We start from the raw sequence: 144,179 nt of genomic DNA on the forward strand, positions 1-144,179 counted from the left end.
GGGATAGTTTCATTATTACTGTCATTATTTACTCACCCTCATTGTTTTATTATTAAACTATGACTTAAATCACTTAAATGTCAGTCTTTTCATCACACAGACATATCATATGGCTTCAGAAGATTAATGCTTGAATCATTCGGACCACATTTTATGGTGGTTTTATTGGGTATTTCCCTTTTTGGAGCATTTTGAAGTACTTTGGTCCTCCATATGGAAAAGAGCTTTAACCTTTTTTGATCCTCTGAAAAAATAACAGCATTTCATAGTTGTCACGGTTTTAAAACTGCTGCAAAATATTAATAAAATATAAAAAAAATATTTTTTATCCTGATATTGGGATAAATTATGACATGAATTGGCAAATTCATTAAACAAAAGGGCAAAGATTTTCTTTCTTGCCTTGAAATGCCTATAATACCATTCAGCAGTGGTTTTCATCTCACTAGCTTCATTACTGACAACTCTGCAGTTGTCTTTGTTCGTGAGCTGTCATTAAAAACTCATATCTAATAATAAAACATTGTGTGTGTGTGTGTGTGTGTGTGGGAAAACACCTGTTCTGGTTGGTCGTGCCCTAAATACCCCTCACTGTGTGTTTGGGGTTTGTCTGTGCAGGCCTGTTATTTCCATTCTCTAAGAAGCTTAGCGCAGATGTTGTGATTCATCACGGTTTTGTCATATTACATGAGCACAAAATAGTTTGAAGATTTGCAAAGCTTGTGACTTCATAATGTATTACAGGGTAGAACAACGCCAACTTGTGCTGATAAGAGGGAATGGCAGGTCATGAGATTGAGATTTTCTTCTGTCCATCAGGTTCATGACTGGAATATTGGCATACTTACTCACTGCACACCGTTTTGAAAACTGAATACTATTTTGTATACTGTCTACTGTCATTAAGTTACCATACATTGCGACAATTAAATTGTTTATTTTTAAATTATTTTTTTAATGAGTTATGTTTAAAAATTAGAGTTGGGTAACGTTCAAATTTTAACCGGTATCGGTACCCAACGGTACCTTTTTTCGGTACTTTAGGGATGTTTACATCAATAACTGTAAAGAAACTGTAAGTCATTTATAGAAGTGTTATTGACTTTAGGCCAGAGCTGCCCTGGTCGCTGTCTGCCATTGTCTGTGATGTTTGATTACTGTAATATTTACTAGTAAATAGTAGGCTACTAGGTACTTAATTTAATTCATAAAAACAACCATATTATTATTTTTAATTTTTAATTTAATTTCTATGAAAAGATTTCCCCCAAATGATGTGTTATGTATTTTCTGGTAATCAAATGAAGAAATAAGACATTAATTTAATTTATCTTTTAATTTAATTAAACTTTGCTGTCAAACAAAGTGCTGCACAACTGAGCTTTATACTGTTAAAATTAAAACATGAAGAAAATTTGTAATTTATTACTTAAAAAATAAAGTTTTGATAACTTATTATTACATTAGTGTTAGTATTATTATTACATTGAGACGTATCTAAATTCTGCTGTACAACAGTGATGTGTTTGTTAAGTTAGGCCAAACTTTTATTTTGACGGGTTGCCGTGAAGACTTTTGAGTTCTGTGTGTTTATGATAAGAGTATTTGTGTTAATGCAGATCACTCACCTTACATCAGGTACCACAGAGCCCTGCCTGTGACAAGATGGCCGCTGGTGATGACGTTAGAGACTCTGCCGTAAAACATCTAGCCTTTATTATGGATATCTATGGACATGACGGTAGTTTTTCTCAAATGAAACGGTAAAATGCTCATGGAGTGACTCTCAATGGCTCTGGAAATGATGTTCACGCGTTCATGTCCTCATATGAGACAGCGGAGATGGAAACATGCGACCGTCATGCGCGATTCTGAGTGTGTGTGTGAGAGAGAGAGGTAAACCGCACGTATACGGCATTCATTCGCACAGAGACACGCAGGATTCGTATTTAAATAGTCTTTTGCGGTTTAATATTCACAGACATTATCTATATCACCAAATGCGTTCTCAGGTACCGAAATTTGGTACCGATTGATTTAATGTGAATCGGTACTCGGAAGTACCGACGTAATTCGGTCGGTGCCCTTAAAAGTACCTTGTTCGGTACCCAACCCTATTAAAAATGTCTTTAACTTCAAGTTAAGAGAATAAGCTGTAAATTGCGGTCAAAAATGTAACTATTGGAAATATAAAAAAATGATTTAGTGGAGTGCATTCCATTTTGTGATACAGAATTATATGCAGTGTATTCAAGCAAAATAGTATGCAGTACGGTAGCATGCAGTCTAAGAAATAGAAAGATACAGGTGCAGAAAACAGAATAATTATGAGAAGAACAAATAAGAAAGCTACTAGTGCTGGGCAATGGGGAATTCAAGGAAAAGAAAGAATATCAGGGGAGAAAAGAATATTCCGAAAGATAATGGAAGAAAAGAAAGAGCTTGACAGAAAATATTCATTATTTTGTCTCTCAGTTCATTTGGGCCTGTCAGTTTGACTGTCATAACATGAGACGCAATTATAACTGTCGGCTGCAGGATGCAATTAAAGCTGTGTCCCATTGGTCTGAATTATACACAGTCAGCACAGATAATAACCTGCACACTCTGTCTCTCTCTCTCTCACACACACACACGCTGGATTTCCAGTTTTATAAGGACTTTTCATAGACATGACTTTATGAAGGATGGATGTGCTTTTTTGAGCTTCAAACTCAATGGACCACATCACTCCCATATAAAGCTTGGAAGCATCAGGATATTTATTATTATAACTCAGATTGTGTTCATCAGAAAGAAGAAAGTCATATACAGATAGCTTGAGGGTGAGTAAATCATGGGGTAATTTGAATTTTAAAGTGAACTACTCATTTAACCCTAAACCTATCCATCACAGAAAACGTTCTGCATTTTTACAATTTAAAAAAACATGTCCCCACAAGGTGAGGACATTTAGTCCCCATATAACCCCCACACACCAATTCAGAATAATACAGTTAATAGTTTTTTCACCGGCTTTCTGTTCATTTTCTCAATAGGGATTTTTTTTCTTTTTAAACCTTAAATAAAGAGAAGAGTTCAAAGTCATGAACCAAAATCTAACATTACAAACTTTTCACCATAGAGAAATCAAATAGGATTTTACTTCCAGAACTTTATTAGTGCTTTTGGTTTTAGGAGTAAACTGAGTAATAGTTCACTGGATTAAACATTTTGAACAGATAGACCACAACGAGTCTGCGCCTGGGAGGTTCAATCAGATGTTACGTTTTTAACATGGGAACACCGCAAGAATGTCACCTCTGTTATTTTCTGTCTACAAAAATGAGATTGAGAATGCAGAGTGATACAGATCAATACAAGATCTTGAGCAAAAATTCATGCACCTAATAAATGTTGTGATGATGTGCATACATTTTTGGTTGATATTATTGACAATCCAAGAGTCCAGCACTCTGTAAAGTCTCCTCCAGCACATCCCAAAGACTCTCTGAATTTAAGGTCTGGACTCAGAGGTGCCGATTGATGTGTGCAAATTATTCTTCACGCTCCCTCCCAACCACTCTTTCACAATTCGAATCTTAACATTCATTGTCATCCTGGAATATGGCCATTCCTACATGGCTGTTTAAGAAATGAAAACCTACACACTCAATGAGGGTTAGAAGAACTGTTGCCAAACATATAACATGCTAGAAACACAATAATCACTGCAATAATGAACCAATCATAGGCTCTTAAGAATTTGCCTATATAAATCCAAACAGTGACTTTTTTTTGGCCGGGCAGTGTGTATTGTAATGGCTGAAAGAGGTGTGTGTTGTCTTAAATAATTAGGAATATTTCATTCTATATAATTCTACACATCTTATACACCGATGTGTCGCTTACCTGGGGAACACATGGCACCAGGATGCACTATGGGAAGAAGCCAAGCTGTGTGAAGGCAGTGTGATGATTTGGGCAATGTTCTGCTAGGAAACCTTGGGTCCTGCCATCCATGTGGATGTTACTGAACAAGTCTTATCCATGGAGGCCCCACCTCGCAACTTACAGGACTTAAAGGATCTGCTGCTAACATATTGGTGCCAGATACCACAGTACACCTTCAGGGGTCTAGTGGAGTCCAGGGCTGTTGTGGCAGCAAAAGTGAGATCACAGGATCTGTCAACAAAAAATTGCAGTAGTATGTTTAAGCAGACAAAAGACAAGACAGGAGTGTGTGTTTGATATGTCTTATGTTAGCATGCAATTTACAGGCCCTACTGGCTCCGGGAGCGAAGGAAGGATGTAAAAATGTTTGGGTGTGATGGTGTATGCATTTCAAATTGATTAGAAATATAACTCTCAATCTCTCTCATGTCCACCTCTGTCACATACTTCACACTGTGATGACTAATACATCCCGTTACCATAGTTACACCACAACCCGCATCATGAGGCAGGAGTTAAGGTACCGTGACTGACAGGATTGAACAAACTCATTGTTGTCATTTAAGGATTATGTTCAGCACAAGCTGTAGATTATCTCTGCTACTAATGGCAGTACATCCCATTATCAAACACAACATTGAACTATAACGCAAAACACATGGACACATGAATTGACATTGTTATCCCAAAAATAAGTATATAATATATAAAATATATATATATAAAGTATATATAAAAGTATATACAAATAAAAAAGTTCTAGGAAAATTGAGGAAAGAAATTTACATGAATTTCATTTTTATTTTTGTGTAATTTAATGTTTTTTTTTTTTTCATGCATTTCACATTTCATGAAATAGATACAATTCACCCTTCGCCGAAAGTTTGATTGACAGGCGATCTGACCAATCACATCGCCGAATCTGCCGTTTTGTCCGACAAAGCAGTCAGGAGAGTTTGTAGATTAACGTTGGTGGACTTGAACTTGAAAAACGGTGTACTGACGTCTTTCCGCGGTTGAAACAACATTTCTTTTAGTATTCATTCATGTTTATTTCATGCTTATCGATGAACTAGAAGGAAGAGATCATCGGTTCACAAGTAGCTTTAACTGAGGCGCTACAGCGATCACGACACATTAAAGAGCCACAAAACAGTATTTATTGTTTAAATTTCTTTAAAAAAAATTACAATTTCAAACTTGAGACTATTTCATATCAAAAGTAACCTGCTCTGTCCTGTCTGTTGGCGTGTTGTCAGTGTCCTCTTTGCTCTGTGATGTATTTTCTCTACGTGAGAGTGTGTGGTGTGAGAGCGCCATGGCTTGTCGGACATAGCAACAGTAACTAAAGGGGCGGGTCTTTGCGAACGGTCAATTGATTTAGTAGTTAACATGACTCAGATGAGGAATATATGATGTGAGGAAGACTTAAAAAACAAAACTGCATGCATTTTGCGGAAGAACATTGTTTTGGTTGTGCTTCTGCTCTATGAATATGACCATTATGAATAATAGTCTAGATAATGCCTTACAGTGAACTCTGTTAGAGAGCTACATATGGTAATTTGTAATGTATGGTAATGGTAAAGTTGAAACTACCACAATATAAAATAAAGCTCCTTCAATAGGCTATCAGCAGATACCGCGTTTTCCAGAGCTCATTTACCCTCCTCCATTCCCAGCTCCTCTTGTCAGTCAGGATTTGGTATTCTTATTCCCCTTTCATTCCTGAATTATGTTGTACATTTTAATATTCATTTTAATGATATCTGCAATACATTGTTGGTTCTGTTCTGTTTACCCTAAGGGGGGTTATCGCTGCTCTCCCTGCTCTTATTTATGCTAGGCTGCATGGATGTGAAGGGAGTTCTTGCCCAGAACAGAACCATACCGCTAATCCAAACTGTATGCTAATTGTCAATCATCTTTGACGATAGTGGTCCTGATAGAAAAATGTTTTCGTATCCTAGGGGAGGCTCTGGGGAGAGGCAGTGAAAGTGTAGATCTCATTTTTTGGTTTCATGTTGAAAGGGTGTTTGTTGTGAATATTTAGATCTGGTGACGTCGTTCATACATTCTTTGTTTGGCTCACAGGCAGTATTTAAAAACAACATGGACAGGACAGCTGTTGTGGGAAATCTACTCACCCTCAGATAAAATGTGATATATTACACATATATTTACACTATTTGGAGGGGACTTGCATGCTTAAAGGGTTAGTCCACCCAGAAATGAAAATAATGTCATTTATTACTCACCCTCATGCCGTTTCACACCCGTAAGACCTCCGTTCATCTTCGGAACACAAATTAAGATATTTGTGTTGAAATCCGATGGCTCAGTGAGGCCTCCATAGGGTGCAAAGAAATTTACACTCTCAAGATCCATTAATGTACTAAAAACATATTTAAATCATTCCATGTGAGTACAGTGGTTTCAATATTAATAAAGCGACGAGAATATTTTTGTGCACCAAAAAAACCCTAAATAACGACTTGTATAGTGAAAACCGATTTCAAAACACTGCTTCATGAAGCTTTGGAGTGTATCGAATCAGCGGTTCGGAGTAGCCGCTGAGGCCCTAGCCCGGCCCGTGTCCGACAGCTTTTCTAAATTCTCGGCCCGAGTCCGACAGGAGCCCCTGGTTTTTTTTATCCTCCCCATTACATATTGTTGCAGCCATTAAAATAGTTCAGTTTTGTTTTTAATGTCAAAGTAGTTATATATACTTGTTTCGTTTCTTTATTAAATTAATTGAGAAAAATGTTGGAAGCATTTTTTTGATGTTAAATTAAAGTTTTTGTTTTTTAAAGTGACGACCAAGCGGTGGCCAGTGGCCGACAGTGAGTTAACCACGTTTGATCAGTTTAGCCTCTCAAATCAACACTTGACTTGTCTTGCTTATGATACAATCCATAGATATAAAACACTTCAAGCATCATAATGTTAGTTTAAACGTTTAGCCTACTATCACCACCACAGTAAAAATACATTTTTTTTTCTTTTTTTTTATTATGCAAACAGACAAGTACAATATTTACAAAAGAGAAATTAGATGAAAATTACATAGCACATACATTTTTTACATACATTTTTCAGAATCTGTCAGTAAATGTGTGCATCTCAGAGGATATGGTGCACTTGATATAGGTTAGAAATGTACTATAGCAAACATGTTTAAAGGACATTTTAGTCATCCAAAAGAACTAGAAATGAAAGAAAAGGCCACTTATCTTTCTAAATTCAAACAATGCATTCAGGAAAGACAGTTCATCTTCCCAGCTACTCTTCCTGTTCCACCTTTTTTAAAGTGTTTACAGTAAGTCCAGTGCACTGAAAACTTTGAGTAAATGACCAATGCCCCTTGGCAACTGAAACTTAAGTTGTATGGAGCTGCACAGATGCCTTTAGACTTCAGCACAAGTTACTATAGCAACTGCTGCTATTTCATTTGCAAGGTTTTATGTTAGCATTCTCCTGTTGCTTCCAATATACTAAAGGTTAATTGTTTGATCCCAGCAGGCTGCGACGGCGCGGACGGATCAAACTAGCTCGGCTTCCTCAGAATGTACAACTAATACCAAATTTATCTGCAATGCACCACGTCTGCCATCACACAGTAGCATATATACATTTGGGCATATATTTGGTCTGTTTGTGTTGACATGCTCTGGGCCTTCGCCGGGTGAGAAATGGTATTTAATGACGTTTGCATGGATTTTCCATGGAATCGGTTTTTCATCTAATTCTCATGAATGAGTCAGTATAACTAGGATCAAACTGACTAAAAATTATTTGAACATAAACTTGCAATACATTTTTGAACCACTAAGTGGCGCTTTAGGACATCAAAGCATCTCCCATTAGAACTCAGTAGAGTTAATGTTATTTCATCTTTCTGTGAAGCATATGCTGTATTAGTTGTTTCAGCCATGCGTGGACCAATATCATCATTAGTTATGTGAAAGATTTGATATTGATTCATGAATGGGTAGAGCAGTCAGTCATTCACATGAAACCGGTAAAGAATGTCTAAATAAAATGTTTCACGTCAAGAAATCAAGTCAAGAAACAAGAGTCATTTCGTTTTGTTCCTCCATGATAACACATTCACTCCAAAATGTCCATAATATTAAATAATTATCTATACATAATGTGCACATGATGTTAGTATTCGGTGCACTGCATTTAATGCATGCAGACTTTAATATTTAATTTTATGAATTCTTTTTTTTTTATGCTGTATTGCAGTACAGAATATTTGCATTAAAAAAATTTAAATATAAATTTTTTTTACGTTTTGGTGTTAAATATGACCCATATGTATACAAAAATACATTCCCCTGTTTTCCTGAAATTAGTTGGAAATGAGGCCTGTTTTTTTGGACCATTAATACTTTTTCTTTGCATTATGACATGTATAGATCATATAAGTATTTGCTATTCTACCTTTCATCTTTGCCGATTTAACTGAAAGAATCATTTAATTACATTAATGTTGTTACCATAATACAGATTTAAGAATGTCTTATATTTAAATTAAATTCTTCCATGATGTATACATAATTTAAAAAAAATATATATATAGCACAGAAATATATCCAGAAAGACAAGTCCTGCTGCTTAACATGTATAGACTGAAAGAGTGTCAAGTGCAACTGTACAGCATTACATGTTGAAATGCCAGCTTACATAACATATAAAGATGTCCTGGCAAGAGCAGAGCACACTTGATAAGTGATAATTCATTTGGATGGCACTCAGTTTCACAGCGTTATTATGTAGTGTTATATTGGCTGTAAGTGATGTATTGTAACTGAAAAGAGGCAAACGTCTAATAAGACAAAAAGTGGATGGTGAGAAATTTGAAAAAGTTTTAAAATGCAAGCATGCATAATTCTGCATACACAAAAAAGTCTCATAAGAGAGAGGGGGGGAAAGAAGGAAGAAAAAGAAAGCTGCAAATCAATTGCTTTCTAGCCCACTGGCTCAAGCATGAATGCATGTAATCAGTTGCAAGCATCGGATTCTATGTTGGTTCTCCGAATAGGAGAATATTCGTATTCAATTCCTTTTAAAGCAGGAAGGCACCAAACACTTATGTGAGGATCCGTGTGTGTGAGCGTATGTGAGGATGCGTGTGTGTGAGCGTATGTGAGGATGCGTGTGTGTGAGCGTATGTGAGGATGCGTGTGTGTGAGCGTATGTGAGGATGCGTGTGTGAGTATGTGAGGATGCGTGTGTGAGAGCATATGTGAGGATGCGTGTGTGTGAGTGTATGTGAGGATGCGTGTGTGTGAGCGTATGTGAGGATGCGTGTGTGTGAGTATGTGTGTGTGTGAGTATGTGAGGATGCGTGTGTGAGAGCGTATGTGAGGATGCGTGTGTGAGTATGTGAGGATCCGTGTGTGTGAGCGTATGTGAGGATGCGTGTGTGTGAGCGTATGTGAGGATGCGTGTGTGAGTATGTGAGGATGCGTGTGTGAGAGCATATGTGAGGATGCGTGTGTGTGAGTGTATGTGAGGATGCGTGTGTGTGAGCGTATGTGAGGATGCGTGTGTGTGAGTATGTGTGTGTGTGAGTATGTGAGGATGCGTGTGTGAGAGCGTATGTGAGGATGCGTGTGTGAGTATGTGAGGATCCGTGTGTGTGAGCGTATGTGAGGATGCGTGTGTGTGAGCGTATGTGAGGATGCGTGTGTGAGTATGTGAGGATGCGTGTGTGAGAGCATATGTGAGGATGCGTGTGTGTGAGTGTATGTGAGGATGCGTGTGTGTGAGCGTATGTGAGGATGCGTGTGTGTGAGTATGTGTGTGTGTGAGTATGTGAGGATGCGTGTGTGAGAGCGTATGTGAGGATGCGTGTGTGAGTATGTGAGGATGCGTGTGTGAGAGCGTATGTGAGGATGCGTGTGTGTGAGCACTGAGCATATGTGAGGATGCGTGTGTGTGAGCATATGTGAGGATGCGTGTGTGTGAGTGTATGTGAGGATGCGTGAGAGAGAGCGTATGTGAGGATGCGTGTGAGAATGTGTGTGTGAGTATGTGAAGATGCGTGTGTGAGGATGTGAGGATGCGTGTGTGTGAGTGTATGTGAGGATGCGTGTGTGAGTATGTGAGGATGCGTGTGTGTGAGTGTATGTGAGGATGCGTGTGTGAGTATGTGAGGATGTGTGTGTGTGAGTGTATGTGAGGATGCGTGTGTGAGTATGTGAGGATGCGTGTGTGAGTATGTGAGGATGCGTGTGTGTGAGTGTATGTGAGGATGCGTGTGTGAGTATGTGAGGATGCGTGTGTGTGAGTGTATGTGAGGATGCGTGTGTGAGTATGTGAGGATGCGTGTGTGAGTGTATGTGAGAATGCGTGCGAGAGAGCGTGAGAGGATGCGTGTGAGCGAGCGTATGTGAGGATGCGTTTGAGAGAGCGTGTGTGAGGATGCGTGTGTGAGTATGTGAGGATGTGTGTGAGAGAGCGTGTGTGAGAGCGTATGTGAGGATGCGTGTGTCTGAGCACTGAGCATATGTGAGGATGCGTGTGTGTGAGCATATGTGAGGATGCGTGTGTGAGTATGTGAGGATGCGTGTGTGTGAGTGTATGTGAGGATGCGTGTGTGAGTATGTGAGGATGCGTGTGTGTGAGTGTATGTGAGGATGCGTGTGTGAGAGTGTATGTGAGGATGCGTGTGTGAGAGTGTATGTGAGGATGCGTGTGTGAGTATGCGTGTGTGTGAGTGTATGTGAGGATGCGTGTGTGAGTATGCATGTGTGAGTGTATGTGAGAATGCGTGCGAGAGAGCGTGTGAGCGAGCGTATGTGAGGATGCGTGTGAGAGAGCGTGTGTGAGGATGCGTATGTGAGTATTTGAGGATGTGTGTGAGAGAGCGTGTGTGAGGATGCGTGTGAGAGAGAGTATGTGAGGATGTGTGTGAGTGTATTTGAGGATGCGTGAGAGAGAGAGAGAGAGAGTGTGTATGTGAAGATGCGTGTGTACGAAGATGCGTGTCAGAGAGAGGATGTGAGGATGTGTGTGTGAGTGTATTTGAGGATGCGTGAGAGAGAGAGAGAGAGAGAGAGAGAGAGAGAGAGAGAGAGAGAGAGAGTGTATGTGAAGATGCGTGTGTACGAAGATGCGTGTCAGAGAGAGGATGTGAGGATGTGTGTGTATTTGAGGATGCGTGAGAGAGAGTATGTGAAGATGCGTGTGTGCGAGGATGTGTCTGAGAGAGAATATGTGAGGATGTGTGTGTGAGTGTATGCTTTTTTTTACCTCTGCAAGAACTCCAGGGTTGCTCCTTGGTCTGCTGGGTATAAAATGTCCAAGCAGTGGTATGAGGCAAACATCAATTACAGCATCACTGAAGATGCTGATGTGGCTGTTAACTATGACTTGGTCCACAAATAACATGAAGTAGCTTACTCTGCTGTCAAGGGAGAACTTCCTGTTGTAACATATGCATAAGAAAAAAATGATCCATAACACTGACAAACTGAGCCCAAATAACATATATCAGCTTTAATTTAAAAAAAATATCCAAACATAAATTACATATTTTCAGAGGTTGACAAAGTACACAACTCCATTACTCGAGTGAAAGTAAGAGTACTACTGGTCAAATATTACTCTGTTACAAGTGAAAGTTGTTCAAAACAATTTTTACTTAAGTAAAAGTACAGAATTACTTGCTTTTAAAAGTACTTAAGTATCAAAAGTAAATTTCCTTTTTTATGTCAATGCATTATTTTATTATTGTTGCATTATTGTATAAATGCACGCTATGCCATGGTGGTTTAAGCCAGTCAGTGATGCTCCATACGACCACCTTGAACTAATTTAAATACTTAAAAATTACAAAGCTTTTTACAAAGCTGCTGTCACTTTAAGGCAGAATGCACAAATCCTACACACTGATACACATCCGAAATTCTCCCAACTGTTTACATTCACTTAAGACATAATCAACTTTGTTTACGTGAATACTTTCCAAAATGAAAATTTTGACATTTTCTGTATATTGGTCTATGTGCGAAAAAAAACACACACAAAAGAAAGCTCTATTCAGTACTCGTGCTCTGGCATCTCACAAAAAACAGACTGAACTGAACTCTTTCATCATGCTTTTTCAGATTCATCCATACGTCTATGCTTCTCTTTCTCCCAGACATTTATATTTTGCAACAGAAAAAAAACTTTTAAAGAAGAAAAAAAATCATCCACTGACTTGCAAAGCTGCTACAGAAACGACTTTCGAATTCGAGGACCTTGATAGAAATGTAGTGGAGTAAAAAGTACGATATTTGTCTTTCAAATGTAGTGAAGTTAAAGTAAAAGTTTCCCTAAAAAAATAATACTTCAGTAAAGTACAGATACTCAAAAAGTGTACTTAAGTACAGTACTCAAGTAAATGTACTTCGTTACTGTCCACCTCTGCATATTTTACATAACGCCGTTTTCCACCTGAGGGAAAACTTATTTGCCAAACAGCCGTCAACGAAAAGATTGCGAAATTCGTCTATGGCTGTTAGGCAAATAAGTTTTACAAAACGGCATTTCAACGTGCTGTTTAAACTTTCTCCATACATCGGGAAGATTCTGTGATTCCCAATCCATTCGCGGGGCGGGCACCAGGATCCATCTTCGCCATTCATTCACTCGGACACCATGTAGCCTATTATTTAGAAAAACCACTAGTCGTGGAACACATGTGGGTCCATTTTATTCTTTTAGCATTCCCTCCATCACTGCCTCACATCTCACCCACCGCCCCCTAGAGCCTATATGCAGGAACTGCTTAACATGCAGAATTACAGATCTATATATATATTCAAACTTCACACGGTAACTTACCATCAACTGAGGCCTACATTTTAAACATTATACATAATGTAAATGATTACGTTACTGGTCTGAGCCCAAGTTTAATACACACAGTCAACATGATTCAAAACGGTAAAAAAAAAATTAAGAAGAAAATGCATGTATTTTACCTGCTTATTTGTGCCTCACATCCAAGATTTATGGCAAAGCTGAAGGTCAAGTGACTCCTGTGCCCCAATGTGTGCTTAGAAGCAGGGCCGTGCACAGACATTTTGAGGGGCAGTGGCCCAAACCAAAAAAAGGGGCACTGGGGTGGGGTGGCATTGGGGGCGAGGATTGGGTGCTTGTCCATACAAATGATCCATCTTACTCTTACTATTCCTTTACTGACAGCCTGTAACTGTCTGATTTGGCTGATTCTCAGTGGGCTCTCCCACGGTCAATTGGTCAAGTTGTTTCCTGTCATAATGGAAATAATGCGCCGGCGCTTTCGTCGGACAGAGGGTTAAAGAAAACGTAGCCTATTTAGTTTCATAGTTAAGGCCTATTCACACCGGGACGATTTTCGTGCGCGTTTATCGCCGACGTTTAACGCCTCGTGACTAAACAATGGGCGCCAATGTGAGTGTGCACACCGACGCGTAAAACGGCAGGCGTAAAAGCATCATTTAAAAAAAACGCCTCGGGTTCGTTTTTTATTTTATTTTGACGCGGCGCGTTAAAAACTGGCTGACCAATGAGATCAGCGCTTTTGTTCACGTGCCTGGAGCTGCTGAAGTGACAGTAAAACACGACTTGGTGGCGCTCAAGGACAAAACGGTCTTGCCGAGCACACATTGATCCGAAGAAGAAGTAGTAAGTAGACAAAGAAGAAAATGAGCTGATAATGCTGCTTGCCAGTTAGCAAAAAGTGTGTGAATGGTTTTGGCCATAGACATAATATTTGTGGTTTTGGCAAGCTCGTAAATACTGTCCATCTTCTTCTGTGTGACAAACGAGTGTCAGAAGCGTAAAGTGCCGCAGCACCACCTTGTGTACCGGGAGCGCCTGAATCTACTGAATGTGCACGTTCACTCGGCGCATCGCCAGTGAAAATCGCTTGGGTGTGAACACTCAAGACGCGCCGAAAAAACGTCACGAAAAACGCTGGCGATAAGCGCGTGATATTCGTCCCGGTGTGTACAGGCCTTTAGGCTGTGTTTAAATATTAGCCTATAACAATATTTTTTAATTCACTAATTGTCTGTATATTTAATAAATAAGAAGCAAACCAAGATCTTCGGGAATGGATTGATGTGCGTATAACGTTTTCCTGTTTCCTTAACACAATTAAACAGAATTGTCAAATATTCGGGCTCATGTTATACGAGCATAACTAAGCTTTGTTTTGGGGAAATATTAGATTCCTGACCACTTTTACAGTCTATAGGCCTTATAGAGAGATGCGCTATAGAGCACAGCCTGGTGCGTAATGGAGATTCCAAAGCGCTCTTCTTTGGTCAGAAGCACGGAGAGCGATCACGGACAGGTCCATCCTACACACTTTTTAAAATGCTACAACATATTATAAAGAGCATCAAGCTATTAAAATCTCTATTATGTAAGCACAGACAATATAACAGTATATTAGTCATATTTTCCTCAACAAAAGCTTAATTTTACGGTCCCTGCCCACTTCCAACATCTGTTGGGAACTTCTTTCAGAAACTTGTAAATCAGTGCATTTGAGTAACTTCTTTCATTGGCAGCTTTGGCCGTCATGTGGTGTGCTCAGCGGCATCCGGCATGGCGTTGTAAAACAGACACCGGCAAAAAAATATGCTTGAGTCTCAAGGGGAGAAACATCATCCCAAACTGTCAGAGCTGTTCTCAGCTGTTGTGCTCGCTCTTGCAGTGTGAGAATCACTGTTGATCCAGTTCAAAGCTCTCTCATCAGAGATAAATAAGCTTGATGAGTAAACTCTATGGTCACAGAGGTGAAACTTCATTCATTCTAAGCTGTTGTGCTCGCTCTAGCGGTGTGAGAATCACTGGGGAATCTTCTTGCTGCAGGGGGAATGAGACAAGCGGGATATGAACCGGCTTGAGCTCACTTGCTCCCGTTCACTCGGCCCTGTTATTCCATTGTTCCTTCGTCTCATGCCTCTGAGTGGGAGAATGCTGGAGAACGAGGGGAGGGTCTTCTTTCTTTGGAGAAAGCGGTCTGTGAATGCAGTGAGGCGAGACTCGCTCTCTCGCAGTGGGAGCATCCGTCTTTGATGAACGTGGCTTGGCTTGAGCGGGGCTACAAGACCGGTGTGGCTCATTAGCTCCATCTTCTCATAATAAGCGCGCTGCACGCTAGAGCCGTCAGGCCGAAGCCAAACAATGCTTCTTGGCTGTTCAAACCTTTTGTGCAAACACCTTTCACGGAATTTGCAAGTCTTTCTGCCCATGACATGACACGATTGATAGGTTCAATTAGCTTTCTTCTTGCTTCATACCTTTCTATGAATATTCTTCGTTGCTGGGTTAGGCCAGGGTTAGGTTCTAACAGGGAAGGCCATGGGTAAATATAACAATTATTATAATGGGGTTATGTAAAGATTGTTTTAAGTTCACTTAAATTAAAAGTTTTTTTTTAAAGCCTAATAAATGTTGAAATTGGTAGCTTTCAGTTAATACTGTAATGTAACTTCACTAATGTTTCATAGAGACATTAAGTATCAGTGACACTGGCCTTCATTCATAAAAAGATGCCATTACAACACATATTTAAAATATGCCGTCTTTAAATTGTTTGTACATTAATTTGGAGATTAACTGAAATTATTACAATATCAAAATATTGAAAATTAATTGCGATTAATTACAGAAAAAATGTGATTAATTAGTTTTTTTTTTTTATCGATTCCCAGCAGTTTATATATATATATATATATATATATATATATATATATATATACATATACACACATATATATATATATACACACACCTACACTGATCAGGCATAACACAATTCCTAATATTGTGTTGTGTTATGTTGTTAGACCCCTGAAGGTGTGCTGTGGTATCTGGCACCAAGATGTTAGCAGCAGATCCTTTAAGTCCTGTAAGTTGTGAGGTGGGGCCACAGATGCTCGATTGGATTGAGATCTGGGGAATTTGGAGGCCAAGTCAACACCTCAAACTCGTTGTGCTCCTCAACCCATTCCTGAACCATTTTTGCTTTGTGGCAGGCACATTATCTGCTGAAAGAGCCACAGACACCAGGGAGCACCGTTTCCATGAAAGGCTGTACATGGGTACGTGTTGCAGGACATTGTCAGCGGTTCACCACTGTTCCTTCCTTAGACCCTTGTCAAACGTGCTCAAATCCTTACGCTTGCCCATTTTTCCTGCTTCTAACATATCAACTTTGACAAAATGTTCACTTGCTCCCTAATATATATATATATATATATATATATATATATATATATATATATATATATATATATATATATATATATATATATATATATATATATATATATATATATATATATATATATATATATATATGTATTCTCAATAGCTACAATTTAAATTATTCCCAAAGTCCAATAACAGCGTGGTCAAGTAGATATAATAAATAGTTCATCGCTCAGGGTTTTCTCTATGCAAACAGGCAGAATGAATCTGACGATCTATCAAACCAGCCATTTACCGTCATTATCCTCAACCCTCTTCTTCAGGAGCACACTAAACATCGACCACTGCATCGATCAGACGGACATGCTCATTTGGAAAGATTTAGACTCCCTGGTCTCAGCATCTTAAAGGGGTATGAAGAGACAGAGACACATTTTATGTAATATGAACCTCCTGTCATGCATGAAGAAAATTGAGATGGATGTGAATAAATTAGATTCTTGGCAAATGCATAGCAACGCCCTGGCAACCACCCACAACACTCTTGCATCATGGCAGCAAGTTTCTCTGTTTAATCTCAGTGCTGAAAGAGAGGCTTTGTTTTGTGCATCCACTTTTAACCAAAACAGAGAGTTGAGGGCATATACTTCAATCCGTCTGCGCCTCTCCTCTTTACTCCCTGCGTTCTCTCTCTCGGGACGGATGAGGGTTAGACAGGTGCATCAGACACAGAGACTCTGTTGTGAGCCCTCTCAGTGATCTATCTATCTATCCTCTCCTCCATCCTTTCCTTCAGACTCTCTGCCTCTTTGCTCTTTGAACAGGTGCGTACAAATCCTCTCCCTGGCTGCCAAAACACACCCTGTGCCAAACATCCCAAACACTCAGATGAAAAAAAAATAAATAAATATAATTTTCTAATTCTTTCCCAGACTGCTGTTCTGGAGTTTCTCACCACACACTGCTGGAAGACTTGTTTTACCCTCACAATGTACTAAGAGAAGACTTTGTGTCATTCATAATAAAGTCAAAAATAGGAAACAAGTTTCCAGTTAGTCAAAAGTTTTTTTGCAGTTTGATCATCATTTGTTGTTATTGTTAACTGAAACTAAAATGATTAATATAGTTGTTGTTAATTAAATAAAGCTGTAATTAAAATATAAATATTAGAAGAAAAACTTGATACATTAAAACTTACTACATTACATTTTTCATATATTACTGTCTTGGCAGCTAACTAAGTTTAAGTTGAAGAACAAAAATTACAAACTAAACTTGAAATAAAAAACTGTAAAATGAAATAATAGAATATTCAGAATCTATCTATCTTCAGTGGCAAGAAAAAGTATGTGAATCACTTGCAGAATCTGTGAAAATGTGAATAATTTTAACAAAAGAAGAAAAAATGCATGTTATTTATTATTAAGTAGGCCTACTGTCCTGAATAAGATATTTTACATAAAAATATTTACATATAGTCCACAAGACAAAAAAAAATGGTATTTTAAAATTGAATTCATTAAAATGACCCCGTTCAAAAGTTTATGAACCATTGATTCTCAATACTGTGTGTGGTTCCCTGGATGATCCACGGCTGTTTTTGTGTTTTGTGATGGTTGTTCACGAATCCCTTGTTTGTCCTGATCAGTAAAACTGCCCAATGTTCTTCAGAAAAATCCTCCAGGTCCTGCACATTCTTCAGTTTTCAGCATCTTTTGCATATTTGAACCCTCTCCAGCAGGGACTGTATGAATTTAAGATCCATCTTTTCACACCGAGGACAATTGATGGACTCAAACACAACTAGGCTACTAAAATATGGAATAAAAAGAATGTCAATAATGACACGTGCATAAATAAAACTCTAAAAACTGTAAAAAAATAAATAATATAAGCGTAATCGTGACTTTGATGGTACGATTCCAGAATCTATGATCAAAACAGGTACAGATACGACATTTGCCACGTTTGCTTGAGTAGCATACGACTTCAAAAATAGTTCACACACACGAAACATAGTTTTACGATTGCTGGGTTACGAGTACGAATCATGAAGCGACAATCTACTGTCGAAATTACTAAATTAATTACAAAATTACATTAATATACACAGTGCGCGCGCCCTGATCCTGTCACTCACCTAAATGGACCGGCTTTTTTTCGCGCCACTGCAAAAATGGTTGGTCAAGGGAGTGCCCAACGCCGCCTCATGTAAGTTATTTTGTTCTTCCCTCATTGAAACATTGAACATATTAGTTTATTGGACTCAATAATGTCCGCTATCGAGACATATTTAACGATAGTGTGTCGTGAATTCCGTCGACGGTCATAACAGGTGTAACGTTAGGTTAGTGTAACGTTACAGTCAGTGCGGGGAGTTTCTCTGAGAAATACTTCTTAAAATGATTGTATTAATAGATTATACTACTGCTTTATTAATTCATGATGCAATAGTGCTGTGTTTTTTTATGTCAGATTTCGTCACTTTGCGGAATTGCACTTAATTTTGCTTAATAAAATAAGGCTTTAATTCATAATCAACGCGTGTCATGCCCAACAACTATAGCATGTAATTTATTGCTTAAGTTTTCATTGTTTTTCATTGGGTCAGTGTAGCTCAATTGACCCAATAGTGATGTAAAAATACTGTTTCTAGGTTCAAGACTATTCTGTTTTAAGTGTTAAACAGCCGTTTATGAGCATTAGTTATTTATAGCACACCTTTAAAACAAAGCTTTTAAAAGGTTTCACTGTACTCTGCAGTCTCCAGGGTTCCGGACAGTAACATATTGAATTCTTATCTTTCACAGGAACCATTGATGACACAAATATCCAATGGCACTCAAGCACTGCCCTTGCATTCTTTCTTAAGTCTGTGCAGAACCATGGCTGGCCTTCCAGGTAAGTTGTATAAACTAGTTTTGCTGCTCCCCAATCCCTTTGTTTAGACCTGGAGGATTTTTCTGAAGAACATCGGTCAGTTTAACTGCTCAAGACAAAAAAGGGACTCAAGAACAACCATCACAAAACACAAAAACAGCCGTGGATCATCCAGGGAACGAGACACACAGTATTGAGAATCAATGGTTCATAAACTTTTGAACGGGGTCATTTTAATAAATTTAGCTTTTTTTTTTTTGTCTGGTGGACTATATGTAAACATTTTCTTATTTAGGACAGTACTAAATAAAAAAATAACATGCATTTTCTATGATCTCTTTTATTTAGTTAAAATTATTCACATTTTCTGCAAGAGGTTCACATACTTTTTCTTGCCTATCTATCTATCTATCTATCTATCTATCTATCTATCTATCTATCTATCTATCTATCTATCTATCTATCTATCTATCTATCTATCTATCTATCTATCTATCTATCTATCTATCTATCTATCTATCTATCTATCTATCATCCATCCATCCATCCATCCATCCATCCATCCATCCATCCATCCATCCATCCATCCATCCATCCATCCATCCATCCATCCATCCATCCATCCATCCATCCATCCATCCATCCATCCATCCATCCATCCATCCATCCATCCATCCATCCATCCATCCATCCATCCATCCATCCATCCATCCATCCATCCATCCATCCATCCATCCATCCATCCATCCATCCCTATATCCCTGCATCCATCCATCCCTGTATCCATCCATGCATCATCCATCCATCCATCCCTGCATCCATCCATGCATCATCCATCCATCCCTGTATCCCTGCATCCATTCATCATCCATCCTTGCATCCTTTCATCTATCCCTGTATCCCTGCATCCATCTATCCATCCATCCATTCCTGTATCCCTGCATCCATTTCTGTATCCCTGCATCCATCCATCCCTGCATCCATTCATCATCCATCCTTGCATCCTTTCATCTATCCCTGTATCCCTGCATCCATCTATCCATCCATCCATCCATCCATTCCTGTATCCCTGCATCCATTTCTGTATCCCTGCATCCATCCATCCCTGCATCCATTCATCATCCATCCTTGCATCCTTTCATCTATCCCTGTATCCCTGCATCCATCTATCCATCCATCCATTCCTGTATCCCTGCATCCATTCCTGTATCCCTGCATCCATTCCTGTATCCCTGCATCCATCCCTATATCCCTGCATCCATCCATTCCTGTATCCCTGCATCCACCCATCAACCCATCCATAAATCCATCATCCCTGTATCCCAGCATCCATCCATCAATCCATCCTTGCATCCATCCATTCATTCATCCATCTCTGCATCCCTCCCTCCCTCCATCCATCCATCCAAACATCCATTCCTGTATCCCAGCATCCATCCATCAATCCATCCTTGCATCCATCCATCCATCCATCCATCCATCCATCCATCCATCTCTGTCTGCAGCCATCCATCTCTCCCCCCACTCATCCCTGCATCCATCCAAACATCCACCCCTGTATCCCAGCATCCATCTATCAATCCATCCTTGCATCCATCCATCCCTGTATCCATCCATCAATTCATCCTTGCATCCATCCATCCATTCATCTCTGTCTGGATCCATCCATCCCTCCCTCCCTCCCTCCATCCATCCATCCATCCATCCAAACATCCATCCCTGTATCCATCCATCAATCCATCCTTGTATCCCTACATCCATCCATCCCTGTATCCCAGCATTCATCCATCCCTCCATCATCCATCATTGCAACCATTCATCTATCCCTGTATCCCTGCATCCATCCCTGTATCCTTGCATCCATCCATCCTTGCATCCATCCATCCCTGCATCCATCCATCCATCCATCTCTGCATCATCCCTGTATCCATGCATACATCCATCCCTGCAATGAGCCATTTGATTACTGCTTTTGTAATATTTTCAACGTTTTGTAACAAGCTCCCTTATTGAACAGTGACACATAATAGACTTCTCACTTATTGACAGGAGGTCGTCTTAACCAATCACATTTCATCCCTTCTGTCACCTGACCGCAAGCCTAACGATCACCTTGGAAGAAAAAAAGCTGTTGCCATGGCGTCTTCAGAGGTAATGTGTTCTGACTGCAGCACTACGGCTCTATTAGCGAATAATCAAACTGCCATTTTGAATGGGCATTGATGAATAGCTCATACTCCAGCATCTAATCAATCATTCCACACCACGGTGCCGTCTGAAGATTGCAGACAAATTGGATTATGTGCCTTAGCCTGAAAACAATTAATGAATTTCACAGTATCTCTTTTTCTTTGTTTTGGATTTTGCATTGAGGCAGCTTCAGTCGGATGTTTCTTCTGCTCTGATCTTCACAGTGTCTTTGTTGTTGTGATGATGAGTCATTGTTGGCCGTTGTATTGTCAAAGCCACTACAAAAATCAAACAACTTTCTCATCTACTCAGATAAAACGAGACAAACTGCCCTGCATGCTTTATTAGGGGTCTCTCTGACGATAATGAACGAAGTGTGGATGCAGTTTTAAAATGATGAATAATTCATACGCACAAATTCATTTCCTTAATATTTTTCACTGGCTGTTTACATGCACCCTATAATGCAATTAAGTCTGAGCTCATATTATGTTAATGCAAAAATGCTTATAACCAGAGTAAAACAGTACTGTGGTATAACCATGGCAATGGCAGTCTTTTGTGAGTGAAGGGAACTCGCTGCCTCTCAATTTCTCCTGGGAAATGACAGAAAGGTCAAATAATTTCTCACCCTTCAATCAGCTGAAAATACACTCGGCGAACTGAAAGTGAGAATATCACAAATACACAGCGGGATTCTCCACTGTCTCAATTTAATTTGAGGTTATAGCATCAACAGGCACCACACTTACACTGCCTATGTAGGGAGCATTTTAAGGCTCACACTAACTCAGAGACTAGTGAACATTTAAATGCCTTGCGTGTCTCCTTCCCATAATGCACAGCGGCAAGCTCAGTGAAAAGGTTATAAATAAGCATTTTGTTAAATGCTCAAACAGACACAAATTGTTCAGTGTAATTAAAAACAGATTTATGCAAATTTATGCTTATTAGAGTGCCATGCTGTTAGATAGCAGAATGTTATTGTCAAACTCTAAACTCTAAATCAATTGCAACAGTTGCTGCATGTGTAGATTGTTCCAAATCAGAGCGTTCTAGTTAGGATGCTGTCAGTGAGGGCTTGGTTTGGTTACAGATGAAGCCGGATTTAAACGCTGTGCTATTTTCATGTTTCCCATGCTCTTCAGGGCATCAGTAAGCAGCAAATATTCATGCGGGTTTCATATGTTTATATGACAACGATGCACTAAAAACAAACAACAGCGTTGTCAAAATGATCCCCGTCGTTCACACGGATCTGTGAAAATGGATGTATTATGCTAGCCTGGCTCCGCCCTCCTAAGTACTTCTGCTCAATTTTCATTTTCCTTCAGTACTACGTCTGGGACTGCTGTATATGCTTAGGTTTTCGCAATTTTTTACCGGTCCAATCAGCGAACAGAGGGAGTGGCTGAGAGCGATGACGTTGATGTTGTGCGCTAGTTTGAGTTGTAGTTCAGTAATGGCGGCGGTGAAAGATGTGAGTGTGTGGCACCGCTGACGAATGTCCAGAAGTTAAAGCCGGAGTGTGGCGAGGTGGACGAGCGAGCGAGATCGGTGTGTTGAGAATGAGACACACCGGTCTCGAGTCCTCTCATTGGGAAGCACGGAGGCATATAAGGAAGAGCGACACCGGTGAAGAACGAGAGAGGACCAGGCCTGGATTTTAAATTGTGTCTCGTTATGTATGTGCGCGGCAGTCCGTGAGGGGCTGCCGCTTTTACTTTCATTTTGTGTTTATTATTTGATTAAAAGTTGTTAAGCGTTCGCCGGTTCCCGCCTCCTTCTTCCCTGAACAAACGAACTCCGTTACACGGAGCAAGAACAATCACTGCTGTACTGCTGATGTTGTGGTCCGGGAAAAGTATTTTTCATCTCGCTCTGTTAGTGGTGAAGGAGTTGGCTGAAGCCGTCTGTCTCCCACCACCCACGAGAAAAACCCAGGCTGAATTACCGACTGCTTTTGACAAACACCAAGGTCGTGTGGTAATGTAATTGCTGTCCGAATCCACATCTCTGAGTTTTCAAGAATATATCACTTCAAAACTCACGGTTTATATCGACCCCTGCAGAGCACCGTGCGGTTGCGTGAGCTGTAATTTGCATTTCTAGACTTGTATTTCTTTAAATGCTGGCAAGTGTTTACGAGAGCAAAATATTTCATCACCGCTCAAAAAATAAAAGAAGAAAAGCACGTAAACATTTGAATTGGGCTGTTATTCACGGCAGCATTTATTCTTATCATACCAAGCATATGACATTTTATTTACAGCATATACAATCATGTTATGATTGCATGAGATATGCACCACGAGAGCAGTGCGTTCCGATCACAAAACTCTCCTCTCCACCGTGAATAAATCAAAATCCGAATGCACAAGATTTTATCACTGACACTGAGGTGGTGGGACTGCACAGTTAATGTGAGAATCAAAGGCGAACAGCGCGTGACATACGTCACGACCAAACGTTAGCGATTGGTTAGGCAGATCCAGAGTGACTCTTGGCAGATCCAATAGTTTTACACTTCAACAGAGTCCTTCAAGGAAGTAAACGCTTGTCAATGGAGAGTGGCCAGACTCTATGTACAAATGAAATACGAGAGTCTGGTAAAACCAGGCTAGTATTATGCATGCCAGGCCAGTAGTTGGCAATACCACTTTGTCAAGAAACACCCCGTGAACACGTAATACGCATGCATGAACCATAGACGGTAAAAAAATATGGACATAGTGTCAGTGACGTCACCCGTATGTTTCTGAAGAGCATTTTTGAAGCCTAAAAGCCGGCTGGCCGTTGCCATCTTGGCAGCGTGTCACCGTGCGTCACTCCCGGATTGCTGAAAATATGCAGAGTGGTGGGACGTGGGTGGAGCTGAGGTGCCTGGTTGCTGGAACCATTCCCACCTAGTTTGACCATCGTGGCAATCCGCGTCACTCAAAGTGGCCACTCACTCAAAAAAATGACTTGAATTTACTCAAAAAAGCAGCGTTGAGTGGTTCCACGCAACTACAGGGCTCGACATTAACGCTTGTCCGGGACATGTGGATTTTTTGAAGGGGCAAGTGAAAGAGAATTTTACTTGCCCGACGGACAAGTAGCCTGATAAAACGTCATTAACAAAAATAATTAGGGAACACCCAAATGCAAGAATGATTCTGCATTCATTACTGTAAGTGGCGATTGTCAGAGAATGATAATAATGTATAATGAACTGACGGTAACTAACGTTGCACTGTTGACGTACGCTCGCACAGCCTCTCGAGGAGAAATCGAGACAAATGTGCACTGCTCACACAGAGAAACTCGGTTAACACACTGCCGTAAAAATTTAGAAATGTGGAGTTTATTTATATTTATAACATGATACAGTTGCAACGTCACATTACCAAGAGTGCTGTTTTCCTGAATAACATCACGACTGAAAATGACACTGATTTCATATGACAGTTCCATAAACAATGATTAACATTAAGTCACTTACATTTTAGATGCAATATTGAGTGTTTTTGTTCTATTTCAGCAGCGAAAATAGTTCCAAAAGATCACAGCAGAACGAGTGTCACAGCAACAGCGTGTTAGTGAATGATTCAGCGTTTTGAATGAATCGATAGAATCAAAGATTAAATGAATTATTCGTAAACGACCGCCTCATTCTTGAATGAATCAGCGTTTGAACAAATCGACTCAATGACTCACTCATTCAGACGGTCACCTGCTGCCACCTACTGGTGGTTTAGTTTCATCTTTCCAACATTTCTTATTTGTATATTCAAAAAATATTTAAAACAATCTCATAACATTATTTAATGCAGTTGAAATTTTCAGTGTAAATTATTTAATTTGGCTGGTAACAGCCAGTGTCGTCTTCTAATTTAATTGATTGATCCAATTTAAGAATATAAAAGGAAATCTGAATCATATATTTAAAAAGATTAGGGGGAAAATGCCCTTTATAAAAGGTAAAAATATCACAAATATGGCATATGTCAAAGCTGATTGAACGCTGGTGAGAATATTGCTTCAGAATAAAAAAAAATTCCGGACAAGCACATTTTTTACTCGGACAAGTGGACGACAGATTTACTTGTCCGAAGGACAAGCACGTGAACATGCTTAATGTCGAGCCCTGAACTATATTGAGTAATTTTTACAAATAACAATTGAGTTATATGAACAAAAGAAAGTCAAGTAAAGCTGACAAAATTTCTTTAAGTAAATACAAACCATTTGAATTTGTTACTGTTACATAATATTTATATGTGCAGTTTACTTAATAATGTTCCGTTATATTTGTTAAAAGTTTATTATGTTAGATGAACACATTTATCGATTTAATTTACTTTATTAAATTAACTATTTGCTCTACAAATGTAAGTGGATAACTATTAAATAACAAGCCAATTTTTAGAAACAAAATGCAAAAATAACTTAATTGAGGGCAGGAAGTCCATCCAATAAATATGTGTATGACTGCCCACAGCCTAAACACAGGCAGCACTCTTCTGCATAATGCTAACCACAAAATTACAGAAACTCTTCTAAATGTCCAACATAACTGAACATTACACTAACATAAACTAACAACATCTTTCTCTCTACTGAAAAACATAAAATACCAATTTAATCCCTAAATTTACTCTCCTAATGCAGCCCCTTGCAAAGCATGCTGGGAACTACAGATCCAGTTTGTTCGTTTCACTCAGCAATGTTAAGTTGACCGAACAAACACTTATTAACTAAAGCTGACAATACAAATTTTTAGTAGATCAAACCAGGAAATTTAAGTTCATGTAGTTACATGAGTTTTTTAAGTAATGTTAACAAGGATGATTTGAGTGCAAATAACAACAGTGAAAGTTCAGCTTTTTGAGTGCTCCCTTAATTATGCAGAACTTTAAGGCTTAATATAATTTAAACAGATGAGTTATAAAAATAAAAAAAATTCACCCCCCTCACAGTTGTCATGAAGGGCAAAATTAGCAATATAGTCCAAAACCAATTTTTGTACAGGCTGTAAACAATTTTTTTGTGGTAAAGTTGGGCATTTTAATATAGAGCTCAATGAGATTCTGCTCCCTTCTTGAGCCTATCTCTAGCGGCCAGTCGAAATATGCATGTCATAATATTATTTCACAAATTGACGTTTTCGTTGTTTGCATGGAAGACGGTAATGGTATCGTTTTCAAAAGCTTGTGTTTTTCAGGCCCCCAAAACGCCATTGTCGTGTAAATGAACGGCCAAAATGCACAAAAAGTTTTTAGTTCGAAACGGAAAACTTCAGTTCAGTTTTTTTCCAAAGTCAAGTGGTGCAAAAGCATTAAAGGTCCCGTTTTTCGTGTTTTTTTGAAGCTTTGATTGTGTTTACAGTGTGCAATATAACATGTTCATGTTTCGCGTGTAAAAAAACACAGTATTTTTCACACAATTTACTTATCTGTATACCGCTGTTTTCACTGTCCTCAAAACGGCTTGAAAGATTTCCCTGTTCTATGAAGTCCCTCCTTCAGAAACACGTAACGAGTTCTGATTGTGCCAGCGGTTCCCGTGTTGTGATTCGACAGCAGTTTAGCACACGCAGAGCGCACGTTACCGGAAAGGTCACGCCTCTTACCATAACGGGGATGCATGCGCTCAATGATCTCTAAGTACAGCGTCCCTGGGAAAGCCAAACAAAGGTGACTTGACTCCGGGATGAAAATAACAGCGTCTCGACGACATGGCGACAAACAAACTATACGAACGCAACCGAACGCAACACTTCCTCTTCTCCACGCGGGAGCAGCCAGACCACGCCCCCTTTTTCGCGTGTTCTTGTGGGCGGAGGTTAGTCGACATACTGCTCTACTGACGTAATTAAAGCAGGAAATACCAGGATGTAGTCCTAACCGGCCGTTCGCTGTAGGCTTTGAAAGGGAACTTCTGTTAAATAAAATATCTCGCTTGGCATTGAACTTTGAGCTTTATAATTTTACAGGTATTATAAATGCTCTAACAGCAACATTACACACTAACTAAAGTTTGAAAAATGGGATCACGAAGAACAGGACCTTTAACATAATCCTTGAACGCATTCAAGTGTACAGATCTCAATTATCACTTTCAAAAATGTTTTCAACTTTCAAAAGGATTTCAAGACATTTTAGAAATACCTTTACTTTTGTGAATAATGAATATGATGTTAGATTTAACAACCTGAAGTAACGTAATGACAAAAGTTATTTGAAATTGTAAAGACTTACAGACCTTGACGCACATTTATGAAGGTCTCGTTTTAGGATGCAAAAGCTTTTCCAACAAAACTGCTTCTCTTATTTTTTAAAGAATTTGTATTTTGTGAAGAATTTTTCAACTACTTCCAGACCCCATGAGACGCGTGATCACCGCAGTTTTTCTTTTGCTGATGCATTTCCTATTGAAACGGTTGTGTTGTGAGATCATTTACAAACTATGCTACATGCCAGAGTCAAGTGTAATTCTAGAGAGCATTTGATTGGACATAAAACCGGTGTGTGTGTGTGTGTTTTAGCTGAAAATATTTGTTTTAACACGTATGTTTAGGAGTACACAAGCACATATGACCTTCATTTGAGGGAAAGACAAAAAGTGTGCCTAACAGATCTGTGTTTCTCCTTGATGTTCCACACACACACACACACACACACACACCACTTTGCATCTTTGATCCGAGCCTCTTGTTGGCTCATCACGTTTTCCTCCTCGGATCAAAGCGCACGATGAGAGACTTGGACGGAGTCCATCGCACACACACAGTCAATACTCATTTCCACCACTTACTCTGCTCTCCAGAATGAAGTGCCAGGATACACCTGAGCCTTCCGGAACATTCACCTTCAAATCTCAAACAAGTCAGGATGAGTTCTGGCTCTTAAGCTGTTAATGATCGTTCTGTAGTTGGTCTTCATGTACCATGATGTCATTACACTATCCGCCGGTTTCACACACAAGGCTTAAATTAGTCCCAGACTAAAATGCATGTTTGAACTGAAAGTAACTTGCACTGATGTATCTTAAGTGCCATTGTTTTGTCTCAAGATGCACAACAGTAATGTTTTTTTTTTCTTTCTAGTTTATAAATGTTACTTAAATGTCCTAATTGAACTAAGGCCTAATCCTGGCTTAATGTAAGCCCTGTCTGTAAAACCAGGCCTATATTGTTTATTTGCATCTCTGGTTCCATGAAGAACCTTTAACATCCATGAATCCGTTCCATTGCACTGAAGGCTCTTTACAATGGAAAAAGGTTCTTCGGATTATTAAAATATTGTTTTCACTTCAGAAGAACAGCAAGTTTCTTTGGGCAACTCCTACTTTTGCTCAACCATAAAGCACCGAAGTCATTACACACTAGAATTATCATAGAGATTTATACCAGAAAGAAACCAAAGCCATAGAAAGCATTAAGAACAATCTAGCGTCATTATGTTTTTTGCAATTTCACAAACACTTGTTTGAGACTAAACAATAACTTGTGTACCTTCCACATTACTACAAACACTTCAATGGTAAGACAGGGTTAAATGGTAATAAATGTAATCGCCTAAACAATTTACTTTAAAATATAAAGATATGTATTCTTATGTTCTTATAAACATGTTCATTAGCATCTCCTCATACATTTTATGAAATACACGTTTTTTTTTTTTTTTTTTTATAAAATAATTGCATATTTTGAACATGTTCACTGGCCTTTTTCTCTTATGCATTTTATTAAAATACATTATATAAATATATATTTTTAAATTATAAATATGTATTTTCCCCCCATTATTTTTACTATAACTTTTTTTTTTTAATAAAATAATTGTTTATTTTAAACATGTTCATTGGCCTCCCGTTATACATTTTATTAATTATTAAATTGTATATTTTATTTAAAAAAAAATATCACAGAATATTATTTTAAGTAAAATAATTGTTTATTTTAAACATGTTAATTGGGCTCATATTTTGTTAAATATTCTATTGTTTTTTTGCATTTAAAAATACTAATTTGTTTCATTTTTATTATATAATATATATTTTTTAATAAAATATTTTATATAAAATAATTGTTATTTTAAACATGTTTATTGACCTATCTTCTCTTATACATTTTATTAAAAATATATAATTTATTATACATTTTTTAAAATAAAATAATTGCTTATTTTGAACATGTTTATTGACCTATCTCCTCTTATACATTTTAAAAACTATAATACATTTTTTAAAATAAAATAATGTTTTATTTTAAACATGTTCATTGGCCTCCCATTATACATTCGATTAATTATTAAATTGTATATTTTATTTTAAAAATAAAAATATTTATATTTTATTTTTATCATAGAATATTATTTTAAATAAAACAATTGCTTATTTTGAACATGTTTATATGCCTCATATTTTGTTAGATATTCTATTGTTTTTTTGCATTTAAAAAGACTTTATAATTTTTATTATAAAATAGATATTTTTAATAAAATACTTTATATAAACTAATTGCTTATTTTGAAAATGTTCACTGGCCTTTACTCTCATCTCAGGACAACAGAGCTCTGTCTCGCTCACGTTCATCCTGAGAATAACCACATGCACATTATCATATGAACAATGAAAAACCACGTCTAAAGCTACAGTATTGTTGAAGAAACTCAACCTAAAACACTCAAATCGATTTTGTAAATATGTTTCTATGGTAACAGGCGAGTTTAGTATTCTCAGCTGAGGTCGATAAAAACAATATTTGGCTTTCTGGCACACAGAGGCGATTTGGCATTCATACGGAAATTCAGCCTGCTCCATCTCTGAAGAAAGAAAAGCTTGTGTAAGGGATGCTAAAAAACAGATTAACAAGAAAACGGTCTCAGAATCTGAAAGATTGCAATGTGTGCAATATATTTTCTTCACAAGACAAAAATCAATCTCCTGCTGCTTTCGTGTGATGACTCCACATTTTAGACATTCAATCATGATTGAAGAAAGAGGACCGTCCTCCATTTCTCTTGCTCCAAGGCCTGTAGAATAATCATCATTTCAATTTATGATGTTCGACGAGAAAATGGTGTAGAATGGGACTGGGTTTTATCCATTAAGAACATTTGGAACAACCAGGAACATGCATTACTGAAGAAAATGACACATTTTTCATTTTCTTAACTGCCACGAAAGATGGTCAGAAGCGAAGGCAAACTCCAAGTGTAATTGCATTCAAGCGTGTCGACGTGGAGGACATTCAATGCATAAACTTCACTGTCAATTCCAATGTTCCAGCATTTGCCAAGCGCACACCTCCTTGTGCACTCCAGGATCGGGTCGTGTGGCATGTGTATTATTGTGAGGTCGCGTAAATCGGGAGTTTCCGAGATCTTCAAATGTGCACACACATCAAAACCATCAGGCTGAGGTCATGCATCATCTCTGAGAATGTTACACAATTAATCATTGCAATATTTATGTGCAAATGTGTTTTCCCTGATATCTTCGACAATGTACTTTTTTTTTTTTTTTTTAAATGAATTCCATGTTAAACATCTGTGGCAGTCACTTTCTTGTAAATATGCTACTTTCCTTAAAGCTTTTTACCTAAATTTCTCAGTAAAAAGTATGCCAATGCTGTTGGTAAAAAACATTTTCTTGTTGAACATCATGTTTAACTCAGATATGCATTATGGGTTGTGAATTGAAATGATTATTATACCTGCCAGTGTGGCCTTGGAGCAAGGGAAATGGAGGACAGTCCTCTTTTAAAGGGGTGGTTGATTGCCCCTTTTTACAAGACATAAAATTAGTCTCTGATGTCCCCAGAGTGTGTATGTGATTTTTTTTTGGAGCCCACAGATAATTTTTATTGCATATTAAAATTGTCACTTTTTGAGGGTGCACCATTTTTGTGTGTCCCTTTAAATGCAAATGAGCTGCTGCTCATGGGGCGGAGCTTAACCCCTTACCCCCTTTTTGAGAATACACATGAAAATGCACTATCCAAACTTAAAGGGCTGTAATTCAAGAATGCTTTGGAATATAGACCTAAGTTTGGTCTTGTTTTAAAGCAGACACTCGGCAGATTATTGCTGAAGTGAACACAATTCAAAATATTAAAGTATGAAAAAGTTATGGAAATTTAAATTTACTGTAAATAAAAAATACTGTACTAAATATTTTTATTTTATATAAAATATATATTTTACAAAAATGTTTTAATCTAAAATTACTATAAAATCAAAGCCATATGTCTAACCAAGTTGTGTTCCAAATTTGAAGTTGATATCACAAAAATTGAAGTTCCCATGAGATTTTGTTTAGGCGCTGTACCACAAATAGTGTGTCACATATTCCATTGATTGTTTTTTTGATGCATTTTTCTGTAAATTTCTGTCCAAATGTCACTTCCATCACAAAATATGGAACCCTGAGACTCAGACCTTTCCGACGATATGTGTTTTGTCAAGATTAGAAAAGATTTTTATTATAAAGTAGTTAAAATAAATGTTGTAATATAAAACATGACGACGCCCACTAGGGGAGGAGCCCGCTAGAATAATTGAAAGTTTCCAATTTCAAAACGGTTTTCACAGATGAATTTTGAGTTTGTAAGCTTTCGAATGATACCTAATTTATGATAATTACTCAAATATATCATACAAAAAAAAAGCCGATCAAAAAAAGAGTGCCAGGTGTCCCGCCAGCGGGACGGTGACAGAGAAGAGGTTAAAGTTAGCAGCTCTGATAAACTTTTCAGCCTTTTATGTTCAAACCGAGGTCGGACAATGATGGAGAGACTCAAGAAAAAGTGACAACATGTGGAATGCAACAGGACGTTTCTGTTTTTTAGTTGATGAATTTATGTAGCTGACTGAGGAGTTGACTATCTTCAAGTGATTTATTAGCATATTCTGTCATGGTAATCTATACATTTTCAACATTGTGTGTTCCCGGGGGCGGGGTTATGTAAATTTCAGGGTTAGTGATGTCACTAACCCGGGAGGAAGCTTTTGTAGTCCCTATCAGCCGTTTGTTGTAGTCCTTAAAAAGCGATTTCTTTAAAAGAAAACCTTGCAGATGTTGTTTATACTCAAACAGCAACATTACACACTAACTGAAGTTAAAACAGTGAAATCAATCAACCACCTCTTTAAATGAGTCTTGAATCATGACTGAATGTCCAAAATGTGGAGACTTAACAGACTTAATTTAACACATCCACATTTTGGATTAAAGACATGTTTAAAAGAGGACTGTCCTCCATTTCTCTTGCTCCAAGGCCACACAGGCAGGTATAATCATTTAATCGCATGAAAGCAGTAGCAGATTCTTTTAAAGGTCCCATGGCATGGCATTTTTCTATTATTTTATAGTGTTTCCTGAGGCGTACTTATATTGTTAGTATGATTTTTACATCATAAAATGTCATAATTTAGAAATAAAAGGCATTTTGTCTATACTGCTGTTTGCCCTGTGGCTGAGTGCCCTGTTTCAAGAGGCGTGTCTGCTGTGAGACTTCAGTAAAAACGCCCACTGTTGTGATTGGCTGACATCTTTGCATTTGAAATGAGCGGAGGGGGCGTGGTTTAATGAGGTCTACGACGCATTAGCTGCTGCCAGAGAGACGGATGGACCTGAGTTCACTTCTCATCAGTTCTCAGCATGTCTCAGTTCAGGGTGAACTGTTGTTGTTACAGCATATACTTCAGGTTATTAGTTTATTTCTAGTCGGAGGGGCTGTCACTCATGTCAGAAAGTTAGTAACTTTAGTAAATTATGGATCAGCGCTGACTGGAGACGCGAACCGTTTAGAACGATTCAGTCCGATTTGGTGAACTGGTTCGGTTCACTAAAAAGAACCGGTTCAAAAGAATGATTAGTTCGCGAACCGGACATCACGGAGACAGAGCGATTGCTAACAAAGTTATTTATAGTAACTACTGAGTTATGAGAGCTGTGCTGTCAGCGCGAGTTTATTGTGTTTGTATCTGAGAGTTCTGAATAAACACGAGTCCCAGTCACACGAGTCCTTCTTCATCATTATTCTACCAACTTTGTAACACATGCAATGTACCATTACAGCGAGATGAACGAGTTAGTAAGTTTGATTAAAGCATTATTTCTAGATATGTTCATACAATCATATCAAAAGCGTCAGTGACGCGCATTGAGTAACTTACAGCAATAATACAGCAGTAATCGAATGTAATCCAGTTTATTGTGGGGAAAGCTGGCTAGCCCAGATACCCTCACGCTTACCCCCCGTCTGCTTAATCTCATGCCGCGTTTGGTGCCTCCGCTGTGGGCCAGATGCAGTACTGGGGGTCGGGGATGTTGAAGGCCGAGCTTCGGCGTGCGTGAGGTTTATCTCTAAAGATGTGGCTCTGCCAATGTTGAGCAGAAACTCCCGACTGTATGCACATTTAAGAACAGATAGACGTGACGAGGACGTACAAAAACACTGACTCACAAGATAGAAAACACGAAAACACCTTTCTGTCGGGAGAGAGAGAAGCCGCAGTGTGTGCACGAATAATAAATAATTAGCTACACATAAGAAATCACTGATCACAGATCAGAAGGAACTGAAAAAAGACTTCTGTTTTCATTTGTACATCCAAACACTGAGAAACTGCCAGCATTCACTCGTTCACAAGCCTTGATCTCTCCAGGACAAATATGGCACTTGCATGGGCGTGCCAGATTCTCTGGGCGGAGGAAAGGGAGGAAACCGTTCCTGCTTGGACGTCAAACCAGGAGACTTCAGGATTGGCTCGTCTGGCCTTTCATTTTCTCAAAGGCAGAGAAAGACAGCCAGAACTCGGGTTTACACAGATCAACATTTCTATCCACTTGGGGACAATATTCAGGCTAGGGGAACTCATATTAATGTTGAAATACCTCAAAATGAAAATTTCATGCCATGGGACCTTTAAGTTGTATAAACATCTTCACATATTCCTTTAAAGCTGTCATGCAAAACTTTGTAATGCAGGTCTTGTGTCAGATGATGCATCTTTTTTTTTCCTCAAGAGAAAACTTGAACTTATCAAAAGTCAGCAAATTCCAAACACCAAATAGACTTTTTTTCCACTTGACACGCACACATATAGTACCGGTCAAAAGCTTGGAAACATCACTGTTTTCTCCTATGCTCATCAAGCCTACATTCATTTGATCAAAAACACAGAAAAAATAAATAAACAATGGTTTTCTATTTTAATATACATTTAAAATGTAATTTACTCCTGTGATCAAAGCTGAATTTTCAGCATCATTCCTCCAGTCTTCAGTGTCACATGATCCTTCATTCTAATATGCTGATTTATCAATGTTGTATAACCCGATACTTTAAGGATTCTTTGATGAATAAAAAGTTTAAAAATAGAACAGCTTTTTAAAGATTAGAAATCTTTTGTAACAATATACTCTACCATTCAAAAGTTTGGGCTCACTAATATTTTCTTTTTTTGATGTGTGTGTTAAATTGACAAAATGTGATGGTAAAGATTTATATTAGAAAATATTTTATTTTGAATAAGCTGTTAAGCTGTTGAATGTGCTGTTCTTTTTAACATTGAACTTGATAAAGTATTAATCAGCACAACTGTTTCCAACATTGATACTAAATCAAGTGACACTGAAGACTGGAGGAATGATGCTGAAAATTCAGCTTTGATCACAGGAATAAATTACATTTTAAATGTATATTAAAATACAAAACCATTATTTTCAATTGCAATAATATTTCACATAACTATTTTTCAAATAAATGCAGCCTTGATGAGGATCAGGGACTCTGTAAAAACATTAAAGCTAGTCATTTCCAAACAAATTTTGGGTACTGTAAGATCACACAATAAAAAGACAACTCATTAGTTCACATATAATAACCTGGGCTTTATTGTCTGATTCATGTTTGAATTGTCACATCTTTTTTTTTCACTTATTCAATAATATTTTTTCTTTTTTATATTTTCCATATTTTTTCTTTTTTTGCCTCCATCCAGATCAGACTAGAAAACCCCTGGAGGAGGATGATTCAGTTCAGCCAGTGGACTGGGCGTCGGAGATCCGAGCTCCGGACAAGTGTGTACCGCAGCAGTGCGGTCTTGAGCCGGAGCATCCTCTTCACGGAAGAGACTGAGCAGGACATTCCTAAAGGAAGGCACAACCTTGAACTTGTGGTTTTTGTCAGGCCTTGAAGTAGTCCAGAGTCTGCTGGATTAATGCGTTCAGAGAAGAAGGCCAAGGAGATGACGTTCGTTTGGCATCCACCTCTTTTGCTCCTTGGTCTTACGTCATAAACCGGAATGATGACTCGGATGCAGCTGCGGTGGGCACGGCGTGGCGGTCGTTGCGCATGACGTTTAGCAACAAAGAATGAAGTCTTCCATTAAAGAAGCGCAAAAGACGCTTCACCACAAGAAAACAACAAAAAGAACCGAACAGAACGCTAGAAATGCAAAACAAGATACAAAAATAACTCTGTTGTACAAAGAAATAAAAACCGGGACAAACCAAAGAGTTTCCATCGTATGAAAAACAAACTCAATTTATACAAAAAGCAGCAATAAATCAACTAAAAAACATATATATATTCAAAACAATAGTGCTTAGTTGACCCGGAAGCATCGGAAGCTCCCAAAGTGAAGACTTCATCCCTTGTTTGTCTTTTTTGTTATTATTTGGGATGATAAAAATGGAAGATTCCTATAACCAACCCCAACCCCACCCCCCAAATTTGCCCTCCCATCAACCCCTGATCCTAAACGGCATCAATCCCCCATATGTCCCAATTCTCCCAGAAGAGGAGGGGAAAATTAATTTTAAAAAAATTAATAAAAACGATACGGGGGGAAAAATGGCATGATATCATTAACATTCCATCTGATTCACAGTGTGAACCAGTCGAACTGGAAAACGGGGAATCGACAGCTACCTAAACACAACACCACAGGAAACAACTGAGGGGCACAGTGTACGCAAAAAGGAAAATAACCAACATAAAAGAACAAATATTGTAAACACAGCACAATAAATAGGTAGAACAGCAGGTTTCCTCACCATGCACGATTATTCACACACTCACTTTTACCTGACCTCACGGTTCACTCACACACTCCCCTCATTCGCTTCTTTCTCTTTTTGATTCCCCAAGTGCAAAACATCACAACTCAACAGTTCTGTATTCAAGTAGCGTATATACAAGGGTGGTGGTGGTGGTGGGGGGGCTTCTACAAATATGTAGTTCTGTACACTGAATATTAGCCATATTCTTAATTTACACGTCACTTCTCTTAACAGAAAGAGCATGTTAAAAACTAAAAAGGGGGGTGAAAATAAAGAAAAACAGACTAAATTTTGTGTCACGTTCAGACAGTTGCTGTGGAAACCCGCTGTCCTTTTGCTTCCCCAAACCCAATTGGTGCACAGCACCAGAAGACTGGACTGGGCAGGAAAAAAGAAAAGAAAAATTAATGTCGCCCGGAAAACAGTCACTACGTCACCTCCATGGCCACTGTGTTCTCTGCTATACTGTTGAGGGACTGCTTTTCCTGCTCGTGATTCTCCCTGAAAACAAACAGGAAACGGATCAATAACCTGGGAAATCATCAAATAAAACCTGACTAATGTACTGTTAAGCACTTTAGGTAACGCTTCATTTTAAGTGTCCTTGTTACATATGTTACACGTACTTGCCATAGTAATAACAGTAAATTATGCATAATTACAAGCAACTAAACCAAACCCTAACTCTATAGTAAGTACATGTAGTTAATATTATTACTCAGTACTTAAACATATGATTACACTAACAATGACACCTTAAAATAAAGTATAGGGCTGGGTATTGACAAATTTCACAATTGGATTTGATTCAATATTAGGGCTGCACGATTAATCGAACCGCAATCGCGATTTGGGTTATGTGCGATTATGAAAGGGCAAAGGCTGCGATTTGAATTAAATAAATATATGCCTAGCGTGTCAGTGATCAAGAGTAAACGCTGCTCCGTCTGAAAGCACTGCGAGTTTGAGTCGATTATAATGTGCGTTTGAAAAAGCAACACGTGTCAAACATCTTCACAAACTAGTAATATGTTAAACAAAATACGTTTAATAACCCATTTTAACTCACTTCATATCGTCAGTCGAGTGTTTGTGAGCTGATGTGGCTTCTCTTCACGGAATGAGGCAGACAATCAGCACTGCATACTTTATTATTATGAAAATACCCAAGAAGGCTTTGATTGACAGCTGTCTGACTCGCGAGTCGCAAAGATGGAGAATGACTGGAGTGACGCCAGTAGCTTTGCAACTGAGCGGTCATTCTACCCCACCGTCACCTGAAGTGGAGGAGGGTGAATTGTCTGTAGACACAGACCCAGAGCCTTATCAATGCGAGCTGCTGGCTCAAACTGCGTTAACTCCCGAGGCCGACGATGCTAGTGAAGCAGTAGCGCAAGAGAACTGACCTAATCTATGAACAGTCAAATCCTTACACTGAATGCCACTAAAAATAGATCAGATATCTGATATACATACGATGTATTTTCATTCAAATTAACTGAATCAATAAGCAGCGCAGGACCAATAAGTTCAGACCTAAAAGCCTATTATAAACGGATTTCCTCAAATAAGTTATACTATATACGCCAGCACGTTACGGTATTGTTGTCCGTTACCGCAGCAACCTCTTGCGTGTCAGGGTTTGAAAGTGCGTCTCATGTATGAAAATTATTTGTACACATGCGAGGCGGCAATAATATCGCAAGAAAAGCCTGACGTGTACTGACAACTGCATTATTTAACCACATTTTCTTCATTACAATGTTAAAGCAAGTGTCAAGTGAGTTTCATTCATAATGTTTCTACTTCATGTAATATGACAGTTCATACTGGAGTGAAGACGTTCTTATCATGTGATTGGGGAAACATTTCTGAGGGCGTGGTGAGCTCGTGCCAGGGGCGCGGATAGTGAGCCGTTGGAGGTACCATCTTACGTCACGATGACCCACAACGTTCAATAGGAAAATTCAACTGCAGTAGCCACCGTTCAACCTTAAGAGGGCAGCACTTTGCCGGTTTTACACCATATTTTATAGAATTAAAACACTTTATACTCAAATGTTAAAACATTTACTCGAATCAATGAACAGCATTAATAAAGCCCAAGTATTACAGATCATTAAATAAAAAAAGTTGGTTTAGGGTTTGGTTACCCTTTAAGGTGTCTGTGTTAGTGTAATTATACACAAATGACATACAAATCATGCCTTTTGCAAAGCAACATGAGGGGCGCGATGGGAGTCACCTAAACGAGTGTCGCGTGATGGAAACGCCCTTGCATAAAATGTTATGATTTTATTCAAAATGATAATATTTTATAGTATGGCAGTTTTATAGTATTTATATATGTTCTCAGAACTGTACACTGATTGTTTATGGACTGGTTATGGAGCCAGTAACAGCATATTTCGGCTTTGAGTGAAATGGAGGGCGGCGGTCTAAAGTTAGAAGTTCCCCGCTGAACACGATACAAGATCTGGCACGAGATCCAGCGCTTCTTCTATACTACTAAATGTTTAATTTTTACTTCTAATATTTGTTAAACAATCTTAAATGTTAAATTTTTTACCCAGTGTTGACTTTGGGGAGCTGACAGTTGCTGGCGGCGGCGAGCTTCAAGGCAGCGGGTGGCACGTTGCTGAGACTTCTGGGAAGGTGACGGGCATTCAGACTGGCGATAGAGGGCGTGGTGACGCTGAGACGTAGGTTGTTGCCGATCAGGACCTGAGAGGTGGAGTTGGCTGTGTTGTTGCCATGGTTACCTATAGGGTTATGGACCGTGTGGGCGGTGCTTGTGTTAGAGTTGCTAGAGGAGGAAAGGAAGGCGGGTGGGGCAGCGGTTGACGTTGGTTGGCTAGTGTGGACAGAAGCAGAGGACGTGGCGGAGATGCTCAATCCCTTGTAAACGCCTGTAACAGAAAAAATACTTGGTTTAAAAATGTATTTCAGGGTGAGCAAATGCAAATGAAAAAGATTAAGCTCGTCCAAAACACAAACCTGAAGCTTGGACGACACCGTTGACTCCTCCTCCTACGCCGTCCTCTTTGATCTTTAAGGTCAAAAGCTGGTCAGAGGTCATGAGTGCAGAGGCAGCAAACTGGGCGCTGGCGGAGTCCAACGGCTTGGACACAAGAGACTGAGGACACAGCAGCAGATTGTTAAACAAAGCATCAAACTTTCCAGATATGAGTGACCCTCGGGTCTCTCCGTTACACACCTGACTGGAGCCCGTGTTATTGGCCTGTTGTTGTATCTGCTCCAGCTGCTGTTTCTGCATAAGGGCCAGCTGTTCTTGATGCTGCTGATACTGCTCAGCTGTGATCGCTGGAACAAGCACATACAGAAATATTAGTGCTGTCAAAATGAACACATGCGATTCATTAAATTTAGTTCAACACGTTAAAATGTTTTAATTAACGCAGCATCTGTCTTTTTTGTGCCATACGTTGGCTAGCGTTACATTATATGATCACGCTCTTATTCATGCAAACGCTTTTAAACCATTCAAGCGCGACAAGACAAAAGAGAATGTGCTGTCTGTGAATGTCCTGACTATGTGACACACGACTCGTGTGCACAGAGCTTGAATGGACAAAACACACAAAATTATGCCAAAATGCCTATCGTATCCCTTTTGTTGCCCTTAAACTGTTCTAGTTGCTTCTATTGCCCTCATTTGTAAGTCGCTTTGGATAAAAGCGTCTGCTAAATGACTAAATGTATCCTCGCAAGCACAGTCTTAAATGAGTTAAATGAAGTCTTAAAGGGACAGCAGCCTAATAAACCAGCTGTCTGTCATTAAGGATATTCAAAGAACAAATGACAAAGAAAATCACTCACTGCTCTTGACTGATAATCTTAATCTACTTTTAATATATCATTTATGCAGTGAAGACTGTGATGTGTTTGGTAACTTTATAAAATGTCTGTATGTCCTATCCTACCTGTTAGACTTACCTAAAAATACAAGGTTACATGGGTTAAAAACAAACATTTTTATGCATTTTGACAGGCAAGTAAAAATATGAACCGGTCTGACTGGGCCAATAGAAAAAGAATGAGCCCTGATATATTGAAGGACATTGGTAAATGTGACATTATAATGTGTTTGTGTGAACACAAGATCACAAATTAAAAGTTGTTGTATTTTTTAAAGCCTAATAAAATGTTAAAATGTACAGCTTTCAATTAAGGTATACTTTAATGCTGAATGGCTAAAATCAATTGCTAAAATTGAGCGGGAAAAAAACATTTCATAAACATCAGTAGCAGTATTAGCCTTTTCATAAAAAGATGCCATTAAATAAATATTTAAAATATAGGCTACTGTTTTTTATGTTGTTTCTACGTTAATTTGCAGTTTAATTGTTAAATTATTACATGTTACATTTAAATGTTAGGTGTGATTAATTGCAATTATTACCAGAAAAATGTGCGATGAATTAGTTGATATTTCAATCGATTCTCAGCACTAGTAAATATTCCACAGCATTTCTTGTTGAATTAAAGAGACTAGACATATTAAGGAAAACAAAATGTTCTTTGCAACACAGTTTACACTAGGTGTCATGTTAGGGGTGTTATCAGCAATATAGTTTTATACACCAGACATACAGAAAAGCTGTTTAAGAGGTGGTGTATAAAACAAGTGAGCTGCAACCATGGAAATATAAAAAATTGGAGCATTACACAAATATGAAACAGGGGAATAGACTACATTATCTGCAAACGCTGTGCTCACGCCATCATCTGAAAGGGTTTAATTTAACGCAGGACTCATTTCAAGAGGTTTTATGAAAAGATGCAGCTGTGCTTCAGATGAAGAGTTGCTTCTCATGGTTTATTGCTTTCCTTTGACAAAGAAGACCCAAACTGTCAACTGATTTGTCCTCATTTAAATATTTTGTAATAAAAATACAAAATATTCATTGCTCAAGTGTTGGCAGACATTTATAGACTCTAATGGGGTAAGCGATATTTCGAAGTTGTTGTTGAACATTGTTTGTTTGGGTTGATTTCAAATATCAACACACCCCTCTCTTCATTGCTCCGCCTCCAAAGCTCACTCTCCAATCCTAACCGCCCTGCTCCGAGTCAGTCTCGAACCCTGATCTCTGGCATGCGAGGCACACTAACAAGGACACTAAACAGTAAACACTGCACTCCTTAGGCAGTCATCAGCCTGCACAACTCTCACTAGCTGGCCTCCTTTACACACGCAATGCGAGAGTGGATGTCTATTCATCGTAACACAAGCGCAACAAAATAATGCTTCTAGCCACTTCACCCTTCGCCACAAGTTTGATTGACAGGCGATCTGACCAATCACATCGCAGAATCTGCCGTTTTGTCCGACAAAGCAGTCAGGAGAGTTAGTAAATTAACGTTGGTGGACTTGAACTTGAAAAACGGTGTACTGACGTCTTTCCGCGGTTGAAACAACATTTCTTTTAGTATTCATTCATGTTTATTTAATGTTTATCGATGAACTACAAGGAAGAGATCATCGGTTCACGAGCAGCTTTAACTGAGGCGCTCAAGCGATCACGATACACATTAAAGAGCCACAAAACAGTATTTATTGTTTAAATTTCTTTTAAAAAAAGACTATTTCAAAGTTGAGACTTTATTTCATATCAAAAGTAACCTGCTCTGTCCTGTCTGTCGGTGTGTTGTCAGTGTCCTCTTTACTCCGTGATGTATTTTCTCTACGTGAGAGTGTGTGGTGTGAGAGCGCCATGGCTTGTCGGACATAGCAAAGGTACCTAAAGGGGGCGGGTCTTTGCGAACAGTCACTTGGGGGCGATCGAGATGCTTTGGCTTCAGTTTTCAGGACTCGTGTGGCACATTTGCTTTTGTCTTGTCTCACTTGAATGGTTTAAAAGCATTTGCATGAATAAGAGCGTGATCATATAATGTAACGCTAGCCCAAGTATGTCAAAACAGAAGCTGTGTTAATCGCACGTTAAACGGAAAAAAATTAAATTGCATATGTTAACATGCTCATTTTGACAGTACTATACACACACACACACACTACCCATTTGTTAAAGCCACTCTATCGCGCCATTACAACAGAACTCTGAAAAGACGTTTTGGTCCATTGTGTAATCAAAGTGCTTTCTTAAAACGTTCCCCAAGTCTTTTAGACAAACAACAGAGTTGTTCATTTTGAATTTCAGTAATTTTGCACATCCCTGCTTTAAAGGGCACTGCCACTGAAGGGCCCAAAATAACATTCCCAATCATCGCTGCAGCAAACACTGAGCTTTCTCAATTATAATACCAGTCAATCACACCGTGTTTCCAGTTTTCATTGTCGACAATGAATTAAACATGAGCAAACAAACAGTTCCAGCACTTTGTATGCACACTAGCGTGTTTGAGTTCACTCACCTACTGCAGGGGGTCCCATGCCCGCTGATCTGCCCAGCGTTCTGCCACCCGGCCCTGCGCCGCCCCGGACCAAACCCCTAAACGGTCTCCGTGACAGCGCATCCCCCGCGCCTGACTGGCTGTTTAGTGTCCGTGGTTTAAAGTGCCTCCAACGGCACGTTTTGATGTTTCGGAGGATTTGCCTCAGGTCTGAATACGTGTTATGAGAGGAAGAGGGTACAGATTGTGATGAAGAGGATGCGTGGGTTGAGGTAACAGTCTGAGAAGTGGTTTCCGTATGGAGAGGAGAAGCAGGTAAAGATAAGTCCGGCTCCGAGTCCAGACTTTGGAATAATCCGTTCAAATCCGAATAAGCCCGGTCCAGAAGAAACCTGAGAAACGGATTAAGAAAAACGATAAGAAAACATGAAATACAATTCAAGAAGTCCGAATGAGACCGAATGACATATGGACTTGACTCACCTGCCGCCCCGTCCCACCCGTCGCCGTGCCAACCCGACACAGCGGCGGGGAATGGTGAGAGTGGTGAGGGAGTATCGGAACCGCGGATCACATGGCGCTCCCTCGGTTTCCCCAGACCAGGGCCAGTCGCCGCTCTGATCCAAACGGGCCTGCAGGAACAACAGAAACCAAACGAGAATGAACATGGTCCTCAAAACAGAGAAAAGGGGGAAATGAAGCAATACAACACAGGGAATAAAGGATTGTGACTTGGCAACACAAGCATTGTGTTCATCAATCATAAAAATGATTTACATCCTGAAGTCTTAAAGGTACAGGAGCAAAAACAGCCTCAGTTTCAGTAAGGGTGTAAACATAGGCTCTGTTCCAATACCTAGAAAGCCACCAATGTTGCCAGCATTTAAAGTGATCGTCTACTATGTGAAGGGATTATCGCGTTCTTGTTTGTTAACTTAGCAACTTTAGTGTTTACATGGCTACAATGCACACCGGGAAACGCAGGTGTAGAACAATAGTGGAGAGGAAAGAGGAATGATGAAAGGATGTGGAACAGAGGAAGTGTAAGGTATGAGATTTGAGGTCAGTGCTCGACACCTACAGCATTATAAACACATCCTGCTTTCCGCCTGAAGGCAAACACTCCATCGGGCTCGTTCTCTTCCTCGGCTTCTGATGACCCAGAATGTATCTGCACAACGGGAACAGGAAGTCTTTTAATGCACAGATTGCAAAAATGAGGTTCAACATGAGAAGCAAATCAGCATATTAGAATGATTTCTGAAGGATCATGTGACACTGAAGACTGGAGTAATGCTGAAAATTCAGCTTTGCAAATCACAGGAATAAATGACATTAGAAAATATTTATTGTTAATAATAATAATAATTAAATTGTAATATTTTACATTATTACTGATTTACTTTTAATGTATTTTTGATCAATAAATGCAGTCTCGGTGAGCTTTTTCAAAAATCTTTTAAAAACAAAAAACTTTTGAACAGTACTGTAGCTCTGCCCCAAATTATGCCATTGATTAAAGATATAGTTCACCCAAAAAATTTAATTATCCCATAGTTTACTCACACTCAAGCCATCCTAGGTGTATATGACATTCTTCTTTCGGAGTTATATTTAAAATGTCCTGTTTAATCCAAGCATTATAATGACAAAAATTTGAAGCCCAAAAAAGTGCATCCATCCATTATAAAAATCATCCACACGGCTCCGGGGGGGGGTTAATAAAGGCCTTCTGAAGCAAAGCGATGGGTTTGCGTAAGAGTTAATTTCCATATTTAAACCTTTCTAAAGTAAAATATCTAGCTTCCGGCAGAGGGTGAGTAAATCATGGTTTAATTTTCATTTTTGGGTGAACTATCCCTTTAAAAATGTGATCAAGCTAATCAAATCAAGCAAATGCCCCGTGTGTGTACCTGTGAAAAGGGCTCGTCATCAGAGCTGGGGAAGTCGTACTGGTTGAGGTCTTTGGGGTTAAACAGGGAGGGGCCAGTATGCAATGGGGCGGAGAGAGGGAGGATTTTGGGCTTCTTCTCATACTTCCTCTTTGTTCTGACCACCTCTGTCTTTTCAGGCTGCAAGAAAGAGAGAAGCATGTCTAAATGTTTGTACATTTTTCATTGTTTATTGAGATTTTACACTTCTTAATGTGACTAATACAACGATGCAACATATCTGCGTTTTTTCTCTCTCTCAACAATGCAGTTTTAACCCGGTGTGAAGACATGATGAACCCACCTTGGTCTTGTAGTCTTTGAAGTCCATGTGGTCCTGGTGGCGGTACTGACTGCTGCTGGAGAAGGGCATTATGGGAATCTTGTAAACAGGTTTTACCATAGCTAGTGCTTCTGCCATCACCTCTGAACCAAAGTCTGGCATGGTGTTCCTGAAGGGATAGAGTGGACATTAAGGTTAAAAAAAATATATATATATCGTCTCAGGACATCCCTAATATTTATATGCACTCACAAATAACCCAACACATCAGTGATTAAAGATGACAAATGAATAATGGAGCCTGATCATGTGCCCTTTATGAACAAACAAGGTGATCCATAATTGTTCATTTAGCCATAAAAACAAGCCCGTTAATTAGGGTATGCAATGATGCCTAAGCCAATTAAAAATACATGACCCGTTCTCATTATGCATGAATGCACGCACAGTAAAACAATTACAGAAGCAATTAAGAAAATTCTAGAGTCAAGCAGGTTACGCACATTCAAACGCAAAGCAAAGTTAAGCTCAATCTTGTGCATTCATCATTCACCACTGATGACACATCCACAGCCTGAGAGTCCGTCTACGTACCTCTTTTCCACAACCTCCAATGTGAGGTGAAGCAGTTCTCGTTTGCTCTTTTCTCTCTTCTTGATCATCTCCAAGATGGTGACGGCTCGACTCAGGTCCCTTCTTAGTTTGAGCATCTTCTCATAAGACGCCTCGTCATTCTTACGGTTCTGGGGAGTCATGACCAAAAACATTAGTACACTTCATATATACTCAACTACTATTTAGAAAAGTTAATTGCAGAAGAACACAGAAACTGAAGTCATTGGTTTGTAACCTATAATACCATAACCTTTGATTTATGTTGAATTAAAGTTATTGATTAGCCTGGATGCCAGCTGAACTTTTCAAATTAACTTTTGCCCCACACAACATTTGAGTTTGGGAAGTTCGGTCTGGACTTGATCCGTTGTGGAGCAACTATGCCCGAACAGAAGCTGTTCGGACCAATCAAATTGTCAGGGCGGGCTTTAGACGATGACGGACAGATGATAAACAGTAACGCAAGCATCCATGTCACCAAAGAGCGCTTGGGTTGAATTTGTTCTAATCCTAAACGGAGAACTTGTTCGTATATGCATTGACCTTCACTATTTCTCTCAGAAATGATGATGGTGTTGGTAAGTACTCAGTGTATCCTTAAATTCTTGTTTACAACACCGGCAAACATCGTTTACACTCACTTCTTCCAGCGTGCGTGCAGACAGGGTTGCCAAGTTTTCACAACAATACCCGCCCAATTGTTACTCAAAACTAGCCCAAAACAAGCCCAATAGCTTCCCGGGGGGTTCACCGAAAAAAATGGTGTTTGGGAAAGCAAAGGGGTAATCATTCTATCGTAGTAAGTTGTTAAAAATTTCAGTTTATTCTTCATTCTAAACTACTTTTGCCTCACGTAACTAATGATACAAATAAGTTCCCATTAAATCATGAATAACATGAGTGCGTTTATTTGAAACGAAATTAAGGATCAATAAATAAATAAATACAGAAAAAAAGAATGATTTTATTTGAAATGCACAACACGGACCTATGGAACAGATGCACACAGTGGCGCGTGTGTTAACTGCTAACATATAACGTTAATCTATTCATATATTTTCTCTCTTAAAATGTAAGCATTATCATATACGTGTAAAGAATTGAAGGGTGCGTCTCAAATCAGCTCCCTGGTTCAGTAGTCAAGGCACTGATCAGGACATAAGTCAATGGGCTGATCCCTGATCAGTGCCCTGACTACTGAACTAGGGAGATGATTGAGACGCACCCGAAGTCTGTCATGTAAAACCAGAGCGTATTGATGCAGTTCAGTCTGCCTGCTATTCTATCAGTTAATGTTACTCCTGATCAGTGGCTTCCGTAAATATTTAGTTTTTACGTAGATTTAGGTTTCAACTAAGTTTGATGGTGCAACGCAAATATTTAGGAGTACAGAAGTTGTAACTTAGTGCCCATTTACGTCAAAACTAGGCTAGTTGTAACTTGCACACAGCTGGTGCAACAGGTGTCCTGACAGGAAAGCGATCCGTTCCTTTATCCATACACGTGAAAAGCACCCCGGGGGCATTATAGGGATCTGTTATGCTACGTACAAGTCTACGTGTTTTGAATTAAAGTGCGCAGTGAACTCCACTGCCTTGAAACTGCCTTGAATGCTGGCGCCGGCTGTTCCTGCCCGCCAAAATGGCGTCGTAAACAGAATGGGGCAAGTGACCTCCGGAGCTCTATATAACTGTATAATTACAACTCGAGTTGCCCAAAGTGCTTTACAAAGTAGACACAAATGATAATCCATCAGCATAGTAATAATAAGATTTAAAACAAGTAGTACAATCATAAGTCATTTTTAAAATTCCAAAGAGAAAAGATAGACTTAAAAGATGGCCAAAGCATCTTTAAGCACTTTAAACATCGATGAAAGCAACATGCGCTCAGGGCTCCAGAAAAAATAAATAAATTAAGGAGCCATTGGCTCCTATAATACCCCTTTTACACCAGAATGAACCGGGTGCTAATTCAGAGCCAGTGCCAGTTCGCAGTTGGTTCAACAGACTTCTAAGAACCGGTTTGCCTCTCCACATGCTAGAGAGCCACCACAGAGCCAGGTCTTACGTCACTGTATAAGTCTCATCTTTCTCAGCAACGCTATAGCAAGCCAGCGAGAAACACACGTTCGAGATGCAGCTGCACATGCAATCAGCGTATGATATCAAAATACAGCATGATCGATTCAAAAGCATAAGGAGTCGTCTGCTCTCGTTGTCATGCGCCGATCGGTCTGCACAGCACTGATGAATCTCGAACAAGCCTTCCATCAACAATGACAAACGTTGCGTTACTATTGATGCACATGGCTTTACGATCCTACATCAGCATCAAAACTGTGAATCCAACGCATTCATGCAGCTCGCTGGAATTTGTATAGACAGAGATTACAATCAAGCAGCTATTAGCTCGATTAGCTGCTATTTAAAAAATGGCGGTTACAAGTTTGTGTTCGTCTTGTTGGTCACGGTAATCCCGCCCCCAGCCGCTGACGCAAGCGGTTCTTACTTCTAGACCAGCAATGTTTTGGTGCTACTTAAGAACCACTTTTCCTGGTTCGGAGCTGGGGCTTTGGGTGTGGAAAGACAAAGAACCGATTTGAAACTAGGCTCTGGCTCCGAACCAGCACTGCCTTGGTGGAAAAGGGGTATAATGGAAAAAACAATACGAACCAAATTATTTTCTAAAGTGCCACAAAATAATAAACGTGTTTTAATTTTGTCATGTGTTGTCTCATCTGCCCTCCTTTTCATTTTAATCCAACACTTGGCCACTGAGTTTGGCCTCCTCCTAATGAAGCTTATAAATGTTGTCGTACAGTATGTCTTGCACACCTAATAGGGATGTGTGGTATACCGGTACTGGGAAAATACAGATATAAATTTTATTTCAAACAGTTCAATATCATGACTTCGCTCATTTCAGTATATGCTGCTGTTCCGAAGTTCACCGCTAGGTGGCAGTGCGCTACCCAAACTGACGCGAAACTGAAAGCAAACGTGGAACAAAATGAACACAGCAGTTGAATCTCTCTCAACGTCCAAAACTAATTAATGGCTTTTCTGAGGTCAATTTGACAATTTTTCCAAGGTCGAAATCTGTCAGGACACATTAAAGAGCACCAAACATTTATTGCTTTCTATTTCATGATATGATCGACAGATTTTGAAAGCTGAAGGTGTGTTGTTTACTAAAATGACAAATATTCCTGCGATTACGGATGGCTGCACTACAAATAATGTGAAGTTCAGGAAGTATCAGAAAACAGCAAAGAGCCCTCCCTACACCTACACAATAAATGCTTTTATTATTATTACTAAACATTTCGTTAGGCACTTTATTTCCATTTTTTTTTAAATTTTCTTAATTTTTATTGAAAGTAAATTCCTTTCCGATGTGATGGGAAAAGAGAGGAGAGCGAGCTCTGCAAAAGGCGGATTTGAACCCGGGTCAATCGCGTCAAAACCTAGATCTTTAAGCCTTAATGCTTTACGGACTACGCCACTAAAAGCATTGAAATATTCCCGTTATTTTTTATCTTGTTTTTCCCAAACAGGCATTGTTAGGCGGAGCTAGTGCGAATAGCTTGGTGAATAGCCATTTGCGCTTGGTGTAAATAGACACTCCGCAATTTTTTATTTATGCCATAAAAACAAGTATCATCACTACTTTTTCTTACATAGTTAGGGTTATTGTTCATTTTATGTTTTTGAGTCAGAAATATTAAATGGAATTGGGAATAGGATGCAGTCTAGACTCAATCCTGCATCCCTATGTACATATCATGGGCCTTTGTTACATTGATTAACGCCCATTCATTGTTTAAAGCAGGGGTGTCCAAAGTCCGGCCCGCGGGCCAAATGCGGCCCGGGGATGATTTTCAAACGGCCCGCAGCGCGTCTATTAAAATGTATTATATGTGGCCCGCCACGGATCATTTACAAATCATGCAGTTTCACGATGTCACCGCGAGGTGGCAGTACTAGACTTTAGGCCAGGGAAACAGCGCCCAAAGCGGAACGAAACAGCGCTGCTTGTGCTCTGCGCAACTCGCGAGCTCTGACTCTGAACAAATGTGTTTACCTGCTGAGAGTCTCGATCACGCGGCCACTAAACAGCCTTCCGAAGCCTGTGAGAAGTGTTCGAGTTCGGCACAGAGGTCTCCGGTACTTAATCTCTCTATGATTTGATTTAATTTAAATCCAGTTAAACAGCGCTGAATTAATAAACAACACTAACGTGCAAATCAGCTGAGCCGATTCAAAATCATTTTCAAACAACAATTCGCATTTCGAATTTATCATGGATTTACTGTGGTAAGACCAGTAACCGTGGTAATTTGTCAGAAATGTAGGTTAATATCTAATTTTATTTAATTTGTAATGTAGACATGTATTAAATGAGTAATAAAGGCCAACTGCAGACAATGTTTTGTCATAAACTTGCAGTTTTGTGCATTTGTATTTATATGTCTAGACTAAATATCATTCTAGATATAGAATTATATATATATATATATATGTATGTGTATATATATATATATATATATATATATATATATATATATAATGTATGTATTACTTTTTGCCTTGTGTGCACTGCAAAAAATGCTGTCATTTAGTATTTTTGTCCTGTTTCTAGTCTAAATATATCTAAAAATTCTTAAATCAAGATGTTACGAGATAAGTTAAATGACATTCGATATTAGTTCTTGTTTTCTGGAAAATAAATTTAATTGAAGTGAGTTTTTGTTCAAAACAAGCAAATATATCTGCCAATGGGGTAAGAAAAATAATGTTTCTGTTTGGAATCTTTAAGGAAGATTTTGGAAGATTATTTTTCTAATCCATTAGCAGATAATTTAGTTTGTTTCAAGCAAAATTGACAGGAATCAAGAAAAAATATGTAATTTTCCTTAGTAAAAGCATCTTGATTTAAGAATTTTTTGATATTTGGACTGGAAAAAAGACAGAAATACCAAGTCAGAAAAGCATGTTTTGTAGTGTGGTTTTACCTGTGGTGATCTAAATAGAGCACTTATTAAATTTAAATAAGAAATTGAATAGAGTTCTAACTCTATTATATACTCTATTATATATATATATATATAATAGAAAAAGGACCGGCCCCCGGGTATGTCCACAACATCAAATCCGGCCCCCTTTAAAAAAAGTTTGGACACCCCTGGTTTAAAGCATAAACTGAGCAATGTTTGTTATTTTATATGAGGTTCACTCCTTATCTTTCATGCTTGAAGAGCGTTTTAAAATGAGCAGAGGAAAGATGCCTAATCATCCACCACAGAACTGTGTTTAATCATCACCATTAGTCCCTGACGTAATGAACTATGAAAAACGTTCTTTTTTTCAGTTCAGTGATGCTCAAAACTCAAAGTCAACAAATAACGGCAAAGTTTGGCAAGGAGAAGAGACCACACAGAGGAACTAAATGCCTGATTGTGTAAGGCAAACTCCTGCAAGTCATTATGAGACGGACTTCAAAACAAAGTTGAAGAGCTGGCAGTGGTTTAGCTTTATAAAACAAGAACGTTTGTAAATGCATTAAATGTTTTCCATTGTCATTTAATTCGTTATTCTTATTCTCATGATATTAAAAAGGCTGTTTGCAAGAGTCTGTTGTACTATAAAAACATACTCGGACATTTACAACACAAACTCCGTCTTCCGTTTACGCCACATGGCTTGCTAGCATTGACCAGTTGTGGACTTCAAGGAAAACAAAAGTGTCAAATACTTTATCCTTTCAGTGCTGACAGATCGATCAAAGTGACTGCTGTATTGAGTTGCTTTCATCTATCCGTTCCCGTTTACTCCGTTAGAGGATCAGCATTAAAGGATTAAGAATAAAACATCGATACGGACACAGCTCTGACTAAGATCACTCACCTTTCTCGTCTGCATCTTCTCGGTCCTGCGCCTGAAGGCCACGTAGGGGTCATTTGTACTGGATCCGTCCCGCTTTTCCTGCTTGATAGTTGGGATGAGGGATCCGTTTTTACACAGTTTCCTCTTTCTGCTCCAGTACTCAAACACCTCCCTGATCAGATCGTCATCTTCCTTCAGTAAAAGCTTCGCTTCCTGTAGGGTCACCAGCTGTGGTACAGAAAAATGTCATTAATAATAACAATAATAAACAAAACAAAAAGATGAATTCAATTAAATACATTTTGGGGTTAGTAAGATTTTCAAAAATGTTTTTGAAAAAAGAAAAACAAAAAAGTGTCAGTTATGCTCAGCAAGGCTGCATTTATTTGATATATTGAAATAGTATTGCAATAACGGTTTCTATTTGAATATATTATAATATATTATTCCTGTGGGGCAAAGCTGAATTTTCAGCATCATTACATTAGTCTTCAGTGTCACATGATCCTTCAGAAATCATTCTAATTCATCGTTTTCAGTCACGTGACTTTCACGGAGGCCTGGAGGGCAAAACAGCCCTAGAACTGCAGCACAAGCCTGTCAATTTTCCATCTTACGAAACAAAAATATGTGATTAAGATGCAAGTTTTGGGCACTTGTGATCCATATACAGCACCTGCTGCAGCATTTCAATCACTGAAAACAGCGGGACGATTTTAAATGCTTAACGTGACAAACGCTTATAGGGTGAGTTGCACCAATAAGGATTAAATTAGGCAAAGTTTAATGCTAATCAACGCAGATTAACCATGTAGAAAGACCGTTAGAATTAAAAGGCTGAACCGACGCCAGGCTAAAGAATTCTTACTAATGCAACCCACCATTAAAGTGCCTTAATGTACTATAACAGTGATATTCAAATATTAAGTTCAGTTTAAACCTTTTTGATGATGAATACTATATACAGGCGAGTAGATGAGCGAATATGAAAAAACACTGGGAAACATATGGGGAAAAAAAACACTGTACAAACACGCCTGTACAAAGTATGCAACGTCAATAAGGTGTATATTGAATTTGGTCTTTTAATATCACTGTCTTACTACATTAAAACTTACTACAAACCTGGTAAAAATGACTGGCGGGCAATGGAGGAAAGCCTCGTTTTGCCCTCCAGGTGGGCGTTCCTATAACGGTGTGACGGTCACGTGAAAATTATGAATATGTTGAAAACAATTGGGCTGCAAAACCTTTCAAGATTCTTTGATTAATAAAACAATCAAAAGAATAGCATTTACTTAAAATATAAATCTTTTGTAAATTATGTCACTTATCAATTTAATGCATCCATGCTAAATAAAAATGAACAAGATTAACAGTATATATTTTAGGATTATCGACATTAGCTAACAGTGGTTCATCTTTTAAATGTTCTAGATATCTGCTTCAGTTACCAATTTGGACTTCTAGATTAAGGATTCCACACAGTGACATCCTGAATTCAGACAAAGGGTTAACAGAATCACTTCTGCTTTTTAATTTAAAGTTTTGCGTGTACCTGTCTGAAATCCCCAAAGTTTTTTTTCCCCCTTTTCTGCAGTTCACATTGTAAGTGGTGAAGCTTTTTAATAACCTGCTGTCCGCTGCCTTTCTCTAATCTGTCAATCATCTCCTCGAACTGCAGGGCCTCCACCTCCAGCTTCTTTTTCAGCTTATTCACAAAAACCTCATCCTCCAAGTCCAAATCGTAGTCCGGCTGCTCCGTATCCAGACTGAAAGCTGTGGAGAGAGAGAGAGAGAGAGATGGGAGGTTAAACGCACCCAAACAAAGCTTAGGACTAATTTCTGATATTAGTTTTATGTTTAAACGTTTCCTCAGGTCTGACAATATGGCCACTTTGCTACATTCTTTAAAAGGTGTCATTAATGTGCAATTTTGTTTCAGCATAAAACAACATCTACACATCACCAGAAGCATTTTGCAAAGATAAATTGCAAGTTTCAATCTGATTGGCTGGCTGCTACACAACTTCTGAGAGTTACTAGGTTAGGTTTCAGTCTAGGTTTCAATCAGGTCAATATCTCAGCATTTCCCAATTTTTTTTCTGAAAGTCATAAATTGACTGTGGCGTGACAAAAAGCCAATGAACCCTTTGCCCGCCATTGACTGGATTTTCGGGCTTTGCTGGTTTTCACTGTTATGCGGTAGGGGGCGCTATTACACATCTTCTGAAACGGTACTGAATCTCCTGATTTAAAAAAGGTGAAGAAACAAGCACTCACATTTAAGCAGATGCATATGTAAAATAACGCGATCATCAACATTAAACAGCATAGAAATCAAAACTGCCTAATGTTTCTGAATGAAATGTTGACCCAGGACGAGCTATAGGACTGTGAAGCTTTGGGGTGTTGATGAACTCAATCTACTCCATCTGTGTTTTGATCATCGTTCTGAATCCGACTGGATGTAGTCTTTGACAAAAACATGATTTTCTCAGCTTTTTGCTCCAAATGTTTTTTTTATTTTGATTAAACTTACCCACATTCAAGAGTTGATAAAAAAGGAACGCATGAAGCCAGAATAAAATATTTTTTGTGTTTAAAAGCAGAGGGTCTGCTCTTACTTTTGATATATTGCACGTTTAGATATTCATACAACAAAATATTCTGGGGAATATTCTGAAATTGTGAAAATGATCAAAAACGCTGGCTGGCAAATGGCAGGGAAAGAGTTAAAACAGCCAATGAGAACATGTTTAATATTCAAAGAAGCAGGATTTTGAAACAAAAAGCTTTTTTTGGGGGGTTTAAGTATAATAAAATCACATTTACTCTATAACTCTGCGACATTTACTGGTGCTACATTACAAATTAAATAGAAGAAACTTAAAAATAAAACGTTTGTCTCATAGCAAAACATCTAATCATTTCTAAATCTTCTGTACAAACTTTCAGACTTATTTTTCAAAATGGGCTACCTCTTTGTTGCATGATAGTCTGTTATTATTGTAGCATCGATTTCATATTTACTGGCTCTTAAATGGCACTTAAGACTGTCAAATTAAGCTCCAGTATTGACCAGACTGTGTCTGAAGTGTCTTGAAAATGGGGTTTGAAAAAAAAAATTTCAATCAATAAAAACACACTTGAGTGAGCGATGCAGAGACATGTTTAGTTCATCCTGTATGTTTGGCACACACCCTCGAAGATCCCAAGAGATATCGCTTAAACACACTTCACCATCTGAACCATGTTCCCACTACAGTTCAGTGCCTCATCCTCACTTCCACTTTCCCTCCCCCTCTTGTCTGGTGTGTGAGAGAGCGAGCGCTCAGACACTCTTTGACAGCAGGACACCTCCTGCTCTTATTACAGACACCCCAGGGGCCGCCAAACTCACTTAAACTAAACCAGTCACTCCATCTACCCCATAACACACACACACACTCACTCACTCTCAAGACAGAAGAAACAGCCAAGAAATTAAGTCATCCCAGTTAAATATTAAATACCCCACATAGCGAACCTATACATATTACAACACTAAACCAGACTAAGAGGTCTCCAAGAACACGGCACACGTCAAGCATATCTAGGGTTGGGTACCGAAACCCATAACTTAAATTCCACTTAAATTCAAATGTGCTTTCATGCTTTGGCTGGTGCCGAACGAGAGAGAGACACGCCAAGCGCTCGTCACATATCACAACTATTCAGTGTTTTCAAACACCTTTAATTTAGGTTCCAGACATTTAAATGCACATTAGTACTAATAAAAAATACATACTGATGTGATATCGACAATGGCAATCCTTTCAGACAGTTATAATTTGACTACGCGTTTTTTTCATGAGATGCATATTATAGTTAACTATAGTTTACTCTATTCTTCTCCCAGTTCAGCGGTCACTCACTTTCATGAATTTCCTGAGCCGAGGATGAATATATGTGATGTAAATCCGACAGATCTGATTGTCGCAAACTAACATGGCTACACCCATCACGCATTATAGATCAACTAACACACATTCACTCACATATATTTGAAAATCAGAATATCAGATTAATGACAGAGTTAACAAGTTTGTGAATTTTTTAAATAAAAAAAATAGGGCGGTCATACAGCACTATTGTGGCTGCTGTGTCATGTGAGAAGCACGACGCGTCGCCATGGAAACAAGGTTCGTAGATGCGTTCTAAAATATTTAGCCAGAGAATATGGTCATATTTCAAAATAAAGCTGAACCTTGAAGCTGGTTTGTAGCATACCAAGCATACAGACCAGGGATGGAAATTAGCACCCGCCACCAGCCAAATGCGGGTGATTTTGTGTTGTTGCGGGTAAACTCGCTTCACCTACCGGCCACCGTGGCGGGTACATAAAAATAGCATAGCCTTATGTTTCACCTGGACGGCGGACACTTTTAGAGGAGGCACACCTTCAAAAAAATGTGGTGTTACAAATCAAATTCCCAATAAGTAGTAGAGAAGTTAATTTGCACGTGGTTGCGTTTTAGCGGCTTTGTTGCCATAGCGGCGGAGTCTCGAGAACATGAGCTGTAAACTTGCGCGTTTTTTTAAAAACATATCGAGCTCCGTTTGAACGCAAGAGGATCTCCAAATATAGGGCTGAATAGAAAAAAAAGGTATCAATGGGTCTGTCCAGTAACTCGTGATGAACCTCAGGCCAACTGAACACTTTGCAGAGAAGCACTTCAGTTGCTCTGACTGACTGACTTAAAGCAGCAGCGGTGACATACATCCGTGCTTCTAAAGGTATAGGCCTATTGTTTTTTTAAATGGATAATATATTTATATAATATTCCATACATTATCAGAGCTTGGCAGACAGAATTATTATATATATTTTAGACAGGTTAAATAATAGATTATAGCCTAATTAATGTTATTATTAATGTATCATTTTAATCATACATAAATAATCCTGCCATATAAAGTTTGAAATTTATTAAATGAATATTTAGATAAAAATGGGACAAATAATTGCAAAATAAAATAATCATAATTCAAGTAAATTATATATATATATATATATATAAACATTTTTGAATTTCAGAAATGTCAAAAAAGTGATTACTGGTTCAGAAATGACAGCTTAAAGGGACAGTTCACCCATAAATGAAAATTCTGTCATTATTTACTCACCCTCAAGTTGTTCCAAACATGTATACATTTCTTTGTTATGTTGAACACATAGGAAGACTCCTACTATGGAAGTCAATGGTGCCCCCAAAGCAGCCTGGGTACAAACTTTCTGCAAAATATCTTCTGTGTTCAGCAGAACATAAAAACTCAAACAGGTTTGAAACATCATGAGGGAGAGTAAATTATGACAGAATGTTTTAGTTTTGGGAGAACTATCCCTTTAAAGTGCACCAAATAGGCTACTAAAGAGTTCTTTAGAAATAAATGAAATAATCAAATGTAAAATAATATAACATTTGATATTTTATATTGTCGTGAATGGGTTTCCCTTATTTTGCCACACTGAAGGTGGCAACCCTATGTCGTCAACACGCTTCAGAAGATGCCAAAACTAATAGTTTCATTGTTGGGACTAAAAACCTAAAACTGGAAGCCATAAAAGACCACGAATCATCCAAATGCCACATCCATTAATCTGCCCTACTCATTTAATGAAATGTATATCAGTTCATGGTTTGTGTTTGTATAAGAGAAAAAGAGAAAATGTCAGTATTTCATTGAGACTTGAGATTAAATAAACTGCTTAAAAACAAGAAAGTGGCTGGTAAAAACATTGAGTGGCTGGTAGATTTTGAAATCCACCAGCCACAGTGGCCGGTGGACAAAAAAGTTAATTTCTATCCCTGATACAGACTACTGTTGTTATTAGTACTGTAACTGTTATTTAGAGTTAAAGGGGGGGTGAAATGCTGTTTCATGCATACTGATCTTTTGGCACTGTTAAAGACTTGGATTCCCATGCTAAACATGGACACCATTTCATAAGCTAAGGTGGACGTTTGATGGGAGTATTTCTTTGCCAAAATTAGTACTTCCTGTTAGTCATAAGTTTCGGAAAGTTTTTTTCGATCATGGGTCCGCTTGACGTCAACAGGGCGGAATTTCCTTATATGGGCCGTACGGACAATTCTACCGGAAGAGCGCGCACGCGCGAGAGAGAGCGCGTGAAAGCAATAGGCTACGCCCATCAAAGCGCTGGCTCGTACAGATGGAATTTGCTTTTCCGGATCAACAACTGAGTTGCGCAAATATTTATGTCTGTTCCCTGCATTTCGGTGCCGATTGTTTTATAAACAAGGCCCAGTTCGACGCCGGATTTTCAGATCGCCTAATACTGAAGGATGGAGCGGTCCCAATGATAAAAGGTCCCAACGTTGGAACCGCAGGTTTGACTGCTTCAAATGTCTGTTTTTGCCTATGCCCATCAAGTAACGTTAGCCCAAACATGATCACGTATTGATCAATGGAGCATGCGATGTATATTGTGTACATTTGTTTAGCTGGCCACTATATGTGTATGTTTGTGTATTGTAAAAGCACTCCAAACAAAAATACACAAAGAATGGGGAAATATGTTGAACTAAATAAGCGCGGTTCTTCATTCAAATGCGCTACTATTCCATGTCTTTCTATGTAAACACTAGCCTGACGCGCAAAACCAGTCCGCTTACTACAAATCATGTCTTCACAAACCACGCGTAAACACACACACACACATTGTAACACTCGCGCTTGACATGGTGTTCTAAATAACACAAGCCGCTAAACATATTATATAGTTAGTGTAACTTATACCACATAGTTGACGTCCTGCTCTAGTCGTTTTTGCTGCTGCTCCTGTTCAACTTCAGCCTCTGGGTCTGATTCCGGATCATAGATGTATGGCTGTATCTGATTAAAAGCCATTTTTTATGTTGAATAAAGTTTTTTTCCGCTTTTAGGGATGACGCAGCTCTCAGACGCACTCAACACAGTAACAGCGGCGCGCGCTCGACATTCTTTAGCTCCGCCCACACGATACGCCCCCAGCCGCACGGCTTTTTCCGGAAAGACTCGGAACAGCGCATCTTTCTTTTATAATTATAATAAAAATAAAGACTTTTCGGAGATATGCAGGATGCAGTGCTACTCTATAGGTACTCAAGATTGACATGAGACTGACTGAAACTGAGTGTTTCCCCCCCCCTTTAAAGCTACACTGTGATATTTTCCCCCTTCTAGCGGTGAAAATGTATATGACCATCCAGTGAATATTAGTTTCTGTTCCTCTCAATTCCGATTTAGTTTTAACTCCTAAAGTGGTCGATTTAGTCCAAGATTAACATGGCTTCCAGTTCGACCTCATCCACATTCGACACGGTGCCATCGAGTGTTAAAACGCGAAAGGCGAAGCTTGAATTTACGGGTATGTCCCTCTGTGGCTAATGTACTTTCAAGATGGAGGGGCAACATGGCGACCGACATTCGAACCCATTACCCGTATGTATTTTCAATGGCATATTATAAACTTACGAGAATGCTTTATTACTTGAAAGAAGTAAATATACATTAATGAGCACATATATTTTTGAAAGAACTAAGTGTTTTTAGCTAAGAATAAACTAAAAAAGTTACACAGTGTAGCTTTAAATTAGGTGGCTTAGGGTTTACTGTGAATTTGTGAAGTAAATTGTGTTTTGTATCTATTTATATTTACATATTTAAGTATACTTTAAACTTTTAATAAATTGTTCAATTTAAAGATTTTTTTTTTTTCAATAAAAAGCCATTCTTTAATATCCATTGTTTTGTGTTTTTTTTTTTTTTTTTAAGTATCAGTTCAGGCACCGGTACCAATTTAAATGTATCGGTTTGGCACCGTTATCGTAAAAAACCCAAATGATACCCAACCCTAAGCATATCTACACAACATTTACTGGGAAGTACTAAAAAAAACAAAACAAAAAACAAATGTTTAGTAGAGTAAATATTTAAAACATTAAAATATTGTGTTTCTTATTTCATTGATTTGTATTTAATAACATGCATGTAAAACAATTTTTTTGCTGGAATTTCACACAATTTATCTGGTATTAAAAATCACAGAATGAAAATCAAATTCTAACCTAAACATGCAATCAGTTCATATGAAAGTGGAATCCACAATTAACACGTACAATGAGTCAAATTAGGTTTAAACAACAACAACAACAACAAAAAAAAAAAAAAATCACATGGAAATCGTTGATGCTCGTATGGTTACGAGCACCTCCCGACAAATTTTAAACAGTTGGCCCGATTTTCACCAGTGTATAGGCTATTGCCAAATCATACACAACCACGTCACATAGGCTAGAATCATAATCATACACAACCACGTCACATAGGCTAGAATCATAATCATACACAATAGGGCTGCAACGGCGCGTCGACGTCGTCAATGACGTCGACTACGAAAATACGTCGACGTGCGTGAAATGTGTCGACGCGTCAGCGGCACATTATTTACGTTCTAGAATGGAACAGAAGATATATATATATATAAGATATATATAATAATGGCAGCTTCTGCTCCCGGGCATAGTGAAAATGATCATTTATCATATAAAGCCAGACCGCGACATTCAAAAGTGTGGGAGTACTTTAAACAGAAGCCGAATAAAACTGTGCTTTGTTCGCTGTAATGCCGGTTTCACACTCCGCGCGGTGGCAGAGCAGGAGCTGTTCGCGTGGAGAGCGGGAGCTTTCACACTGCCAATTAGTGTTGCCAAGTCCCGTTTTTTTTACGCGGAATTGGGCTAATTCTACACTGTTGCCGCGGGCTGTGTCTCATGTCCGCGGGTTGAAGCGATCCCAACTATGTGATATTTAGCCCCGGGAATGAGAATTTTAGCAGGCAGCCCTGCAAAAAAAACACACATATTTAACCCCCCGAACGTGATGTTTACCAGAGAACCTCCCGAAACGCGATTGGGCTTGTTTTGGGCTAGTTTTGAGGAACGAATGGGTGGGTTTTGTTGTGAAAACCTGGCAACCCTGCTGCCAGTGTTCTCTCCGTGGTTCTCTCGCGCAGCTGAACCGTGGCGCGTGTATTGCAACAGACGGTCACATTTTCCGGGGTTCTTCTCCGACCCCAGTATGTCTCGTGCTTTTATTTATTATGGGCTGCATATATCTCCTGTTAATGCGACCTGGTTCCCCTCTGTCCCAAACACATATGCATAATAACATGCTGTATATAGGTAGTTTGCATGATTAAAGTAACATTAAAGTTAAGATATGCCTCTAGCTTTAATCATTTAAATGTGTCTTTGAAGTTTGGGCAAAAACTTCTGGCAGCTTTAGTCGTTGTTTATGCACATGTATCTTCAAAATAGACGACTAGTTATACTATATTAAAACTATGCTGAAAGCTCCTGTATGTGAACCTTTTGCAGATAAATACAAGTGCATTTTCGTTTACTATTGACACAAATCAATAAGTAAATCATACTCAACTACTATAGTAAACAACTTTTCCTAATTAGGCCTACTCTGTATACATTTTATGATGAATAGTATCATTATATATTATGTTTAAAAAGCTTCTTGTGTTCATATATTTCATTATAAAATGGCATACTATGTACACTACCCTTCCTGAAATACAATTAATATTGTCATCATTCATTGATTTCATGTTAAAATAATATACAAATTCACTACCCTCTTTGAAATACAATAATCAGTAAAAAAGAATCATAAGATTAATCCGGAAAAATAATCGTTAGATTAGTCGACAAAAAAATAATAATCGTTAGATTAGTCGACAGAAAAAATAATCGTTAGTTGCAGCTCTAATACACAACCACGTCACATAGGCTAGAATCATAATCATACACAACCACGTCACATAGGCTAGAATCATACACAACCACGTCACATAGGCTAGAATCATAATCATACACAACCACGTCACATAGGCTAGAATCATAATCATACACAACCACGTCACATAAGCTAGAATCATACACAACCACGTCACATGGGCTAGAATCATAATCATAGAATCATAATCATACACAACCTCGTCACACAGGCTAGAATCATAATCGTACACAACCACGTCACAGGCTAGAATCATAATCGTACACAACCACGTCACATAGGCTAGAATCATAATCGTACACAACCACGTCACACAGGCTAGAATCATAATCGTACACAACCACGTCACAGGCTAGAATCATAATCGTACACAACCACGTCACAGGCTAGAATCATAATCGTACACAACCACGTCACATAAGCTAGAATCATACACAACCACGTCACAGGCTAGAATCATAATCGTACACAACCACGTCACATAGGCTAGAATCATAATCGTACACAACCACGTCACACAGGCTAGAATCATAATCGTACACAACCACGTCACAGGCTAGAATCATAATCGTACACAACCACGTCACAGGCTAGAATCATAATCGTACACAACCACGTCACATAAGCTAGAATCATACACAACCACGTCACATAGGCTAGAATCATAATCATAGAATCATAGAATCATAATCATACACAACCTCGTCACACAGGCTAGAATCATAATCGTACACAACCACGTCACAGGCTAGAATCATAATCGTACACAACCACGTCACATAGGCTAGAATCATAATCGTACACAACCACGTCACACAGGCTAGAATCATAATCGTACACAACCACGTCACAGGCTAGAATCATAATCGTACACAACCACGTCACATAGGCTAGAATCATAATCATACACAACCACGTCACACAGGCTAGAATCATAATCGTACACAACCAGGTCACAGGCTAGAATCATAATCGTACACAACCACGTCACACAGGCTAGAATCATAATCGTACACAACCACGTCACATAGGCTAGAATCATACACAACCACGTCACACAGGCTAGAATCATAATCATACACAACCACGTCACACAGGCTAGAATCATACACAACCACGTCACACAGGCTAGAATCATACACAACCACGTCACACAGGCTAGAATCATACACAACCACGTCACATAGGCTAGAATCATAATCATACACAACCACGTCACATAGGCTAGAATCATAATCATACACAACCACGTCACACAGGCTAGAATCATAATCATACACAACCACGTCACACAGGCTAGAATCATACACAACCACGTCACATAGGCTAGAATCATAATCATACACAACCACGTCACAGGCTAGAATCATAATCATACACAACCACGTCACATAGGCTAGAATCATAATCATACACAACCACGTCACATAGGCTAGAATCATAATCATACACAATAGGGATGCACCGATATGAACATTTTGGCCGATACCGATAACCGATAATTCTTAATATTTGAAAGCCGATAACCGGTATATTGGCCGATAAATCGAAATACAAATTTTAATAAACTCTGAGAGCCTGATTACAAAAACAAAAGGCTCACCATTAAAAGCCATGTCCCAAACACTTCAACGTAAATCAAACCTATACACTACAGTAGCCTATTTGAACCAGTGTGAGATTCCTTACCTTTTCAAATTAATTTTACACTCCTATGGCCAATTTTTTTTTTTTAACACTTTACAATAAGGTTTAATTTTTGTTAGTATTAGTTAACCAACAATGAATGAACAATACTTCAACAGGATTTATTAATTTTAGTTCATGTTAATCTCAACATATTCAGACCCAAAGTTGTGTCTTTTAACATTAGGTATGAACTGTGAATGGACTGTTACAAAACACAAACATTTTATTACTAAAAGAAACAAAGGTTATTGCTCTCTGTTTGTTCATGATAGTTAATGCACTAATAAAATGAGACCTTATTTGTAAAATGTTACCAAAAATTATATTGTCTAAAAAATAAAAATAATATACCTAAATAATGCAAACAAGTAATTGAACAGCATTACTTAGGCTGCATAATAAAGAATCAGAATGCAAGTGCATGAAATAACCTCCGCACAGACGATAAAGAAATGGTTTTAATCAAACCATAATGTTGATGGAAATGATACGAGAACAATAAAAGTGCTAATTATAAAAATAATGCTTCTGTGTTTTTGAAAAAAAAAATATGTTTAATATTACAGTAATAGTAAACATCTGTAATATTAGTCTAGTCTATTAGGAATAATGTTGCTGTTTGACAGCGCGCTGAAGCTGGAGAGAATGAACGAACAACCATAAACTGAAGCGCTTAGAAGTTTAATTAACAACTAAACGCATCATATATGAGAACAATCAGATATTTATACAAAATAAATATAATATTACAACTTATATTAGCACAAAATCACGCATAGGTGAAGGGTTATAACTCCTGTGGATGCTCTTCCCCTGTTTGAGAGCGCGTGCTGAAGCTGAAGATGATCACCGGTACAGTGAAGCACTGCGGGTTATTGACTTAACGAAACACATCCTATATGACTTTAATCAGATGTTTATACTACAAAAACGTAATATTACGACTTACATATGCTTAAAATGACGCGAATGCACAAGCGAACTTGACTGTGCTGGTCAGAATGCGTTGTTGACGCTTCCCACAACAGCGCGCTGAAAAACAACTAAACCCAGAGAATTCACTACGTTTTATAACAGAAATATTCTCATTGCAGTGTTATGTATAGGACAGTCCCAGTAGTTATTAATGCTGTGTATTTCTGTTTGAAATGCGCGCGCCGGTACAATGAAGTGCTTTACTGCATCGTTAATTAACTCAGCCAAACGCATCCTATATGGGATTATATACACAAAATAATAAATATAATATTACAACTTACAATGGCACAAAAGGCTGTGAATGCACAAGCAAACTTGACTGTGCTCGTCATGAAGGTGTAACTCCGTGGGCGCGCGCTGAAGCTAAAGACCGGTACAATGAAGTGCTTTACTGCATCGTTTATTAACTCAACCAAACGCATCCTATATGATATTACATACACAGAATAATAATAAATATAATATTACAACTTACAATGGCACAAAAGGCTGTGAATGCACAAGCGAACTTGACTGTGCTCGTCATGAAGGTGTAACTCCGTGGGCGCGCTCTTCCCTCAACAAACGCGCTGAAACACAACGCTCTTTTACAGCCTATTCTATTCTCATTATCATTTTATGTAGATTATAGAAGACTTGCGCTGCACATGTTGCACATAACTGTATTTTCCTTTTCGAAGTGATTCCAAACATATTTAGAGCAATTCAAACCCATCATGGTGGACAGCGCGTCCGTCTCAGCTGAAGGAAATAATACATTATCTATCGGCTTGACTATATCGGTCAAATTTTCTTATTGGACCGATAACGATAACATCAAAAATAATCATTTATCGGCCGATAACGATATGTTGCCGATATATCGTGCATCCCTAATACACAACCACGTCACAGGCTAGAATCATACACAACCACGTCACAGGCTAGAATCATAATCGTACACAACCACGTCACATAGGCTAGAATCATAATCATACACAACCACGTCACAGGCTAGAATCATACACAACCACGTCACATAGGCTAGAATCATAATCGTACACAACCACGTCACATAGGCTAGAATCATAATCATACACAACCACGTCACAGGCTAGAATCATACACAACCACGTCACAGGCTAGAATCATAATCGTACACAACCACGTCACATAGGCTAGAATCATAATCATACACAACCACGTCACACAGGCTAGAATCATAATCGTACACAACCAGGTCACAGGCTAGAATCATAATCGTACACAACCACGTCACACAGGCTAGAATCATAATCGTACACAACCACGTCACATAGGCTAGAATCATACACAACCACGTCACACAGGCTAGAATCATAATCATACACAACCACGTCACACAGGCTAGAATCATACACAACCACGTCACACAGGCTAGAATCATACACAACCACGTCACACAGGCTAGAATCATACACAACCACGTCACATAGGCTAGAATCATAATCATACACAACCACGTCACATAGGCTAGAATCATAATCATACACAACCATGTCACACAGGCTAGAATCATACACAACCACGTCACATAGGCTAGAATCATAATCATACACAACCACGTCACAGGCTAGAATCATACACAACCACGTCACATAGGCTAGAATCATAATCATACACAACCACGTCACATAGGCTAGAATCATAATCATACACAACCACGTCACATAGGCTAGAATCATAATCATACACAACCACGTCACATAGGCTAGAATCATAATCATACACAACCACGTCACATAGGCTAGAATCATAATCATACACAACCACGTCACATAGGCTAGAATCATAATCATACACAACCACGTCACATAGGCTAGAATCATAATCATACACAACCACGTCACATAGGCTAGAATCATACACAACCACGTCACATAGGCTAGAATCATAATCATACACAACCACGTCACAAGCTAGAATCATATTCATACACAACCACGTCATACACAACCACGTCACAAGCTAGAATCATAATCATACACAACCACGTCACAAGTAGACATGTGCCGGTAAACGGTAATAAGATATACCGCAATAATGAACATGCACAATATTGTTATCGTGGGCACTTCAAAATACCGTGAATAATTATTTATTACGAATTATTCCGATTTTTAAAATGAATTTTAAGAATACTTTACCCATCAACCGTTTAAAATGAAAAACACGTCAAAGAGGAACACGCACTGATGTAAATAGACCGTGCATGAGCCGAGCACATGGCGGAATGAGGAGATGCGCTGAAGTGCACATTCATTCTTCGACAGCAGAGGGCGCTGACGGAACAGCAGAAATGCAGCCGTTTCCCCAGTAATCACATAACCTAATACATAATACTTAAAGACTTAAGGTTATTCATTTTCAAACTTACATTTTATATTTTAATCTGGACTAAATTACATGCCCTAGAATATATTCTGACTGTTGTTCAATCACACACTTTACAAGGCTCCAGTATTTAACATTAGTTCCTTCATTAACAAACTGACAATGAAAAATACTTCTAAAGCATGTATTAATCTTAGTTAAATGTACATTTCAGCATACCTATTGTTCTTTATAATTCTTTTGCATTTTAATCTGTTTTAAATATTTGTTTACTTTATACATTTTTGTGTATTGCTTTATTGTATTTAAATGTTTGGTTCTTTTGTTATAAGAAAGTGATTTAACCTGTTATAGTATGACCACTTCTTTTTCAACTTATATCGTGATAATACCGTATACCGTGATAAAAGCTTCAGCAATTAATCGCAACATGAAAATTTGATAGCGGCACATGCCTAGTCACAAGCTAGAATCATATTCATACACAACCACGTCACATAGGCTAGAATCATAATCATACACAACCACGTCACAAGCTAGAATCATAATCATACACAACCACGTCACATAGGCTAGAATCATAATCATACACAACCACGTCACATAGGCTAGAATCATAATCATACACAACCACGTCACATAGGCTAGAATCATAATCATACACAACCACGTCACAGGCTAGAATCATACACAACCACGTCACATAGGCTAGAATCATAATCATACACAACCACGTCACATAGGCTAGAATCATAATCATACACAACCACGTCACATAGGTTAGAATCATAATCATACACAACCACGTCACATAGGTTAGAATCATAATCATACACAACCACGTCACATAAGCTAGAATCATAATCATACACAACCACGTCACATAAGCTAGAATCATAATCATACACAACCACGTCACATAGGTTAGAATCATAATCATACACAACCACGTCACATAGGCTAGAATCATAATCATACACAACCACGTCACATAGGTTAGAATCATAATCATACACAACCACGTCACATAGGCTAGAATCATAATCATACACAACCACGTCACATAGGCTAGAATCATAATCATACACAACCACGTCACATAGGCTAGAATCATAATCATACACAACCACGTCACATAAGCTAGAATCATAATCATACACAACCACGTCACATAGGCTAGAATCATAATCATACACAACCACGTCACAGGCTAGAATCATACACAACCACGTCACATAGGCTAGAATCATAATCATACACAACCACGTCACATAAGTTAGAATCATAATCATACACAACCACGTCACAGGCTAGAATCAATCATACACAACCACGTCACATAGGCTAGAATCATAATCATACACAACCACGTCACATAAGTTAGAATCATAATCATACACAACCACGTCACAGGCTAGAATCAATCATACACAACCACGTCACATAGGCTAGAATCATAATCATACACAACCATGTCACATAGGCTAGAATCATAATCATACACAACCCCGTCACACAGGCTAGAATCATAATCATACACAACCATGTCACATAGGCTAGAATCATAATCATACACAACCACGTCACATAGGCTAGAATCATAATCATACACAACCACGTCACATAGGCTAGAATCATAATCATACACAACCACGTCACACAGGCTAGAATCATAATCATACACAACCACGTCACATAGGCTAGAAACATAATCATACACAACCACGTAGGGCTGTAACGATTTGCTCAAAAATAAAAACCTTGATTAATTGAACATTTTACCTCGATTACGATTAATGGACGATTATTTTGCTTCTTTTTTTTTTTTGCCCTCATAAGGTTGAGTAAGTTCACTGATAAGGTTTGTACTGTAAATATGTTCTACATATTATATAGAACAGGTGGATTTTTTTTCTAATGAAAAAGTGCATTTCTTTGTGATTTTAAAATACTTGAAAGAAACGGTTCACTTTCAGCAGTTATGGTCTATGGGGCAGATTTCTGTTTGTTGTACATCAGATACAGATACATTAGCACATAGGCCTACATTACATTAATCTGAATGCATTAATGAGAGAGTGATTGTGTGTGTGAATTACTCATACCGTCTCCATTCATTATGAAGCTGTGGTTTGTACTTCAAAGGTATTAAAATGTATGACTATAACGCTTGAGTTTCTAAGCTACTTTAGTGACTTTACTTTAGTCACAGGACAGTGATGACACTGCGTTTCTGCGCGCAATCTTTGCGTGATGTGCAAGCTTCTGTCTGAGTGTTCGTTTGTCACAATATATCAGGCATTAGTTCAACATAATACACATCTGATGGTCGAAACTCGCTTTAATGTTCAAACTGGCAGGGCTTAAACCACATACAAATGACAAGCTTTGTGAGGACGCAGGTGAAAGTGGTCTCCCTTCAGGGCGCGCTTGTTGTCAGAGACGCGACACGGCTCGGCTCTCTGTGTCACTGAAAGAAGCGGAGCACTGAACGGAGAAGTTTTCCGTATTGTTGTTTTTGAATAGAGCACAATCCCTTTAAATGTTGAAACTGGCAAGCCTTTAAACGCATGTACTTGACAAACTTTTTGAGCACGAAAGTGAAAGCGATCTGTCTTCAGGGCTTGCGCGTGCCATCTGTGTGTGTGCGCGCGTCAGCGGTAGGCTATATGAAGAACGGCAATTAACTGACCTGTATAAACTGTGTAAAACATGCAGTTACTATAGTGATTCTGGGCATCTATAAACACAGATAACTGCTCCTGCATCTCTCTGTGTGCCTGCAAACTGCGCTTGATGTGACTGACGGGGCGGAGTCACGTGAAAACCGAAATAACCGACATGGGAAAAATACGTCGGTTAGAGGTTCTGAATGTCGGTTTCGGTTATTTTCCGATTAATCGTACAGCCCTACAACCACGTCACATAGGCTAGAATCATAATCATACACAACCACGTCACATAGGCTAGAATCATAATCATAAAGATCGATGAAAAAACGAATTTGTCCCGCCAAAGTCTTATTTGATCAGTTATTGTGATTTATGAGTGATGACTGCTGAGGATGTGATGGGGTGCATGTTAGAGTGGCAGAGAGGAGGAGCAGAGAGCTCCTCCCCTGCCCTGTCTTCAAAATAAGCACCGTCTTGTCTCCCTCTCATATTTCACATATTAATCAAAATCAAAAGGTCGGAAGACCGAATCCATGTTGCACGTGGCGCATTCAGATTTTTTTTGCCTTGAATTACCGCTGGGAGTGAATTGCGCTCAAAACATTGACTCTCTGATCAGCTCACATAAACCACACTTTCAATAAATGGGAAACCAATCCTGCCCAGTTATGAAGTGTTTTCTGTGTGTTGACAAATCTTTAATGGTGTTCTAACAGACGGGATTCACACACAACTCATCTGCTAATGTCCAATTCGCAACCTAATGACTCCTTTGAACCGAAGCATTTTAACGACTGGTTAAAACATCTGATCTGTCCAACACTGAACTCACGAATCAGTTTAATCATTTACTCTGAACACATCTGAAATGAGAACACAAGTGTGCTTACCCAATTTAGCAAGAGTGGTTAGTGAGAATTAGTTTTAATTATCCACAGTATTTCAGCTTATTTATGTTCACAATGTGTAGTAAAATAAATAGCCTAAAATCATTTAGACTGGAGTGAGGTGAAACCAGAACAAAGTTGTTAGCTAGCTGGTTTAGTAAAATAGTAAAAAAATAGTATAGCTAGGATAGCTCAGTAGCTGCAATCATACAGAGTGCGCATACACTGTCACACATGCACGCACACACTCTCTCTCTCTCGTGGTTTCTGTTGAAAGGAATGGCTGCTATTCTCGCTTTCAACAAATCATTTGCAAACAAATAATTTATTTTTTCTATCCGAAGCTATATCCGCAACATTGAAATCTCCAGTCTATGTTTAGCGCGAAGCTGATTGCCGCCGGCTCGCCGTGCAGTAAAGTCATGTCGTGTACCAGTTGCTTTTGAAATCTTTTCAAAGTTGACAGTTTGACATTTGAGCCCAAGCCTCCATTACTAATTGAGAGAGCGAGGGACAGCGATTGACTAAATTAGTATTTTCCTGCATCAATGTACATAATATAAAAAAAAAGTAGTTCTACTAGGTCATTCAGGACTATAAAAATAGCCTAATATAGCATTAAATATAAAGTTATAAAACTTAAATTTTCCCCTTTACCAAAATCGATTTGCTCTGGAACGTGTAACAGATTAATAAGACCAAAGATTGCCCGTTAAATATACCCCAAATTAATTCTCATGTTTAAACACGATCTACATTAGCCTGGTCCTACCAGACTCTCGTACATTTCATTTGTACAGAGAGTCTGGCCACTCTCCTTTGACAAGCGTTAACTTCTTTGAAGGCGGGCACTCTGTTGAAGATTAAAACTATTGGATCGCTAACGTTTGGTCGTGACGCATTTCATCTCAAACTAGCGCACAACATCAACGTCATCGTTCTCAGCCACTCCCTCTGTTTGCTGATTGGACCGGTTAAAATTTGACCAGAGAATATACCGCAATCCAAGACGGAGTACTGAAGGAAAATGAAAATTGAGCGGAAGTACGTAAGAGGGCAAAGCCAGGGTATATCTACATAAGAGCCAGCGGCAAATTCCCAAAGGACTGGCCGAGATGAAGCTGTTCTCTGTGGGTACATGAGCGCTGAACGATGCTAAATCTCTACAGTCTTGCCTAAAAAACTCTTTAAACTACATTCCGACAGTCGCCGCAAGCGGAGTGATGCAAACGGTGAAACTGTTATAGTGCCGTTATCACTAGAATATCGCATCCGTTTCGAGAACCAGAAAGAAGTGTTGTATAAAACATGATTTACTCTTAGTTTGATCCATGCCATATTTATACCCAAACTATAAACTTCAATCTCAAGACACTTATCCACTGTTACTTAAAGGTCCCATGGCATGGCATTTTTCTATTATTTTATAATGTTTCCTGAGCTGTACTTATATTGTTAGTATGACTTTTACATCATAAAATGTCATAATTTAGAAATAAAAGGCATTTTTTCTATAATGCTGTTTGCCCTGTGGCTGAATGCCCTGCTTCAAGAGGCGTGTCTGCTGTGAGACTTCAGTAAAAACACCCACTGTTGTGATTGGCTGACATCTTTGCATTTTATATGAGCGGAGGGGGCGTGGTTTATCGAGGCACGAGCAGGCACGAGTCTGCCAGGGAGACGGATGGACCTGAGTTCACTTCACATCAGTTCTCAGCATGTCTGAACTGTTTTAGTTACAGCATATACTTTAGGTTATTAGTCTATTTCTAGTCGGAGGGACTGTCACTCATGTCAGAAAGTTAGTAACTTTAGTAAATTATGGATCAGCGCTGACTGGAGACGCGAACCGTTTAGAACGATTCAGTCCGATTTGGTGAACTGATTCGGTTCACTAAAAAGAACTGGTTCAAAAGAAAGATCGTTCGCGAACCGGACATCACTAATGTATCAGAGACTGAGCTCAGCGATTGCTAACAAAGTTATTTATAGTAACTACTGAGTTATGAGAGCGCTGTCAGTCAGCGCGAGTTTATTGTGTTTGTATCTGAGAGTTCTGAATAAACAGTCACACCGAGTCCGTCTCTTCATCATTATTCTACCAACTTTGTAACACATGCAAAGTACCATTACAGCTGTCGAGATGAACGAGTTAAAAGTAAGTGTTGATAATAGCATTATTTTTAAAATAAAATAAAAGCGTCAGTGACGCGCGTTGAGTACACAGCGCAAACAAAGACACAACAGCAGTAATCGGATGTAATCCAGTTTATTGTGGGGCTAGGCTGGCTAGCCCGGATATGCTCAAGCTTACCCCCCTTCTGCTTAATCTCACGCCGCGTTTGGTGCCTCCGCTGTGGGCCAGATGCAGTACTGTGGGTCGGGGATGTTGAAGGCCGAGCTTCGGCGTGTGTGAGGTTTATCTCTGCTGATGTTGAGCAGAAACTCATGACTGTATGCACATTTTAGAACCGATAGACGCGACGAGGACGTACAAAAACACTGACTCACAAGATATAAAACACGAAAACACCGTTCTGTCTGGAGAGAGAGAAGCCGCATTGTGTGCACGAATAATAAATAATTAGCTACACATCAGAAATCACTGATCACAGATCAGAAGGAACTGAAAAAAGACTTCTGTTTTCATTTGTACATCCAAACACTGAGAAACTGCCAGCGTTCACTCGTTCACAAGCAATGATGCAATGATCTCTCGACGAGCGTTTGCATGGGCGTGCCAGATTCTCTGGGCGGAGGAAAGGGAGGAAACCGTGCCTGCTTGGACGTCAAACCAGGAGACTTCAGGATTGGCTAGTCTGGCCTGTCATTTTCTCAAAGGCAGAGAAAGACAGCCACAACTCGGTTTTACACCGATCAACATTTCTATCCACTTGGGGACAATATTCAGGCTAGGGGAACTCATATTAATGTTGAAAAACCTCATAAAATGAAAATTTCATGCCATGGGACCTTTAAATGTTTGTATTGATAGTGTGGTTAAAGAGACACATGAAATGAGGTCCTGTTCACACATGATCTCTTACCAGTAATATACCAGTAAAGACTGCCCATCATACACTATGCCATTTTCTGTGAAACCTGTCAACTCCAAACTGCCCAAAATCTGCAGACTGGTACAGACATTCAGCAACTATTGTTGACTCATCCAGCCTGCAAATCGGGGCAAAGTCACGTAGTGTATTCCAGCCTTGACTCATCAACATTTAGTAATTCCATTGTTATGTGAACAAAAACATTTTTTAAATAAATGATGCAGAATACAGTTTAATAGCCAGTGTGAATACTCTTAATTCACCCACCATTGATGCTCAAAAAGATGCTCAGAACGGTCCATGCATTCAAATAAACACAATTTAAAGGAAAGGGGCATTTCAGGGACATCATAATCAATTGAGGTGAAAGCATCCAAATGAATAAGACGTGGCAGATGGCGCAGCCTGCAATCCACAAACACTCACAAAGAACAAAAACAACAAAACGCCTGCTCTTTAGGAATTGGTGGACAGATGTGAGTAACAAAAGCTTCAATCACTTTGGTTCGCCCATTCAAACACTTCAATACCTGTCCCTCATAACAATCCTTGCGGGTAAAACCCTAAAACACTGCTCATTAAAGAAATACCCCATTAGCATTGGTTTATGCTCATTTACATTCGTGCACTCACGCTGTAAGTGAATGAGCTGCTTTGGCATCTTGAAGTCTCCGGGGTAGAGCGAGTCATAGTAGGCGATGTTGCTCTCGGCCTCTGGGACGGGAATCACCATGTTATCCCTCTTCTCTCCGTACACCTGCTGGGCGGAAATCGCCCTCTGGAGATGGTGTTCCTATGACAACCATAAACAAAGAGACATATGCTTCAGTAAACATTCCCATTCACAAAAGAGCATCATATTGAACCAAAAAATGGGTCTTAAAATAAATGTACAAGATAAATGTACATTTCGTCGCATTGTGTTTATTAGCATTTTAAAGTCTTTTAGTGAATCCACTCAAATTATAATATAAACTGGTTAAAGAAAAATTTACCACAATATTTAGGTTACAATTTTCATCATGACCAGCTTGATACCAAACAATGCACATTTTTTCAACAAAGATGGTGCAATGATCTGCCTTGGTTAATTCTCTTCCAGTTGCCCATTTATACAAAAATATGTGCTGAACCAGAATAGGGTTGGGCCGATAAGATGACGCCATCGTCCATCGCTGATGGCTGACAGACATCACGTCGTTGAGTCGGCACCGTAATTTCCCTGCTCCCCCGCAAACATAGTGGTTCCCGATCACAATTTAAACAATAAACACAAGACGATTTATTGGCTACTAGATGATTTACATGAACTAAACCAATGATATTCAAAACGGGGCGAACCCTGGCATAATTCTATCTGGACTGCAAGACAGAAAGGTAGCACCATTTTCCTGTTTCTACTTGAAGTGAGCAGAGCATCAAAACAGCGGTGTATAATATTTCAGTGCTATATCCTCTAGTTGTTTTATCTGAAGCCAAAAGCTTCATTCGAGCCCTTTCAGCTCTGTGCGCGTTCTCTCTGTCTACAGAGAGAGCTTAACGATCAAACACAACCCCAAGATATCATCGTCAAATCAACTTTATTTATATAGCACTTTTTACAATGCCGATTGTTTCAAAGCAGCTTCAGTGTTAAACAGGAAAATAATGCAACAGAATTTGATTCGGCTGTACAGCCGCTCTGGAGAAAACAGCTCATTTCAATTATCATAGTGACAATGCGGGCAGAAAACAGATCAGGCAATTTATTTGAAAATTTAGTTTTCCCCAACTGAGCAAGCCAAGTCAAAGGTGACAGTGGCAAAAAGGAAACAAAACTCCATCAGGTGGCACAATGGAGAAAAAAAAGAAAAAACCTTGGGAGAAACCAGGCTCAGCAGGGTGTCAGTTCTCCTCTGGCCAACAGACAAACAGTGTATTAGATCGGAATATTCGAAAGATCGGAGACATCACGGCGGAGACGGGTCTATCGTGATGTTTCACTGCAGACATCATCTGATGCCAATTTTGTAGACATTGCCCAACCCTAACCCAGAAGAGGCAATGCAAGAATCCTTCAGTAACAAAGCCAGTTTGGTCTTTTAGCCATCTCTCCTGATCATTACAACAAAACTACACTGCATTTCCAATTACGCAACACTTTTGTGCTTTTCCAGGGTTCCCACTCTTTTTCAGCAACCATTTTCCATTACATTTTCAATTTTACTACGGTGGGAATAAAAGACAAGGATCATGCCAAATATTGCTTTCTAAGTCTTTAAAAGTCGTACAGTTTATTGCCATTACTTAACAATCCAGCATTTTTCAATATGAGCTCTTAATCATACATACATTATGACTATGGAAGCTTGTTTACACCACAGAATAGAAAGAAAAGGTAATTATGACTTTATCTCGCTATTCTGACTCTCTCGCAATTGCGAGTTTAGATATTTGTGATATAAACGCGAAAATTGTCGCAATTCTTTTTTTCATCAGAATTTGACTTTATAACTTGCAACTGCAGTTTAGATCTCACAATTCTGAGAAAAGAAGTCAGACTTGCAAGATATAAACTCGCAACTGTGCAAAAAAGTCAATTGTGAAAAAAAGACTTGCGAGTTTATATCACGCAATTCTGACTTTATAACACACAAATGTGACTTTATATCAAAATGATGTGATTAGGTAGCAGCTTACGAGTTAAAGGTCCTGTTCTTCGTGATCCCATTTTTCAAACTTTAGTTAGTGTGTAATGTTGCTGTTAGAGCATAAATAATACCTGTAATATTATAAAGCTCAAAGTTCAATGCCAAGCGAGATATTTTATTTAACAGAAGTTCCCTTTCATAGCCTACAGCGAACGGCCGGTTTGGACTACATCCCTGTACATTCTGCTTTAATTACGTCAGTAGAGCAGTTTGTAGACTAACCTCCGCCCACAAGAATACACGAAAAAGGGGGCGTGGTCTTGTTGCTCCCTCGTGGAGAAGAGGAAGTGTTGCGTTCGGTTCGGTTGCGTTTGTCGCCATGTCATCCAGACGCTGTTATTTTCATCCCGGAGTCAAATCACCTTTGTTTGGCCTTCAGGGGCTGTAGTTTGAGCGCGTTCATCTCCCCGTTATGGTAAGAGGCGTGACCTTTCCGGGCAACGTGAGCTAAGCTGCTGTCGAATCACAACACGGGAACCGCTGGCACAATCAGAACTCGTTACGTATTTCTGAAGGAGGGACTTCATTGAACGCGGAAATTATGAGGCCGTTTTTAGGACAGTGAAAACAGCGGTATACAGATAAGTAAATTGTGTGAAAAATACTGTTTTTTTACACATGAAACATGAACACGTGTTATATTGCACACTGTAAACACAATCAAAGCTTCAAAAAAAACACGAAAAACAGGACCTTTAACATTCACTGCATACATTTGAGCAGTTAATAGCATTAGCTAACTGCTGCAAGTGGCAACACAAGACTAAACATCATTATTCAAAATACTACTCACACATATCAAACTCAGCATTCCTGAAAATGTGCTTTCTGTAGCTAGCACTAATTGTTTGGGCCAGCGATAAACTCTTTATACTCGGCTAAAGAAATAACTTTTTTTTTAAAGAATTTTCCCAGACGACAACAAGATTTTCCAGGACATTTTACATTTTCTCTAATTTTCCATGTGTTTTCCAGGACTGGAAAATTTGTCATCAATTTTCCAGGTTTTCAAGGTTTTCCAGGACGAGTGGGAACCCTGTTTTCTTTACCTTTAACTTGAATTTGTAATATAGATCAAACCACAAAAGAGATGAGCTGTGGTTTCAGAGAAAATACCAAAACCATTTTAATGCAATAACCTCAACCGGTTCTCAAAAACCTCCTCAAATAAGTAGGGCACATAAACAGGCTGCAGAAAACATAAAATAAAGAGCGCAGTGCCCCAAAAATACATCATTTTGGGAAATTAAAATCCTGACTTCAACATAATCGAACTCAGAAGGTCCAAATCATTCGGCCAGTTCGCCTGACATCATGCACCCCAGGAGCTCAGCTGAAATGATTACACTTGGCATAAGGAAGGAAAAAAAGACATTACGCATGATGGCCTAAAAGCATTTCACCAGGGGAGCTCAAACAAACTTGGGTGACGTAATAGCAGTAAGAAAGGAAACAAAATGTCTATTTACTTAAAAGTATTAACGTTGTGTTCCTGCCAGCCATCGTTTAGAAACTAACTTTCATTAGCATTACAACTCTCTCTCTGTCTCTCTCTCACACACGCGCACACACACCTCGTCTTAAATGACTCAGCTGCGAGCCCTCATTGAAAGGTCTCTCGAAAGGAGGCAATTATCAGCAGACAAAAGCCAGACTTCCTTTGGCACAGTCCTCTGAATAACCTTCGGATTGCAAATGCTCCCCCCGCCGAGGGTGACCCCGTCACTGACCTTAGAGGATCATAATTACAAACAGATGAGGGAAGAGAGAACAAAATGGTCACATAAAACACAAAAAAAGCTCTGAAAGAATCCAAAACACGATCTCCAAATGTTTATAACGAAGATCTCTTGTAGCAAATCCTGATAATGAGTTCAGACGACCATATTTTGTAGTCTCTTTCAGGGGGTATTTCAATTAAATATTTTAGGTCATTTGATTTTTTTTTTTAATGGCTGAAGCTTGACATTCACATTATTTAACGAAATACTTAAAAAAATAAAATAAAAAAATAAAGTCTAAACTAGAAGTCCCAGTCTGTACACGGTAGACTTGATGTTTTATAAAAAGGCACAGTGGATTTATTGTGGTATTAACTAGGGGTGTAATGGTTCAAATTACTCATAGTTCGGTTTGTATCACGGTTTCGGTACGTGCTAGATTCAGAAAAAAAGGACTACTGCCAAATAAAAATAAAGAAAATAAAGTATCTACAAGCAACAGCACAAATAAATACAATATAGCAAAGATATAAATACAACGAACAGTGCTTTTTCAGGTATCTAACAGTAGTTTTAATGTACAGAAATTGAATAAAGTAATCAAATGTAAAATAACACTGCATGATCTTCACTTTATAAATTAAAGATTAATCCTTATTAAAGTTACAAAAGCTATTCAGCCAAGAGCAGTGAGTGATTTCTAGGGATGCACCAAAATGAAAATTCTTGGCCGAACCCGAATAATAAAACACTTGGCCGAAGCCGAATACCGAACGCGGTTTTTCAATTAAATTTTTTCACCATTGCATAAATTAGCTTTTTTTACTATTTTGTCTTGCTTTTAAAATTTGAACATTTTTAGCATTCCAGCAGACATACAAACAAAGCACAGTATAACATTAAAAAAAAAGTAAAATAAAAATATTTTTATTTGGCCATCTTATCTTATTTTAGGACTATTATGCCTACAGGTGTCATAAAATTAGTTTGTTCGTGAGAGGTTTTGCAAGCCTGTATAACTCAGCACTGAATAAAAACTCAGCGGTTTGAGCAGTGAGTGGAGTCTGACTAACTTAAAACATATTGGCCATTGTCATGTTGTAAATGGATACATTTGACGTTCTACAGACACAAATATGCGCTGGAGCATTTGCCAATTTATTATTACAGTATCAACTGAGGGTGATTAGACAATTCAGCAGAACAGTGTCTGCAAACGGCCATTTCTGCATCTTTCTTGGACACTTTAACCTCTTAACAAGCGCCCCATTTTTGAGAATTCTTTGAAAACGATATACCCAAATGAAAATGTCTGCAGCTCTTAAACCCTATGGTCTATATTCATAAACCTGGTCTTATTCTAAACTAGACACTTGAAATATTGCTACCCAAGAGTCATAATAACTCAAAGTAATATGGGAACAGAGTAATATACATGTAAATATACATGTAAGTGACTCACGTTTTTTGTTTTCACTTAGGGAAAAAAATATTATAATTTAATGTTAAGAGCCTGAAAATAACTTAAATATAAAACTGAATGTCTAATCATGTCATGATTCAAATATGAGGATGATTCTCTCAGTAATGTAGCTTCTGTGAGCTTTTATGTCAAGAAAAGTCTAGGCGTCATTTCAAAAAGGCCATTTATTTCAGAACATTTGCTATTGTAAAGAGTAGTTTTTCATTCAAATAAATCTGCAATAAACTGCAATATACTACTAATTATAATGGATAAACAGTTACTGAAAAACTAAAGCAACTATTTACAGAGATTACAAAGTGTAAAAAACTCATTTAGCTGATGGGAAGCGTCAGTGAGAGACTGCGCGCTCCACTGCAGTTGCGCCATTGAGAACGCGCAGCCAGCGCACAAACAGTATTCACCAAAGCCTACTTACGCAAACTGCGCAAGATAATGCCTTTTGATTGGTTACTAAGTCCATCAATCAAACCTTTGTTGGAAAGGCATTGGCTGGGCACCGAGTGCCTTTATCCAACGAAAACCATGGGCGCAATGATTGACAGCTCACCAAGCCTGTAAGGCACTTCCTCTATATGATGCATCCCAGAAGAGACTCTGATTGAAGGAGAGAGACGAGGGAGGGTTTAAAATACGTGGGAGAAACTATTCTTGCAGGGGGAGTTTGCCAGACACGGATAAGAATCGATATTTCATTGAAAATGGACATGATTGATCACGCTAACTCAAAACTCTCTTGCAAACAACGGAGGATTTTTAGTTTTTTCCCTATTTTTTCGTTGTTTTGGATTAAAAAGTGGGATGCATTTTGAAGAGTGGACTCTTACACAGAGATGTATGCGGGTGTTTATTGGATTCGTCCGATCTGATCTGAACGACAGGAGATGAAAGATGAGTAACGCTGATATTATGCTAATGTTTACATGGACGGTCCTTTAGCGTTTCATTTAACCCTTTCCTCTCTGGTGTATTTATTGCAAAAACAAGTTCAGAACATGAATCTTGAGTGTTTTAGCTTTCAAATGATGCATAGTTTGTGATAGTTGATTGAATATTTTGTATAAAACAAAAGTAAATAAAAGTACACCCCCCCCCACTTCCGTCAACCCCCCCGCCCACGAACCGGTGCGGGTTAAGAAGTTAAAGCCTTGTGTATACTCGACGCGAGGGTGAGCGCGGCAAAAATGACGTCAACGCAGAGTGCCAAGCGGTCAGCGGTGGCTCGCGCTGTGGAGCCAGACAGGCTTAATGCTTCCACACCTCCAACATGTGCTGCATTGCTGCATTTAGAAGCGTAGTTTTTGGTGTCACCTTATTTAACAGGGTATCTGCAGGTTTCACCAAGTCAAATTTAAGACTTTTTAAGACCTTTTTAAGACCATTATGAATTACATTTAAGACCTATATAACGCAATAAAAAAAACGTACAATAGGAAATGCAGAATCACAAAATGACTTGCAAAGCAAATTAAATTTATTAAAATTGAACAAAGTATTAGTAAACTTGCACTTCCTCATAGCTCAATCCCATCAGGATTAATATACAAACACACTAGCGGTCAAAAGTTTGAGAACGGTAAGACTTTTTAATGTTTTTACAGAAGTCTCTTCTGCTCACCAATGCTGCATTTATGTTATTAAAAACACAAAAAAATCTGTAATATTGTAACAGTTCTGTTGTGACTGTTCTCTATGTGAATATATAGAAAAGTGTCATTTATTCATGTGATCAAAGCTGAATTTATCATCATTACTCCAGTCTTCAGTGTCACATGATCCTTCACAAATCATTCTCATATGAGGATTTGATGATCAACAAACATTTATGATTATTATCAGTGTTGAAAACAGTTGTGTAAAACATTTTTTTTAGGATTCTTTGATGAATAGAAAGTTCTAAAGAACAGCATTTATCTGAAATAGAAATAAATAAAAAAAAAGGTTTTTGAAGGATTATGTGACTCTAAAGTCTGGAGTAATGATGCTAAAAATTCAGCTTTGAATCACAGAAATAAATTGCATATTCAAATATAAAAAAGTTAATAAATGCAGCCTTGGTAAGCAGAAGAGACTTCTTTGAATACCATTCTCAAACTTTTGACCGGTAGAGTGAGAGTGTGAGCATGTATGCATGCGTGCGTGCATTTTTTTTCATTATTAGGATGCCACATTTACCATATCATTATGTTAGATGCACAATAGTCACACATGGCAATAAATCAAACAAAATGCATGAATCTTGTTTGACAATAGGAAAAATAAGTACAACTTAAATATACGGATACAAACAGTGCTTTAGTTTAGTTAGGCTACTGTTTGTTTTTCCCCGTTGTTGTTGTTTGATTAATATGAACTACACAGACAAGTGTGTGTATAGGCTAGGCTATATTGGGTTGCTTTCACTTTAAGACCTACAGTAATGTGCATAGAAATAGAACACATTCGGTACACTCGCGCGAGCGCTGACAGGCGGCAAACGCGTGCACAGAATCCGCAGCCAGTCTGACATCTGTCCGTGTGGCAGTAGCGAATCAGTTCGGGGTTTACATCGCTTTTTTTAGTGCTATCGGGAATATCATAATTTTATTTGGTCATTATGCGAGAGCAGGTAAGAACGATTCGCCTTCGCTTTCACGATCGCGTGAACTGGAAGAACTGTAGAACTGAAGCTGAAGAATAAAATCTGTTTGATGTGTCTGTGGTACAATCCAAAAGAGCCTCGCGCCAATAACATGAAAGCTGATTGGCTACAATATTTGATGCATTCTGGTCTCATTTGTAGTTGTAAAACAGCGAACTATAGTTGGACTAGCGAAAGAACGAACTACAACACACACACACACACACACACACTAAAGCGCTGCCGGAGCATTTCAATGAGCAAGAGGTAGCGTTACATGGACGTAGGAAAATTAAGACCCGTTTAAAATTATTTAAATAATTATTTATTATTTACCTAGAACTCAATACTTCAGCGAATTTAAGACTTTTTAAGGCCTAAAATTTTGATTTTGAAATTTAAAGACATTTAAGACTTTAAGATCCCGCGGGTATCCCGTTTAAGGAAATGGGTCAAAAACACCAAAAACAATAACTAGCCCCATTTTCTTTATTACTTTTTTGTGGTAACTTGCCAGACTGGGCCAGAAGAAAAATAAATCCTCAGCATTGAGCCCTGACTGCTGTTTGAAGCAACAATGCTGATCTTGCAGAACATGCCGAGTCATTTACAAAGTCCTGGCATTCTGTCCAGGAACTAGAGGGAAACAAGCAGGTCAAGCTTGTCTGGAATGCTGCCATGACCTCTAGCCTAGACGACACTCCGGAATGACGCTGAGAGAAGGAAACCATCATCTCTGGTAAAACAGGCTCGCTGGATTGACATCTGCCAAGCGTACAAGGCCCTACATAGGACACTAAACAATAACCACACATCACATTCCTGAAACTGAAGTATAATGCTTGGCAACTGTGATGAAAAGAAATTCATTACATGATTAGCCAACTGAATCTATAATTGCAGACGTCCGGAAAAAAAAGAACATTTTGTTGGCACTAGAGACACTGAAATTACACACCTCACCACAAGTTACGTAAAATAAACATGTAACTTGCACCTTCAAAATGAGCTCTTTTGAATTCCAACTGAATGCATATTTACACCAAACAATTGAAAAACTATTGACGATTCATAATCGTTTGTTTAAGCAGATAGACCTATTGCTAACTCTATTGCAATTCTGTTTGGTGCTGATAGCACAGAGAAATTACATTTAATACAGCAATTAATGTCATTGTACCATCATGGTTATTACTGACAGTTGATCAAAATCCTAAATGGCACAATGACATGATTTACAAACGCAGTCAATGTGCAGTTGAGACATTAGCAATATCTGCAGGAAAAAAACAAGTACAACCAACTGTGTTCAAGGGTTACTGGAGTTAAGATTTAGGAGAAAACCAGCTACACCAGATAAATATCCAGTATCAGCATGCAGACAACATTTAATTAACAAACGTTTGTTGACAAAGTGGGAGGAATCTGCGGCTTTCACAGAGGTTTCAGGTGACAAAATAGAGCCTCTTTTCTCTCCTTTTACTCAGAAGACAAAATGACAGCTACATGTAAAGAGACATTCTAAAAATAAACGTCTTTCTTAAATAAAATTTGAGAAACTCAAAATAAATGACATGCAAAGGGAAATTCTGAGAGATCCGTGATGTCTTATTGTTCATGATGTCACAAGGTTTATTAGGAGAGCGGCAACAAACATTTCAGGTGCCATTAGGGGTGTGCAATATAATGATTTTAGATTGTGAACAAAAAAAAGTCTCCACGATCTGTCTTTGAAGAGAGAATTGCAGTTGCAAATCTGGCGCCTGCATTCCAACATACAGTAGGGTAGGGATGCACCGAAATGAAAATTCGTGGCCGAAGCCGAATAATAATAAAACACTTGGCCGAAGCCAAATGCGTTTTTTCAATTTTTTCCCCATTTATTTTGCCAATTTTTTCACCATTGCATAAATTAAATAGTAAAAATTAGCTTTTTACCATTTTGCCTTGCTTTTTTTAAAGATAAATAAATTACAAAACTACAATTAAAAAATATTTATTTAACACTGAACATTTTTTTGCATTTCAGCAGACATTATACAAACAAAGCACAATATAACTTATATATATATATATATATATATAGTAAAATTAAATCTTACACCATTTTATCTTTGGTCGATTATGCCAACAGGTATCATAATGAAATCACTGACAGTGCTTCTGAAATCACTGAGGGTGCTCTATTAAAGTGCAGATGTAGGCTAAGCAACGGCTTCACCACAGCAGTGAGTGCAGCGAGACATTTAAGATTATTTAGAATTTCAGAAATATTTTCCAACAAATATTTTTCTATTAATCTATTAGTCTGCCTTTACATTGCTTTAATGCATTACTATTTTACTGTCACTTCCGTAGCTTTGCCACATGCAATTGGCCATTTGCAATATGAAAAACAATAGTTTTATTCAATGGATTATATAGACTGTAGACTCGAAAGCAAGCAGAGACCGCTTCATTTACGATCACTTAACGCTGTCGCCATGTCAGTTCATCGCGATCTCAAAGTTCAATGAAGCTGCTAACAATGCACAATAAATATCTAACGTCGATTCACGTCTACACTTTGTTTGTTCATTCATGAGAGGTTTTGTGAGCCTGTCTCTGCTGCAGAAACACGCTGTAAATGGATACATTTGACGTTCAATAAAAAAACAAATATGCACTGGAGCATTTGCCAATAATATTATAGTATCAACTGAGGGTGCTCTTGCCTGCATTTGAGGGTGCTTAGACAGTGTCTGCAAACGGCCATTTTTGCGTCCATCTCGGACACTTTAATGCTTCCATTCTTCTGACATGTTTGTTGCCTTTTGAAGCGTGCGCGCCTCTTTCACATGTGCTGGTTGCAATATTTGATCGCATCATCAAAAACGTCATTGTTCGGTTACATTTATTCGGTCTTTTCACTTATTCGGTTGCCGAACAATCGGTGCATCCCTACTGTAGGGGTGTAAATTAGACTGTTCGATACAATATCAATTCTCATAGAGCTGACTACACACCAAAATGGCTGAAGACACAACTATAACAGAAATAAATCACAACCTAGATAGACCTATCGCAGAGTGAATGTCAAAGTCAAAATGCAGAATCAAAAGTTTTGCTATATAATAAAACATAAGAAACAATAACAACAACAAAACAAATGTATGATGGTCCAAATATTGTGGCTATTCTCACATCCAGTCAAAATAGCTGCCATATTGACTAGTACTGTGACTTGATTTGTCCTTTTAACTAGGGATGTGCAATTAATTGAATTTCGATTTCGGCTCCCACCAACGATCACCAAAATAGTACAATCGAGAAAAAACGATTATTTTGCCATGTTCTGTTTTGCAAGAACACTCTTATTTTGTCTTGCGTTCTGAATGAAACGCGCACACGCACATCCGCCCCTCCCGAAGCCACAAACTCTCTCAGGTTGTGACTCGTGTGCATATCATCCGCTGGGATTTAAAAACTCGGCGCGAGTAAAGATGGCAGAAGGTGGGCAGTTACAGCAGCGTTTGGTGAGCAAAAAAGGCAAAACCAACTCCGTTGTCTGGGAACAGTTTGGCTTCGAGGAATCAGACGACGAGCAGAAACATGCTACGTGCAAGATTTGCTACATGATAGTGGCTGTAACGCAAGGGAACACCACAAATTTGTTTAACCACTTGAAAAATTAAAAACAGAGTGACCTATGACAATCTAATCAAGAAACAAAAACAGCAATCCACAACCCCCTCAACATCCTCCGTAACCCAGTCATCCATAACACACACTCTACAACGCAACTCCCTGTTGAATTCCGAAAGGGACAAAAAAAAAAAAACTGATTCCGTTGCCTATCATTTAGCTAAAGATATGCGCCCCACTAGAACAGTTGACAACGCTGGATTCAAGAATTGATAAACGCTGGATAAGCACTCTGCTTACGCTATGCTATCTTACATATTAGTTAACTTATTTGCGGTTAATTCTGGGGGCTGATGGTGAGCCAGCCTTTAATATTCTGATCGAGTTACTAGCTGGAATTTGTTGAATATATTTTGCCAAAATGTTGCCTACTTGTTTTCAAGAGATTGTGGAAGTGCACTTTATTGTTGATCTTATTTATTTGTAGTTATCATTTTTACTTGAATACTTTTATACTTTGATTTGAATTAGGGATGGGCAACAGTGGTCGAGTAATCGAGTACTCGAACGTGACAGCGATCATCGATCATGAGAACGATGATCGCCCTGAAAAAGAAAAATTCTCTTTTTTTATTGGTTATAGAGTCGTTTTGCGCGGTACCTGAGGTCTCATTGGTTAGCGTTATACAGCCTCCAGACCGAGGCGAAATAAAGTGAAACTGAGGCGTGCACTGCAGTGATGTCTGGAATCACTGTGATCATTGAATGGTTAGTGCAAGATGTGCAGCGCCAATCTGTCATAGCCTATATAGCATTATAATGACAACACGATGGAAATTAGAATGCTGTAAATGATCTGTGCTTAGTTCCCCGTGTATCAGCTGTTAAAGGAAATCCACAGAGAAACTAGCGAGAACACTCAGACTAGCGCGTGAAGTTCACGTGCGCATTCGTGTCCTTTTCTGCAGATGCACGTTGTAAGATTACTTTTATGTTTTCTATATCTGATTAATCTAATATAAGAAGCGTTTGGTTGAGCTTAATAAGCTAGCAAAGCGCTGCCGTTATACCGGCGGTTGTTCATTCTCTTCAGTTTCAGCTCAAATGCATATTTCATGCTCGACATGATGGTTTAGAGACAGTCATATTCTTTTTAGATAGGCTATTTCTTTCTCAGAATCATTGATATTAGTAATGCAGCACTGCTATACTGTTCTCGTATTTTTTAAGAGTAGACCTAGTTTATTTAAAGTTGTTTTTCGTTATGAGTTCGAAAACGCGCAGTGATGTCTAAACGCTTCGATCATGAATAATAAAATGAAGTGCATGATGTGCAGAGTCAATCTGTCAAAGCATTATAATGAGAACACGATTTTAATAAAATGTTGTTTCTGTGTGCTTTCGTTGTCCGTGTATCAGCGTTGTTAAGGGAAGAGCGCATTCAAAATGTTCCGTTTCAAACCATAGCCTGTAAAATCTAGCACGCTGAAGTTCACGTGCGCATTCACGTCCTTTTGTGTTGATTTATGTCGTAATAGGTTCATAATAATCTTCATATTAATATTGATATAGGGTGCGTTTGGTTGAGTTTATTAACCAGCTAGCAAGCTCTGCAGGGTTGTGTTATTTCACAGTTTCAGCTCAAAGGCAACGCTCGATATTACTGACTTGGTTATTCGAGACGGTCATTTTATAAAGATGTTTCTTTTTCAAAGACATTTATGCATCATAATCTAGCAGTTATTTTTTGTTTTATATGTTCATGTTTTCATGTCACTTGTATTTGTCAACAACCATTTTCATAACCGTTTTCATTATCTCAATGACGGACAAGCCCCGCCCCCTGCACATGCCCCGCCCCCGAGTACTCGTTTTTGAGACCTATCGATGATCGAAATGAGAAATTGACAAATTCCCATCCCTAATTTGAATATATGTTATATTATTTATTTTAATAGTTCAAAAAGTACAATTTCAATTTAAGAATTGTTGAAAGGTGTCTTTTTAATAAATGCAACACATTTCCAAAGTCATGTGAAATAATCGTGATTTCAATATTGACCAAAATAATCGTGATTATGATTTTTTCCATAATCGAGCAGCCCTACTTTTAACTCCACTGCAACCAACAGCCCCGGATTAAAAACACGTTGGGCCCTGGGGCTATAGCAAACCCAGCAGCCCCATAGTAGCCGATCTTGGTGCCACAACGTTTTCTACCACATAACTAATGCAGTTTTTTTTACTACATTTTCAAAGCACAGAGATACAATGAGTATATACTGTCTAAATATTCTATTTTAATATTAAGGCGGCCTATATATAAATATTCCAGGCTTCAACACATTGACCTCATTTCTGGAGTTAATGCATTTATGCTGTTAAAGCAAACAGGTTTCCAGAAACAGCAACAACTTGAGCATGCAACTACCTTAGGGAGTTTTAAAACCAGCAAGTTATTTTGGGGGGTTCAGGAGTCATGGTCCCCCAAGAAAATGGAGATTTCTTTGATATGTGTGAGCATTTTAAGTTGTATAAATAAATAGCTTTCAAAACCATGTTAGTGGGCAGTAGATTATCTGCCATACCTGCTCTCTCATTTCATCACTCATTTCTATCCTCATTTCCACCCCTTTTCCACCAAGGCAGTGCTAGAGCTAGATCGGAGCCAGAGCCTAGTTTCAAATCGGTTCTTTGTCTTTCCACACCCAAAGCCCCAGCTCCGAGCCAGGAAAAGTGGTTCTTAAGTAGCACCAAAACATTGGTGGGCTAGAACAGGGCTAGAAGTAAGAACCGATTATGTCAGGCGCTGGGGGCGGGGTCAACAAGACAAACACAAACTTGAGATCCGCCATTGTTGAAATAGCAGCTAATGGAGCTAACAGCTGCCGCTCGTTTGTAATCTCTGTCTATACAAATTACGGCGAACTGCATGAATGCGTTGGATTCGCTGTGTTTTCGTTGTGTTTTGATGCCGATGTAGGATCGTAAAGCCATGTGAATCAATAGTAACGCAACGTTTGCATTGTTGATGGAAGGCTTGTTCGCAGCTGTGCAGAGACCGATCGCCGTATGATAACGAGTCCAGCGAGAGCATATGACTCCTTATGCTTTTGATTCACTCATGCGTTTTTTTTTTAATATCATACGTGGATCGGTCTGCGCAGCGCCGATGCATCTCGAACAAGCCTGGTGTGTTTGTGTTTCCCGCTGCCCAGGGTTGCCAGGTTTTCACAACAAAACCCGCCCAATCGCTTTCAGGGGGGCTTCCCCGGTAAAAATCACATTTGGGGGTAATGCATGCTTTTTTGGCATGGTTGCCTACTAAAATTCGCATTCCCGGGGCTAAATATCACATAATTGGGGTCGATTCAACCCGCGGACATGACAAACAGCCCGCGGCAACAGTGATGAAGTAGCCCAATTTCGCGGGAAAACCGCAGACTTGGCAACACTGCCGCTGCCTCGCTAGCGTTGCTGAGAAAGAGACGTATACAGTGACGTAAGACCTGGCTCTGTTGTGGCTCTCAGCATGTGGAAAAGTTTTAAGTTTAAGTACTCTGAAAAAGAGAGTATAAAAATCGAGTGACTCTAGACTTTTTAATCTGCAATAAACACCGCTCATTATTTTCTTCCGGGACGAAACAAGTGATTGGCTTGGGCGCCTGTCACTCTCTCTCGCTACCATGGCTACCACCCCTTTTGCTCCAGGATCTGCCCACATGCGCGCACCCCACTGTTGCCAAGTCGGGCTACTTCAACACTGTTGCCGCGGGCTGTTTTTCATGTCCGCGGGTTGAAGCGACCCCAATTATGTGATATTTTGCCCCGGGATTTGCGAATTTTAGCAGGCAGCCCTACCAAAAAGACACATATTTTACCCCCCAAATGCGGAGAGCACAAGCAGCCTTGTATCGGCCGATAAACGTAAAAATATTTTTTTTCCCCCTGCATTATTTACAGACAGGCGTCCACAGGGCAGCTCTCACAGTCTTCAAACAGTCTTGCTCTCCCTCCCTCGTGCATATTAATCAAAATCAATTGAGAATTGACACTGTGGTAAAAGGTAGAAAGACTGAAGTTTCACATGGAGCATTGGGAGATTTTTTCCTGAATTACCGCTGGTGTTGCTCTACAAGAGATTAAGTTAAGTGCACCTACACTCTAAAAAATGCTGGGTTAAAAATAACCCAAGTTGGGTTGAATATGGACTAACCCATCAATTGGGTTGTTTTAACCCAGCAATTTGGTTATTTTAAGTAAACATTTAACCCACCTAATTGCTGGGTTAGTCCATATTCAACCCAACTTGGGTTATTTTAAACCCAGCATTTTTTAGAGTGTAACCATTTAATGACTAGGGTAATGACTTAATTTAAAATTAAGTATAGTACAGTCAGTGTGCACTTTATGCTGCTTGCTTGTTGATACTGTGCAATAGTGTAATTATTTTATTTACGCTTAAATATTTATTTTCACCACTGAACTTTTTTTTTTCTTGTTCTACCTCACCTGTTTTTACTATTTGTTAAATATTGTTTTTTTTGTTCAATAAATGTTCCTTTTTTTTAAATTGTACATTTTAAATTGTTATCATCCTGATCATTGTGTCATTTTTATGTTGTAAATTGAGTGAGCAAAAGCAGTATCGGCTCAAGAAAATCGGCAGCCCGTATCGGCCATCGGCTAAGGCTGATGAAAAAAAAAAAATCGGTATCGCCACTAAAAAATCCATATCGGTCGATCCCTAAAAAGGTGACCTTGAAATTGTGGTGTTAAAGGGGACATGTGACAGGGAAAAATGTGGGTGCACCTAAATAAAAAAGTTAGGCGCACCAGTGCAACCAAGGCAAAAAGTTAGTCTGGAGCCCTGCTTACTGAAATGTATCATATGTTGTGTAATCACTCAATCTGTGTTTCAACCGCGGAAAGACAATAAAACAGCTTGTAAACAATGTCACGTAGCATCACATTTACCTCAGAAAGTCATTCAGTGTCCACAGCTGTGAGCTCACTAGAGAAACAAACTCTTTCGCTAAATATATGCTAGAGCTGCAACTAACGATTATTTTTTCTGTCGACTAATCTAACGATTATTTTTTCGATTAGTCGACTAATCTAACGATTATTTTTCCAGATTAATCTTATTATTCTTTTTTACTGATTATTGTATTTCAAAGAGGGTAGTGAATTTGTATATTATTTAACATGAAATCAATGAATGATGACAATATTAATTGTATTTCAGCAAGGTAGGGCCCTATGAAATCCGTTTTATTTTTTCCCAAATTCCGTTTTATTTTTTCCCAAATTCCGTTTTTTCCGTTTTAATTTTTGCTAATTCCTTTTTTTTCCGTTTTAATTTTTGCAAATTCAGTTTTTTTTACCCTTAACTGTTATTTTAGTCATAAAAAGAGTGTTTTTAATGTTAATATAATAGAACATAAAACATAAAATAGGAATGACAAACATCAAACAGGTAACAAACATCACATTTACTTTTCAGGACAAATACTGCAACATAACACTGCACTCTAAGCACTTCAAGTCACAACTAGATATTAGTGCTGTGAATTGATAATAAAAAAAACCCAGAATTAATTGAATTTTTTCTGTAATTAATCATGATTAATTGCAATTAAAAACATTGGAGTTTTTAATATTTTGATATTGTAATAATTTCAGTTACTCTCCAAATTAATTTAGAAACAATTTAAAGACAGCATATTTTAAATGGGTGTTGTAATGGCATCTTTTTATGAATGAAGGCCAGTATCACTGATATTAATGTCTATATGAAACATTGATGACGTTACATTACAGTATAACTGAAAGCTACCAATTTCACCATTTATTAGGCTTTAAAAAATAACTTTTAATTTAATTGAACTTAAAACAATCTTTACATAAACCCATTATAATAAATGTTATATTTACCTGTGGCCTTCCCTGTCAGGCATAGTCTACACAGAAATTGAATAAAGTTATCAACACCTTTCTTAACTGCATAAATAATAAGTGAAATATAGATGAATCATCATTAAAGCTACAATCTTCTGTTCCCGTTGTTCTTTGAACATTAATGACAGACATTATCAGTGCTCCTGTCACTTTAAGAACAGCCGCTTCTGAACATGATGTGGATAATGCTGCCTTCACGTGCTATCGGAAATTTGATGATTCCGACTTCTGAAGTCGTGATTACGAGCGCATTGCATTCAAGTTTCAAAATGTGAGGGCGTTCAGGTGCAATGTTTACCTAGGAAACTCGTATATTACGATAATTCCGAGAGCACGTGAAGGCAGCATAAGACGCGCTGATCCGCGCATCTCATTTTCTCTCAAGTTCATTTAAGGCATTATTTTCCATACAGTACATTGAAGTGCATTAAAAACAAGGCAAAATACAGCAAGCACTACCTGAGGGAACTGCTCGGCTCTGTACTGAGGGCGGTGTGAACGGGGCTTTAGCGTTGAGTTTCTTAACTTTTCCGCTGATGAAAGCAGAGCCGTGGTGAGCCGCTTCACCATACTTTCATTGTTTTGAAGGCGGAGCTGAAATGACGGGAGGGGTTGAGTCGCCCAGATTTGCTTCCCCCGGTCTGCATTTTCCCCAGACATACGTTCTTCTCCCACACAAAACCGCATTTCATTCCAAATATGTCAAATTCCGGGAAATTCCGCATTAACAATAGATTCCGCGTTAATATGCCAATTCCGCGATTCCGTCCGCGATTCGGTGATCGCGGAAATCATAGGGCCCTAGCAAGGGTAGTGAACATAGAATGCCATTTTATAATGAAATATATGAACACAAGAAGCTTTTTAAACATAATATATAATGATAATATTCATCATAAAATGTATACAGAGTAGGCCTAATTAGAAAAAGTTGTTTACTATAGTAGTTGAGTATGATTTACTTATTGATTTGTGTCAAAAGTAAACGAAAATGCACTTGTATTTATCTGCAAAAGGTTCACATACAGGAGCTTTCAGCATAGTTTTAATGTATAACTAGTCGTCTATTTTGAAGATACATGTGCATAAACAACGACTAAAGCTGCCAGAAGTTTTTGCCCAAACTTCAAAGACATATTTAAATGATTAAAGCTAGAGGCATATCTTAACTTTAATGTTACTTTAATCATGTAAACTACCTATATACAGCATGTTATTATGCATATGTGTTTGGGACAGAGGGGAACCAGGTCGCATTAACAGGAGATATATGCAGCCCATAATCAATAAAAGCACGAGACGTACTGGGGTCGGAGAAGAACACCGGAAAATGTGACCGTATGTTGCAATACATGCGTGGCGCTTTCAGCTGCGCGAGAGAACACTGGCAGCAGGGTTGCCAGGTTTACACAACAAAACCCACCCATTCGTTACTCAAAATAGCCCAAAACAAGCCCAATCGCGTTTTGGGGAGGTTCTCTGGTAAACATCGCGTTCGGGGGGCTAAATATGTGTGTTTTTTTGAGACACAGCATGAGACACAGCCCGCGGCAACAGTGTAGAAGTAGCCCAATTCCACGGGAAAAAACGCGGACTTGGCAACACTCACTGGCAGTGTGAAAACTCCCGCTCTCCACGTGCACAGCTCCTGCTCTGCCACCGCGTGCAGTGTGAAACCGGCGTTACAGAGCGAATAAAGCACAGTTTTTTCGGCTTTTGTTTAAAGTACTCCCACACTTTTGAATGTCGCGGTCTGGCTTTATATGATAAATGATCATTTTCACTATGCCCGGGAGCAGAAGCTGCCATTATTCTAGATCTTCTGTTCCATTCTAGAACGTAAATAATGTGCCGCAGACGCGTCAACGCATTTCACGCACGCGTCGTTGCAGCCCTAATATATGCACTATATTAGCCTATATATTCATTATATTCTACTTAACCTGTTAGGGATGTCTTGTTTATTTAATGTATGTTTAAATAAATCTGTCATGAAAATGACAGACACTGTGTATAAATGATTATATATCAACGAATTAGAGAAAAAAAATAATGCGTACCGTTACACCTCTAGTAGCATTGTTTTTCAGAGAAACAAGTGGGTGAATTTAACATGTTTCCTAAATATCTGCAAACATATGGTATATTTAAGCTTTAGTAAAGTGTAAAACTTGCATAACCACCCCTATTTTGGCCTACATACCCTGTCATTCTTTTTTCTTGTGTTACCTTGTAAGGCTACATTTTTAAAATAGGGCAATTCATTTGGCTGTACAGCATAGAGACTTGCAAAATAGTCTTAAAAACCAACAAGACCAGTAAAAGAATTGTGATGATTGTGGATCGTGATCTTGCATTGATTAAAAAAAAAAATATTTGCCATATCGCCCACCCCAGGTGCCATTACTGGATTCTGTTCATCAACAGTGGGATAATAGTGTTTATTTAAAATATATTTTGTAGTGTACTGCTGTACAAAATGAGGTTTAAAGGGAACTCCACTATTGCAAACTAGTAACTTGCTAGCCTTTGAAAAAAGAAAAAAAAAGGCAGCATAGCAGAGCACAGGCTAATAATGAAAGCACAATTACAGAGTTATTTATGGTCACAGAGAGTTCCCACGCTGCTCAGAAAGGAAGTTCTTGCACTTAATATCACCTCCCAGTATTCACAGTTAATCCACTACAATGGTTGTTCGGGCATTAAAAATGGCAAACAAATAAAATGTGACAGATACAGAAATAAAAGCCACCAGATTGAACAGTACGCAATATATTCTAGACAAAGCGTGCATCAGTGCTCGAGAAACCTCTTTTGGGAATAGTAAAAACTTGTGACCCCTGACATAACGGCTAGAGGACAAAACGGACAGTAAAGTTAGTTTAACCCAGCCTTTACGGACGACAAATCCGCTGAGAGAAACCTACTCTGCCACACATTCCAAACAGACCGTACGTCAGAGATTTAACCAGTTAGCCACATCCTACAGTCAATTGATGTCAGAGAAATTTGTGTCACAAGATTTGAAACAGCTTAAAGCTAAGAAACTTTAACTGACATGAAATATCCCCTGCAGTATAAAGAAAGCCCGCAAGCATCCACCAATAAACAACACAGATGATACACCGAAACTAAACCAAACTGGTTTTCAATAGTTTTTCCAAGAATCATTGGGGCTTGTTGAAAATCATAGCCAGAGGTCACCCAGATCACAAGTATAAGGGCTAGAAGTTGACTCAGAGAGAAAATGCACTTCAAATTAGGGCTGTTACTAACGATAATTTTGGCAATCGAGTAATCAGTCGATTATTTTGACGAATAATCTGTAAAAGAATGTGGTAATAAAAGTAGACCCAAGCGAAAAATAACATATCAAATGGTTTAAAATGATATGTGTATATAACAAGGAGGCAACAATAATTCAAATAAAGTATCAAAAGCAAGTAATCATATGGTTTTATTAAACAACTGTTAAAATACATACTGGTGATTATTGTTGTTACAGCTCATCCTTGTTTTAATATTAGCCAAACATTTAATCCAAATGTCCACTTAATATTTAACATTTGGCCACTTCTTTATGATGCACTGGAATTTCTTGAACAAGAATGTGTGGACATCAAAACATGCAAACTCAGAGCGAGGGGTTAACCTTTTATTTTGAAATCGCAATGAACAGTTTGCATATTTAAAAACATTTTCTGCTGTTGGAGCAGGTTTATAAATGTTTTACCTTACAATGATGTAACGGCACACACTGCGTTCCCTCATGAACGTTATAAGCAACCCAAACTCACAGAATATGCAGAGATGGAGTTTGAGATGCTCTACGCATGTAAATTAAATTTACTGTCAACGGAGATGCACGTAACCTACACGCATGCAATTAAATTGAGCGCAAATAGCCTATATTAAATCTGCAGTGCATTTATTTAATTGAATTGCAGCCTTAGTGAATTCACAATAGCACTGTGCTATAGAATGGTTTTAATATAGTGCAGCCTTAAACGGTCCAATAAATAAGGCTAGGTTAAAAAAAACAAAACAAACAAAATTTATTTCTCTATTTTAATCGATTATTATTTTTATGAACCAATATCGATTCTTAAATCTCAAGATTAATCATCCTGTTTTCAGTTGATGTATCAACAGAACATTGTAGAGCCCCTTCCATCCAAAAAAAACCCAAAACACCAATAATCTTTGTGCTTTTGATATGTTTTGATATGATATACAGTCTCAGATTTCAAATTACGTCCATTTTATTATTATTATTATTTTTTTAAATAAATAAATACTGTTTTGGCGCGGTTTAATGTATCTGTGTATCTGACTATCTGTGGATATATATAGCAGTATCTGCTATATATATCCACAATAATCTAAATCTTAATCGAAAGCTTATGAATGGAAATCAACTCGAATTGAAATTTGTGTCAATGCCCAGCCCTAATAATAAAGCGGTATTCTTGTCCGTGGAATGCACCTCTTCCGGTATTTTCCCAGTGAATCGACAGGCAAATTACAATTGAGGATTTTTTTTCAAATTGAGTACTTGAATTTAATCGAGGAATCATGACAGCCCTAACTAAAGTTAACACAACATTTTCAAATAATAACTTATGCGTTTTGGGGGCCAGAAAATGCAAACTTTTGAAAAGTTTCAAAGTGCATCGATAACATTTCCGAACTACAAAAACCATGAATTTGTGAGAAGGGTGACATCCTGTGCGTATTACGTGTTGAGTCTATAGGTGTGTAGTGTTTCTTTACAAAGTAGCATAATACAGCGATTTTAATCGCTTAAGCAGATCTGTGTGAACAGGCATCGATTTTTTCGATGGATTTTTTCCGTTTTTAGTACATCGTCATGTAACATACCCTAAAATTATCAAAACAAATTCAAACTTTAATACAATGCAGAACAGATTCTCTAAAGCTATTCTACACCAGGGACATCTTAACATCGCTTTAATGCAGCAGCGGGACCAGTATTTGGGCAGGAAATTTGATTAATCACACATATATAGTGTTAGTTCGCCCAAAAATGAAAATTGTGTCATTCCAAATAACATCTGAGAGCTTTCTGTCCCTCCATTGACAGCTACGTAACAGACATTTTGACACTTAAAGTTAATAAATGGAAAAAAGTTAAAATTAAAGGATCGTAAAATTAATCCATATGAATCGAGTGGTTTAGTCAGAATTTTCTGAAGAGACACGGTCACTTATTTAATGAACGGATTTAATTTAGGCTTTTCCTCACATAAACATCAATCAATCCACACATCAGATATGGTAAAGGAAGAGCTAATGAGGTGCGAGAACCAATGAGGTTCATTCTCCTGTTACGCAGTACGTTTGAGCTTCCATAATAACCAAGGAGGTTTGTTCTCGCACATTAAGCAAGTGGAGTTGAGCTTCTGTTTATGTGAATAAAAGCCAAATTTCAATCTGTTTTTAAGCGACAAAGTGGTAGTTGTGTGGACTGTCAATGGAGTGACAGAAACCTCTCCTTTTTTTTTTTATCTCTTCATGTGCTGTCTTTTGGGGTACGAACGACATGAGGAAGAGTCATTGATGACAATTTTTTAATTTTTGGATGAACTAACCCTTTAAAAACAAGCACACTTTAAAAAACTAGGCCTCTCCTTTCCAATGAGCGAGCACAAGTGTGAAAAGGCTCTTGACACCCTTATAATTTGAACATGGGCCCTAAGCACGCATGCTTCATCTTTCACAAGAGCCTCTGGCTTACTTTGCAATTCAATTAAAAAATCTAGCAGCAATTTAATTCTTCAAACATTGCATACATATTTAAAAGGAAGAAAAGCTTCTACTACCAACCAAACAGCCTCAAACCATAAACAGCCACTCTTTATGAACCTCAACAGTACAAGAGACACTTGACACGCCGCTGTCATTGACCATGTTTACATGCAAATCATTTTCTGGTGTTAATTCTAATAAAAGATGCACATATGAAACCAGCGCAAAATCAGAAAACCAAGAGAAATCTCTTCTGGAAATACTAAAGATGCTCACTCAGTAATTTAATGATCTCATTCATTTTCATTAACGTCCTTAAAAGTAACACAAATGAACGCAATGATTTGAAAATGTAGGACACGACTTTTTAAAACTTTTTCTTTTTAAATATTTGTTAAATGTAAGTTAAAGCATGACCTCATATTCAGATCAATAGATGCATGTGCCAGGGGTCTTGTTTTAATCCCAAGAAACAAAACAAAAATAAATCACATTAATGTGCTTACATGACTTATATAATTGGAATGAATCAAATTCTGAACACGACCAGAATATTTTGTGCATGTAACTGCAGTCATTGATGCTAGCGGCCCCAGGGCCCTAATAAGCATGGAAAGAATCTAATTATGAGGCCTTCAGCTCAGCCTCACTCTCCAGGGTTCCCACACCTTTAGGCAAATACATTTTTTCATTCATTCAGATTTTCTGTATAGACGTTGCATTCATAACGAGCAATGTATAGGCCATAAAACATTTTTCACAAGCATCACTAGGTTTTCTACATAGAAATACCCATGACCTTTCCAGGCGTGGAAAGATACAAATGTTAAATAGATAATTCACTCAAAAAAAGATGACAGTTCTGTTATTTATTCTGCCTCATGTTGTTTAAAACCTGTATGACATTTAGAAGAACACAAGAGGAAACGTTAGGCAACATGACAGCCTCAGTCACCATCCACTTCGACTGTATGGGGGGGAAATACATGGAAGTGAATGGAGACTGAGGCTGTCAAAACCTAACATTCTGTCTGGTGTTCACACAGAAGAAGAAAAAAAAAGTCACACAGATTTGAAACAACAACAACAAAGAGTGAGCAAATGACAATGTAAATTTTTGGTTAAATTATCGCTATCAAATACACTGATATTTCCAGGTTTCCCATGACAGCGGGAATTCCCGCCCTCTGGCTGCCATTTGTCGCCACTACAGGAAAAATATCCAACAAAATGTCGGTACCTCCACGGTCACATGACTCCTTTTGTGTTTTGCTGCACGATTCGGGTCCGAACGGATTGACACAACCCTACTTTCACACCGCTAATACCCATCAAATAAGTCCAACTGTATATACCAGCCGTTAAATTCGGTGCAAACAGCAAAACAGGTCCAGAATACCGTGTAAAACACTTCACACACACAGTCGGCCATTTTGTTGCATCCAAACCTGCGCAGACTGACAGAAAAAAACAAGTTTGTATCGCACAAAATCGGAAGTTGCATGGTTAAAATCGTACCGATTCCTCGTCCTTCTCCATGCCTGTGGGCATCTGCGGCACGGCGCGGTTGATGGACGCGTACTCGTGCAGGTCGGGTAGATCCTCGCAGCGGAAGACGGGCAGCGGTTTGAGAGCGTCCAGCGCCCGCGCCCTGAACGACAGTTTACTCATTTTACTCTATAAATCTATCCGATCCCCTCACAATCACCCATAAAACCGCCACAGATCTCATGGAGGAGGGTGGATGGAGTTGGAAAATGAGAAAAAAATAATGGAATAGAAGAGATCCAGCGAGGAAAAGCAGAGGCGGGTGTGTGTGTTTTCTCTCGCTGCCTCAGTGCGCCATTCACAACATGGCGGACATTAAAAACTCCTCAGCCGATTGCGTTCTTCCCTCCTCCCTCACAAACTTCCGTGAACGCGCACCTCAGCCATTCCCGCACGGCTCGTGCACGCGAGCGCGGCCACGAAACATGTTAATACATATATTATACGTATAGACCAGTCAGAAAGTATTTAATTAAGGGGCTTTTTTTAACCAAACCACACAATGTCATACATTTATGTCTAATGCTTCTACTGAACAAATTCGTATATGGCGGTTAAATATATCGATATTATGACACAGAGTCTATTTTTAGAATACATAATATGTGCTATTTGAACGCTGGTATATATTTGTATACATTTAGTTTTACTGCATTTGGTAAATAAACTGATATAAAACAACCGGTGTCGCATTTATATGCATTGTCACTTTACAACTCAACACCGACTTGATTTCGTTTGGCTTGAAACTTTATAATAAATGTATTAATGTATAAATATATATTAATGTCAAAAAAGTGAATTGTCAATTATGTTACAATCGGTTCCATTCAGACTCTTGTGTTAGGAGACGGCGCCCTCTTTTGGTCAAATGAAGTTAAACCAATGAAATGAATTTGACTTCACTAATTAATAACAACTTACAAACACGCTATAAAAGATAATTCAAAGCCTATTGTGTTGTCATCCCCAAAATCATGTCACGCAGTCACAACATTAAATTACATTTAAAAGATGTAGTCAAGTAAAGGAATTATTTAGAGGCCAAACAATCAACAATGGATTATACACTTTTAATGGAGACTAAAGCCATTGGTTTTCAGAAAACTGCCACATGGTGGTGTAATGCTATTGAGAAATAATGAACACACTTCATAGAATAACAGATTCATAAGGCTGCAAACTTAGATGACCACTACAAAAGTCTGAATGAAATCGGTCTCCACATTTATGACATTCTAAGTCTGACTATAATTTCACCCAATAGTTTATTTGCACAATAGTTAAGTAATTAATTGTAGCCTAAACAGCCAGGCTCTCTCATCTGACGTTCTTAAATCATGCACCGAATTACAATTTTAATCATTAACCATTATATATAAATGTAGCGACCAGTAGGCTACCTAACCCTGCTTGGTAGTACAGATGTCAGAAAGTGAGAAAAAGAGAAGTGAAAATAGGTTGGAAGTGGGCATGCTGAAAGATAAATATTAGTACAATCTGTTAGCTGATAAAATAATAATAATAAAAAAAAATACAACTTGTGCTCGGTAAATAATAATAATGAACATTATTTTAATTATAATAAATGTAACAATTTATGAATAAAATAGACGGTATTCCCCATGACTGCGTTTATATTTACACCATCAGTGTTTTTAAATGCTAGTAATAGTCATAAACTGGGATGTCACACTCTTTGCACACCCCAGAAAACATTTGCTTGTTGAACTATGACATTATAAAAAACTGCTTCTGAGCAGGAAGAGGACTTGAAACTGAGACGCAGTTTAAAAAGCAGATCGCCTGAAAGGCCAAACTGTCTTTTTCATTTGGTTTGAGAAAGATAAGCAAAGAAACCAAAATATGCTTATGCTGCTTCAAGCAGTCCCAGCCTGTCATTTAGACTATAAGACAACAATAAAACCATAAAAATCCCCCTCAAAGGCCAACCTAATAGTTTAAGAGTTTGGGCTGTAAAACTTAAAGGTAACGTTCACCCAAAAATTATTTGACCCCTCAAGCCATAGGCGTATATGACTTTCTTCTCTCAGCCAAACACAATCTGAGTAATATTAAAACATATCCTGGCTCTTTCAAGCTTTATAATGGGAGTGAATTTGAGTTTTTGAAGCTCCAAAAAGCCCATCCATCTATCATAAAAGTAATAGTTTGGAAGAGCCATAATTATAAATACATTCATGCATACATTTAAGAAATACCGGTATTTGCAAGTGTGTATTTATATATACACATAATAATTATACACAGATCTATTCTGTAAACATGAACTTATTTTGGAAATGTACGTTCGATTTGACAGCACTATTTTTAATATAACTCCGGTTATGTTTGGCTGAAAGACGAAAGTCATATACACCTAGGAGGGCTTGAGGGTGAGTAAATTATGTTAATTTTCTTTTTTTGGGTGAACTAACCCTTTAAATCTGTAGTTTTAAAATAACTAGTATGAAATGGACAGATTTACAGATCACACAGGGTACAAACCAAAGGATGGTATAACCAGAAATGCATAATTTCTCTTTAAGAAATGCATTCTAAGGTCATTCAGTTTCGGGTATCATTTATTTTATATTAAAACAATAGAGCAAAAAATGCAACTAAAGGGCACTAAAGAGGTTTCGCCTTATGACATTATCAATAATAAAGTTTTTTTAAACTAGCTATAGCTACAGGATGCTTCATCAGTCAAGGAAGTAGAGGCCTCAACTACAATCCAGACCATATGTTTCAGTGTAGTCTATATATTGTGAATAATATTACAAATATCTTCAAAACAACACACAATTAAAGCATCTGCAACTCTTCTGAGGAAATTAATTAAAATGTATCCTCAATGAATGCTGAAAAAAAACACACATGAATACATCAATTCCAGTTGAAAAGAAAAACATCTTGGTTTACTAGTTTCACTAATCTCTCAGCTGGTTTTGCTGGACGGCCAGCTAAAACCCCTTTAAAACACATCACCTTGACCAGGCGGGGAGAACAACCAGTTTTAGGCTGTTTTAAGTAGGAATATATGTATAAAACACATTGTGACTTTTGATTTCATGCATATGAACAATGAAAAAAATTTACAATTTCCATTTATGTTCAACTTCAGAGCTCCCAAAAGAAAAAAAAACCTGGCACCAGCACAAGTACAACCCTTATTTAAAGAGGTCCATCTTTAACAGCAATGTAATCACTTTAATGAGGTCAAACAGAAGCTGGTGCGTTTCATATAATACAGATTGAATATTTAATAGGGCAGAAGATACACAACAGGCCACTAGATGCCAGTTTATTAACATCTAAAGAGCTCCTGACCAAACCAGGAACAACATCATCAACACAAGCTAAAATCTCCTAATCCTTCAATGTAATCATAAAAAAGTTGTCTTTAATAACACTGAAAAGAGTAACTCACCAGTTTTTCCACTAGGGTGGATGGCGATAATTCACCTTAAACATGTCAAGACCAGATTCCCCAAGCCATTCGAGGGAGTTGTGGGGAGAAAAGAGGACACAGAGCAAACGCATGTCTAACTCTACAATCATCTTCTTTGGATTGCGATCTGGATCGTTGTTGCCGCAGAAAATCCGTCTTCAGAAACCCGATGACGATATAATAATCCGCGCGTAAAGATCACCGACGGCCGCAGCGCGCACATATCCACTGCGCGTCCACTTTGAATTAAACTCAACTCGCGACTGCTGGCAAAAGTACCGACCAAACGTTTGTTTTACGGTGAAGTCCAGCTCAGTACACAGTCCTGGAAAGATCTGGTTGGTCCAGTAAAGGGTTAAGAAGTTTCGCGTCTTCATTGGTTGGAGAGAGACACCGATCACCTGTGGAGAGCAGCGGGGTTGGTCGAGCACTGAGAGAGGGCAGGAAGAGAGGCTGAAACTTTAACCAGACAGCCCTTCACAGACATAAGGATTCTGATAGAAACTTTATAAGTATTTATCGTTTTTATTAAGTGTTTTATTATTTTTTATTATAACAATTATTTTTATATTTTTTATTTAATTATTGAATAATTATTTTTGCATCTTCATTGGTTGGAAAGAGACACACTGAAAGTATATTACATAGATATGATTTTATATTATAATATATATTAGTGCTGTCAAATCAATTTATTGTGATTATATATATATAGGCCTATATATATATATTATATACATGTGTGTGTGTGTATATTATAGATAGAAATATATATATATGTGTATATTATATACAGAAATATAATATATAATATAAATACATTTATTGTGATTAACTGCAAAAGTTTTAAATACGTTTGTGTATGTACATACCAATATATTTGCAAATTTGTATTTTATTCGATTAATTGCAATCAATAGATCAATATATATATATATATATATATATATATATATATATATATATATATATATATATATATATATATATATAATTGCATCTAACATAAAAGTTTGTAAATGTGTGTAGACATGTAGTAAAGACATGTAGTGTGTAGACAAGTATGTAAATGTGTGTGTATATATATATAAACATAAATATGCATACACACATTGTTATATTAGATGCGATTAATAGCAGTTAATCGGTTTATCATGATTTATCGCATCTAACAAAAATGTGTAAATGTGTGTTTGTGTGTGTGTATATATATATATATATATATATATATATATATATATATATATATATATATATATATATATATATATATATGTATGTGTGTGTGTGTCAAGTCAAGTCAAGTCAACTTTATTTATATAGCGCTTTTAACAATGTAGATTGTTTCAAAGCAGCTTTACAGTGTTAAACAGGAAAATAATGCAGCATAATTTTATTCAGCTGTATAGCCATTCTGGAAAAATTTCAAGTATCATACAGTGACAGTGTGGGCTTTAGATTAATAATTTGATCAGTAATTTAGTTTAAATGGTTAATTTAGTTTATTAATTAGATGTATTTCGATGTTTAGTTGAAAAATTTAGTGTCCCCAACTGAGCACGCCAAGCCAGAGGCAACAGTGGCAAGGAAACCAAAACCCCATCAGGTGACCTAATGGAGAAAAATAAACCTTGGGAGAAACCAGGCTCAGTCGGGGTGCCAGTTCTCCTCTGGCCAATTAAAGCTACACTGTGTGATATTTTCCCCCATCTAGTGGTGAACTTGTATATGACCATCCAGTGAATTTTAGTTTCTGTTCTGTTCAATTCCGATTTCGTTTTAACTCCTACGGTGGCCGATTTAGTCCAAGATTAATATGGCTTCCAGTTCGACCTCGTCCACATTCGACACGGTGCCTGTGGGATATTCTGTGCGCAGTGGGATGGTTGGAACTCAACTGGCCTAATTATTCGGCTAGAAAGAACTGCAGCTAATCCAGAGTGAACTTTGATGATAGTAATGTTTATTCAGTCATCCAATTGCAAGGCATAAACAGGTTTGCATGGATATGTACATAAATGTGGTTTCTGTGAGAGAACAAATTAGGATGGTAAATATACATGATAATGACATGACAGAATATACAAAGTTAAGAACTGTATAACTATACTTATAAGTTACATTTGTATAATGTAACCGTAAACCAGAGCTTATTGTACCATATATAGGCGCTAAATGCAGCTGCATTAAAAGGAGCGGAGCTGCCGCTGCTGCTGCTAACAAGCGGTGTCGGATTACAAAAGTGTGTGCGCGCAGGTTTAGCTCTGTATAACAAGTGTTAATATGCCGATCAGACCTGATACATATTTCCATCAATATACATTACAAGCAAATATTTTCTATAAACGAATAAACATTGTTAATAACTGAATGATTATTCAAATAGGTGAGCATTACGCTATTTTATGTTGACACAAAAATACTTCTGAGGTGACATCAACTGAATTACGCGATGACACACTCTGAAACACATCCACAATGACAATAACTATTATTACTTACGGAGTTATTAACGCACAGAAATACCACACAAGGAAAAACAGACTTTTGAGGAATAAACAAGCCAGGAAAACTCCGTATAACTGTTACTGGACGCTGCTGAGATGAAAACTCTCTGTGCATGCACCAGACAAGTCTGAACAAGTTGACGCGCACAGTGTTAAAACCGGTTAAAACGCCAAAGGCGAAGCTTGAATTTACGGGTATGTCCCTCTTTGGCTAATGTACTTTCAAGATGGAGGGGCAACATGGCGACCACCGTTAGATCCCATTACCTTATGTATTTTCAATGGCATATTATAAACTTACGAGAATACTTTATTACTTGAAAGAAGTAAATATACATTAATGAGCACATATATTTTTGAAAGAACTAAGTGTTTTTAGCTAAGAATAGACTAAAAAAGTTACACAGTGTAGCTTTAACAAACAGCGTATTATTATTATTATTCTGGCAGTTTTACAGCTCGGAGGTCATAATAGATCAGAATATTCGAGGGACCGGGGGCAACATGCTGGAGACGGGTTTATTGAGGATGATGTTGATTAAATAATTATTAAAGTGCAATATTTGAAATTATTAAATTATTAAATTATTAATTATTAAAGTGTGTGTGTGTGTGTATGTATATTAAGGATGCACCAATATGAACATAACCGATATCGATAATTCTTTATATTTGAAAGCTGATAACCGATATATTGTCCGATAAATCCAAATCCAAATTTTTATATAATTTTTGAGAGACTGATTACAAAAACAAAAGTCTCATTATTAAAAGCTATACGTTCCAAGCACACAATTATAATGTTCTTATAATTTGATGTAGTCCATTTTCCTTTTTTAAAGTGATTCCAATCATATTTCAACCAATTCAAAAAGATCATGGCGAATGGTGCACATCTAAAGTGTCTCAGCTGAAGGAAATAATACACCAGTTATCTGCCTTAATATGTCTGCCAAATTTTCTTATCGGGCAGATAAAGATAAAAATGTGGTATACACACACACACACACACACACACACACACAGACACACACACAGACACACACACACACAGACACACGCGCACACACACACACACACACACACACACACACACACACACACACACACACACACACACACACACACACACACACACACACACACACACACACACACACACACACACACACACACACACACACACACACGTATGTAATACTTTCTGGGATGGAAAACTCTTGCTGGGTTGATACGATGTGACTCACAGTTAAATAATGCAGTCATAATGTAGTCTCAGAACAAGCAATACGAGCCCATCACGGACTTGTCTCAACATGTAGTGAAAGCCTTTTACAACTTTTTACACCCACAAAGCACCACTGACTGACAGGAAATGATCTGTAATCTGCCACTCTTTACTTCCATTACACACATTTGTAATATATTTAAATGTAAGTAATACACTGACATGGGTTCCAAAACACTAACACTGAAAATCTTTTTAAAAATGTTTTTTTAATTATTATTAATATAGGGTCAGTGTTGACTTTAAAGGGCTTCTTGGTAAGACTGCCTTCCCTTTTGTAAAAATAGTGAAGAATCTTAATTTTCTTTGTTTAAATGTATTCAGAATCCTACAACTGTATAACAGTATTTTCAGGTTTAAATTTTCTGTTCCTGATTTTATTGGGAACAATTCATTGTGCACATTATTCCACACTAAAAAGTTTGTTTTTGTAATCTTTAATCTCTGAAACAACTTTTCTGCTGACGCCATTTTGAAGGATGTGGCAGATGGGTGTGAAACGGTGATTTATGTGCTTAGAATGTTTTGTTTCAAAGCCACAATATGTAATTTTTCGCAGCTAAAAGCCAAAACAAAGGCGTAGATTGATGACGCCTTGATTTCGTGGAGCTTTTATTATGCCGCAGACGACTGCTTCCAATTTTCCCACTCCCATGTGTATGTGACGCAGCGCTGTTTTATCATATTAGATACATTATTTGAGTGTGATGAAAGTTATGTTAAAATGCTACTCTGCGGCTACTATGACACACTTGTTGCACACTGCAGTAAGATAGATCAATATTAGGCTTTGTAAAACCTGCTACTCGCGGTAAATCAAGAAAACGAGATTTAAACAGTAAGACTAACTGTGTTGAGCTGTATAACAATGATTCATTTTCTGTCTCCAAACAGTTGCTCACCTGTCTAATAAAACACACAATATATTAACGTGTCTTTGGTGTTTCCATGGTTTCTACAAAATAAAACAGGAAATCGAGGGTAACACGGGTATGATGTTATTGATGGGCGACGCCAGACACGATCCGTGTCCTGGCTAAAATGGTTTATTTCTCTGGATTTAAACATTCTTGGAAACATTTGGGATAATGCAAGTACACAAGTCAACAAAATATAAAACATTGTTCTATTTGAATCGCAAAATCTTACATACTGTGCCTTTAAAGGGTTAGTTCACCCAAAAATTAAAATTCTGTCATTAATTACTTACCCTCATGCCGTTCGACACCCGTAAGACCTTCGTTCATCTTCGGAACACAAATGAAGATATTTTAGTTGAAATCTGATGGCTCTGAAAGGCCTCCATTGGCACAATGCACGGTTCACTCTCAAGTACTAAAGACGTCGTTACAAAGTCCATCTCACTACAGTGGTTCTAAAATAACTTTATGAATCGGCGAGAATAGTTTTTGTGCGCAAAAAAACCCTAAATAACGACTTACATAGTGACGACGATTTCAAAACACGGCCTCATGAAGCTTCAAAGCGTTATGAATCAGTGAGTCGAATGAGCAGTTTGGATCGCCAAATTTCAGCAGTTTGGCGGTTTGACACGCGATCCGAATCATGATTCGACTCACTGATTCATAACGCTTCGAAGCTTCATGAGGCCGTGTTTTGAAATCGTCATCACTATATAAGTCGTTATTTAGGGTTTTTTTGCGCACAAAAACTATTCTCGCCGATTCATAAAGTTATTTTAGAACCACTGTAGTGAGATGGACTTTGTAACGACGTCTTTAGTACCTTTTAAGGGTCTTGAGAGTGAACCGTGCATTGTACCAATGGAGGCCTTTCAGAGCCATCAGATTTCAACTAAAATATCTTCATTTGTGTTCCCAAGATGAACGGAGGTCTTACGGGTGTCGAACGACATGAGGGGAAGTCATTAATGACAGAATTTTCATTTTTGGGTGAACTAACCCTTTAAGTGATTTTGTAATCACCATAAAAACACGTAACTGCATAGTTAAATCCAACTGCTTTTAGTATATGTGCATGTTGACAGTACAGCAGTGTTGTTCCAGAGCCCATGTCTGTCTGACTCTCATTTATACAGTGAAAGGTTGTTTCTGTGTTATGCAACACATTCTCTTGGGGAAACAGGCTTTATCTCCCTCACAACCAACCTGTCTTCTCTGTGCTCATCCTTGTCTAACAGTCTCTCTTCCTTATTTTTCTTCCTTTTTACTGTTTTTAAATGATCTTCTTCTTTCCTGTACTTATGCTGCAATCAGGGAAAAGGTCATGTTACGTTCTTATGCAAAGCATTACACTCACCAAGATTCTTTGACCATATCCACGTGCTATCAAACGCTTTTATGCATAAATAACCCAATAAACCTTAGTTTAGCATTCATTTTCACTGGATCTGTTCTAGATGTCCTTATTTACACACGGTCTCCAGTAGGTCACTGCACTCCTTGTTGTGATGCAGAATAGCGGTCACATGATTGTAAGACATTGATCTCCTTACGCCCTCTAGTGGTCAATGATAAACATGCATATCGTCTCAACTTCCTCATGAGATTCATCCTGCAGACGTGGTCCACACATCAGAGTAATATGATTTGATGGGTTGCATGAATGTCATGTTCCTTTTAATCCACAGTTTAAGGAAACAGTTTGCCAGAAATAAACGTGCTGTCATTATTTGCACACTGATCATGGAGTTCTCTTCCATACAATGAGGTGTATGAAGAGCCCATGTCTGTCCAGCAGTCACCACCACCACATGGTGTGTCCTTGAGCAAGGCACTTTACTGCATGTTGCTCCAGGGAGATTGTCCCTGTAACAAGTGCACTGTAAGTCGCTTTGGATAAAAGGGTCTGCCAAATGCATAAATGTAAATGTAAGTGAACGGGCACAAGGAAATGGCTAAAAGCAAGTTTATACAACTCATGCACTATGTGTGGGAGGCGACATGGTGGAGTGGAAGTAACACAGGGAGCGAAGGTTAAAGAGCAGAATTGTGACTTTTGCAATCATCTTGACTTTTACAGTAATTCATTTAGCAGATGCTGTTATCTAATTCAACTATATACGTAATTTATTTGGTCATTCAAGCGGCCTTTGACCTTTAATCGGTTATAAACCAGCTTCAACTGGAGGGTCGTGACCCAAAATTGTGTTGTAACAGAAAAGAAAAAACTAAAATAATGGTGAAAAACACTCAAATGAGATATACACTCTAAAAAAAAAAAGGTTCTATATTGCAGCAAAAATGGTTCTTGGCTCGTAATCATAGGGGAACCTTTTTTAGTGCTATATAGCACCAATTTTGGTGCTTCAGTGGTTCTTCAGCGGTTCTTCAGAGGTTCTTCAGAGGTTCTTCAGAGGTTCTTCACCGGTTCTTTGACTAAGGTGCTATATAGCACCTCTGAAGAACCGCTGAAGCACCACTGAAGCACCAAAATTGGTGCTATATAGCACTAAAAAAGGTTCCCCTATGATTACGAGCCTTTTTTTTTAGAGTGCTAGGGTGAGATTCTATCCCAATTCTATCCCATAAGGCCTTGTAGGAGCCAGTGTTATTTTGGTGTCATTATAGTTTATTTTAATTCATATTTTGAATTTGAATGTTAGTTTTTTATTCATTCTTGTGGTCTATTTTTGTCCCTTTTTTTTTAAATGTATTAATATTGATTTTTTTTTTTATGTCTATGAAATGTCTAAATGTTTTTAATCATTTTGATTTCAGATCAAGTTACAGAAATGAAAATAAGAAATATTGCCTTGGCATATAGCTTAAGTGAAATACGTTAAAAAAACTGCTCTTTTAATATTTTAAAATAAATATAAAATTACATAATTATTAGGGCTGTCAAAAGATTAATCGCATCCAAAATAAAAGTTTGTGTTTACATAATATATGTGTGTGTACTCTGTTAATTATTATTTATATATAAATACACACACATTCATGTATATATTTAAGAAATATTTGCATGTATATATATGCATTTATATAATCTATAATATATATAAATATAAATGTTTTATATATAAAAATAATATTTTTTTCTTAAATATATACATGCTTGTGTGTGTATTTATATATAAATAATAATTAACAGAGTACACACACATATATTATGTAAATACAAACTTTTATTTTGGATGCGATTAATCGCGATTAATCTTTTGACAGCCCTAATAATTATATTATATTATTTAATAATGTAACAATTATTTTTAAACTAACCAAACTATTTAAAAAGGAGGTTATATTAAAAACGTACATTTTAACATTAGACGTTATATTTTGATAAATCTTCGTTATATCTACTATTGTTTTATATAGAATTGACTATAGTCAATAAAGTATTTAATGCAAATACATCAGAAGTAACTCTAAATCAATTACAGAACAATTAATAATTAGTAATTCCTTTTTACTTTTTCAAGGGTAAATAAATAATATAGTACTTATTTTCTTAGTAATGAATTACACCTGGTTTAGCTATAATAACCCTGAGAGCCAAGTAAAAATGGCAGAAAACATGTCCAGCAGTTCTTTTAGGTACCAATATATATTTTTCTTAACAGACTGAATTCCTACATTCATATATTCAAAGCACAGGAACAAGAAGCAGCCAAGGTCTTCATGGTTATTTTATTGCTAATTCTGTTTCATGTTCAGGTTTTTTTTAGTAAAGTCATCATCCACGTCATTAAGAGATATTGAGCTGAGAGCAGAACGGCCCAATGCAGGAAAAAAAAAAACAGCTTATGAAGCTGTATATTGAAGACTTTTAAATATTTCCCACCAGAGCAAAAGAAAACAGACGCAAAATTAATTAAGATCCACATTTAATGGGTAGGAAAAAAAATGGACGATTACATCTACGTAATGTGGTGAGGAAATTAAAATGTATCCGTTTGTTTCTCAGTAATATAATAAGCATGAGAAAATTTGAGCCCTAACAGAATTTTATCACATATCATATTTATTGCAAAATGATGCATATATTTGTAGAAAAAGATCATTTTCCTACTTATGTAATGTAAAAAAAAAAAGAAAGAAAAAAAATCCATGCAATTGAATAATTGTCCAACAGAGGGCACTCACTACCTATGTTTCTCTTTCTCCACAAGGGCCATATTTCCATATTTCACCATAAAGCTACTTCATAACTCCCTAATGTGTCAAATATCAAGTCAAAATGTCTGCAGACTATATGCTTGTCTTGTTTTTTAGCACTTAAGGAAAAAGACTACTCAAAATGTCTAACTTTAGACAACTTTTAAACAGTTTTCATGTCAGAAGAGGGCTAGTGTTGAGCTATGCGGGAGTAAAGTTCTCTGCTGAATGGACCTTTTTAACATTGAGCCACATTATTTCCACTGATTGGTGCTTTCAGAATGTTCCATGGCATATTGAAACACTAAAACATGTAACCTTTATAACAGAGCAAAGTCCTTGAGCAAAAGTCCTTGAACAGAAAGTGAAATGACAATCCTCTTCTTATATTGATGTCAGTTTGAACAGTTTGCCTCCCCATCGTCAAGATTATTTGCTTTGTTCTTTAGCTTTGGACACTAAAGACAAACTTAAAAATATCCGAATGCTACTGCATTAGAGCATTTTTTCTGTATCCTGTTTTCAATCAGCACTGTTAAAAAATGTGGGGTTGGCACCGTATTGTTCCGAATATAATACAACACTTTTTTCTTAGAAATAGGCTACATCTGAAAAAACAGGTTTGTCTTACACCGATCAGATATAACATTATGACAACTGACAGGTGAAGTGAATAACACTGATTATCTCTTCATCACGGCACCTGTTAGTGAGTGGGATATATTAGGCAGCAAGTGAACATTTTGTTCTCAGAGTTGATGTGTTAGAAGCAGGAAAAATGGGCAAGCGTAAGGATTTGAGCGAGTTTGACAAGGGACAAAGTTTGAGGTGTTGACTTGGCAATCCAATCGAGCGTCTGTGGGATGTGCTGAACAAACAAGTCCGATCCATGGAGGCCCCACCTCGCAACTCACAGGACTTAAAGGATCTGCTGCTAACATCTTGGTGCCAGATACCACAGCACACCATCAGAGGTCTAGTGGAGTCCATGCCTCGACGGGTCAGGGCTGTTTTGGCAGCAAAAGGGGGACCAACACAATATTAGGATAATAGGTCATAATGTTAAGCCTGATCAGTATACAGTATATTTAGGGTCTAGATTTTTACGTCAATAATACACCACAACAATAGGTGGCGCAAAATACACATAAAACAGGTGTGCCAAGAAATATAGTGTGTCAGAGTGTAATGCTCGAAGATCGCAAGCACAAAAAGACAAAAAAACGTACAATTAAAAACACTTACAGTCAAAGAAACCGCGTGACTTTACATGCTTCGCTTTCAAAACTATAATCAGATTTCACTTCTTCTGTTAATTAAATGTTGGTAGGCTACATGGTTTGCACTGAGATGGATATATTGTTATATAATATAATTCAGATGGGCTACAGGGTATTTTTATGGTATGCCATTTTTTAAATGTGATCGTTACATTTTACCAGTATTTACCCTACTTTCAATACAAAAATAAAAAATGAAAATTATTTCCAAATAAAAGCATTTTCCTTATAAATGTCTTCAAAAATTATTTTTACATCTTAAAAAGGGGGAAGGGGTCGTCTAATAATCAGGGTCGTCTTATATTTGGAACAATACGGTAATATTTTTCTAATGTTATTGAATGTTTTTGTTCTGCTCACCATTTATTTGCTCAATAATACAGTAAATATAGTAATAATGTGAAAATATTAGGCTGCTACAATTCAAAATAACTAATACATTTCAAAATGAAATGTATTCCTCTGATGATAAAGCTACATTTTCAGCATCAGTGTCACATTATCGAATATGCTCTAATATGCTGATTTGCTGCTATCAATTTAAAAAAACAGTTGTGTTGCTTAATATTTTTATGGAAACTGTGTATCATTTGATGAATAGAAAGTTCAAAAGAACAGCATTTATTTAAAATTTCCATCTTTCATAATTATAAATGTCTTTACTGCCACTTTTGATCAATTTACCGCATCCCTGCTGAATAAAAGTCTTAATTTCTTCACACAATCAATCTATAGGGGCTCATCTGCAAGTAAAAACCATAATATGAAGAAAAGCATGACAGAAAATGTGCAGATCAGACCATTTGCGGTTACACTCCCTTCCCATTTGCATTTTAGTCCGGTGCACGATTCTTCAGGGGTGTAAAAATGTGTATTTTAAAATAGAATGGTTTATATAATCAGCTCATCCTCATCTGATTAATGAAGGAATGAATGTGGGAGAACCGAGCAGAGGTGCTGATCTGAGGTTTTCTTTTTATAGAGGATACTTTAAACTCCTTCGCTGTTCATCATGAGTAGGAGATCGCAAATATGCTGAAGATTCTATCAGCACAAATGCATCATAAATATATTAGTATGGATGCACACATGATGCACCTTTTAAAAAAGGGGTCTGCATTTCTGCATTAAAGTTTATCTAAGTTTTAAGGGATCATGTACATTATTAATCCTTTAATTTTGTTCCCGGAGGTCCAATTATAATGTTAGTCATTTTATTGATCATTTTCATAATCAAACAGGCTGTTTTTATAGCACTTTGGGCCTTTCACAGAGAAATCTTGTAGTGGTCAAAAACAAAAACAAATACTGGGTCCATGCTAACTGGCCAAACCTTGACCCTTTACTAAGTAGCGATCTTCAGGCACTGCGACCTGTCGCTGAACCCTAACCTCGGCCCAGAACCTGGCCGTGACCCAGACCTCATCGATATCCGTGACCCGGGAGTAGAGCCCGAGCTGGGGCAGCGAGAGGAGGCCCGTGACGCCCGCCGCTGGAGGTTTCGGGAAATGGAGCGGTGTAGGTTCTTGTTAGAGGAACAGGCTGCCATGCTGACCAGCCACGGATGCCTAAGAGCTTCCTCAGCGGTCATACGGTGCTCGGGATCAAGGGTCAGGAGGCGATCAATGAAGGTTTTGGCCAATGTAGATACTGATTTCCATGGCTGAAAGAGAGAGATTGAGAGAGAAAGAGTTTGTCAGCATAATAAAAGTCCATACATAATTTTAAATCAAGGTTTCTTTCACAAAAAAAAAAGAGGTTTGGGAAGAGTTGCTGTGATTTGTGAATGTGGGCAATGTTAATGTTGCATGAATAAATGAACCAAAAATTTAAATAAATAAATGTACCAGACAATACATGCTCAAGGTCAATAAAACAATCAAATAAAATAAATAATTTATTTAAAAACCAGTACAGTGCATATAAAGCACCCGTTAAATCAAGGTTTCTTACAGCAGAGTTGCTGTGATTATGTTCAAAATAAATAAAATAAATAAATAAAAACAAAATAAAATAATAAAAATACATTGAAATGTGCCATACAGCCAATGCTTAAAATAAAATAATAAAAATACATTGAAATGTGCATACAGTAAATGCTTAAAATAAAATAATAAAAATACATTGAAATATGCCATACAGTCAATGCTTAAAATAAAATAATAAAATAAAATAATAAAAATTGTAAATAGTAAATACATTGAAATGTGCCATACAGTCAATGCTTAAAATAAAATAAAATAAAATAATAAAAATACATTGAAATGTGCCATACAGTCAATGCTTAAAATAAAATAATAAAATAAAATAATCAAAATACATTAAAATGTGCATACAGTCAATGCTTAAAATAAAATAATAAAATAAAATAATCAAAATACATTAAAATGTGCATACAGTCAATGCTTAAAATAAAATAATAAAAATATATTGAAATGTGCATACAGTAAATGCTTAAAATAAAATAATAAAATAATAAAAATGCATTGAAATGTGCATACAGTAAATGCTTAAAATATAATAATAAAAATACATTGAAATGTGCATACAGTAAATGCTTAAAATAAAATAATAAAATAATAAAAATACATTGAAATGTGCATACAGTAAATGCTTAAAACAAAATAATAAAAATACATTGAAATATGCCATACAATGCTTAAAATAAAATAATAAAATAAAATAAAATAATAAAAATAGTAAATACATTGAAATGTGCCATACAGTCAATGCTTAAAATAAAATAATAAAATAAAATAATCAAAATACATTGAAATGTGCATACAGTCAATGCTTAAAATAAAATAATCAAAATATATTGAAATGTGCATACAGTAAATGCTTAAAATAAAATAATAAAAATACATTGAAATGTGCATACAGTAAATGCTTAAAATAAAATAATAAAAATGCATTGAAATGTGCATACAGTAAATGCTTAAAATAAAATAATAAAAATACATTGAAATACATTGAAATGTGCCATAGAGTCAATGCTTAAAATAAAATAATAAAATAAAATAATCAAAATACATTGAAATGTGCATACAGTCAATGCTTAAAATAAAATAATCAAAATATATTGAAATGTGCATACAGTAAATGCTTAAAATAAAATAATAAAAATACATTGAAATGTGCATACAGTAAATGCTTAAAATAAAATAATAAAAATGCATTGAAATGTGCATACAGTAAATGCTTAAAATAAAATAATAAAAATACATTGAAATACATTGAAATGTGCCATAGAGTCAATGCTTAAAATAAAATAATAAAATAAAATAATCAAAATACATTGAAATGTGCATACAGTAAATGCTTAAAATAAAATAATAAAAATACATTGAAATATGCCATACAGTCAATGCTTAAAATAAAATAATAATAAAAAATAATAAAAATAGTAAATACATTGAAATGTGCCATACAGTCAATGCTTAAAATAAAATAAAATAAAATAATCAAAATACATTGAAATGTGCCATAGAGTCAATGCTTAAAATAAAATAATAAAATAAAATAATCAAAATACATTGAAATGTGCCATAGAGTCAATGCTTAAAATAAAATAATAAAATAAAATAATCAAAATACATTGAAATGTGCCATAGAGTCAATGCTTAAAATAAAATAATAAAATAAAATAATCAAAATACATTGAAATGTGCCATACAGTCAATGCTTAAAATAAAATAATCAAAATACATTGAAATGTGCATAAAGTAAATGCTTAAAATAAAATAATAAAACAAAATAAAATAATAAAAATACATTGAAATGTGCCATACAGTCAATTCTTAAAATAAAATAATAAAATAATAATAATAAAAAAAAAATACATTGAAATGTGCCATACAGTCAATGCTTAAAATAAAATAATAAAAATACATTGAAATGTGCATACAGTAAATGCCAAATGCCAAGGTCAATAAAACAATCAAATAAAATAAATAATCTAATGAAATAAATATAAATAAGAAATTATAAAAACCTTTTTAAAATTTTTTGAAATCACCGCCAATTGTCTGGAGAGGATGTTTTTCCAGATCTGAGTGTGATTTAATAGCCTTGAAAAGACCCTAAGTAATGAAATATCTTCAACTCAACTTTGCAAACCCTCCTGCCCACACTTTCCCTGCATGAAAACCAAGTCTGCTTTCCATTCATTGCTGGTTTTGCATTCAGTCTGTGTTTAGAACAGCATCATTACCGATCCGAGAACCAACACAGCACATGTATGGCTGTAAATGTCACTGAGTACACAGACACGGATTCTGCCTGAATGGAGGCCGAACCGCCGCCGTCTGACCACCAGTGACCTGTGCTACCGACGCTTCTGCCTCTTAAGCTGCATTAGATATACAACATGGCATTTGCGCCTCGTCGCAGTCTGAATGTGAAGACATTAGTCAATAAATGTCACCGGTTTTGAATAGATCTGTGACTCACCGCTAATTTGAAGGAGTTAATAACCATCTCTGAGAAGCTCTCAGAGGGATTTATTTGATGGTATAACCGAAAGAAAAACAAGAAAAGCAAGCAAGAATAAGGGATTGAGCACTGTGTGAATAAGGGTTCGAGCACTAGCTATCTTACTGTTCATTTGATCTAATTTCAGGGTTTTTTCCCCTGTCTCCCCCACTGTATTTTCCTAACTGTACAGCACAAAAACAGTTGATAAGATTATTCTGGCTCTAAATTCTGATTAGATAAGCTACATCACGAGACGAGATGAGACGGGGTTCAAGACGGGGTTCATTTTTGAACAGTATTTTTAAGAAATCCTCCATAACAAAATTCATGACTGGAAAAATAGTCTGCAGGAGCATTTTGAAATGTTTTAACTAATCTTACTACGGGGCTGTTCTGAGGTGTGCAATTATTTTCTGGGAAACGCACAGCGAACGTAGTTCCAGGCAGCTCTCTTGACCGCATTACAGTTCCATATCACTTCGCCAAATGCTTTCAGTTATTTCAAATGTCTTTACCATAGATATACATAATAAAGGCTAGATGTCTCGTCCACGCTTCTGGCCAATGGAGGTCGACGTCCGCACCTGGCGGCCATCTTGTCACAGTCAGCTCGCTCACTCATAACATTGTGTTTTAATGGTGCTTGTACTTTTTAAATAACCATAACTTGCTCAATTTTCTACCGATTTTCAAACTGTTTGGTTTGTTATAAACGTCAGAGATGTAATTATGACACTGCATTCTTATGAATAATTATTCATAATGTGTTCAGGCATCCAGAATTATAGCCACGTTAATAACGTTTGTAAAAAAACAAACCATTTGTAAATCCGTCCGGATTTCAGCGAGTTAAGAGTATTTGTGTTCAGATCACTCACCTTACATCAGGAGCCCGCCAGAAAGCTTGCAAGTGACAAGATGGCTGCCGGTGATGACGTTCGCCGCCGTAAGGCCTATTATGTATATCAATGGTCTATACAGCCAACAGCTAGCTTGTGAAAAAACCGACTACTTCCGGCAAATTTAGATTTACTCTGCAAGTAGTCTGGCAAAGAGCCCATTCAAGGCCATTTCTAATCCGTCCAAATCGCGGCACCAATCAGAAACATTGGGGCGGGCTTTACACGATGACGACAGCGCAGCGACGGTGAAGCAGATTTTGTACATTACAAAGATGGATGCTGCCGTGGAACATCATTCGTTCGAATCAGCTATAGCGGCTGTTTTAAGCGCTTTAAACTTTTCCTTTTCGTTAAAACCCGAGCAAAGAACAACACTCGAAGCCTTCATATCTAAAAAAGATGTTATCTCTGTCTTACCTACTGGATTCGGCAAAAGTCTGAAATACCAGCTTGCCCCTTGGTGGCTAAATGAATGGGTCTTAGCGAGAGCCCTCTGGTAGTGTTGATGTTTCACAAAATATAGTTTTAAGTCCTTTTCAGGCGATAATGTAGTTGTGTAAAAACTACTCAAATCTGTAGTTTATTTATAAAGCGAGCGCCTTTTTGAAAATTTAATCTGCCGAGTTGTGAGCTCCAGTGGATCAGCGGCGCTCAGCGCTCATTAACCCCGGCGAGAGCAGCCTTAACTCGGCCAGTCCTTCTGCCGTCTGCCGCTGGCTCTGATGTCTCTGTAGTGGTTAAACATAAGATTTGATTCGTCTAGTGTAGATCTAACGGCTGATCTTTGCTCTCATTAATCTATAATTTGTTCCCTGACAGATCGTTTTGTCTGAGGGCAAAGTGAAGATTCATAACTTTATATTTTTAAGCTATTAAACTTTACCGTTGTAGTCTCCTAGCGCTGACTTTGTTTGACTGAATTGCTTTATTCAGTCCCTCCAGAAAAACGCGATTATACGATCGCATGATTTAATGCATAATCAGCCAAAGTCCGCATTTATGCGGGGGCCGCATTTTTTCAAATACGCCGCACTTTCGCCGCGTAAATTGCCTATTTCCGCGTGCAAAATATGCGGGGCTAGCATGATTTCATAATGCCCGCATTTTCGTCGCAAAAAGGTCATATATATTAGCAGAAAGTTTACATTTTTTTGTTTACTTAACACAAGAGCCACCATTTCCTCCTATTGCCATGGGAACGTTTTGAAGTGACGTAATTACCCGACGCGAACGTCATCGAAAAGCTGCAAACTCCGTGGTGAAACCATAGATATCGGTGAAACCATGATGAAGCACGCAAATTCCCATTTGCCAACAAAAATAACAGCAAAAGACAGCGCAAAGCAGTTTCCCGATTTGTTGACCGATTAAAAAAAAACAGCATCATGAAGCTTCGAAGCGTTATGAATCAGTGATTCGATTCAGCGGTTTGGACTGCCAAAGTCACGTATTTCAGCCATTTCAGCAGTTTGACACGCGATCCGAATCATGAATCGACTCGCTGATTCATAACACTTCGAAGCTTCATGATGCTGTTTTTTGAAATCGGTCATCAATATATAAGTCGTTATTTAGTTTTTTTTTGCGCACAAAAACTATTCTCGTCGCTTCATAAAGTTATTGTAGAACCACTGTAGTGAGATGGACTTTGTAAAGATGTCTTTAGTACCTTTTATGGGTCTTGAGAGTGTAAAGTGCATTGTGCCAATGGAGGCCTTTCTGAGCCATCAGATTTCAACTAAAATATCTTAATTTGTGTTCCGAAGATGAACGGAGGTCTTACGGGTGTCGAACGACATGAGGGGAAGTCATTAATGACAGAATTTTCATTTTTGGGTGAACTAACCCTTTAAGAGATTGCACTTTGTGCATTGGAAGGACTCAAATGTCTGTTTTGTGTAGCTACCTCTGTAAAACAGGAAGTTATTTATTCATTTTTTCAGAAGTTGTAGTATATTCCTTTTGTAAAGCTACAGAACTTGACTCAATTTTTGTAACTCAATTTGACTCAATGTTTTGTAAATTTGAGCCATGTGTTTATTAAGGTCTTCAATAAAACAAGATGAGAACTTAAATATTCCCAGCACTTTCTGTGATGTAGTGTTTTTTTCCTCTTTTTCATCAAACTGCAGTTTTTGCAAGTTCCCGCAATTTTATCGCATAAAATTGCATAAATATCCCGCATTTTCGATCGCATTTTTTAAGAAAACGTGCCGCATAATCAAGGATTTTTGCCCGCAGCGATCACAAAAAACCCCCCAAATTTTTCTGGAAGGACTGTTTATTTATTGTATAGCTTCTTATACCTTTTACTTATACTTTTATAATGGCTATTGATCACACATAAACTGACATTTTACAAAAAGAGACTGGGTTGTGTTTTATGTCATGTTCATTTTATTACAGTGATAATCATAGCCTATATATGCACACATATTAATGTTTAAAATGTTTTCTTTTTTTAATGTTAACGAAAAGAGGCCGGCTTTTTTTATATTTCGTTTTGTTATATACATGCATTGAAGATAATATGCATTGCCTGCACTACATTTGTGTGGCTATAATATGTTTCATATTTTTTTTAATGAAAATGAAAAGAGGTGGTGTTTTATCATATATTTTGTTTTATTGTAGCCTAAAATATACAAACTATATACAGTAAGAGATTGCACTTTGTGCATTGGAAGCACTTATTTTAACAGATGTCGATTTTGTAGCTCCCGCAATTTCATCGCATAATATTGCATAAATATCCCGCATATTCCTTTGCATTTTTTAAGAAAATGTGCCGCAAAATCAAGGATTTTTGCCCGCAACAATCACAAAAAAATTCAGCATTTTTCTGGAAGGACTGAACAATGTAGTGGTGCATACTAATTTCACCCTCATGCTCTGTCATGGCAATATGAAATAAATACAGCTTTTCAGCTTTTCAGTCAGCGAGAAATCTCGTCACATTTTAATCTCGCGAGATCTCGTCACACCCCTAAATCCTACAGTTAGAATAGTGCACAAAATTCATAATATTAGTTGTGATTTTAAAACCTTTTTCCTTATTATTTGCATGGACTGCAAAAAGCACAGACATGTTCACAACAAACTGCATTAAAAGACTGATAACTGGATGTCACATGCTGAAGTAAACATGCAACCCGATGAGGTCACATGACAATTTAGCATATGCATACTAAACTGCCGCTCTGGAAGTAATAAGCTAGTATTGCAATCTGAACATAGCCTCTCTTGATGTCTATCACACACACACACACACACACACACACACACACACACACACACACACACACACACACACACACACACACACACACACACACACACACACACACACACACACACACACACACACACACACACACACACACACACACACACACACACACACACACACACACACGTTTGTTTTTGTGAAATGTGAGGACATTCCATAGGCGTAATGGTTTTTATACCGTACAAACCGTATTTTCTATCCCCTTACACTGCCCCTGCCCCTAAACCTAGCCCTCACAGGAGACTGTGCAGTTCACTTTCTGTGAAAAAAACTCATCCTGTATGATTTATAAGCATTTTGAAAAGTGAGGACATGGGGAACGTCCTCATATTTCACCCTCTTTTTGTAATACCTATGTCATACCCATGTCATTATACACATTTGTGTCCTGATATTTCACAAAAACATGCCCACACACACACACACACACACACAGCTTTCTGCATTTTTAAATTTTCAAAAAACATAATTTAGTATGATTTATAAGCTGCTTTCGTCATGGGGACCAAAAAAAACCCAACCATTTTGACAGTTTGTCACCACAAAGTAGGGTTTACCAGGACCACACACACACACACACACACACACACACACACACACACACACACACACACACACACACACACACACACACACACACACACACACACACACACACACACACACACACACACACACACACACACACACACACACACACACACACACACACACACACACACACACACACACACTAAATGACAATTAATCAGCCATGAAATTGACAATTGCAAGACTGCTGCTGACGAATGGAATTAAAAGAGCAAGTTTCATTCAAACACACGGGAACATTCAAAAAAGAAAGTGTGTGTGTGAGTTTTACAAGAAAACATTAACATGCATTAGTCTTGCTGTGGTCTGTGTCAACTGAAGTAAAGAATCCAGCAATTTCATCAAGAAAAAGAGAGAAATTGTGACATCAATAAAACATAGTGAGAGCCAAACAACTACCTCTGGTGTTCTGCGGTTCAATCTATCATTCTGTCCTGCAGAGTGATTGTGTATTCATGTGTTTAAATGTATATCTGCGCAGAAACATGGGTCTGTGCGCTGCGTGCCTGCATGTGTTTAACCTATAAAGGATGGCCGACCAGTTTCTAATTACACACCATAGCGCAGCATTCGCATTCACAGCGAGGCGCAGATAAAAAATGAATTCTGAAATTAGGCTTTAATGAAAGTAAGGTTCAGGCCTTATTTTAAGTTGTTTTTTAACTTTGTTGTGCAGCGTTCTCCAGAGTCTTTAATAAATGTGTGAGTATCATCTGTGTAGTATTAAATGAGAGAGATGAAACACATTTGCGCTAAATTATCAGGTGTGTTCAGCGCACAGTGTGTCGCCACTGCAAGATGTTTTGATTACCTTTAACATTAACATACAGGAAATATAAGTAGCCGCAGAGATTAAAAATAGAATGCAAATGAAAAATCCATGGAAACATGAATAAATCAGAAACCGTTGGCAAACCAGAAACAAAACTGCATGTACCAAGTTCTTACAAATGTAGTTTTTATTCTTTACCTGTATTTATGCCGTTTTTACATATTTCTGAAAAGAAAGACATTTTTGGTTACACTTTATTTTAAGGTGTCCTTGTTACCACGTAATTAGTTATTAGTAACTACCATAGCCTGTAAAAACAAGATGGACGACGCGCCTTCACTCTCTTCCGTTGATGTAAGTGAAGACGCCAGTGTTCAAATATGGCGCTGACATCTTGGGTCTCGAGTCTGCGCAGTAGTGAGACGCAATATCAAGGTCCCGCCCACACTCCCGCCTAATCAACAGCTTTTTGTGAAATAAACAGTTATGGAAATGTAGAGCTTAAAGTTAAAGCTCCAATCTCCTCCCGAAGTACCTGAAAAATGTCCGTTAGTGCCACAGTGACTACTTTACTCAGAGAAGCAGTGTAATTTGATCGTTTTGTTTGTCTATGTCCCATTAAATTACAAGGAGGGGGGCTTTTATGAGCTATACTGCATCCAGCCACCTGGGGGGGATCAAGAAACTTTGGCTTCAGTTTTCAGGACTCGTGTGGCAGGCTTGGTAACTACATGTAACAAGGCCACTATAAAATTAATTTAAAATTTGCACCAAAAAAACAAAAACAAAAAAAAGCATTTAAATAACAAAACACAAATGTATGCGAGTACTTTTGTTTATTAAATAATATAATATTTTATTTAATCTATAATGTTTCAAATTGTTAAAACTAAGTTTTTGTGGATTTTAAATTGTTTTTATTCTTTATTTTTTATACATTTTTATTATCAGCTATTTAATCACTTTTTCCTACCAAAAATATGAAAATTTATTATTTTTGTAAATTAAAACATGTTTATTTAAGAGGTGATATGGATGCATGGTATATGGATGCATGGTAAAGCTGGACGGACACGGACACGGACACACACACGGACACACACACAGGGACACACGGACACACACACAGACACACACACACGGACACACATACACACACACGGACACAAACACGGACACACACACGGACACACACACGGACAGACACACACACACGGACACGGACACACACACACACACACACACACACACACACACACACACACACACACACACACACACACACACACACACACACACACACACACACACACACACACACACACACACACACACACACACACACACACACACACACACACACACACACACAGACACACACACACAGACACACACACACACGGCACACACACGAATACACACACGGACACACACGGACACACGGACACACACACGGACACACACACGGATACACACACGGATACACACATGGACACACACACACGGATACACACACGGACACACACGGACACACAGACACACACACGGACACACGGACACACACACACACGGACACAAACACGGATACACACACGGACACACACACGGACAGACACACACACACGGACACGGACACACACGGACACACACACACACACACACACACACACGGACACACACACGGACACACACACACACGGCACACACACGGATACACACACGGACACACACACACGCAGACACACACACACACGGACACACACACGGATACACACACGGACACACGTACACACACGGACACACACATGGATACACACATGGACACACACACACGGATACACACACGGACACACACGGACACACACACGGACACACGGACACACACACACACGGACACACACACGGATACACACACAGATACACACACGGATACACACATGGACACACACACACACACGGATACACACACAGACACACGGACACACACACACGGACACACACACACGGGGACACACACACCCTAACGTTCAAAATAATTCATTGGTTTGAGTAAAGCCAACTCAAATTAAACAAATTAGTTCAATCAAATTAACCTTTATGAGTATTTAGAACTATCTTTTTCTTTTGAGTTCACAAAACTCACACGTTTTAAGTATTGTTTTGAGTATTTTAAGTAATCTGAATTGTTTCATTGTTTTGAGTTTTATGAACTTGTTCATTTTAATTTAGACAAACTTAAATTTAACTGAAACTGGGCTGGGATTTCTATTTCCCAGCATGCTTTGCCATGACACAGAAAAGGGACAGTAAATGCCAGAACTAAGTATTATTTTTGTGTGCAAGATTAACATTAAGTGGGAGATTTAGTAGTGTTTAATGTTTTGTTACGCTAGTTTAGAAGAGTTTCTGCTATGTTGGTTTTTTTGTAGGGTTACCGCCATGGTGATGAGTGGAGCATGAGCTTAGCTTGAGAACAGATATATGTGAAATGTATTATAATGCTGTCCTCATTCAGCAAGTGCTATGCTATGTTAATGCTCTCAAAGTATTGCGTAACCAATTAGCAAGGTGGCATTTATTGAATTAGCTAGTTATTAAAGGTAGTCAAGTTTCCACTATACTAAAATTTGCGATTACATGATATTTTTAAGTTAAATGTATGAATTAGCTTACTCAAATATTTTAAGTTCTGCTTAATTACACTTTAAATTCAAAATTGAGGCAAATGATTATCTAAATATTTTTTGAGTTTTGCCAACTTATTCGGGTTTGCAATGTATGAAAACAACTACCTATGCACATAACCAAATGGCTCATATGGTCCAAGTTTAATTGCAAAGTCAATTAAGATACACCACAGGTCCAGTACTGTGGCTTTATAGCCTGTGTAATCATGAAAAGGCATGACATGGTGGATATTAACCCACTTATTATAGGCTTATTATAGGCTACAACTACCTGTTATATTGCGACTCAGTAGTCCCAGAGTCCTATAAAATACATAAAAAAAATAATATAACAATAATAATTCCAGCATGTGCTTGATTACTGTCTCTGAGCAGCAGAATTATAAAGAGATTCATAGTTTATGTTCTTTCTCTTTAAGAGAACAGCAATTATTGTTGTACTATTGCACCTATAATTTCACAGCTCTGGGGGTTGGAAGTGATAAAGAAATGTGTGTGTCTGGGAGTGTTTGCAGTTTAAAGGTGATAAAAGCCCTGTGGTGAAGTTCCTCTCCCCTGTCCTTCCTCTCTGATTACCACATCTCACCTCACACACACACACACACACACACACACACACACACACACACACACACACACACACACACACACACACACACACACACACACACACACACACACACACACACACACACACACACACACACACACACACACACACACACACACACACACACACTTGAGACAAAGCAAGCTGACGTGCTGTGGGTGGGCGACACATCAGTCAGGTAGCTGGTGGCTGTTTACACAGGTGACCAGATTTCACCTTCCCACACACACAAACTCTGTTTGCCCTTTACTTTACACTCGGCTGAATGTTTCATCGCTCTGGTTTATTCCAGGTGTCTCAGTGCTGGTGGTCTGGTTAGGCCATCACAAGCTCAATTTTGATTATGAAGATCATTAATGGAGTATACAAAGAAAGTATAAATATACCACAACATAGTTCCCGCAAAAAGTATTAGGATATTATGTGTAGAAATACTTCTTAGGCCACAGAATGTGTGCATTTGTTGTCTCAAACTAATTCTAAGATAACTGTGAGGAAAGGCATTGTGACACTCACCTCACCATGGAAACTGTAGCTGCCCCTGAGAATGGCCCTGAAGAGGCGCGGTCGGCTGCTCTGGTCGAAGGGCAGTGAGCCGCTCAGCACGATGTAAGTGATGACGCCCAGCGCCCACATATCCACAGCGCTGCTACAGGGTCTCCGAGCCAGCATCTCAGGGGCCAGGTACTCCGGTGTGCCGCAGAGTGTCCTCAGAGCCCAATCTTTAGTCTGACGGCTCTTCTCAAAGTCTATAGTGCTGAAGGACAAGTCGCAGTTTGCGTCTTGGGTTGAAACACTCGTATCTGCCTTGCTTTGAAATGAGGCCGGCGTCTTGTTGTCCCAACAAGCGAGCCCAAAGTCTGTTATGATCAAGCGTGAGTCCTGTCCCGGGTGGTAGTACAGCAGGTTTTCAGGTTTGAGGTCCCTGTGCATGACGCCCAGAGTGTGGAGATAGCACAGCCCGCTGGCCACCATCTTCAAGGCCTTGGTGGCATCCCGTTCTCTGAAGGTTCCTCGGGCGACCACGCGCTCCAAGAGCTCTCCTCCCGTGGCCAGCTCCAGAACGAGATAAACGCGATGTGGGGATTCGAACACCTCAGCCAGGCGGATGACATTGCTGTGGTTCACCCTTCGCAGGACACCGAGCTCTGCCAGACCGGCCTCATGACCCTCACGGCCTTTGACCTCCAGAAGTTTGATGGCGAAGGGTTGGCGCGAGCGCCGGTGCTCAGCACGAACCACGCGGCTGAAGCTCCCACAGCCGATCAGAGCCTTGATATCATACCTAGAACGAATATAAACACTAGTGTTATTTAAGGATCATTGAAATACTATTATAGTTTTATTATAGCAGTAAGCGATTCTTGAAAAGACGCTGTTGAAAAGTGGATCGGACCGAGCACCAAAACATACTTGTAGCCAATCAGCAGTAAGGGGAGTATACATTCATGAAGAGAGAGCTCAGTGCACAAGATTAGCAGAACGACTATAGAAAGAGAAAGACGGCAAAGAAAATACACTAATATCAGAGAAGCTTTCCAGTGCTGGAGAGACCTTAACTCTTAAAGACCTAGAACATTTTTGGGGCGCCTGCCTCTACTTTTCTTTGTTTTTCTCACCCATTCTAGCAGTTAGCATCAAGTGTCATATATCATTTTAAACAGGAGACATGTTGAAGTTTCCATCTAGCTCATTTGAAGTCCCAATTTTACATTTTATTTAGTCTGAGAATGGATTAAATTAATAGAATATATATATAAAAAAAAACGGCAGCAAAATTTTTGTGTTTTTACTGTGAACTCAAGCAGAACTTCATGAAGTTTGGATTTTTTCCTTTATAAAGTTAGACTTGGTTGTTGTAGACTTCCAGATGAAATGTTGTCTACATGTAACAATCCCTCAGCAAGTTATAACCATTTATTATAATATTATTCTAAGCGTTTTTGAGTGAAAACAGGTGTATTTTATTTACTGACAATATAGAGGTGTCAAAAAAAGTTCAGGATAAATAGAAAGATTGTTATAATAACAACACTGAATTGGTATAAAACACAAACTACATACAAATAGAGAAATATACTGACTTTTGTGTACTGTGCTATGTGAGAGAGTGCTCTGCATTTATTTTGGTTAATTTTCATGCACGCAAATACACACCCACTTTCACGTTGTGTCAGAGAAACATGTGATTGGTGGTTCAAAAGACCAAACACTATGTTTATTGGTTGAGTTGATGACAGTTTCAACGAATCTGGGGGTGGGACTAATGATCCCTGTTTGGCTCAGGGGAACAACCCACATGCGTTTCCTTAACGAATCAATACTGCAGATTTTGACGACGCATCCACACTCTCCACGGAGCCTCTGAATAATCAATGGCAGGAAATGTGATACTTCTGAAAAGCTGCATTTTACAGCATACAGATTGGATTAGCGGTTTAAAAATTATTAAACATTTTAGAACGATAGTTATTTTTAGCCGCGGGCTGCTGTCTAGGTCTTTAAGGGTTAAGGAGCGGGAAGTCCTGAAAACAGATGCTGAGGATGCTTTATTTCTTCTTGATACATGAGTGTTTCATAGAACTACGATATGGGGCTCTATTTTAATGATCTGAGCGCAGAGTCTGAAGCACATGGCGCAGGCGCACTTAGGGTGTTTCTGATTCCACTTTTGCTAGTTTAACGACGGAAAAAATGGTCGGCGCTCCAGGTGCATGGTCCAAAAGGGCTGTACCTGGTCGCTTAGTGAGTCATGGGTGTGTTTTGGCCATAACGTGCAATAAACCGATCATCTCATCTCCCATACCTTTAAAAGCCAGTTGCGCTCGCACCATGGCGGATTCGCTATTTACATGGCAGAAAGGAGAACGCTTTTCCAGAGAGGAATCCTTTTATTTTTTATATTTAAAAATGTTTGTGTGCTGCTGCGCGTCCCTATGTGTGTAATAAGCACTGTACGCACGTTGTGAATCCGTCTATAGGCGCATATATTACTAACACACATTACGCACATTAAATAACACAAAAAAGACAGCGCCTTAGACCATTGACTTAGACCAGGTTTTTGTTGGTCCATGGCACACGATTTCAGTTCCTAAAAATAGCAACGTGCCAACAATGCGACTGAACACACCTTGTTTTCAGACCTACATGGGCGAACAGATAGGCGAGAGTGCATTTGCTATTTAAACAATGTGGCATGGACATGAAAATGGTAACTGCGTCGGGCTGAAACTAGCAACAAAAAAAAAACACTTGGGTCGCGCCTGGCGTCGCATTGCACCGGGTGTACGATAGGGTCCATGGTGATAAGATACGGTGTCATCTTCACATGTTTGTTCATTTGCATTATTATTGTTATAAGCCTGGAACCTCCTCCACCGCTCGTGGAGATACGGGTGTGATTTGGGGCGTGTTTGTTTTGGTGATTTCAAATATCAACAGTGTTTACCAGAAATCGCGTACTGCACCTTTAAGAGGCCATTGTTTTCAGGGTGGACTCGAATAGGGTTTCAAGTTCAAATGTTAAAAAAATATTAACATTATATAAATAAAAAAAGTTAGCATTAATTTCACATTTTCCCTTGTTGCAGCACCGCTCTTCTCAGTCTGTCAGTAACGCTCTGTTTAGCTCCTGTCTCTACAAAGCTGCGAAAAGCGCAATGTGCTCTGATTGGTCGGCTGGACCAGTGTGATGTGATTGGTCAAACGCTTCAAACTTGTTTTAGAAATGCCATGCCCCTTACCATAACCCAGAGTTTCAACCATAGACTGTAAAAAAATATGGACGTAGTGTCCTTGACGTCATCCATAGGAATCTGATGAGCAGTTTTGAAGCGTAAAGTATGGACAAGATGGCCGTTGCCATCTTGGCAGCGCGTCATTGCGCGTCACTCCCGGATAACAGAAAATGGGCAAAAAGGCGGGACGTGGGTGGAGCTGAAGTGACGCAATGACTAACAGACAGCAGATAAATGGCTATCCACCTGTCACTCGAAGTGGTCATGCCCTTAATTATACAGAACTTTAATGCTTTATATAATGTCAACGAATGAGTTATAAAAAAATTCACCCCCCTCACAGTTGTCATGAAGGGCAAAATTAGCCGTATAGACCAAAACCACAATTTATACCAGGCTGTAAACATGTTTTATTCTGCTGTAAAGTTGGGCATTTTAACATGGGGCTCAATGAGATTCTGCTCCCTTCTGGAGCCTGTCCCTAGTGGCCAGTCGATGAATTGCAGTATATGTCACTTCCGTATTGGCTTCAGAGGTTGCTGCTTGGTTTCAACACACTACTAGGCCTAACTCAACTCAACCAGGCCATGCCCTTTTATTTTGCATATGCCTGGAGCATATGCAGGAATTATTACAATGAGGGATATTGACATTCCCGGAAGAAAACAGAGTTCAGAAACAGTGCGCACTGATATAGAGAATACCTCCCTTTGGAGTGACTTTGTAACTCTAAAGAAAGTTGAGAATGTAAAAGCATATTAGGTCCTCTTTAAATGTTTTAAATTAGTTTTTATTTTTATATTTCCCATTTTCAGTTTACTTAAAAGTCTAATTTAGTTTATGTATTAATAGTTTTTTTTTTAAATTAATTTTTATTTCAGTTTCAGTTTAGTAGTTTTAGTACAACAAGTTAAACTAAATGAAAACGAGGTTTCCTTGGCAACTAGTTGAAATAAAACAAGCCATACAAGATTATATAAGTGATAAAATAAGTGATTGTTCATATTTTATTTCATTTCAGTTATTGTTTATTTTAATTAAATTTTGTTATGGTTTTAGTTTTAGCGAACTGTAATAACCCTGATGAACACTGAAGGATCTGCTATGAGAGACTATTGTGCTGTTGTAATTGGATGCATCAAATTAAATTACATCACATTATTTTATAAATTACATTTCATTATTACTTTTAGGCTGGCATTAAATGCTGAGAGTGGCACTGGTGGACTCATAAATATAATAAAGCATTTAATTATAGCAGAGATCTTTAATTGACATGTCGTGTTTGATATCTTAATTCCGTCATCCAGTCTAAAGTAATAAAGTGTATTGCATTGTCAAGAATCTTTCATAAATGTTACGTTAGGAATGGAATACTATCTTTCTGTTTACAGCATATTGAGTATACACCGAATACTGGCTACTATTTCTCTATGAATTGCAAGTGAAAAAGAATGTTACATGCTACAGCAGTCAGTCACATGACCTCATTATATTTGTCACATCATCACCTCATTACATAAGCGTTTAAATCACCGAGAGGCATTTTACACTGTATAAAATGTTAATTCTAATATATAGTGTCGTAATTCCTGCAGTCCAAACAAAAAGTGAGTCCCGATTAAGGAAAAAGACTGAACAAAATGGCGGCTGAGATTATTTCTAATTCATTTGTCACAATGAAAATTTAAAGTGCATTGTGCAATACAGCACCATGTCAAATTAACATAGTTTTATTTGGTTTATTTAAAGTGATTTTTTTGGAGCTTGACAGCTTGTGGTCACTAATGTTGTTGAAAAAAAGATTCTTGCAACATTCTGTTTGTGTTACACTGAAAAAAATACAACTAAAGTAAATGCTTTTTGAAGGATTATGTGACACTGAAGACTGGAATAATGATGCTGAAAACTCAGCATTGCATCACAGGAATAAATTACATTTTACAAAATATTACAATATTGTAATAGTATATTTCACAATATTGCTGTTTTTACTGCATAAATAAATGCAAATCTTATCAACCCTACACTTTAGAATAATAGTGTATAAAACAACATTTTTGCTTAACTTCAACTGAACTGTTACAAATGCATACAGAAAATTCCCATACTCTGCACACTATTTTTTGCATTATGGTAGTATACTATTCTGAACTGAGTCGAAGTAAGCACATCATCCGTACCTCGCCGTGACGCGTGGATCAAACTTAGCACGAAACTTTGCATTAGGATTCCTCATCCTCTCCTCCAGATGAACCAGTTCCTTGACTCCTTCTGATATTCCTTCTCTGGAAGCTCTTCTGTCACTTCTCCTCCTCCAAAGCCAAGCTTGTTGTTTCTCGTTACACTTTTCCCTGTCAGTCGCTTGTTTCTTGAAGTTCACAACAGAGCCGATGAGGGAAAAATATCCGTTTTTGGAGGGCTCGGGTAACACTTTGCCAGAACTACTTCCCATTATAAACACCTTACAGGGTGAGAAGCATGGAAATAATCCATCCAGGTGGTGTTAAAGGACTGACACTTGCCTAACTGAATAAAGCTTCACAGATCCCTCTTTTGGACACATGACTTTGGGCTGGTTTGGAAGATCATGCAGCCGCTGTTGAGCACCTGCACACGACTGGTGCATTTTCAGCCCAGGTGCAATAACTCACACCTGAGTGAAGGGTGTTTGATCCACGGGCTATTTCAGAGGCCTTTAACAACACTATCATTGCCCTGTAACACAAAACAAAGACAGCTTGATCACCTGTGGACGAAACTATACATACTTTGTATTATTTAAAACCCTGTCACAGTATGGTTTGACAACTATATGTAGGTTTTATGTAAACACGAATCAATGACATAAAATCAATGAGATATTGAAAAACAAAACCTCTAAAAGAAACTTACCTCTGAAACGTGGGCATCATTTTAACCTGTCACTCCATTAAAAATGTCAAAAGAGGAAACCATGATTATTAGTGTTACTATAGTGTTATGGCACAATTGTAAATAAAATATTATGTTAAATAAAAAAAAAAAAGAAATTGTGTATGTGTACATATAAACACACATACATACATACACACACACACACATATATATATCACATATATATCATGTAAACAAAACTTTTATATTATATGTGATTAATCCATTTGACACCACTAAAATATTATATATATTAGTGGTGGGCATAGATAATTTTTTTTTAATCTAGATTAATCTCACTGTAATCTTGGAATTAATCTAGATTAAAATGGCTCATTTGAATTCTGCTGAAGGCATTCAGAATATGTGTGCTCGTAAGTGATCGGTTGTCTTTTTGTAGTTTGAATAATAAATAACTTCTGTCCCTTTAAGACCTGACACACGCATGGATCCCAAACACTGTTCCTGTGAGCTGGTTACGACTGTGTTTACGTTAAAACTCACCAAGATGGGCATTGTGACATTTTTGAGTGTATTTGACCATTAATAAGCTGGAAAAGGGACCTCATTTTTGCACTTGTATGTCAGAGGCGGCTTTATTACGGTATGTGTGTGGTATGTGTGTGTGCGCTTCAGATGCGAGCGCGAAATCTGCGGGAATGAGTAGAATTAACATTATGTGCAACCCCGCACGAAATTCAGACCGGTCACACCAATACTAACACACTGTCATTAGGAAAGATTCAGCAGAACACACGTTCGCCATGTTCAGAGGGTTAACTGGACTGAATGAGAGGAGGCGGGTGCGTGTCTGGCTGCGTTCGAAACCGCATACTGTCCTACTATATAGTATGTAAAAAGCAGTAGGCGAGCGACTATGTCCGAATCCTTTGTATTCATAAAAGAGTAGGCGAGAACTACCAGGTTTTGGACTATTTCTCGCGAGATTCGGACGTGCGTATACTACTGATGCGCTTGAATATGCCTACTTGCCTACTATATAGTAGCAGAAAACAGTACGTGAAAGGAGTAGTATGTTCAAAACCTCAATAAAAGAGTACGTGAGAAATCCCCGGATGGCCTACTTATTCCGCCCAGATTGTGAAGCACCCATCGTCGGATACTTTTCTATCCCAGCCTTCCCATGAGGTCGCAGGAAAGGATACGTCAGGCGGAGAAAAGCGAATCAAATGTGAGTATTACAAATGAAAAATCACGGTTCCTTGTGTTAAAATGGCATTTGTTGCGCTACTGTAGAGTAAACTGTTGAATTGTTGAAGGTGTAAAGACGACAGACAGTACAGTGTAGTTGTGATTGGGCTGTAAAACCCGTTTTATTATGTGTAAGCTCCCATAACACACGTCTCCAAAGTGGATTTACATAAACCATATACATCTTAAAGATAAATATGCTTACTAAATGTTTATTTAACATCTGACAGGATCATTTTTCATAAGTATTGCAGATGACATCACAGCATGAAATAGAAATGAAACATCTGATCAGAATGATGTGTGTGTGTGTGTGTGTGTGTGTGTGTGTGTGTGTGTGTGTGCTATAATGTAGAGTTCACTGTTGTCAACACTGTTTACTTTACATGAACGTCAGTAATGTTAATAGATCTACATAAAGTAACTAAACATAAGTTATCTTTTTTTATTTGTCCATTAGTACTGTTGATGAATTGAGGAACATTAACACATCAGCAACTACCTCAACATTTAAATGTAGTATTGAGCACATAAACTTTTGTGCTTTTATCAAGGTGTTGTTTAAGATGCAGGTAACGTGAACGTTGTCTGATGTTACAGGGGCAGAAGAGCTCGTGTGTGTTTATCTGTTGGAGACTGGAGAGAGGGTGATGAAGGAAGGCTGTCATCAAAGGCTTTGAGTGAGTATACTACAGAAATGAATAAAACATCAATTTAAATCTTAAAGGTCCCATGGCATGGCATTTTTCTATTTTTTTATAATGTTTCCTGAGGTGTACTTATATTGTTAGTATGATTTTTACATCATAAAATGTCATGATTTAGAAATAAAAGGCATTTTTTCTATACTGCTGTTTGCCCTGTGGCTGAACGCCCTGTTTCAAGAGGCGTGTCTGCTGTGAGACTTCAGTAAAAACGCCCACTGTTGTGATTGGCTGACATCTTTGAAATGAGCGGAGGGGGCGTGGTTTAACGAGGTCTACGAGGCACGAGCTGCTGCCAGAGAGACGGATGGACCGGAGTTCACTTCACATCAGTTCTCAGAACGTCTCAGTCCAGTGAACTGTTGTAGTTACTAGAATATACTTCAGGTTATTAGTTTATTTCTAGTCGGAGGGGCTGTCACTCATGTCAGAAAGTTAGTAACTTTAGTAAATTATGGATCAGCGCTGACTCGAGACGCGAACCGTTTAGAACGATTCAGTCCGATTTGGTGAACTGGTTCGGTTCACTAAAAAGAACCGATTCAAAAGAATGATTCGTATGGCGTTATATATGTGCCTCAATCCTGAGCGCGTAATTGTAAGTTTTGAGCGCAGAGAAATATATTTTGCAAGCACATTACATTATATTTTGAACAGAAATTAACAATCGCAAAAAAAAAAAAATTGAGCAAAGAAAAAAACGATTCAGCGCTCAATAAATGTGTTTGCTTGTTTGCTATTATCCATATTAGCGTGCAATAATAACCCCCCTCTCACGCAGTTTACTCAGGTGCTCTTTCACAAACTTTTTCTCTGCGCTCCTGTCAAGTCCCTCTCTCTCTCTCTCAACCTCTGAATTCTGTTCGCGCTCAACTCTTGACACACGCTCGCTCAACATACACAACAGCGTTACAAGTGTGCCACAAAACCAACCAATCAGAAAATTAAAGGTCAATTGTGATTGGCTGTTGGGGTCTCCAATCAAATCGCTAGTAGAACCAAAGCCCGTCTGAACTATCGATTCTACAGCATCCCGGAAGTTTACTGAAAAAAACAGCGAGACTAATGGATTAAAACACATTTTGGTAAGTATTTTTATTATTATTATTATCTTAAAAGTGCCTTGTTAGCTTTGTGTATTATAATCCTGTTGTGTTGTTTAACTTACAATATTATATCTCCTTTTGTGACTAAAGTTAGTTTGATTTATCCTTTTCAAGCAATCTAAAGCTAGCACAGCTGCAGACAATGTCATCAGAACAGCAACACCTAAATGTCACACAACAGCCACATGTGAGTAGTTTGTAATATTTTGGTTATATAGTTACTGTGTTTATTACCTTTATTTTGTTTGTCTGCATTCTTAGCTTGCAAACTACATTTTGTTGCTTACGTTGGCAAACTACGGGGATAATAAAGGCTTCACTTTGTTCTCCATAATGATTTAAACATTATTTATACTTATAATGTTACCTAAAATGCACATTGCTGCCAGACATTTCAGATGTTAAATTGAAATTGGACTTGAGGCTTGGGGAGGATGTATGGGAGTTACGCAATTCAGGATACAAGTACATGTATTTCATTACAGGAGCAGGAATAGATATGTTAATAGTTACATTTAATAACATTTTGGATTATTAGCTGAATTAAAATATTAATTCATTTAAAAATAAATGTATAAATACAGTACTACCATGCAAATGCACAAAGGCATTACACTTCACGAGTCTCACAACACCTCTGGTCTCCAGTAAAACCATAGCTCATCTTTATTATCATGGCCTCTATTGGAAAGAAAGTTTTTAGTAGGTGGACATTTCACTAAAGTTTTCCAGATTTGAAAATGCTTTATAGGCTACTGCATGAATTTAGGTCTACTTCATGAAAAATATTTTCTTTTCTTCTAATCTTACATTGGTATGTTGTCTTATAGAATAAACTGAAATAAAATTAATATACGTTTTTTTCCCTTGTCTTTAATTGCATATTTGGTATTGAAGAAAAAGTTACCATTCGCAACTGTGCTGATAATCTACACATGCATAGCCAAAGTAAACTATCATCGGAGAAATTTAGTTATAAACTAAAAAACATGTTTTTAGACAGCGTGTTCTACATCTTATTCTAAAGTTTAAATACAAATTCCTATTTGGCTATGGCTAGGATGCTATAAAGGATACAATTATTACTATCTTCCACCACACGTTATCTTATCTCAGTCGTGTACCAGTAGTTTATTCTCAAATGGCTAACTATGAATCACTATTCTTTGCTAATCTGAGTGCTTTCTGTGTAACAGGACTTGCTGAGACAGCAGTTGATGGAGAGACTTCTTACCAGAATGCAATCTGCCTTAAACCAACTACCACTAAATTTGGATTACTTGGAGTTTCTGACACGCCATGAGCTTATTCTGTTTGAATCGTTCTCTGAGCAGATAGGGAGTGTATCAAACATTACAGAAGCACTACAAAACCTCTATGATGTTATCAAAAGGGAAATTAATGCCAGATCTATGCCCATTGTTGAACAGGAAACAGAGGTTGGTCCAGGTTCTGGTCACCCCAAAATTGTAATAGAGAAAGAAAAACTAAAGAATATGCTTGACACACATCTGCCAGTCTCCTGCATTGCAAAATTTCTGTGTGTTTCAAGGAGAACAATTTACAGAAGAATGCAAGAATTTGGCTTATCTGTAAGGGGATCATACAGCACAGTGACTGACCAAGAGCTTGACAACATTATTTCAGCCATCAAAAGTCAGATGCCAAATGCTGGATATCGAATGGTTCAAGGCCATTTGGTGTCAATGGGTCTCCGCATTCAGTGGTGGAGAATGATGGCCTCTATGCATCGGGTTGATGCTGCAGGGATCTTCTTACGGCTCACAGAACTAGGTTGTGTTGTGCGAAGAAGTTATTCTGTGCGAGGCCCTTTGTCCTTGGCACACATTGACACAAATCACAAACTGATCAGGTAGATTCAAATATAATGTTGATCTAATTATTTAAACACAGACTGTTGTGGTGTAGGAGGCATGTCATTCAAATCCCATACAAAGAGCTTTTAGTTATACTGTAACTTTTTTTCCCTCTTGAACAGATACAACATTGTCCTCTTTGGAGGAGTGGACGGCTACTCAAGGAAGGTAATTTATGTGTTCTTGTTTTTTTTATTTTATTATTGTTAATGTTATCAGCCTAATATAGATCAAAATGGACCATAAAATACATATTGTATGAAGGGGTTTTTCCTATTTAGGGGGGAGGTTACAATAATTCATCAATACTTTGTGCATAAAACAGAATTAATTCATTCATGAACTAACAGTAATGTGCAATAATTAACAGGATCTCATGCATGGCTTAATTTCTGAGTTATTAAGTCTGCTGTTAAGGACAGCCAAAAGAAAACTGAGCAGTCACAGTGTGCACATTGATGAACTCCAAGTGTTGTAATCATGATTAACTTAGCACTACTTTTTTATTACATCATGTTTGTGGCTATTCAAGAAAGTCATGAACAGTCCATCTCTAACACTGATAAATAAAATCAGAATAACAGCTGAACATCATTAATAACTCCAACATCATAATTGAAATACCGATTTGTTGCATTATAATATTGTTATTGCATTAAGGTGTGCATGAGATACCGTTATTTTTTAATTTTCCTCAAAGTTGAAATACAACAAATACATTTTGTTTTTGCATGAAGCCATGATAGTTGATGTACCCTTACCATAAATTGTTACTAATTCCTTTTCAAATTGAGGGTCTAAGGACAGAGGGTGTACAGATTAAAGCCTCCTGACAAAAATTGTGATTATCGGGTATATAACATTTGACTTGACAAAAGCATCCAATTGTAATCAGCCGCTTAAGACATAACATTAATTATTATTGTAGGTTCGAACAATTAGTGTATATTTTATCTTCAGCGTAATGAGTAGAGTGTAATGATGGTTGATCATAATTTTATCATCAACTGCCAGTATTCCGAGTGCTCAGAGACTGCAAAGCCTGTAGAATGTTCACTAAACAAAACTAAAAGCTCAAGGCCAGCTATTAGGATGTAACTTTATAGCTGCAAGTAGAGTAACATTTTTCATGTGCTTTCATGTGGTTTTATTAGATCTTGTACTTGGATGCTGTAACAAATAACAAAGCATCAACTGCATTCTTCCTGAGATCAACACAGCTTCATGGCTTACCATCAAGGTATTTTTGCCATGACAAAACACACATCAGGAGAAGTGGCAGTTTTTTATATTTCAGATTGTTTTATTCACTTATAATTGTATACCAGAAATGATAACTTCATATACTAAAGTAAAAGTAAACCTTGCTGAATGTCATTTAAATTTGTTTTTTATCTTAGAGTAAGGGGGGATCAGGGTGTTGAGAACGTGGACATCGCACACTTTATGTTCGCCACACGGGGAACAGGAAGAGCCAGCTTTATCTCGGGAAAGAGTGTCCACAATCAGAGGTAAGTTGTGTTTTCAGTCTTGATATTTTTGACTGCATAAATACTTCTTGCAGTTTAATTGTTTAAATAAAGTACAAATTGCTTTAGAAATCCAAGTCAACTAATTAAAATGTCATTCTAGAATAGAGCGACTTTGGCGGGATGTCTGGGTTGCAGTCACTAGCAAGTACCACAATGTTCTTCACTCTCTGGAGGAAGACGGTCTGCTTGATATTTCTGATGAGGTTCATCTCTTTGGTGTCCACTACATCTTTGTCCCTCGACTCCGTGCAGACCTTGATACCTTCATTGGAGGATGGAATAATCATCCTCTACGGACAGAAGGAGGTCTCAGTCCTGAACAGCTGTGGTATATGGGACGCCAATAAGATCTAGATGAAGGGGAGAGTCTTGAGGTACACAAATATAAAAAGGACAGTTCACAGTGTATATATATATATACAGTCTAAAAAAAAAAGGTTCTATATTGCACCAGAAATGGTTCTTGGCTCGTAATCATAGGGGAACCTTTTTTAGTGCTATATAGCACCAATTTTGGTGCTTCAGTGGTTCTTCAGCGGTTCTTCAGAGGTTCTTCACCGGTTCTTCAGAGGTTCTTCACCGGTTCTTCAGAGGTTCTTCACCGGTTCTTCAGCGGTTCTTCAGTGGTTCTTCAGCGGTTCTTCAGAGGTTCTTCAGCGGTTCTTCAGTGGTTCTTCAGCGGTTCTTCAGAGGTTCTTCAGCGGTTCTTCAGAGGTTCTTCACCGGTTCTTTGACTAAGGTGCTATATAGCACCTCTGAAGAACCGCTGAAGAACCACTGAAGCACCAAAATTGGTGCTATATAGCACTAAAAAAGGTTCCCCTATGATTACGAGCCTTTTTTTTAGAGTGTATATATATATAAGTTAATATATATATATATAAGTTATAAGTAAAGTTGCAAAAATTTGGCAGACAGACAAGTCTTGTTTTATGACAAAAATGTCAATATTATTATTAAGACTTATTAAAATGCTGCGGTTAAATATAGTTTATCTACAAAACACAAATGCCTTTAAATACACTGAGAAATATATAAAATCCTTGGCAACAGCCATCTGTTCAATTACCAGCAGTTTTTATTTCTAAATGTAATGGTTTCAATGAACATTTGCACCTTTTTTGTATTTTATTTTTATTTTATTTTTTTCAAAAATATTAAATTATTTTAAATAGACAGAAAACATCACAAAAACGTTTAAAGGTTCAAAGTCTTAATTTATTTGAATTGTACTCTGGCTTTGTAGGAACTTCAAGATCCAGGCATTGAATGGGAGAGTGCAATGCTGCAAGGAAACGTCTAAGGTTACGTATGTAACCTCTGTTCCCTGAGAACAGGGAACGAGCGCTGCGTCTAGCTGACGCTATGGGGAACGCCCTCGGCGTGACTGGTGTCTGAAGCTACTATCGAATCACGGCAAAGTCTTTGACCGACGTCAGCCCATGACGTCATCAACGTGCGACCCGGAAGTATAAAAGGGCGCCGTGCCAACACATACACATCTTCTCGTCTGAAGGGACTGTATGGCAGATAGGCCCTGAAGCATGGCAACGCGACGCAGCGCTCGTTCCCTGTTCTCAGGGAACAGAGGTTACATACGTAACCTTAGACGTTCCCTTTCGAAAGGGAACTCTCGCTGCGTCTAGCTGACGCTATGGGGAACGATATACCAACGCCGCCATGCTGAGGGGAGTGTCTGCCCATTGGCAGTGACAACTGTCAACTCAAGTAATTCATAGAAAAACCTGAGCGATTCCCCCTCAGGTCCTGGGCTGACAGTGACAGCACTCCCTACGGTCATAGCCCAAGCTATACAACTAAACGGAACCCTAACGCACTGCGTGGAGTTCCATCTAGACAGCTTGAAGGCCCGGGACCACTACTTCCAAAGAAGGGGTCCCTTCAAGGGAATGTGGCTAGGGGACCCGAAGGAACCCCAGCCAGTCACTACTCGGGAAATGTTCTCCCGAGTGCCACCAGGGAGGCCTGACCTGGTGCCCTAAGTGTTATGGACACTTCGGTTTAGCCAACCCTGTCTGTTCAAACAGAGCCTCTGGATGGTGCCCAAGGGGCGTCCAAGCTAAGGGACTGAAACACAGGCAGTCTTACTTAGCCCGGAACTCAGAGACGGGTTATCCAAGAGAGCAACACTCAGCGTAGTGCTTTTCAACCCTTGCTATCGAGGGGAGTCTGCCTGCTCAAATCAAGGATCTACCAGGTGCTTGTGTTTCAAAGCAGTAGGGAGGCCGAAAGGGCCTTAATGACTGATCTAACAGGGAGGCATCATGAGAGGCCTACGACCGTCTGACCAGGCTCAGGCGGCTGAGCACTCATAGACGACCCTCATAGAGGGGAGCAGCTGAGCCTGCCTGGCGAGTAACCTCCAGCTGTAAGCCCAACTACCACAATTTCTCACAGAGAACTGGTAATCAAAGTGCCTAGCTCAGGAACTTCAACTTCAAGGAGGCCCTGTGGGCCTACTACTTGATAGCGGGTATTCCAGGGAGGCCTATAGAGGCCTACTACCTAACCGCAAGCCATGCTGGAAACCCAAGCATCCAGGCTCGGGACTCCGTCCTCAGGGAGGCCTTAGTGAGGCCTACTACCTGACAGCAATACCGCCTGCTGAGGTTACCCTTGTTTTCTCAAGGAGGCCTATGGAGGCCTACTACTTGACAGTCAAGCTACGCAGGCTAGTCGGGCATCCTGTTTAAGGAACCCGTCCTCAAGGGAGGCCTATTTAAGGCCTACTACCTGATAACCAGCCTTTAGGGAGGCCTGGAGAGGCCTACTACCTGATTGCAATACGTGCTAAATGACTGGGTCCCAGGAACACCTCAGGGAGGCCTGATGGGGCCTACTACCTCGTTCGAGTGACCACCATCTGGGACTCGACAGTCAAGCTACGCAGGCTTTTCGAGCATCCTGATTAAGGAACTCGCCCTCAAGGGAGGCCTATTAAGGCCTACTACCTGATAAGCAGCCTTCAGGGAGGCCTGGAGAGGCCTACTACCTGTTTGCAATACGTGCTAACTGTTTCAAATGACTGGGTCCCAGGAACACATTAGGGAGGCCTGATGGGGCCTACTACCTTGTTCGAGTGACCACAATCTGGGAGCTCACCCTCCGGGAGGCCTATTGAGGCCTACTACCCGACAGTCAAGCTACGCAGGCTTTTCGAGCATCCTGATTAAGGAACTCGCCCTCAAGGGAGGCCTATTAAGGCCTACTACCTGATAACCAGCCTTCAGGGAGGCCTGGAGAGGCCTGCTACCTGTTTGCAATGCATGCTAACTGTATCAAATGACTGGATCCCAGGAACGCCTTAGGGAGGCCTGATGGGGCCTACTACCTCGTTCGAGTGACCACAACCTGGGAGCTCACCCTCAGGGAGGCCTATTGAGGCCTACTAGTCGACAGTCAAGCTACGCAGGCTATCCGAGCATCCTGATTAAGGAACTCGCTCTCAAGGGAGGCCTATTGAGGCCTACTACCAGATAATCAGCCTTTAGGGAGGCCTGGAGAGGCCTGCTACCTGTTTGCAATTCGTGCTTAACTGTTTTAGATGACTGGATCCCAGGAACACCTTAGGGAGGCCTGATGGGGCCTACTACCTTAGAATTTAACAGCAGGTCTTCAGGGAGGCCTGATGAGGCCTACAACCTGCCTCTGGGAGTGACCACAATCTGGGAGCTCACCCTCAGAAAGGCCTAGTAAGGTCTTAGAGTTAACAGCAGGCCTTCAGGGAGGCCTGATGAGGCCTACAACCTGCCTCTGGTAGTGATCACAACCTGAGAGCTCACCCTCAGGGAGGCCTAATAAGGCCTTACAACTAACAGCGGGCCTTCAGGGAGGCCTGATGAGGCCTACAACCTGATAGCCGCCAGGCTAGCTGTCCCGATGCGCACATCGGTACATACCTCCAGTGAGGCCTGGTTGAGGCCTTCCAACTGAAAACGCGCCTTGTTCAAGAGGCCTACTGAGGCCTACAATTGACAGCCGACCTTCAGGAGAGCGTTTTTGCCCCTCTTTAACCTGATAGCCAGCTAGGCTAGCAGTACCTTGATGCCTCAGCATTGGCACCTGCCTTACTAGAGCCTCCGATCTAAGTGGTACATATTACCAACGGTGGCGGTGCCTCAGCAACGCGCCTCCTTCATCCACATCCCAACTGACGCCTCAGCATTCAGTCGTTGATGAATACCCAACTCTATACAGGAAACCTGGGGTCTGTAAGAAATACATATTTTTAGTGTAATACACAAAAATGACCACTCTCACCTGCGGCATGCTGAGCGAAGACTCATTGTGCGGTTCTCACCACCATGTTCTACCGCCCTTGAATGCCTGAAAGGGGCGTTCTCACTGAGCAGGTCCGGACGGGCCGTCAGAACATAGTTCTACTCATCATGGGCCCGCCTCAGGCCTGATGTAAGAAGTGCCTGGGTAAAAAATCATTAAAAGACATTAAAAAGGAAAAAGGAGAGGGCTAGGGTGTAACCGCCCTCAAGGGAAGTGATCCATCACCAACGCCGAGAGCGTTGGTCCTGGATCACCTCCCTCAGATCCTTTTTCCCCCCGGGAATCCCATCTCCTCTGTGCCCTGCTCCTCCACGGAGGGGGGGGCACGAGAGTAGACGCTAGCTCTCTGGTCCTGCCTACGGTCCTCAGACCGTGAAGGACCAGGTCCCGCCTGCCTGGGTGGGGGCGCGGATCTCAGCGGTATGCATGTCTTAAATGCCGCTGAACGCGCCTTCGCCTCCCTGAACTTTCCAACCCCCGCCTCAACGGAGGTGCCGAAAAGTTCAGTCGGCGAAACGAGGAGAAAGCCTTTCTCTTTCTCCCCTATATCAGCCAGGCTCAGCCACAGATGCCTCTCCGTGACCACCATAGCCGCCATAGAGCGGCCGATGGCAGCAGCAGTCTGCTTGGTGGCCCGGAGAGCAAGATCTGTGGTGCGGCGCAGCTCAGCAACCGCCTCAGGGGACAGCCCGGCCCCCTGGTCGAGATCCTCCAGCAGGTCCGCCTGGTACGCCTGAAACACCGCCATGGTGTGAAAAGCAGCACCAGCCTGACCCGCTGCCGTGTATGCCCTTGCCATTAAAGCACAGTTTGAGCTCTCAGTGTTGATGCCCACGAAATGCGAGAAAAGTCTGCAAACTTTCCTCGCCAGTCGGTAGCCTCAACACATATCCATATTCCCCTATCCCCTCGACATCAGCGAAGTTAAACGCTGATGCTGATGAAAATTGGGTCGAATATGGATTCTTCCATGCCCTCTCGATCTCTGTAAGAAGATCAAGAAGGAATGGAAGGCTCATCTGAGCTGATGGTTTATGGCCAAGGAGAAAACGATTGTGCAATCTACCACGAGCGATCTCTCCTCTAACGCGCCAACATGGCAGCCGCAGCCTGCCTGCAGTACGTTCCATAACATTCATCAGCTCAGCATACACGGTCAAGGTGGCTGAGAGGATTCATACCACTCTCACCAGCCATCCCTAAGAGCACTTGCTGTTTAGTCTCGTTAACCGCCAGATCGTCGCGACGATCGGCGAGCTGCATCTGAGAACCCATGATGTATGCCAACGCTCAGCCTCAGCTTGAGCGGGACAGCATCATCCAGTCCCAGATGCCAAACTTTCTTCCCTCAGGAAAAAAGCCAGACTAGAGTGGAGCGATCTCAGATTGAAAACCGCTCACACTCACACACAAACAACTTCAAATGAACTTGACTGTGCATGCTCTTGATCCCAGGCAGTAAATACACACTCGTGTGTATTAATAATTGAATTTGTTTTACCTTAACTCGTATAGCAGTTCAAACAGACAGTCCCTGAAGACGAGAAAGATGTGTATGTGTTGGCACGGCGCCCTTTTAT

General features: G+C 38.4%; 2 protein-coding genes across 3 annotated transcripts; both read right to left on the reverse strand.

Annotated features, from left to right (window-relative positions):
• Window positions 1-35,077: 35,077 nt before the first annotated feature.
• epc1a (enhancer of polycomb homolog 1 a) lies at window positions 35,078-102,073 on the reverse strand. 2 transcript variants are annotated; one of them, XM_079801715.1, is made up of 14 exons: window positions 101,704-102,073; window positions 73,488-73,647; window positions 52,999-53,144; window positions 51,387-51,593; window positions 45,457-45,605; window positions 44,884-45,031; window positions 44,562-44,720; window positions 43,730-43,819; window positions 43,132-43,280; window positions 42,670-43,040; window positions 39,491-39,597; window positions 39,271-39,409; window positions 38,843-39,182; window positions 35,078-36,774 (listed from the first exon to the last, which is right to left on the reverse strand). In XM_079801715.1, exons 2-14 carry the CDS (start codon window positions 73,585-73,587, stop codon window positions 36,702-36,704), a joined length of 2,178 nt encoding a protein of 725 aa, XP_079657841.1. In that variant the 5' UTR covers window positions 73,588-73,647; window positions 101,704-102,073; the 3' UTR covers window positions 35,078-36,701. The 2 variants fall into 2 exon arrangements, with proteins under 2 accessions (XP_079657841.1, XP_079657840.1); XM_079801714.1 differs by lacking the exon at window positions 101,704-102,073 and adding an exon at window positions 98,241-98,628.
• Window positions 102,074-113,228: 11,155 nt separating this feature from the next.
• Window positions 113,229-131,579, reverse strand: LOC307143737 (serine/threonine-protein kinase H1; the record flags this gene model as incomplete). The annotated part of the gene is made up of 4 exons (XM_079845498.1): window positions 113,229-113,546; window positions 125,727-126,495; window positions 131,134-131,414; window positions 131,496-131,579. The coding sequence occupies 4 exons, from the start codon at window positions 131,577-131,579 to the stop codon at window positions 113,229-113,231; spliced, it is 1,452 nt and encodes a 483-aa protein (XP_079701624.1).
• Between the last annotated feature and the right edge of the window lie 12,600 nt (window positions 131,580-144,179).

Source organism: Gobio gobio (assembly GCF_949357685.1).
Source record: "Gobio gobio genome assembly, chromosome: 20".
Classification (NCBI taxonomy): domain Eukaryota; kingdom Metazoa; phylum Chordata; class Actinopteri; order Cypriniformes; family Gobionidae; genus Gobio; species Gobio gobio.

What these genes read in the sequence shown, in the direction of transcription:
- epc1a (XM_079801714.1), bottom strand. Translation starts at nt 98,393, where the DNA reads ATGAGTAAACTGTCGTTCAGGGCGCGGGCGCTGGACGCTCTCAAACCG. An exon ending in AGAAAGGCAGCGGACAGCAG is followed by an intron (nt 51,594 to 52,998) that starts GTTATTAAAAAG and finishes TCTGTACCACAG; the next exon opens with CTGGTGACCCTACAGGAAGC. An exon ending in CGGGTGGGACGGGGCGGCAG is followed by an intron (nt 43,041 to 43,131) that starts GTGAGTCAAGTC and finishes TCCGTTTCTCAG; the next exon opens with GTTTCTTCTGGACCGGGCTT.